Here is a 139407-nt window from a genome sequence, read left to right on the forward strand (position 1 = left end):
AGCCTGGCAGCTTTTCAAGTTGTTTGAAATGTTTTGATACTTTTTGATACCCATGGCTGTGACCACCTTAGCTCCCCCCGCCCCACCCCCCGCTGAGCTAGAGGGCACTGATCGGCCAAGAAGACGTCCTCACTCCCTTAAGATACCGTTGTATTTCTTCCGAAGCTGCTCCTACCTCAGTGGCGTGCACAGAGGTGAAACCATCCCCGAGGACCGGTCCAGTCCGTCTGTCACCTGTCTCACACGGGTCACTGCTCGCCGGGGCCCCCATCCACTCCCGTCCATCCCTTCTTTTAAAGACACTTCAACGCGAAGTCTGTAACAGCGAACCGTCCTGCTCTTGACAGAATTACTGCCCTCAGCTCGGAGGTCCCTTCCTCTCTTTTTTAACACGAATAGAAACCGTGGCTTCTGAGGGTACGTCGAGGTCTCAAGAAGTCTTGGTTGCCTTGGTTAAAAGAGGTGAATGAATGTACAGGTTCGGCGGTAGAGTGGGGCCGAGGGGATAAACCTCCCGTGTCCATTTTCTTGGAGAAAAGGAACTCAGTGACCCGACGTCATCGTCACAGGTTCGCTTGGCAATGATTGGAAGGGAGACCCAAATCCTTTGGGGTCGACTGAAGTCCGTCACCACCACCAGCGCCCCCTCGGAAAAGCAGTAAGATATTTGACCGTTAAGTAATTCCCTGGTACGTTCTGGCTACTGATGTTCTCAAAATCTGTAACTGTATGTGTGTGTGTGAGTGTGTGTTTTGATTCGTTGCTTTTGTATTTGTGATTTTATGACACTCGGAGGTTTTCTGTGTCTCACCTCTTTTTAATTCATTTCCTGCGCGTTGATTTTCTTCCCCCCTCTGTTTTTGATTCCGTCCAGAATATTCACTTCTCAAAACGCATTAAAATGATTTGCCTGCTAGGGTATGGTTTATTTTATAATTATAGTCCCAGCCTTGTGTGGTTATTGTAATGATCTTCAGGCCTGTTTTCTCTGCCCGGGTGAAAAAGAGCCCCTTGCATGTTAAGCCCAAATATAATTTGGAAATTAACCAGACTGCCCTTTAGGATGGTGGGGGGCTGGGACCTTTTGAGGCTGCTCTCATTGTGCTCCTAATTACTGTATTTTGCCAGGAATTTCATTCAGATCCTTGATTGCACCACGAAGTCCTGTGACCTGAAATGAAGCTATTTGCTTAAATTTGTGTCAGTGGGGGTAATTTGATTAGAGAAGAAAAACAGAAACCAGGGGAAAGGAGCATAGCTTATGGCAAGCAATTTATTATCTTTTTTTTTTTTTTTAATGTTTATTTATTTTTGAGAGACAGAGAGAGGGAGAGGGAGACCCAGAACATGAAGCAGGCTCCAGGCTCCGAGCGGTCAGCACAGAGCCCGACGCGGGGCTCGAACTCACAGACCGCGAGATCATGACCTGAGCGAACTGGGACGCTCAACCGACGGAGCCCCCCAGGCGCCCCGCAGTTTGTTGTCTTTATCAGAAAAAGAGCAGAACGTTTCTGTGAGAACTGAGTTTGCTGTATGTCCCACGGGCCCGAGAAGAAGACTGTCGCCCCTCTGCCCCGCCGGGGTTTCACGAGGCCGCCGTCAGACAAGCCCAGTCACGCTTGGGAACACCTTTTCCCTGTGCCTTTAGCAGTTTGGCATCGGGAGGACGGTGGGAGGTACCTGCGTGCCCATCACACCTGGAACCTGGCCTAGAATTTGCCCCTGAGCCAATGAGCTGCCCCAGGCAGGCCGCAGGCCAGCAGATGCCGAGCTCGCCAGGGCCCCTTCCTTCAGCCTGAGAAGAATCTGGGGTTAGAAAGGGTGCTCTTCCCGTCTCCCGGATGAGGAACCCAAGGCTTGGGCCGCATCATCTTCCCGAAGGTGAATTACCTAACCCGCCCAGCTGCTCGGTGCTTGTCTTGCCCTGGGTTCTCCGGAACCCAGAACTTTACGCGAGGCAGGTGATTTATCTGGGGAGGTGGTCCACAAGAAGCGGGCGTGAGACCGGGGGGCGGGGAAGAAAGGCGGATGACAAGGAGTTTTATCTGCAGCGGAGTAAGAAACCACTCCCAGGTAGTGGCTTTAAATGATAACAAGCATCGGGGCGCCTGGGGGGCTCCATCGGTTGAGGGTCCTGCTCCGGCTCAGGTCACGATCTCGCGGTCCGCGAGTTCGAGCCCCGCGTCGCGCTCTGTGCTGACAGCTCAGCGTCTGAGCCTGCTTTGGATTCTGTGCCTCCCTCTCTCTCTGTCCCTCCGCTGCTCACGTTCTGTCTCTCAAAAACAAACAAACATTAAAAAAATTTATAAACGGTAATGAGCATTTACTTTGGGGACAAACCCAAGAGTCGACTGGGCTCCACTAGGCAGCCCTCTCCCCCCCACCCACCCCCAGGAGTCTCACTCAGGGTCAGGGTCAGGGTCAGGTATCCATTCCCCGAGGTTCACGGTGAGGTGGGGCTCCTCCAGCACCCCGCTCCCAATCTGTCCTCCTCCTTTTGCCTCCCTACCCCTCCAGGCCCCTTGCTCTCTCTGGTTCCTCCACATGGTGGCCGCATCCAGATTTCTCACAGGGCCGCCAAAGGCTCCCAGACCCCACGTCCCAAGTTAGCAGCTGCACAGCTTCTAACACAGACCCGGCTCTCTTCAGCTACGGGTTCGAGCCCCGCGTCCGTCTCTGCGCTGACGGCTCGGAGCCTGGAACCTGCTTCCGATTCTGTGTCTCCCTCTGTCTCTGCCCCTCCCTCCCCCGCCCATGCTCTGTCTCTGTCTCTCTCTCTCCCTCCCTCTCTCGCAAAAATAAACATGAAAAAAAATTGGTTTAAGTGACCACCGCCACTCAAAGCCTCCATGCGAGGTATCGTGTCTCCCAAAGGTCCCCGTAGGATGCAGGCATGTGACCTAAGGGGATAACCAGAGAGGCTCTGAGATGCGCCCTGACTCACAGGTGGCAGGAGGCACGACACAGGTAAGTCCGTGAGGGGCTGGGCGGAAGGCAGAGTGGGGGACGCACGCCTACCACTTCAGAGCCCCGCACAGGCCTGGTCCTCACCGCGTGTCAGCAGAGGCCGTGCCATCGTCTCAAGGACTTGCCCTCAATCCTGGAGGTCACCTTCTCCGTGGACCCAGACAACTCTGTGCTCACGAGGGTGACACGCGTTCACCAGGCTTCTGCACTGTGCCAGCCAGGCACCGCTGGGGGGGGGGGGGGGGGCGGCGGGGGGGGGGGCTGGGGACACGGTGCTGATCACACCCCCGAGGTGCCAGCCCTGGTGGGGAGTCACAGACCAGTAAATGCAGGTCAGCTAGCGACACATGAACGGACGTACTGGAACCCATCGAACGGTACCCTTCAGAGGGGTCGATTTTTACGTGCGTGGATTGTGTCCCCATGTCTCCTGCATGGCGGGCGAGGAAGAGCGAAAGCTCTGAGTGAGGTGGGACGAGGTGAGGGTCGGGAGCTGGGGCTCGGACTCAGGAGGGAAGCGACTTGATCCCCCGTCTTCAGAGCAAAGCCTTGGCCACGGTGGAATGGAGGGACATGGGGGGCTGGGGAAGGTAGGAGGAGGGAGACGGCCGTCTGCGGGTGGGCAGGGCTGGCTGCTGGCCGGGGAGGCGTCCCTGACAGACCCCCCTCCCCCAGGGAGGCGCCACGGCTGCCCCGGTACCTAAGGCCCTGAAACAAACCACACGTACTCCTGGTGTTTCACAATAACCACTTGTATCTTACAGCTCCGAGGGGAGGGGCGGGGCACCTGGGAGGTTGTACTGTTCCCCGCAGCTCCCTGGGGGGAGGGGGTGTCTCTTGGTGGCCCGGCCTCACTCCACAGCCGCTCCAGAGGGGAGGCTGGCCTCAGCTGGGCCGGCCCAGCCTTTCCTGCAAGGTGGTCTCTGAGCGGAGACGCCCGAACTGTTGGGCTCAGCCCAACCCCGTTCTGAGACAGGAAGTGGAAGCCGCCGGGGTCCTTTTTCCAAAAATCAACAGACGGTAAGACGTACCCTGTGTGCACAGTCCCATGAATTTTAACAGATAAGCAATCATTTTCTGCAGAAACTAAAGCCCAACCACGGACGAACGGACAAACTAAACGGACTCTAACTGGTCCATGAAATATTACATGGCCTTGAACGGGAGTGAAGCTGTGATCCAGGCTGCGTCATGCGTAAGCCAGTAAACACCGTGGCGAGTCACAGAGGCGGGACCCAGGGGGCTTGCGCTGCAGGATCCCACTTAACATGCCAACAGCCAGGACGCGCAAATCTACGGAGCCAGCAAGTAGATGAAGCGTTGCTTAGGGCTGGGGTGGGGGTGACGGGGAGAGGGGGGCGATGTTTCTTCTTGGTGGCGATGAAAATGCCCGCAAACCGAGCGTGGTTACGGCTGCACATCCCCGTGACCTCGAAAAGTCGCCGAATACACTTCAACGGGGTGAATTGCATGTTGTGTGAGTTACATCTCAATAGAGTTGGTTAAGGCATCAGAGCAATAATCCAGCTCACTCTCCGAGTTCCAGGTTTGGTCCCCCAGATGGCCACAGGTTGAGAGCCAGGAGACAAAGCTCCCTACCTGGGTTTTAAAACTGGGGACGGGGGCGGCTGGGTGGCTCAGTCGGTTAAGTGACTTCAGCTCAGGTCACGATCTCACGGTGTCGTGAGTTCAAGCCATGCGTCGGGCTCTGCGCGGACAGTGTGGAGCCTGCTTGGGATTCTCTGTCTCCCACTCTCTCGCCCCCTCCCCCACTCACACTGTCTGTCCGTCTCTCTCTCGCTCTGAAAGTAATTACATAAACGATGAGAATAGAGGCAGCATTCGTTCTAGGCCTGTGGGGCAGCACCTCTGTGTGTGGGGGGGCCCCAGAGCACTGGTCCTCAAACCATAGTCCCCTGGACCAACGACGTCACCATCACAGGGAACTCGCCGGGCACGCAGATTCTCAGGCCCCACCCCAGGCCTGCCGGATCAGGCCTAGCCACGTGTATTGTCACAAGCCCTCCCGGCGAGTGTAGCCCGTGCTCCGTCGGGGACCGCCGCCCTCTGGAGGTGTCTGTGTCCTATCTCCAGCCACAGACCTTTCTGGGCCGTGAGTCTCCGACAAATCGGGTGACCGTGACCAGCAAGGGGGTGGCTTCGCTCAGCGGCTCCTGTTGGTAGAACGGGGGCCTAGACCACGTCTCCGTGATGGGCAGGAACGCGGATTCTCGCTTTGGCTGTGTCCCGTGCCTCCGGGGCGAGGCACCCCATCTCGTAAGTCTCCGTTTCTTGGGCTGTGACACGAGACGGATGGAGATGATTCGGGTCGGGCGGGGCGCCCCGCAGAGAGCCCTCGTCCCCTACGCAGCCGCCTAAGGGAGTTCTGGTCAGGAGGGGCCTGGGAAATGCCCGAGACAGGATCCGCCTCCTGGGGAGTCACAGCAGGGTACACACGTGCGTATTACAGCCTCCAAAAGTCCCACCAAGGATGCCCATCTACCTTCGCTTAAACCAGGATCCCCCAAGCTCGTTTGCTCCTGACCCCCCTTCGCTACTCTGTTAGTAGTGACAACGACTCCAGAGGCCGTGTGTCAGCACGTCCCCCTCTGGGAAATGGGAAGTTGGACGATTTCTGTGTTCCATCCCCTCTGACAGTCTAAGATCAGGCGACCGTTTCATCAGCCACATAGAGAGGTGCCACAGAGACATCAGGGGAGACGGTCAGCTGCCTTTGTAAGATATATTCCCCAAGGAGGCTAGTGGCTTGATGTGGTTACTGGGGGTTTTTAAAAAATTAATGTTTATTTATTTTTGAGAGAGAGAGATTGAGCAGGGGAGGGGCAGAGAGAGAGAGGGAGAGGGAGACACAGAACCCGAAGCGGGCTCCAGGCTCTGAGCTGTCAGCACAGAGCGGACGCGGGGCTCGAACCCATGAACCGTGAAATCATGACCCGAGCCAAAGTCAGAGCCACCCAGGCGCCCCGGGTGTGATTAACATTTAAATTGGTGGACAGTGAGGAAAGCAGATCACCCTCCACTGTGTGGGTGGGCTTCATCCAATCAGGTGAAGGCCTTAAGAGAACAAAGACTGACCTTCCTAGAGCAAGAGGGAATTGTCCAGTAGACTGTCCTCAGGCTTGAAATGCAACATCAGCCCCTCCCCCAGGTCTCCAGCCCACCAGCCTGTCCTGCGGATTCAAGACTGGCCAGCCTCCATAATCACACGAACCAATTCCTTCCGATCGAGAGAACCCTTTGGGTTCTCTTTCTCTGGAAAACCCTGACCAATAATACAACGCGATAACGCGAAACATAGAAGGGACGTGAAGCTTGAAGATGTTCATTACTGTTCCTAAGAGTGAACAATTAGAAATAATACGTATGTAGGGGCACCTGGGGGGCTCTGTCGGTTGAGCATCTGACTTCGGCTCAGGGCATGATCTCACGGTTTGTGGGTTCGAGCCCCGCGTCGGGCTCTGTGCTGACAGCTCGGAGCCCGGAGCCTGCTTCCGATCCTGTGTCTCCCTCTCTCTCTGCCCCTCCCCCTCTTGCACTCTGTCTCTCAAAAATAAATAAAGATTAAAAAATAATAATAATAATGTTGAGGAGCTTTTTTCTTTTCCTTTTTAAAAAAATGGACAAATAGTTGCATGGGAGATGCCAGCACACAAATCCAATATCCAATAAAAATCACTGTAACTCTTATTTCCCACGTGGTAGCTACATGCCAGGCACAGTATTGGATGTTTTATATGCCTCATTGAACGAAACGAAGTTGTCACTATTATGTTAAAAATACGTTTGTTTGTTTTTTTTTAAAGGTTTGGAGGTTATATACCAAAGCGCCGACCGCATTTGTCTTTAAAGAGAAATGAGGTTTTTTTCTTTTTTCTACTTTGCTTTACTGTCTTTACCGCATGGGCTCGAATTGCCTTGATGATTGGAAAGAATTAGAACAAACTGGATTTTTAAAAAAAAAAAATCTTTAGTGTGCATTTATTTTTGAGAGAGAGAGAAAAAGAGACAGAGCATGAGCAGGGGAGGGGGAGACACAGAATCTGAAACAGGCTCCAGGCTCTGAGCAGTCAGCACAGAGCCCGACGCGGGGCTCGAACTCACATACCGTGAGATCGTGACCGGAGCCGAAGTCGGACGCCCAACCGACTGAGCCACCCAGGCGCCCCTTATTTATTTATTTTTAACATTTATTTATTTTTGAGAGACAGAGAGAGAGCATGAGCAGGGGAGGGGGAGAGGGAGAGAGAAAGAGGGAGACACAGAATCCGAAGCAGGCTCCAGGCTCCGAGCTGTTCGGTAGCACAGAGCCCGACGCGGGGCTCGAACTTGCGGACCGCGAGATCATGACCTGAGCCTACGTCGGACGCCCCGCCGACAGAGCCACCCAGGCGCCCCAAGAAACTGGGTTTTTAAAAGTAGGATTGGAGCCTCAGTCTCCTACCTCTGATTCTCCTTCCCATTTTTCTGAGGTCACAGCACTAGTGGGGCCAGCGATGGAGGGGGATGGGGCGCCCCTCTCCCCCGCCCGGAAGGCTACCATCCCCAGAATCTAGCCATGAACTTAAAGTCAGTATTATCATAAAGCTGATATATCAGTAGTGCTAACAGGACCAATATTGCCTTACATGCAAATCCCTTTATTTAATCCTAGAGCAAGCACCGCATAGAAATTACCTATGAAATGGAAATTATGCCTTATTTTCTTTCAACGTCCATTAAAAAAAAAAAAGCATCTCAAATTGGAAAGAAGTAATCCGTGTCACAAGCCAGTTAGTCAAAAAATGTCTGTTTGGCGTCCCCAGAAGGATCATCAAAACCCCCACCTCTGAGGAGGCACTTAGCACATACCAGGCACCGTGCAAAGCACTTTGCATTCGATGTCTCAGACATATTCCTCACCGCCGTGAGTAAAATTCTTGTTGGGGGGCAGGGCTAGCGTGGTTGAAGCCTGGGAGCATTTAACTGAGAAGCGAGGAGATCTCAGCCGCCGTGCTGTTGCCAGTAGAAGGGTGTTCTTAACTTCGGCGGTGGTGTTCGCGAAGCGTGTTGATGGAAGTGAAGAGAAAGACGAGACGTGTATACTGTGTTTGAAGAGCGCTGTCGTTCCCTTGGCCGATGTTTCTCTCTCCCAGCATATTGGAAGCAATCAGAGAGGGTCTACGTGCAGTGAAACACCTCCTCCCGGGCTGCCCCATATAACCAGTCCAACAAATCAAAAATATGGCAACATTGGCTACAGGATAACATTGGCTGCCTGTCGCCTGGCGCATCAGTTGCTGGGTTCCATCAGCTCAATATCTTCCAATTCTGTCCCGTTACCAACCTCTTCTCCGGTATCCTATTCAGGATGGCTTCATTGGGAAGTCTGTGAATTCTTGCCAGCTTCAGGCATGGCTGCATCCAGGAGTTCACAAAGTGGCTCCAGCTTGGGATTCAGTTACAGGCTCTAAACTAGCTATAAGTCCTCCCATCTTTTTGTGTTTCTCTAACCTCACCGCCTTCCCACCCCTACCCCTGATGGTTTACCTGTCGACGCCTGAGGTATCTTTCTAGAATGAAAATCTGGTCACCCATGTGGGCCACGGTGCTTTGCTGCTCTAGGGAAAGGTCGTTGTGTTTGACTTACTGTTTACTCGCAGGGCTTGTCGAGTATCGGTAAGTTACCGATGGCTTTTTCTTTCTTTCATGAACCTCATCGACGTCAGTCCCTCTTGTCCTTCCCGGAACCCAATTCCCATCCTGCCGCTTCCCTCACTTGTGAGCTGAGTAAACCTCTGACATGGCTTGCGGTGTATTCACATGAGGTCGTGGTTTTAACTTCCTGAAATGATAGGTGCACAACAATAGCAACAGTGTGTTCATGGCGCTCCTTTGGTGGCCAGTGACACGGTCCCAGTCCAAAGTAGCCCAAGTCTAGAGCCGCCCGGGTGGCTCACTCAGTTGAGCGTCTGACTCTTGATTTAGGCTCAGGTCACGATCCCGGGGTAGTGGGATCGAGCCCCGTGTTGGGCCCTGTGCTGGGTGCGGTGCTTGCTTAGGATTCTTTCTCTCTCTCTCAAAAAACGAAAACGAAACAGACCTCACAAAGTAGCGAACGTTTAAAGATGGGGGGGGGGGGAGGGTCTCAGTTCACGTGGAAACGTGCGTTGTCTCTAGTTGTCAGGCCTCTCTCTTCCTCTGTCTCTGTCTCCCTCGCTTCCAAAAAGAGTAAATCGCTTGTTGTGGCGTCAGACCCACATCTACCTGAATCCCAAGCTTGTGTGGTTTCCAATAATGCTGGTACTGGGATGCCCACAGTGAGTCAATAGGACTTTGCTAGCCTGGAGGGACAGGGAAGGGTGTTTTAGACAGAGGGAAGGGCACTGCTAAGCTATGGAGCTGTGAGAGATCGTGTGGCCTCTAGCGGCTGGCCAGCCAGTGAGGCCATGGCCAAGGCCGGAGAGCCCACGCAGCGGGTTTCATCCCAGGCTGTGCCTGCTAGAACAACGTGGGACGGGGGGAGTTTCATAAAACACCTGTGCCCAAGCCCATGCCTGGAGACTTTGACCGACTCGGTCTAGGATGGGATCTGGCATCATTGTTTTAAACACACAGGTAGGGGCGCCTGGGTAGCTCAGTGAATTAAGCGCCTGATTGTGGATTTCGGCTCAGGTCATGATCTCACGGTTCGTGAGTTCAAGCCCCATGTCAGGCTCCGTGCTGACAGCTCAGGGACTGGGGCCTGCTTCTGATTTAAAAAAAAAAAAAAAAAAAAATTAAAAATTTTAAAGTTTAAAAATTAAAAAAAAAATGTTGTAATACTTAAAAAATAAAAATATAAGTAAAAACAAGAGGCAAAAACACCTCAGGAGGTTTTATTTATTTATTATTATTTTTTCCCTTGGAATTTTTTTTTCCAATTTTTTTACTATTTATTTTTTTAATGTTTATTTATTTATTTTGTGTGTGTGTGTGAGAGAGAGAGAGAGAGAGAAAATGAGAAGGGGGGGCAGAGGGAGAGGCAGACACAGGATCTGAAGCAGGTTCCAGGCTCCGAGCTGTCGGCACGGAGCCCGACACGGGGCTCGAACCCACGAACCGTGAGATCATGACCTGAGCTGAAATGAAGAGTCGGACCCTTAACCGACTGAGCTCCCCAGGCGGCCCTGAACCCGTGAGTGTCTTCATCTCGGACGTGTCAGACTCCAGAACTGCGGGAAATGCTTTTCCACCGTTTACAAGCCGTCCAGTTTACGGTATTTATTCTGTCATCGCAGCCCCAGCAGACCGGGGGCATTTGATTATTTATGACCGCGTAACAGATCGCCTGAAATAGAGTGGCTTAGGACAATTATCTGTCATGATATTGTGGGCTCACGGTTTCCATGAGGAAACACTCCAAGTACTTGAGAGAAAGGCTCAGCCTTGGAATTTACAAAGTGGGGCTGGTACCGCGCTCTGTTGGTCAAGCAAGTCACGGGGCCAGCAATTTAAGGGGAGGGAAGCCGGCTCCGTCTCTCAGGGCACAGTGTCAAAGAGCTGGCAGCCGTCTGTAATCTTCCACACAGATGGCTCTGGGGGGAGTTAACGCAGGAAGAAATCCCCAGGGTGACTTGGAGTGTGGTGGCAATATAGGCCAGCGTGCTTTTAGGGCACATTTCAAATGGGGAAAAAAAAAAACCCCAACAAAACCATGTTTTGGAACCATCGGATGAGTAGTCAAAATCTTGATGTTTGGAGGTAAAGTCACCGGAGGTAAGAGATCTTAGAGATTTGGGGACATCCTCCCTATGTCTCCACAGAGAAGTCCCCAAAGAAAGTGACTTGTCCTGGCCCTCAGGAGACCCCCATTTGCATTCATTAGCCAAGCGCCTCATTAAATCAGCACATTGATCATAAACTTGGTGTCTGAACACTTATGGGACGGGCGCTGTTCTAGGCTGTAAGGATATTAGAATGAACACACCCTAACCGTCTCTGCTTTCATGGAGCTTCCGTTTTGGGGAGAAAGACATGTGTTAAGGAAAATAAGTATATGGCATATCAAGGACATGTTCTAAGGAGACAAGAGAAACAAAAAAGAGGATAAACGGTGTTGGGGGTAAGGTCCACTTTATCAAGGGCAACCAGGGAGGTCCTCGTGAGAGAGAACGGACATGTGGAGAGGACATTCCAGGCGGATGGCCGAGCAAGTGCTAATGTCCTGGGGCAGGAGGAACAGCAGGGAGGCTGGTGTGCTAGAGAAGAGAGGGTGTCGGGGAAGGAGCACAGGATTTGGGGGTCAGGACCAGATCGTGGAGGGCCTCGTAGGTCACTGTGTGGACTTCTACTCAGAGCGATGGGGGCCCGTGGAAAGTCCCGGGCAGAGGAGGGACAGGATCAAGTGTGAGTTTTACCAGGCTCTCTGGCCACTGCCTCGGGATTAGACGGAAGCGGCAGGTTGGAGTGGTGGGGTATTGCATTATACGGTATTGCTATCACCCAGCCAAGGTGCGAGGGGCTAATTTTTCCGTTGCTAACTAGCTGGGTCACCTCGTCACGTCTGGGAGATCTAATCGGTCGTGGCTCAGAAGAAAGAGAATCTCGGCTCAGGAGAAAGCGTGAGCCTTGGAAGGCTCAAAGCTGTTGCCTCCCTGTCTGGAGACTCTAGCTTATGGTTCTAATATTCTTGGGGCTCCAACTGTTCATTAATTCATTAGGTATTAGTGGGACACCCACCACGGGTCAGGGATCATGCTAGAGTTGAGGCTCTAATAGAAAGCAAGGCGTGTGTGGACCTCACCTCCCCAGGGCAGCTTCATAATTATCGGGGCAGAATGGGGGAACCTCGCGGCTTTGGCTGAGCATCGTGCGACGGGACAAAAGATGATCAGTCTCCTGCTCTGTGTCCTCAGCGCTACGTGGCCTCCTCTATGGGAAGTCACACCTGTCAGGAAACCCCTGGGTGATCCCCCAGCTGAACTGTGCTCGCCGGCCACCCAGTCATTGCTTATTCAATTAATAATCAAAAATAGGGCGCCTGGGTGGCGCAGTCGGTTAAGCGTCCGACTTCAGCCAGGTCACGATCTCGCGGTCCGTGAGTTCGAGCCCCGCGTCAGGCTCTGGGCTGACGGCTCGGAGCCTGGAGCCTGTTTCCGATTCTGTGTCCCCCTCTCTCTCTGACCCTCCCCCGTTCATGCTCTGTCTCTCTCTGTCCCAAAAATAAAATAAAAAACGTTGAAAAAAAAAAAAAATTAAAAAAAAAAAAAAATAATAATCAAAAATAAAGTCAGATGGAGACGCGTTAAGAAACACTCCTTTCACGGCAGTGTCCTCAGCGTCGGTGACATCCTGGGAACAAACTACACCGACAACCTGAGCTAAGAACGCGCGTGTATCTGTACGTGCAGTCAGTGAATGGATACATTTCGCGTCAATTTCCCTCCCGTCTCCAGCTTCTGGATTAATACTTGCGAACGGTAGCAGCTCCAGGAGCTTTTGCCAAATGAATAAATAGCGGGCTGAGGCAAATAAACAATGTAATCCAAGTGTCCAGCACACGGCCTTCAGTACACGGTAGACGTCATTACACGACCTGCCTCCTCTCTGCCAGGCCTCACTGCCAGCCCAGCCCGGCTTTCCAGGTACTACGTGGATTCCTCCAGCGTTTCCCTGGACCGAGCTGCTCTCCACCTGCTGAGGCCCCACCGCAACCCTCGCAGGGTCGGTTGGTATGGGCTGCTTGGGACGCCTTGGCTGACGCCTCTTTGCGATCCTCAGCTCGCCCCGCTCTAGCCGACGGTTAGGATGTTTGTTGCACCCCGCCGACCCTGGGAGAAGAGAAATGGAGACTTCCAGCAGGGGGCTTGCCCACGGATCCCCTGCGGCTGAGCGGACAGACACCTAGGAGATGAGCTCAGACCCATCGGACCCCAAAGTCCACTCTGGAGATTCCTGTCCCATCCATGTTTTTTTTTTTTTTTTTTTTTTTTAATTATTATTTATTATTTATTTATTTAATTAACTTTTTAAAAATGTTTATTTATTTTTGAGAGAGAGACAGAGTGTGAGCGGGGGAAGGGGCAGAGAGAGAAAGAGGGAGACAGAATCCGAAGCAGGCTCCAGGCTCCGAGCTGTCAGCCCAGAGCCCGGCGCGGGGCTCGAACCCATGAACCGTGAGATCATGACCCGAGCCGAAGTCGGACGCTTAACCAACTGAGCCGCCCAGGCCCCCCATAATTTATTTTTATTTTTATTAATTTTTTTTTTCATGTTCACTTATTTATTTTTGAGAGAGAGAGAGAGAGAGACAGATCGTGAGCAGGGGAGGGGCAGACAGAGAGGGAGAGACACAGAATCCCAAGCAGGCTCTGCACTGTCAGAGTAGAGCCCAGTGTGGGGCTCGAACCCACGAACTGTGAGATCGTGACCTGAGGCAAAACCAAGAGTCAGATGCTTAACCGACTCAGCCACCCGGGTGCCCCCAGCCCCATCCATGTTAACAGCGTTCGGGAGAAAAAAAAAAAAAATTGAGAAGTCATAGTATTTGTGCTGGGGTGCTGGGGTCACGGATTATTATTATTTTTTTTTCAAAATCTCTTGGTTTTGTCATAATAATTAATCTTGCCTTTAGAGTAGAAAAGGTACTTATTTTTGTAGGCTGCAGGAGATTGAAGATTATTTCTTTTCCCCTCCGAGCTGCCTGTCTGGCGGAAGAGAAAAACCTAAGTTCGACGAAAGCCCATGAAAAACGAAGCTGTGCTTGGCCGAGTGGGGAAGGAAGGGCTCGCAGGGGCGACGGGACGGAGACAAATGAAGGGCATTAAATGGCAACGTTGCCGCCTGAACTCCTCGCTAATGCGAAGGTGCCGTGGTTAATGGCTCGTTTCATGAGACTGAAGTCGCCGGCACATCCGTCTCTGGGCCGATCCCGGGCCCGGTCCCCTGAGGCCGGCAGGATATGCTGGACGTTCCGGAAAATCAGTGAAAAATCAGAATGGCAGTGAGCCTCCTGTGAGCGTTCAGTGCCTTCTCAGGCAGGCTCAGAATGGGGAGTGCCATCCAGACCACTGGTGCCTCTCCCCTTGTCTCCGCCCTCCTTACCGGTGTCTCCCCTGGCGACGGGGATGTCCCTGCCTGGGGTGGTGCCAGGTGTGGGGGAGACAGGGACAGTGGGTGGGTGTGCTGCTGCTTTGCACGGATACGTCAACTCGATCACGACTGCCAACCCAAAACGAGAGCGATGGCAGGACGAGAGGAGATATGGGCACCACTGCAAGGGCACGGGCTGGGAGGTGGCAGTCTGGGTCCCCGAGTGCTCCCAGGGCAGCCGGCCGGGCCGGAGTGCGGCCTTGATGGGTAGCGTTAAGCAGGTTTCACGTAACACGTCCTGCGCCGCGAGCCGCAGCTGGGGGCTCAAGTGGACAACCTCAGGCTCCAATCGGCTCTGGATGAAAAGTCCTCTGCGTTGGTTTTATTAAGGGGCCCAGAGGAGCCCCACAGCAGAAGGCCACGTGACGACGGAGGCAGAGAGGGGAGCCACGCGGCCACAAGCCGAGGCTTGCCAACGCCAGAAGCTGGAGAGAGGCCTGGAGCAGACGGTCCGCGGAGCGTCCAGAAGGAGCCCAGCCTGTCCACGCCTTCATCCCAGACTCCCGGCCCCCAGAACTGTAAGAGGACAGATTCCCGGGGTCTTAAGTCTCTGGTTCGTGCTTTGTTATAGCAGCCTTTGGATAGTTATACGAGGTGGCTTCTTTCCTGAGACACGTGGGACCCTTCTGTTGGGCAAACGTGATTCAGGGGCTCCTCAACGGTCCCGTGGAAACTTTCCATTTTTTAATATTTTTTTAATGTTTATTTATTTTTGAAGGAGAGACGGACAGAGTGTGAGCGGGGGAGAGCCAGAGACAGAGAGAGAGACACAGAATCCGAAGCAGGCTCCAGGCTCCGAGCTGTCAGCACAGAGCCCGACGTGGGGCTCGAACCCACAGACCACGAGATCATGACCTGAGCCGAAGTCAACCGCTTAGCCGACTGAACCCCCCACGCGCCCCTTTCCTCCAACATTTTAAAACAAATCTCATACATCGCATTGTTTCCCCTCTACCTACCTGAGCACACATCTCCTAAAACCAGAAGGGGCATTTTCGAACACGGCCACAAGGGCACTGGCACACCGGTCACATTTAGTGATAAGTGATTCCTGGGTGCCCGCCAGACCTCGCTTACACTCCCAGGTGGCCTCAAAAATGTCTCTTTACGGTACTTGGCTCAATTTCCAGATGAGATCCCAACTCTGCATCTGGCAACCCCATGTTTTCCGTTGCAGTGTGCCCCATTTATTGGAAGGTCAAGTGTAGGCAAGTCGCTTGACTTCTTTCGGTTTGCCCAGCCCTAAAACGGGGAAGCCCGTGGCATCCGCCCCACTGGGTTTTCTGAGAATTAAATGAGGCCTTTCATTCGCTCATTCATTCAACAAACATGTATTGAGTCCAATGTCTGGAACTGTTAAACACGCTGGAAAAATACCAGTGAGCACCAGCTTCCGGTAGCTTAGGGTCCAGTGGAGGAGATGGGGATCCCACAGACTGTCAGCGAGTGAGAAGTTCCGTAGAGAAAAACAAAGCAGGCTAACAGGAGGGAAGGACGGAAGGTGGCCATGAGGGCCAGAGTGGCCATGACCTCTTCTCAGAGACAGTGGCCATCAGAGACCCGAGTGGGTGAGGGGAAAGAAAGTTCCGGGCAGCCTGGTACCTTGGGGCTGTCATTCTCAAACTGCTTTCCTTCGGGACTCCAGAAAGCCTTTGTTTTTATAAGTTATGTCTGTCGTTATTTACCATTCAGGGATGAAAACTGAGGTGTCCCTGGGGGGCTCAGTCAGCTGAGCGTCCAATTCGTGACTTCAGCTCAGGTCATGATCGCATGGTTTGTGGGCTCTCGCTCCGTGTCAGCCTGCTTGGGATCCCCTCTCTCTCTCTCTCTCTCTCTCTCTCTCTGTCTCTCAAAAAAAAAAAAAAGGGGGGGGCAATGAAAACTGAGACATTTAAAAATAAGTATAATAATGTAATAATCATAAACTCATTGTATATCAACATAAAAATAACGTATTTTTTTTAAAAGTGGAAAATAACTTTTCCAAGGCAAATAATTTGGGTGAGGGGAGTGGCGGTATATGGTGGGTTTCTGTAAAGCTCTTTAACGTCTGGCTTAATAAGAAAATAGCTGGGTTCTTGTATCTGCTGCCGAATTCAGTCTGTTGCGATATGTTGCTTTGACTACTGAAGCGTATGGAGAAAATCCAGCCTTGCACAGGGAATGTGGGGGGGGGGGCAGGGAGGGAGGGGTATTGTCCGAAAAAGTATATTCCTCAAAAGGAGTGATGTTTTTATTTTTTAAACTTCATTCATTAAAAAAAAATTTTTTTTTTTAAGTGTTTATTTATTTCTGAGACAGAGAGAGACAGAGCATGAGCGGGGAAGGGGCAGAGAGAGAGGGAGACGCAGAATCCGAAGCGGGCTCCGGGCTCCGAGCTGTCAGCACAGAGCCCGACTCGGGGCTCGAACTCACAGACCGCGAGATCGTGACCTGAGTTGAGGGTGGATGCTGAACCGACTGAGCCTCCCAGGCGCCCCCATTCATTTTTTTAAGAAGTGAGGTTTGCAGATAATTGTGGCTATCTTTCTTCGTTGCTCTGCCCAAAGCTGACAGATTTCTTAAGGGAAAATGCAAATTGGCGTGTGAAATCATATCAATGAACGTTATTGTACTCAGATGGAAATCCATCAGTCTATCTTGTGCATGATTTTATAACATCCCACACGGGTCATATGGAAAATATCGATTCACGGAGTTATGCACATCTTCCAAATGTGAACGACCGTTAAAAAGTGCCAGGCACGATATTCCAAAGTGGCGATATTGCACGATATTGCAAAGTGGCGGTTTTATCCCCCGTGTCACCTAACGTCCTGTTGTTGCTGTAAAAAAGGACCACAAATCTACTGGTTTACCTATGACTATTTGACCATTCTGCAGGTCAGAAGATTTACGAAAATCGAGGTGTGGTCAAGGCTCTGTTCCTTCTGGGAGAAGTAGGAGGAAATCTGTTTCTTTCCGTTTTCTAGCTTCTAGAGACTGCGTGCATTCCTGGGCTCATGGCCCTTTCCCCCATCTTCAGAGCAATCTCCCTCTCCCTCCCCACTCTGCTTCTGGTGCCGCCTCCCTTTTTTCCTTATAAGGACCCTTGTGCTTACAAGGGGCCCACCCAGTTCATCCAGAAAGCTCTCTTCCTCTCAAGGTCCTTAATTCTCAAGGTCCTCAACTTAATCCCATCCTTTTTGTCACATGAGGTCACGTAGTCACAGAGTCCAGGAATTAGGACGTGGGTACTTTGGGGATGGGAGGGGGGCTGGCGTTATTTTGCCAACTGTACCCCTTTTGACAAAAGATTCACGGAAAGGTGAAGTAACCTGCTGAAGTTCACACAACCGGTGAGTTGGGGGAGTCAGGATTTTAATTCAGGCTTATCTTGACTCTGGGTTCCTCCAATGTCCCTAAACTCACTGCAAAGACCAGAGCCTGCTCAGCACTATAGGGCCCATGATGATTGTCGATATTTTCTCTTTACTATTTACTCCTTTGTATCGAGAAACCGTGTGTTAGTATCTCTACGAGTGATTTGAAGATTAGAATTAGGTCTTATTTATTATAATTTTTATTTTTTGTTCAAGCACCGTTCCAATAAAAATCAGACCTCAACCACCCCAAGACACCAGTGGGTTTTCACATGCCTTTGACTTTATCCATGCGCATATATTATGTTTCTGGATAGCATGGATACAATATTATATTGCTTCCCCAGCTTTCTGTTATATAATTTTTCAAACGCACGGCAAAGTTGATGGTACCCCTTTGATCCGATTGCTAACATACGCCTCGCTTGCCTTCCATGTACAGTTGTGCGTCTTTATACGCCGTTTTTTGTTGAACCATTAAAAAATAACTCACAGGCATTATGACATCGACCCCTAAATTCTTCAGAGGCATATTCTAACAATAAGAACATTCTCTCACGTGAGCATAATATCATTAGTATGCCACGACCATTACCAATAATTCACTGAACGCCTCTGTATCTCCGGGCCATACTCCAATTTTCTCTGTCAAAAGATATTCACCGGCTTAAAAAACACATGAGGATCCCATCAAGATTCACCCACTGTATTTGGTTATATTTTTAGCTCTTTCATTTTAGAGCAGTTTCCTCCCTCTCCCTGATCTATTTTTCATGGCATCCCATTTTTGAGAAGGCGAGGCCCTCGGTCTTGAAATGTAGCCATGGATCATACTGTTGACCTCTGCTGCTTGGCACGAGGTCTGGCAATAGCAAGCTCTCTCCGTGCACGTTCGTGGAACAAGCGAGACCAGGGATAAGGGTTGTGAATAAGAATCACAGAAGCTACTTTTTTTTTTTCTTTTTTTTTTTTGCTTTTGAGAGTTGGCCAAGTTGTTCACACTCATCTAATAGGACCTTCCCAGAAATCCTGTGAGTTCAGAAATTGTAGGAGTCTCCTTTACAGGTGAGGAAAACAGAAAGGTTTAGAAAGGGAAGTAACAGGTCTGAAATCACTCACCTAGAAAGGGAGGCCCAACCAGACGGTTAAGTGCGTGGCCTGGTAGGGGGCTCACTGTTTCTGGAATCCGTGCCCCCAAAGTCGATTTGTCTGCATGTGTGTAACGGGCAACACTGACTGAGCGCTCACCAGGTGCCAGGCCCCAATGCTAAGCGCTTTACGTGTGCGTTTCAGTCTTCGCCACTGCCTGGCAATAGGCGTGGCCCAGAGTGGGCGCTCAGGCAACGTTTGTGGGATGAACAGTGAATAAATGAATGAACGCACGGAACTGTTATCACCACGAGCAGGGGAGGCTCCTCCCGGGCCCTCGGCGCTCATTTGGGGGACCCCGGCCCAGGGAGACCTTGGGGTTCGGCGCCCGGGGCCGACCGCAGGTCGCGGCTCCGGGCTCCGGACGTCCCGAGTCACGCCCAGCACCCCGGAGGCCCGCCAGCAGGTGAGAGGCCCGGGCCGGCTGGGCGCTGTGGCATCATTACCCCCGTCCCCCGCCCTTTCTCCTTCCGGGACCGCGGCCGGGGCCCCCAGCGCGCGGCCCCCCCGGCCCGCACCGCGAAGGGGCGCGGGCTCGGAGTCCACCAGGCCCGCTCCCGCCGCGCACGCCCACCTGTCGGCCGCGCATGCGCACCAGGCGCCCGGCGCGCCCGGCCGCCCCGCGCCCCGCGGCGCGCGGCCAGTGCGCAGGCGCGGCGGCCGATGCGAGTGTGTATGTGCGGGCGAGAAGATGGCGGCGGCGGGGGAAGCAGCGTGAGGAGTCGGACGAGCGCCGAGGCTCATTGAAACGGGCCGCCATGGCCCTCCGCAACCCGCAGGTAGCTGCCGGCCCGCGCCCTGGGCGGGAGCGGCCCCGAGCCGCGGCGGGCGGCCCCGGGGCGGGCGGGCGCGCCCTGCCCGGAGCGAGCGTGTGGGAGTGGGGGAGGGCGCCGGGACACGCTGCCCCGGACTAGGCCCCGGCCTCCCGCCGCCGCCGCGCCCCGGCCGCCCGCCGCCGCCCCGCGCGGAGCCAGCAGGGGCCCGCCTTCGGGGAGCAGCGGGGAGGGGCGCCGAGCCGCCCGCGGGGGTCGCGAAGGGGTTAACCTCCGGGCAGACCGCGGGGGAGCCGGGGGTGCGGAGGTGGGGGGGGGGGGCGCCCCGGGAGAGGCAGCCGGGGGGCTTCGAGAGGCCCCGGCGCGGCGGGGCTCTCCAGGCACTCGGGTCACCTCTGGGCGCGGAGCGGGACCCCAAGGCGTGGGGGTGCCCCGCTGCCCCCGTGCCCCCAAAGGTCGCTTCCTCAGTTTGATTGACCGCGGGGGGCTTGCTGGTTCTCTGGTTTGTGGACGCGAGTCACTGGGGAACAGCCTTCGGTTACTGTTGCAAAGGAAAGTGGAAATCAAGTCCCCAGGACCGTACTTTTTACTTCATCTGAGTGACATCTTTTGCATGAACCCATCTCAGCCTGGCTGACGCTGACGCGCCGTGTCACAGCGCCAGCCGAAGTTTAGGGACCATTTATAATGATCCCATAGTGGAGGGAAACAGTGAGACGCACCTTTTTCTCTTTTGGGGAGGTGTACGTGTAGAGTTGACCCCCCCCCCCCCCCCCCAATTTTCAATGACTCTGGGTATTACAGTTGCTCCTGTGGTATTATCTTTCAGGCTTGCTTTAGACCGCTGGTTTTTTGACATCTAATCCCTAGAAATTTCTGCACTTTATACCGTCCCAGTGTGCTTTGGTATTGAAATGTGGGAAAGTGAAACAAAGTAGCTACTGGGAAAACTGGTGGCCGGTAGATCGCCTCTGCGAACTGTTGGGTGTCTCTCGCCCTTTGGAAATGAAGTCGATTTTAATAGCTGTTGAGATTAATGCCTATCCTGAAATTTAAAACGCGAAAACTTTTTTTTTTTTTCTCTTAAATGAGATCTCACAGGAGGCTGGAATGTTGTCAAATTTTTGATACTTTAGTTTGCAGAAGTTTCTCCCTTTAACTTCTTGTTCACTTGTTCATCTACTTTGTGAGTATTTCCTGTGGTTCTTTGCAAAAAAAAGGGGGCTTAGCATTTGAGTAATTTTTTACAAATGTGTAATTGAAAGATTTTTGTTTTCTTAAGAGGTTTGATATTTGCCTTTTTCTCAACTTAAATACAAACATGAATAGCTCATTGTTAAAATTAGTATGAACAGGTACAAGATTCATTGTAAACTAACGTGTAATGTATTCATAGTGGTTTTGAAGTGAAGGCATGTTTCGCCATAATTCATTCTATTATTTTTTTTTCAAGATTTTATTTTTTTAAGTAATTTCTATGCTTAACTGTGGGGCTCAAACTCACACCCTTGAGATCAAGAGTTGCATGCACTACAGGCACCCCTAATTCAGTCCATTGTCATAAGCACCAGTTACAATGCAAAACTGACTTAAATAACTAGCCGTGACGATATATAAACTCAATTGTAATTTCATCTACATTCATTGTCCTAGTATTCACGTTTCAAACAATATTGCCTATACCCATTTTTAGAAAACCGCAGTGGCGAAAGTCAGTTGAACATAAATGTTAACAACTCTTTGAGGTTATTCTTTTAATACGTTTATTTTTAAGTATAATTTGAGTGCTTTTAAGTTCTAGCATGGGGAAGGTAGCAAAAGAATAGTTTGATTTCTCATAGTCTTTTTCAAAGAATAGTAATGAAAACAAGTAATGAAATAATGTGACAGGATTTGGTAATTGTATCCTGCTTGCATCAGGCTGAACTTTTTTTTTTTTTTTTTTAAATTTTATTTATTTTGGAAGAGACAGAGCGAAAGCAGGAGTGAGAGCACGTGCACAAGCAGGGGAGGGCCAGACAAGAGAGGGGGAGAGAATCCCAGTCAGGCTGGTGCTGTCTGCACAGAGCCCGCCTTGGAGCTCAGTCCCACGAAACCGTGAGATCATGACCTGAGCCAAAATCAAGAGTCGGACGTTTAACCCACTGAGCCTCCCAGGCACCCCAGGCTGAGCATCTTAATAAATTTGTTTTATTAGACCTTCTGTCCTAAGAGCCCTGCAGAGACACTGGTCATTCACTCATTAATTCAACAGATACCGATCACTTACCATGTGTTAAGCATCATGAGATGCATGTTACTTGTGTACAATTGGGAATGACAACCACAAGTTAACAGTAAGGGTTTTATATTAAAATTGGGTTGTTGGGGCACCTGGGTGGCTCAGTCGGTTAAGTGTCGGACTTCGGCTCAGGTCATGATCTCGCAGTTTGTGGGCTCGAGTCCCACATTGTGCTCTCTGCTGTCAGCACAGAGCCCGCTTCTCGGATCCTCTGTCCCCCCTCTCTGCCCCTGTCCTGCTCATTCTGTCTCTCTCAAAATAAATAAATAAACTTGAAAAAATAAAATAAAATTGGATTGTTATGCTTACAATTTTGAAAATTTATATAGATTGTATTCTATTTCCATATGATTGTTGAACCCTGTTCCCTGGACTGAGGTGAACCAGTGGAAAACTTGGAAACATTTCTAATGCCAATAGTTTTCAACATTTTAACAGATATAAAGGATGAACTTTGACAATGGAAGTGTAAGTACATCTCTTAATTTGTGAGTATTTGTTGTCTGATGAAATGATTTGGGGTAATTAGTGTGAACTGACCAGTCCTTCCTTAAACCAGGAATCGTTTGTGGGTTTGTGGTCGTTGTCGTGAAATCCCCCCTGGTAATGCCTTCTACACTTTATTTGGATATCACGTGGCTTCCTGTCCTGGTGCCCTGAAGCAGGCTCACTCCGGTCTTTGCATTACCTGGCAGTGATGGGGCCCCACATTTTACATTATGGAATTTCTTGGATCCACTTTACAGCATACGGCGGAGTGTCCCCGTGTGGTGGAATATCTATCTGTTTATAACTGACCGCTGTATTAGTATTTCTCAAAAGATACGTTTTTACTGGAACCTCGTAGTGAGGCAGCTGAAGCAAAGAGACAATTATTTGAAATACAGGATATTTGGAGATGCTGATTTTCCTTTGCACAGCGACAGCAGAAACTCAAACCTGTTCTGCGACCAGATAGGTTTCAAGTTGGTGAAATGACGGTCGCTTCAGTGACATACCGAGCGGCAGTGCAGACGAGGTGCGTCGGGCACTTGGGTCCGTCTTGGTGGGACCACAGTTGACCGAAATTGCAGTGAGCGCTAAGCCAACCTGCCTCGTTGTAAATTCCTCTCTAGAGCAAACGTTAGGACATGCATTCCAGCGCACTTTTATGTGGATAGTGCTCGACGTGGGAAAACTTACAGGAGGAAAGGGTTACAAAGTGTAGTGATCGTCTCATGCCAAACCTGTTGCACGTTTTCTCTGCCCGTGTATGATATTCAGGAACTTGGGAAAAGTTGTGTCATCTGTGTTTGAATTATCAGCCACATCAAGGCTAAGTTTTTGTTCGTTTTTGCGTTTGTACTGATCTGTCGTGTGAGTTTTTGCTGTTAATAGATCTGGTTTTTCAAGAGGATCATGAAAGGTGGTTGTCGAGGACACTTGTTACTTTGCTGCTCGCACACTGAGGTATGAGAAATTGTAGGAAGAGCTCGCTTTTGGATTTGTAATTAGGCGGCTGCATTTCTATTTACTGCTTCCCGAGCGAGAACCACTGGGCACAAAACAGATAAATCTGTTTGCAATGGAATTAATTGGCCTGGGGCCATTGGATTACTGTCGTTTGTCACTTTAGTGCCACTTCAGCAGTGTCGATGTTCGTTTCCAAAGACTTACATGTGCTTGGATTGCAGTTTGCCCGTTTGTTGAAGAGATCTCCCCGAAGGTCTTTTTGTGACCGTTTCTGTCACTGCAGCCTGGATTAAGAACTAGTGTGGGCAACATAAAGGTGGCCCGTGGGTTATGCTCATAGTATTTGTTTCAAGGATTAGACATTGTAGAATCTGTCGTAACCCTAGATGTGGCGTCTTCGAAATGTATGCTTTTTGCGAGCTGGCTGTTTCTGTCTGTTTGAAAGCTCCTCAGCTGTGACCCCATCCCAGCAGAAGACCTGAGAAGCCAGAAGCTCTGGGCCAGTAACTCCATTCTGCCCTCTGTCTTGACACGTGCGGTTCTCCTGTTGCCCTCTCCCGGGAATCGAGAGAGGTGGAGGTGTGGTTTAGGGCTGGGAGAGTAAGGTGATGCAAAGGGGATTAGTGCCTATTACGTTTTCCTACAGTTTCCTTTTCTGGCCTCCTGGAGATTTGTTAGATGACAGCGTGCGCTTAGCCTTCGCCCAGCGCCTGCCGCCAAGTGTCCACGCTCCGATGCCGTCTGCTCTTGTGACCCTCAGGCCCCTCCCTTGTGGGCTTTGTCTGCGGCTTTAGTGGTTGCCAGTCTTCAGATCAATTCTCAGTTTATGTTTTTGGTGTCGGCTGGTGGGACATCTAACTCTCCTTCTCACCACTGGTGCGTTACAAGTGGAGGCGCCTCCTGGTGGACAGTCTGGGCTCCCCGCTCTTGCACCTTGGGCGTTTGATTTTTACATCTAGTTGCCTCTTTCTTTCACCCTTACTTATCATATATGACAGTGGCAGATTTTGTTTTCCTTGTCCTTATTTTATGAGGAAGAAATTTTTTTCATCTCTGTGTACTGTATGCAAATTGCTGGCAGGGTGGGGAGTGCAGAGTGCCATGAACAGTGCACCCCCTGGAGCTGTCATTCTAAGAGGGGACCTGCTGGTTGTGCTGGAAGTGGTGGGGATGCCTTTTCAACCAGTGTCTCAATTGAGTTCTGCTCACTGTCCACAAACATAGTCGTTTACCATTACTGCGAGTACATGTCATAAATACTCATGTTGTAAAATGCATTAAGTAAAGCTAGACGTCTCTATACGTTATATTTGCAAGCCATGGCCCTTGTGACATAGGAACTGTTCAAGAACATTGCAGATGACTCCGTAGAACATTTTGAGTTGCCCTTTGGCCCGATGGGTTACAGTCTGCATGTAAACACGGTGATGCCCTTCCTTTGCTCTGGTTACAAGGGGTGCCTTTTAAATTTTATTGCATTCATTTAAATTTAGTTAGGAACAATTAACTTGTGAATGTATTTGGTATTCCAATAATTGTCAAGAGGATTTCTAGTGGTTTTTTGGGGGGGGCTTTCTTCCACTGTAGACATTTTATAACTAGCGGAGTGAAGCAGTGCCTCTGTCGAGAGACTTTCGTCTTGCGTCGTTAAAATGTGTGCACTCCCTGTTCTTTCTGAACGTCATAATCTTTTTCCTTTTGACAGGACCTGTTGAAGCTTTCGGGGAAATGGAAGAGAATTTGACAGTGAAATTTAATTCCAGAGTTTTTTGAGATTCTTGCCCAGTGTTGTCAAATACGTCCCTTGATATTTTAAGTAGTAATTCCACTTAGATGGCTGTCAATATGTGTATATTTATTTGAGGCCGGAAGTAGACCTTCTGGGTAGATCTGATAATTGGACGCGGAAGAACTTATTAATTACAAAACATTAAAATTGCAGTGATCGGCACTTGAGTGTTGTGCAATGTGTAAGTCTCATGGTTTGTAAAGTGCATGGCTTGTTTGAGCCTTACAGCCATTCTGCAGTGTGTTGTCATCACCGTTTCACAGATGAAAAAGTGAGACCCACGCAGCGTGGGACTTGAGGTCACGTGGCTGCCACGTGCATCCCTGGGGGCTTGCCAGCGGGTCGTTGGACTTCTGAATCCTCTGTTTTTTCTGCTTTGCCAAACTGCTTTCCTGCAAGAGACTGATAAAGGTGTAATGCTTCACATAGTGACCTCGCCGGAGCAGCTCCTAAGTGAAAGTTGATAGACTGGATGAATGAGTGAAATAAAAATGGAAATGATTCAAGACTGTGATCTTACTAAGAGTTGCTAGTATGTTACCAGTTGCTAAATTTTGTGTGGGGTGTGTCCTTATTGATTTTATTTTGAAACACATAGTACAGATGTGCTCTTTCTAAAACATGCCAACGACCCAGAAGTATTTAACGTGCAAAGTTGAAGTCCTGCTCTTTCTCTCTGGCCTTTAATGCTCAGTTTGATATACGTCTTCCGCCCCTTTTCCCGCGGGGCGTTTCTGCGATTCTGTTGTTCATTGTACGTAATACAGTCTGCTCGAACCACATGGCCACGGAGCTGAACTTTTTGGAGCAAACCTTGTTTTTAAAATTTTTGAAGGCATCTATTCGAGCATAGTAAGTTTTCTTCGTTTTACCTGTTTTAGCCAGGGAACGGAGCAGATACTCTAGACGTTAAAGTATACTGAGAACTGTGGAAATGCTCTAGAGATTTCTGAGTAATAAAATGTCCAAAGACTTTTTTTTTTTTTTTTTCTTAAAGAAATGGCTTTTTGAAGAATTCAACCCCTTAGTTATAGCAGCCGTGCCATCCAGTTTTTATACGGTGAAAAGAAGTCTGACTCAAATTCAGATTCTTGTCTCTTGGTCCCCTCTTCACTAGAGAAGGTTATTGAGAGGATGAAGCTTTCCTTATCTGGAGACAGTGGTCAGTCATCAGCCTGAGTGAATAGTGGGGGCGCCAGTAATTAACTTGGATTTTCCTGCCTTCTCCAGAAATCGGGTTTTCTCCTCCTCCCCCCTTGTTTTATAATCAACGTGCTACAATGGCAGAAGATGAAGCACCGTCCCCTTGCCCACCTCGGGTCCCTCTCCCCGGAGACGACGGCATTCCACCACTTCTGATTCTAATAAAACGCGAGATCAGGTCTTCCAAGGGTAGCCTTCTGCTTCAGTTGGAATTAATTTGTAGGCTATCAGACACTTTTATTCAGAACCACATATAAAGGACTTTGTATCTTTTGTGATTGTTCAAAGCAAAATTTTTGGCGCCTGGGCATTAGGAACGTAGAGCCGAAGAGCGAGTTGCTGTGCTTTAGAAGTTCACGGAGTGGGAGGGGGGAGAGAAACAGGCTCATTGGCGAACCCTGATTTGCGGTGGTAGTTCCTGCAACAGAAGCGTGAAGAACATTGCCAAGAACTTCCGTTCGTTCACTCAGCAAGTAGTTATTGAGTGGCTACTGTGTACCAGGCACTGAGGATGGGGTGATGGGCAAAAGCGGGCATTGTCCCTCCTACCAGGGAGCTTACCGTCTGGTGAGGGAGACGGTCGCTGGTCAGATAATCACAGCAATGGCTGTGTCGTTCCAGACTGCGAAGTGTGTCCCGGAGGAAGGGAGCGCAGTGTGTTGGTGTGGCCCGGGAGGGTCGGGGAAGAGTTTCCCTGGAAGGGGTGCCTCAGCTGAGATGCACAGCTGGGGACCGTGCAAGCGCGGGTGTACCGGCCCCGTGGCTGGAGCGAGTCGAGGGCAGTTAAGAGGACTCGGAGAAAGCCCACGTAGGTGTAGAGCTCCGTGCCGGAGAGGAGAGGCCTCCAGGGGTCTGCCCAACCTTGTAGGGTGTCCTGAATGTTAACGTCTTTACGCTGAGAAAAATGTGGAAGGAGGGGGCCGTGCGGCGTTTGGCCGTGGAAGCACGTGATCGAGTTGCCTCGTGGGCTCACGCTGTGACCGCCCTGTGCGGGGTAGACGCGTCGTAACGAGATCACGGGGGCCACGAGGTGAGGCCGGAGGGATCTTGGATTCTTGTTCAGGGAGAGTGCAGGGTAGAGCAGCGGCGTGATTTAGAAGGTATTTAGGTGTGAGATGGGTTGAACAGGAAGAGAGCGAGGCTGAGCGTCAGGGGAGGCTGGGAGGATGTCTCTTCGGAAAAGGTGACATTTGGGCAGAGGAGCACGAGGACAAGGGCATCTGGGAGGCGGCGGGCGGAGGAGCAGAGCCCCAAAACCTGAGGCACGTGTGGGGACCCGGAAGAGGTTTGTGGCTGCGGTGCTGTGTGGGCGGAACGGGCGGGGCCGGAGTCAGAGGCGAGGTGAGGGACCCTGAGAGAGGGATTTCGGAACAAAACCGCGGGTTTTAGTAAGTGGTGGCACCGCTCTGTGCCAGCCTTGCCCGTGGCGACCGCCTCGGGGGGCCAGGTGTTTGACTTCCCGGCTGTCAGAGGTGTCCCTCTTCCGGCTGTCGCCCAGATCCGGGAGCGTACTCTGTGCTCACGTCAGCACCCCGAGCATCTTGACCCCCAGAACTTGGAGGGGGAAAAGCAGGGCATTCTTCTGGGGACATCTGAGGCGGATTAATGCAAGGCGAAGAGCTTTTGGGTGTCCTCAGTGATGATTGGATGGAGTGTTAGGAAGGCCATGTGGGGACATTATTCCCTTTAGTTTTGGGAGGGCACCTTAAAAACAAACATTTGTTTCTTCATTATGGTCTTAGGAAATAAAGTGTAAGAAGAACATGTCCCTCATGATATCCCATGACCCGGAGGTGACTTCTGAGGTTAATACTTTGAAATGCTTTTCTTCAGTCTTTTTTTTTTTTTAATGTTTTTATTCTTGAGAAGGAGCGTGCGCGTGCGAGTGGGGAGGGGCAGAGAAAGGACAGAGGATCCCAAGGTGGCTCCGTGCTGACAGCAGCGAGTCTGACACTCACCGACTGTGAGGTCATGACCGGAGCTGAAGTTGGTCACTCAACCGACTGAGCTGCCCAGGTGCCCCTCTTCAGTCTTTTTTATAGGAGATTGTAGAAATTTGGAATCATTTTATATGATAGTATTTTTTTCTTTCGTGTTAACATTTACTTATATTTGAGAGAGAGAGAGAGAGACAGAGTGTGGGCAAAGGAGGGGCAGAGACAGGGAGTCACAGAATCCGAAGCAGGCCCCAGGCTCCAGGCTCCGGGCTCCGGGCTCCGAGCTGTCAGCACAGAGCCCGACGCGGGGCACAAACTCACGAACCCCGAGATAATGACCCGAGCAGAAGTCGGATGCCTAACTGAGCCACCCAGGCGCCCCTATAGGATAGTATTTCTTAGGTTGGGACCCTTGGTCCTAGTCTTCTGTCAGAATCGCCTGATGGCCATCCAGACCTACTTGCTGGGGCTCCTTGTGGGCAGGCCTCTAAATCTGGGTTTAGGACAGCTCCCCCCAGGGTATCGCAGCAGCTCGGCTCAGGTTTCAGAGCCTCCACGTGGCTTTGTTTCCAGTTTGTTTCACGTAACCCATCGAGCACGTTGCCATGAATAGGATTAGCTAAATCATATTTTGGATAAAATAATTTATCCAGTCTAGGTTGAGTGTGAACAACAACCAAAATACATGTATGTACCACTGTGAGAGGTGATAAGATCTAATTTTAGCACTGAGTAGAATGGATTGTGGGGACAGAACCAGCACGAGACGCCTGAAAATTTTGCCACTTTGAAGATCTGTCCCATCAGAATGAGATTCCTGATTCGTTCCTTTCCAGCATTTATCCAGCTCTCGCTGTGCCAGGACCTGGATGGGGTGTGTTAGTTGCAAAACACAGTTACAGAGAAGTAATCTGAGTACAAATACACTCTCCAAAGCCATAGAGGCACACCGCTGCTGACCCCTGTGCTCTGCATCGTGGATGGGATGTAGGGGAGGGGGTGGAAGCGGCCCAGACTCCACCACGGCTCATTTCAGCCGTGACCATCTGATGTCCCAGTGAATTGGGATGAACTTTCTCATTTGTTCTCAGGTCTGGTCGTAGTCAAAATTTGTCCGAGGCTGTGTGTACAGCATTAAGCCAGTCTGCCATCAGAAATTCTTGCCATCCTTTTTGCTGCCGGTCATGGATTTGTCCGTTGAGGAAATTCTTGCCTCCATTTTTCCACAGACGTGCGAGCATAATTACTGCTCCTTCCCTCTCCTTATCGAACTCCTGCCTTTTACGTGCCACGGCTATGTGGTATGAGTTGAGGGTCAGGAACGTACATTTACTTTTCTGGGACTAGAGGTAAATGAGAAGGAGATAAGAGGTAGGAGATAGCTTTTATATTTATACACACACACACACACATATATATGTATATATATGTGTGTGTGTGTATGTGTATACATATCTGTATATGTGTGTGTGTGTGTGTGTGTGTGTGTGTATAATTGGCAGTAGTCTCTGCAGTAGTTTTGGCTGGAAGCTTAGCTGACTCCACACGGTGACACTGTAGCAATATCGTAGCATTGACTAGTTTTGGAAACAATTACCACAGCTGAGTTTGGAGTTTGCCTCTTAGCCTCTGGCACAAGTTGAACGGATGGACTTCTTTTCTTTTTAAGGTGGACAGACAGAAAGTAAAGTACACTATCATTTTGTTTCTTGGACGTTGATTTCTTTTTGGGTGGGAACGTAGGGTTGAGTTAGCTTCGTCAGTCCTTCAGTTTCCTATGAAAAAGGAAAGGGCTGCCTTGCATGCAGTGTGCCTGGTGAGCTTTGAGGCCCCCGTGGACTTTGGTTCTGTAGATGCCCTGTCTTTCCCCCGAGGGTCAGTCAGCTGTTCGTGGAGGCCTGTAGCCTTCCGGGCCCCGTGTGGGCCCTGTGCCCAGACGGGGCCCTGCCTGGCAGAGGAGAACAGCACAGGTCGGTTGTCTAACTCGAGCTCTCTCAGGTGCTCTGAAGTAAGAGTAAGGATCCCGGGGGTGACCTGGTGGCACAGGAAGGCCTTTTTGAGGTCTGGTTCTCCTCCAGCACCTCCACTGCCAGTACGGGGTCTTGCCTTTGCGGTGTGTGCAGTGGGTAAGTTACTTGACAGAGGGGCCACTTGGAGGAAATGACCGGTACGTTCAGTACATTCAAGACTGCGTATGGGTTTGTTGTGGGGTCTCTCGTTCTGGGCATGAAGATTAGCACTGCAGCGTGCAGAACGGCGAGGGACAAATTCGTCCTTGGTGGGAATACCTTTTAGTGCCAGTCCTGAATAGAAGGATGGGCTGCTCATGAAGTGTTCTGATCGGTTGTAATTTTTGCATTAAGAATGAGTGGGCGGGGGGGCGCCTGGGTGGCGCAGTCGGTTAAGCTTCCGACTTCAGCCAGGTCACGATCTCACGGTCCATGAGTTCGAGCCCCGCGTCAGGCTCTGGGCTGATGGCTCAGAGCCTGGAGCCTGTTTCTGATTCTGTGTCTCCCTCTCTCTCTGCCCCTCCCCCGTTCATGCTATGTCTCTCTCTGTCCCAAAAATAAATAAAAAACGTTGAAAAAAAAAAAAAAAAGAATGAGTGGGCGGGGTGCCTGGCTGGCTCCATCAGTGAACACGTGACTCTTGGTCTTGGGGTGTGAGTTCAAGCCCCTCGTTGGGTGTAGACTTTGCTTAAAAAAAAAAAAAAAAATATGCACAGGCGACCTGAGCTTCTTTTAAGGGTCTTCATGGCTTTCTTTATCTCTGTTGTGTAGTTCCTTGAATCCAGGCGACTGATCTGTATATCAGATCATAAGGTATTTTGTTTAATTCTCTGGGTTGTTTCTCAGTAAATGTAGTCCTGAGATAGATCAAAAGGCAGTTACTGATGCAAATACAGTGCTTTTGGCACAGCTTTCCCATGCCCTGTTCGTAGGCCGTGGCAGTGATCCTCTGATCCCGTCAGAGCCAGTGCCGTTAACTCTCCCAATTCGAGAGCCACAGAGCCACAGCTTCCCAGGTGGAGAGCCTAACTGTATGTCAGAGCTGAGCATAAGTTTCATGAGGGCAGAGATTTGTTTGTTTTGTTCATTGATACATCTCCAGGGCTTAGAACATGATCAGTGCTCAGTGAGTATATATTGATGTACAAATTAATGAGAGATGTAGCCCAGTCCATATGTTGAGGAAGTTCACAGTTGCATGTAAGATAGAGGCTAATCAGCTGTTACAATCAAGAGTGTGTAACTTCAGCAGGTTTTTCGGGAAAATAGTTGGTAAAGCTGAGACTCTGGAACTGTGTTCTATGATGTGAGAAGTCATCCAGGCCAGAGAAGGCCCCGGATGCGAGAGGCCCAGCATGCACAGCAGCGTGCACGGAGAGAACTGCCGTGCTGGGCTGTGGGGAGCCTTGGCCCGTGAGTCTGGGAAGGTAGATGAGTGCCAGGCGCTGAGCTCTTACGTGCTCTGCTGGGGCTTTTTGTCCTGAACGGTTGTGATAGGCTGCTCCTGGGGACCAAAATCAGATTCCCATTTTGGAGAAAGTGCCGTGGTGGCCACATGTGGTTTGGAGGCTGAGCCTGGAGGCAGGAAGGGGCAGTTGGGTGCTCCCATGACCAGCTGAGCAGCACAAAAGGCCCTGGGGGCCGAATAAGGCTTTGGGTGACCAGTTGAAATGGGATGCAGAGGGAACCAGGCAGCTTTGTTGCAACGTATGTAATAATAATAATGCACTTTCTTCTTTAATGAAATAGGATTATACTATATGTTGTTGAGTGAAGGTTTTTTTTTTCTCCCCCACTTGTGAGTATTCTCCATTATTAAACTTTTTCCTCAATGTTATTTTTAAGTACTGTGGTGTATTCACAAATTATATTTTACACATACTAAAAACAGTGATGGACATTTTTTGGATACATTTTTTAGCTGTGTCTGGTTGTGAATTACCTTATTTCCCAGAACTAATTAAAGCATTAAAGTAAACTGAAAGATACATTTAATTCATTGGTTATTTGGGGGGTAGAGGAGAAGATACATTTTGCTAAGTAATATTAAGTAATTAGTGGGAATTTAAAACATGAAGGGCTTTTTTTTCAAAATTTTATTTTTAAGTGATCTCTACACCCAACATGGGGCTCAAACTCACGACCCTGAGATCAAGAATGTCATGCTGTAGTGACTGCGCCAGCCAGGTGCCCTGAAAATAAGAAGTTTTTTATTATATTTTTATTTTTATGAGAGAGAGAGACAGAGAACACGTGTGTGCGAGCAGGGGGAGAGGGGCAGAGGGAGAGAGAGAGAGAATCCCAAGCAGCCTTCGCGCTCTGCGTGGAGCCCAGTGTGGGGCTCTATTCCATGATCACAACCTGAGCTGAAATCCGGAGTTGGACACTCTGTTGACCGAACCACCTGGGCACCCCAAACGTGAAGTTTTTTCATGTTTGGATTTTTAAACTTTGTACCAGTTTGATCAGAAGCCAGGTCTATGTGTGAACTACTTGGGAAAGATTGAGAAAGATCTTTTCATAAAGTATTTGTCAATCAGCTGATTAATGTTTGGTGAAGGCCAACTATTTTAGCTGTTGCTACAGATGTTCAGGAAGATAACTGGCGTTCTTACCCTGTGTAGGTAGTGGGTGACTAAGCCTGTAACCGAGGTGTGGGAAACTGCCAGGCACGTCCTGAGCCGTGTACTTACATGCTCAGTGCTTGGGAGGCGCACGTGCGAGGTTCTGCAGCAGTAATTCAGAGGGTGAGGGAAGGGAGGGATGAACAGCCTTGACAGTGAAATAGGATTTTGGCAAATGGGGAGGCAGGCGGAGGGCATCCTGTGGGCAGACAGTAGGGCCTGCGTTTCTGAGCAACCTGATTTTGGCTTTTGGAGTGACCTTACTTTCTCTGAGTCCCTTGGTTGCTGCCACTGAACTTGGAACAAGCCTTTTTATGTCCTTTATTGTGCGCTTCATTCCTGTCTTAGGTAGGATGCTTTTGAGAACAAGTCAAAGAAAGGCCAGTTCTAATTGGCTTACAGCATAAACTAGAGATTTATTGGCTCATGGAACCAGAAATCCCAGAGGTAGGTCACGCTTCAAGGTTGGTTGATTAATCAATTCAGTGATATCTTTGAGGACCTGGTTTCTTTTCACTTCTGTTGTGTCAGCATTTTCCTAAGACTAGTTTTCCTCCGAATGAGAAAATAGTCACAGCGGTTGTAGGCTTCCTGTGTATGTCCAGCCTATTCCACATCAACCAGAACACGAGAGTGGACGTGTGATCCAGAATTCTTGGCTGTGTCTTGGGGTTTGTGCCTTCTGGGTCACCCTTGAACCGGGTGCTGTGGGCAGGGAGGGTGGGTGGCATGCCAGGTCGGGCTCCCATCTAGAGCTGGGAGTGGGTGTGTATCAGCCTTCTGGACTGGGTGACCACTAAGCGGCAGGGGAGGAGGACAATGGACATTTGGAGGATGGCTGCAGAGTCCGTTACAGTCCCATCCGGGAGCACCACTCCTTCCTCCTCTCCTGTTCCAGGTCTGTCACTTCCTCCGTGTGTGCATTCTTCAGGGAGTGGACTGTGTTCTCGGGGGTCTACTCCCCCCAAATAACAGTTAGAAATCCCTGTCTTTAAGAAAGAATGTAATGATAAAGTGACATCTGTGTATCAATTATTTTTAATGTTCACTTTCGAGAGAGAGACAGAGTACAAGTGGGGGAGGGGCAGAGAGAGAGGGAGACACAGAATCGGAAACAGGCTCCAGGCTCCGAGCTGGAAGCACAGAGCCCGATGCGGGGCTCGAACCCACGAACCGTGAGATCATGCCCTGAGCCGAAGTCAGATGCTCGACCGACTGAGCCCCCCAGGTGCCCCATAATCTTATTATTGAGGTGCGGTGTATGTTCAGAAAGGTGCTACTCCTGCCTTTGATTCATGGAGATCCTGTTCTCTGGGTCTCAGTCGTGGGATGTCGATAGGGGTCAGTTAATCAGAATACTTCTTTCTCTTCATGTAGTTGCCCTTGTTCTTGCCAGATAAAGCTTTCTGAACATTTTGATACTTTGTTGAGATTGTCCCAGAAATTTGGGATGGAAAGGTACATAATTTAAGATAATCTTCAAGGTTTCTCTTCTGGGAGGTTGGCAGAACCATGAAGTCTGCCGTTGGCGTTCGTGTAGGAGCTGGTTTTGAGAAAATAACGGGCCTTTGGCATTGAAGGCGAAACCAGAGCTTGGAAGTAGAAACCAGAGCTTGAAAGAAGGGCCGGCAGCCCGGGAAGTGGGCCTGGAGCTTGACCGAGCGGCCGGGAGAGGATGGGAGTCGGGGCCTCACCAGCACGGTTCGAGGCGGGGAACAGAGCTGCCTGCGGGACGGGGACAGGCGTGGATAGGCCGGGGGTGGGGAGGAGGGGAGTCCGGACCTGCAGGGGGCGGGAGCCACCCGCGGAAAGTGTGTGTGTGAGAGAGCCCACAGTGTTGACACATCGGGTGCGTGATGGAGAGACAGACTAGCTGGAGGGTGTGAAAGGGTGCTGGATGGGAGGTCGTTTCTGAAAAAGCAGAGTGTTGGAGGTGAGTGTTAGATTTCAGTTAAGAGCAAATGGGAAATGAGCTCAGTTATAAAAGAATGGTCTTTGTGGAAAAGACGGGTCGAAAAGTTACCTGGGAATGGAATTTTTTTATCAAATTGTTTCCAGTTTACTTGCATGACAGTTTCTCTTCTGATTGACATTTAGCTTCGTGGTTTGCCGGTAAGTTGTTAGTGATCAGTAAACCCTTGAAAGCACTAAGAGTTCCCGTTTTAAAAACAGATGCCCTGCGTGTTGTTGGTCAAGCAGAGGGTCCTTTCACAAAGTGATCACTTCAGCTGGTTTCCTGGTTGCTTCTGTCTGGTTTGGGGGCATAACTGAGTGGCGAGGTAGCTGTGCTCGCCTGGCCTTCCCTCGTGCTGTCTTAGTTTCCCGACTCCTCGGCTGCCTGGAGTGGCCGTGGGAGCGCCCTCCACGCCGGTCCAGAACCCTAACCGCACGTCACGAGGACACAAAGCGTTTAGCATGTTGAGTGAAGCCTGGGCTCCCTGCTTGCCCCCACTGAACCCTGGAGTTTTGCAGGGAAGGCCCGAGGGTCCTCAGACGATTCTAGGGGTAGCTTGGGGCTGAGAACCACTTCCGCAGGCCTTTGTCCTGCACAGCTGACCCCGCTCCCCTGCCAGGTCAGCCCCACCAGTGGTTGGTGTTCTGTACGGAAAACAGCATTGTGAGCCAGTTGGGTGAAATACTTTTCCAGGAGATTCAAGTTTCGAGCTGCACATCTTTACTATAGGGCAGACTTCGCAAAGTCTCAGGTTTTGTTTTTTTCTAATAAAAGATTTTTAATCATAACAGCCAACTTACAAACGTAATTCAGGAATGGAGCGCAATCTGTTATTTTGGCTGGTAAAGGAAGCTGTTTCTGCATAGTTGCGGTCTTTGTTTTAGGCAGATCATTAGGTGAAAGTGAAGCCGAAAAAGCGAGCAGCGGACTGCTTCCTCAGGGGGCTCGGCCCGGCCTTAGCTGTCAGCACCCGGTTTTGCTTTCTCTTGTTTTCAGCAGATCGTAATTTTGCAGCTTTTACTGCTTGGACCGACTCTTCTAAGTAACTTTGGTTTTCATTAACAAGCAGAGCGACTCCTGAAGGGGAGCGTTCTCAACTTGCTCCCTGTGGGTGTGTGGGCTGCGGGGTGTAAGTTGGGCAGCTCTGGATCTTGCAAGGTATTTAGGAAACCATTGGCAGTGGGCAGCAGATTAGAAGAAAATTGTTTATGTAGTCACACTGCTTTTTTCCAAATGTGTTTTGACTTAAAGTTCTGGTTTAGTGATGCACGCTCCTTTTTGGCAGGTGGCCTTCGGTAGCTGAGCCTCTGTTGGTTTGGTTCCAGCATGTTCCATTAAGTGAAAAACCCTGTAGAACAGATGCGTGTGCAAGTTTCTGCCCGTGTAGCACTCTGTTTAATGAAACACCCGAGGTCTGACTCAGTGTTACTGGCAGCAACTGCCTGTGTGTGGCGTGGGGTTTGAGTAGGCGGTTGGGGGATCTAGGCAGTTAGAAAGGCCGTGCCGGGCTGGAACAGTCTCTGGTCTAGTGCTTGGGCAACTCCGGGAGTGGGCACCCTTATGGCGACACCAGGCAGCAGGTTACAGGTGTCATGCCCAGGATCGTAGGTGGTGCTGGGCACTACTGGTAAGAGTCTTGGGACCCAGGAACACGAAATCTTAAAGCACATCTCAGCGTGTGGATGTTAGCAGAGTATTTAAGAATCTGCTTAATGTAAGTGAAGGGTTACTACTGTGGCCCTTGGTCTTCAAGAGCTGCTTTTACTTATTTGATTCTGGTTTAGTGTTTTAAAAGTTTATTTTGAGAGAGAGAGGGAAAGAGAGAGCACGCACGAGCAAGAGGTGGGGGCAGAGAGAGAGAATCCCAAGCAGGGTAGAGCCCAGTGCAGGGCTTGAACTCACGAACTGTGAGACCGTGACCCGAGCCGAAATCAGGAGTCAGACGCTCAAGCGACTGAGCCCCCCCAGGCGCTCCAAGAGTTGCTTCTGCAGTGCAGCTGCCTCATCCACCTCATTTGTAGACGGGCGTTGGTTAATTCTGCACCAATTTTAAAACATTAACCATTTTGGGGTGTAATTTCATAGAATACATGTACCGATTTTAAATTTTCAGATTGAGGTCTGACACGTCTATGCCAGGGTAACTGTTACCACAGTCCATCTGTTGTCCAAAAAGTTCCCTCATGCCCCTTTGCCATGAGTCTCTGCCCCACAGTGGGTGACTGCTGATGTGCTTTCTGTCACTCTGGGCATATCCCCTTTTGTAGGATTTTGTTCCTGTGGAATTACACGGAGTGTGCTCCTCTCTCTGGCTTCTTTCGTTCTACACAGCACTTTCAGATTCATCCGTACTGTGGGTAAGAGTCCGCTCCTTTTCAGTGCTGAGTAGTATTTCATTATGGAAGTAACACAGTTCCTCTCTTTACCTCTTTTTTTTTTTTAACGCAATTATTTATTTATTTTGAGAGAGTGAGCGAGCAGGGGAAGGGCAGAGAGAGGGGGAGAGAAAGAACCCCCAGCAGGCTCGCCGCTCAGCTCAGGGTGGAGCCCGATGTGGGGCTCCATCCCACGACCCTGGGATCATGACCTGAGCTGAGATCAAGAGTCGGACGCTTAACCGACTGAGCCCCCCAGGCACCCCTCTCTCTTCACCTCTTGGTGCACGGTTTTGTTCCAGTGTTTGTTAGGAACGAAGCTAGGGTATGCGCTTATGTGCAAGTCTTTGGTGGACGTAGATTTTCACTTTTGTGAGTAAATTACCTAGAAGTGGAATTGTTGGGTCATGTGGTCAGCGGTGTGTTTTGTTTTATAGAAAACGGCCAGCCTCTCCAAAGTAGCTGTGTCATTTTCTGTCTCCACCAGCAACCGTGAGGATCCCCCTTCTTCCGGAGCCTCACCAGCACTTGGTATTCTCAGTTGTGTTAACTTTCTCGTGCATCAGTTTAAAAGGAAAGAATTTTTTATGCACAAGAACATGAGTCGTATTTATGACAGAGAAGTGGGTCTGACTGCAAATAGGTGGTTCTTAGTAAAATATGTTAAAAAAAAAAAAAGTTTAAGCCAAAAATAGAGGGGGACAGTAAAGACTAGGAGAGTGCCCTCTCCACACTGGACACAGGTGACTTTCTTGGTAGGCAAGGATAGTAGGGGGGTGGTAGGGAATGAAAATGGATTTTTAAAAGGTTGACCTGCCCCCATACTTTCTAATCACACTCATGGTTTTTTCTACCCCCCTTTTCCCTTCTAGATTTACAATGTGAAAGTCGATTTTTCTTTAGTTTGGGAGACCATGTGGTAATTGTGAATGATTTTCCTCTAGGCCAAAACAAGTACGCTCCTAATAAGTTTTCTGTAAAGCTTAATTCAGATTGTCTTGATTATGTTTAACTATATATTTAAAAATGAAAGGTTATATCTTGGTTATATTTAAAGATTATGTTTATTTAGCTTTTAAAGTTTATTTATTTTGAAAGAGAGAGGGCGAGTGAGCTGGCGAGGGGCAGAGATAGAGGGGGAGAGAGAATCCCAAGCAGCCTCCTTGCTGACAGTGCAGGGCCCAACGTGGGACTTGATCCCACGAACTGTGAGATCATGACCTGAGCTGAAACCAAGAGTCTGCTCAACTGACTAAACCACCTAGGTATCCCTCAAGATTACATTTAAAGTGTGTGTGTGTGTGTGTGTGTGTGTGTGTGTGTGTGTGTGTATATTTCTTTTGTATGTGTGTGGGGGGATCCCAAGCAGGCTCTGTGCTGTCAGTGCAGAGCCTGACATGGGGCTTGAACCCAGAAACCATGAGATCATGACCTGAGCTGAAATCGAAAGTTGGATGCTCAACCGCCTGAGTCACCCAGACGCCGCCCCCCTAAAGATTATATTTAAACGTGAAAATTGTGCTTCTGGCTGGAACATCTCTTGTGATCTTAAGAACCGAAGAATAAAAACCAGTCAGAGCAAACGGGGTGATTTGGTGGCACTGACATGTGGGAAGTTTCCTGTTGTTGTGGAGGTTGGAGAGGCTGTCATTCCTTATCCCAAGAACTTATAATTGGGGTGGGAGAGTGGGGATCTCTTCCTCCTCTTCTTGAAATGATTTGTTCAGCAAAGCTTTTTTGAGCACCTACTGTATGCCAAGTACTGCATTGACTGCCGGCAATACGAAGATGAGTTTAACTTGGCTCCTGTTCATTAAAAAAAAACCTTTATGGGGGCATAATTTATGTGCAGGGAATGTCACCCATTTAAAGTATACATGATGAGTCTCAACAAATGTGCCCACTTAACGTAATCACGTCAACAGTTAAGGTACTTTTCTGCCCTTGCAGTGGCTCCCCAGACCTCCCCTCCCTGCAGCCTGTCCGCACTCACCCTTGGCCCCAGCAGAGGGAGCACTGCTGTTCTGGTGTCTTGTTTGTTGGTGTTTTGCTTGTTTTCCCTTTTCTTCTCTGTTCTCTCTTTTTTGTTCTCTGTTCTCTCTTCCTCCCTGCCTTGTGTCTCCCCACCAACCCTGTTCCTTCCTCCCTAGATTAGCAGCTAGGTGATGGTAATGAGAATGAAAATGGTGGAATCTTGAACTTTTCTACTGGAGCTAAATTCACCCCCTAATAATTTATCAGCTTTTTTCCATGTGATAAAAATTCTAGGTAGAAGTTAATTATATATAATGAGGGCTCTTTTATCTTGCTGTTTAGTATTAGTTTAGAGCAAAGTAAGTTAAAATTTAACTGCCATTGTGTAAAGTACCTAATGCAGATATAGGACTGGGAAGTTGGTACGAAATGGATTTCTGTTAGATGAATCATATTTTCTAATTTTGGACATAGATTTGGTGGGAACAAGTTTTAGCTCAGAATCTCCATGAAAGCTCTGAAGGAATACGCGGCCAGCCCGTCACAGATCCTGCTTTGGAAGGTGCAGGGTGATCTTCTGATGGACTTTAGTAGTCACGTGAAACACACAAACCATGTGAGACTGACACGATATTGCAGCATTTGGATGCTAGAATCCTAGGAAGAGGGCACCGCCCATGGGAGTGGCTTTGTAACAGTTTGTCCTTTTGTCCCCTTCTCGGGATCCCTCGGCCCCAAGAAGGTAAAGCAGGGTTCTGCTGCAGCCCAGTGCTTTGGGCAGCAAGCCCTTCTCTGCCTCCCTCTTTGTCTGCTTTTGCCCTCCGTAGCTCTCAGTGCAGCTTGCAGTTCACTTGTGCTGTGACAGAACTGTAAATGTGGTGCTGTCCTGAACCCTGTGTCTGTCTTACTCAGTTTATTCTCATCTGACACAGCTCTGTGTAGGTAGCTGGTCCTCAGTGCATATGGTTAAGTCAACGAAATTCCCGTTGTGCCTCGACGGCCCGAACAGTGTCCTCTCTGCTCACCACTTTGTAGAGTTGAAAGTGTGCTGTGACTGTTCAGTAGCCGTCACTGAGCCTCCGTCACCTAGCAGGCCTGATCAGTATAGTTTAGTGAAGAAATTAGAGTCTTTTAGGCAGGCACTGACGTTCTTTTTTACTTTGTTCAGATCTAATTCCCATCCCATAGAATTCACCCATTTCAGTACGAGTACATTTCAGTGGTTTTTGGTGTGTGCCTGGAATGTCAGAGCATTTCACCACTCCAGAAAGAAACCCCGGATCCATTAGCAGCGACTTCTCATTTCCCGTTCCCCTGGACCCTTGGCAATCACAGTCTGCTTTCTGTCTCTAGAGATTGGCCTCTTCTAGACATTTCGCAGGAGTGGAATCATACAGCACGTGGCCCTTCGTGCCTGACTTTTACTCAGCATGGTTTTCAGGGTTCATCCATGTGGTCGCAATGATTAGCCTGGGGACATTTCCACACCCCTGCTGCTTTGTCCTTGTTCCATCCAGGGGATGCCTTTGGAGCTGGCAGAACGCTACCAGTTGCCCAGTCCGGCACCCCCTCACGTCCACTAGAGAGGAAATTCAGACTTGGTCACTCTCGAAACGAACGAGTTTGTTAGTCCTTCGTCTTTCCTCCTCTCTCCCAAATTCAGCCTTGCTGGGTTGGATGCTGAGGGAGGAGAAGACGTCGTGTCTCTCAGCCTCTTGGTAGCTGTGCCTGGTTCTGTCCTCTCACCCGGCGAGGCTTGGCTTGATGCCCGTCGGCTGGCGGTGGTTGTGGGAGCTGGCTCGCCGGTGTCTCACTGCCTTGGGAAACCGAGTACCGTGCACACGCGGCAGGGTGCTCATCGATCGCTGCCTCGTAGCTTTATTTTTTCTCTCAGAGCCTGATCTTCTATTTCCGCGCGTCCTTCTGAAGGCAGAACGTTGCTTTGGTGGCACCCTCTGTTTGTATTCGTGCTTTTAGAGATGAGATTTTGAAAGTGGGACTGAAGGCGCAGCACGCGGTGCTCCAGCGCCCCCTAGCGCCGCGCTGGGGTGGGAGTCCCCGTGCCTCCGGTGTGTGGCTTCCCGCGGTCTGTTCAGGACGCGGACGCGGTGCAGGTGACGGCCAGCGTCTTTCCTTCTCACCTTCCTGGGGTGACATCGCGTCTTTGTTTTTTCCTTTAGTGTGAACGTGGTGTTTCCAGGTTTGCCTAGCCCCTTCTTCAGCGTTCACAGAGCCAGGCCCTCCCTGCAAGGGCCAGATCGGGTCTCCAGAAGGTGAAACCCAGAGCAGCCGTGCCCAGGGGCTGTGCTTCAGCCAGGGGGCGGATCTCCGTCCTGTGTTGTGGGTTTGCCCTGTTTTCCGGAAGCACTTCCTACGTCTTTGTTGTTGTTGTTGTTGTTGTTGTTATCATGTCCTTTCTAGAAAGGATCAGAAAATAATCAAACATGTGAACAGTGGGAGTTCTGAAAGCCTGAGCTGGAATTAGTTGGAAATGAGGAGAAGTCAGCTGCGTCCCCGGTGGTGGGCGAGAGCCTCTGCACCTTACAGGCTTGCTTCCTGGAGAAGGGGCTTGGGGAGCCCAGAAGCCCGTGGGGCATGCCCCTGACCGCGGGCCTTTCCCCTGGGCATCAGGGCAGCTGGGAAGGGAGCCTTCGATGGTTGCTTTCCTGTTCCTTCTCGTGACTCCATTATTCATCCACCTCGGGTGGGGGTTGCTGAAAACCTAGAGGGAGTTTCCAGCTTTGCTTTACAGTGTCTGCTACAGCTGTTGAGAGAGTAAAATTATTAACGGCAATATAAACATTTCTGTAGTGCAGGTGGGCCAACAGAGGGCCTTCAGGCACCTTCTTTTGTTCTGTCCTCACTGAACCCATTGACTGAGCATCTGTCTGTGCTGGGCCCCGTGCCCGGCTCTGGAAATGCAAGAAAGAATGCACTTGCTCCTACTGTTTCTTCTTCTGCAGACTCAATTGTCCTGTTGTATCTTTTTCTGCTCTTTCTTACAGGACAGAACTAATTCATGCGGTCAGTGGCTTTTTCTTCCCCACTAAATTATAAATCCTATGAAATCAGGCAGAGTCAGATTTCTTTTTTATAATTTTTTTTAATCTGTATTTTTGAGAGAGAGAAAGAGACAGAGAGAGACAGAGTGTGAGCCGGGGAGGAATAGAGGGAGAGGGAGACACAGAATCCGAAGCAGGCTCCAGGCTCTGAGCTGTCAGCACAGAGCCCGATGTGGGGCTCGAACTCATGAACCGCAAGTTCATGACCTCAGCCGAAGTCGGATGCTCAACTGCCTAAACCACCCAGGAGCTCCATATTTACCTTTTTTTTTTTTTTTAACCCAGACTCCTACAATATTTTTTCCCTAAAAAGACTTTAGAATGTATTTATTAATACTTCTCCAGAGGAAGGAGAATGTTTCATACTCACATAAAGAGAGGGGTTAAAGGTTGGTCTCACAAATGAGTGTTTTCAGCTTTGACTTTTAAATTAAATCTCTTTATTTGGGAATAATTTCAAATTTACAGAAGTTGCAAAAACAAGAACGGTACAAAGAACCCCCATTTTACTCCTTTACCCAGATCGACCCTTTGGGGGCGCCTGCGTGGCTCATCACTTGAGCATTAACCCTTGATTTCGGCTCAGGTCATGATCCCAGGGTCATGGGATTGAGCCCTATGCGGAGTCTGCTTAATATTCTGTCTCTCTCTGCCATTCCCCGCCCCCCCCCCCCCCCCCCGCCGTCTCTGTCTTTCTCTCTCTCTCTCACTTAAAAAAAAATAGAAGCTTTAACCCCCTTTGCATAGTCATTTAGGCGTGTGCCTGAGTTCTCTCTCCACAGACATATTCCCAAACTCACTCTCTTAACATGTGCGTGTGCAGATACCCATTTTGTCATCCCCCCTCTGAGATTTGAGAGATTACACACGCCATGATCGTTTACCTTGCATATGCTTGAAGGTATTTCCTAAGAATGGGCATATTCTCTTACATAACCACAGCTGGACAGTTCCCGCGTTCATAAATTTACATTGAGACAATACTTTTTATAACCTGCCGTCCGTATTCTAATTTTGTCAGTTGACCTAAGAATCTCCTTTAGAGCGTCCCGTCCGGGCCAGGATCCAGTCTGGGGCCGGGTGTTGCCTTTAGTTGGCGGGTGTCTGTAGCTTCTGTAATCTGGAGCTTTTCTACAGCCTTCATCACACTGAATCTTTGAAGAACACAGTCCCGCCCCTCTATTTTGGTCACGTTCTTCATTTTGCCAAACACCTGAAATATTTTGTGATGGAAAATTAAGAAGGCTTTTGGAGAAGGAGGTGGTAGAACCTGAACACTTAATGGCAGTTTGGTTCTCCTCCTCAGTGTCCCAACACTGTTGCTTGAGCCCTTAGGTATAATTTTAGTTCAATAATTTTGTCAGTAAAATGCAGGGCCGTGTGATTTATGTCCACTCACCGGGGTTTGAATAAATACTTGGCCTTTGCTTTTGTAGTTTTTTATCAGGACATTAAAAAATTACCTTTCTTGCTCCTAATAAATTTATTGAAGCTAAATTTTATTTTATAAGCAACACTCTTATTTGCCTTTTTGGAACAATGTGGATAATAAAATGCTTATTCGTGGTAATGCTTCCTGTAGTCAGTTTTGGATGATACAGTTGATTTTGTTAAACCCTGAAATGATGTCACAGCCTCAGAGTTTATGTGGGGTATTTTCTTACATCATTCCAAATGATTGTTTGCGTGGTTCCCAAAGAGGGTTCCCAAAGAGGCGGTAGTTAGTTATTTTGCCTAGAAAGGAGTTGTCCTTTTTCTTGCATGCACCGTGAAGGTGGGAAATTGCCTTTATTAAGCCTTCCCTTGCCTGACACCTCAGGGGCTTGACCTCGGCCGCCCTGTGAGAATGAATCCCCCAACTCTCAGGCCTTCCTACATCTGCGGTTACTTCCTTATATTTGGATTTCTGGTTAAATATAAGCAGTGTGTGTACAGACACATAGGAAGAAGACTCAGGCGGTTTATCTGCCGTGAACATATGGGGAATACTCATTCTGTAGGAAATGGAAATCCTAACCAGACTCCTCGGGGTGGTGAGCACCTTGTAGAAACGCTCACTCTTCTTGGTGCCAGCCTCTTAGCAATCCCTCCGTCATCTCAGCCGCAGAATTGAAACGACTGTTTCTTGTATTAGTGGGGTGTAACTGCTCGTGTTCGGAAACTCAGGCGTTTGAAAGATTGAAGATCGGTCTGGTCTGATTGTGGCAAGAGGAGTGAGTGGACCGAGTTGTTTTCGGCTACACGTGTGCCAGTGTTGAGGGAATCACGTTGGAGTTGACCACAGCTCCCGCCAGCCGTCTGTTGAGTGGTAAGTGATACTTTGGCGGTGTGTAGTTGATAGTTAGCAGTTGCTTAGGATGGCTTTTTTGGATTAAGCGTTTTCATCAAGTCCTAATCTGTTGTCATTGAGATCTTGAAAGGAGCACAGGTGCAAATTAGGTGCCGGCTTGTAACTGTTGTGCAGAATGAGTGTCTTTGAATAGCTGTGCAGTGATTTCGGTTGTTTACGTTGACTTTTTGCAAGTAATTTTTTAACGTTTATTTATTTTTGAGACAGAGAGAGACAGAGCACGAACGGGGGAGGGTCAGAGAGAGAGGGAGACACAGAATCCGAAACAGGATCCAGGCTCCGAGCGGTCAGCTCAGAGCCCGACACGGGGCTCGAACTCATAGACCGCGAGATCGTGACCTGAGCTGAAGTCGGACGCTTAACCGACTGAGCCACCCAGGCGCCCCGCAAGTAATTTTTTAAATAAATTAGGTATTTCTATGGTTCAGAACTAAGAATTCTTGCAAGAGACATGCTAGGAATCTGGTGCCACTGTACTGCCTCCAGCTTTTCTTCCTTTTTGTACCCAAAGAGCGTTTTCTTCATTTAACGGTATCCTGGAGACTCCTCCCCACCTGCACATCAAGCTTTTCCTCATTTTTCCCATTAGTCTTTTGATGAGATTCAAGGCACATATCCTTGGAGAAACTATGGGCATGAAATGGTCATAAAAACGCATTTAAAATCTGTAGGAAAGTTTTTCAGATCATACTTTAAAAGTAAAGAAAGCAGTAAAAATGGTAAAATTGAAAATGACAGAAGAGAAAAGCTTTGCTTTGGCATCTTTCTGAGCGCATTGCCTAGGTTGATGGTGAGGCTTCTTCCAGCCACCGGCTGTGGGGATGTGGTACCTACAGGTGCCACCAGGAATTACGTGCCTGCCCCCCCACCCCTTTTATTGACACGATATTTTGAAATTATCTGGAGATTTAGTTCTCCTACTCCACTACCTGCATCTCTCTTGTGAACACTTTACATTGTATGTGAACGACAATAAGAATGGGTGCTTAGGAAGTGTGACTCAAAGGTTTTTCTTTTTTAAGATTATTTATTGTGAGAGAGAGTGCCCGAGAGGCAGGGTGGGCAGAGAGAGGAATCCCAAGCAAGTTCTGCACTGTCAGCGCAAAGCCCGATGCTGATGCGGGGCTTGATCCCACACACCATCAGATCGTGACTGAGCCAGGCAGGTGCCCCTGTACCGACTGACTCATTTTTAAAAGTAATTCTCTTCATTTTTGTCCTCACATGTCCTGTGAATATTTGTTGTCCATTCCTTGTATGGGGACTGAAGTCATTAGTGTTGTTTTTTTAAATCTTTTTAAATGTTTTTGAGAGAGAGAGAGAGAGAGCGAGAGAGCACGTGCAAGCACAAGCTGGGGAGGGGCAGAGAGAGAGGGAGACACAGAATCCGAATCAGGCTTCAGGCTCCAGGCTCCCAGCACAGAGCCCGACACGGGGCTTGAACTCACGAATCGCAAGATCATGACCCGAGCTGAAGTCAGACGCTCGACCCACTGAGCCACCCAGGTGCCCCTGAAGTCATTAGTGTTTTAGTGGGTTGTGTGTTTCCTTGGCAATTAGGAGGGTTACTGTTTTTCCAACAGGCTTCCGCTGCGAATATTTCATCACTCCCAAAAGTTCACTTGTGCTTCTTTGTAATCAGTCCTTCCCCAGCCCTTGACACAGCCACTGAGCTGTTTTCTCTCCTTACAGTTTTGCCCTAGAATGTTACACAAGTGTAATCATACCACATGTGGCTTTTTAAGTCAGACTTCTTTCACTTAGCATGATGCTTTTGAGGGCCATTGAGTAGTGTTTCATTTTATAGACGTATCACGTTCGCCTCTTGATGGGCATTTGGGTTGTTTCCAGTTTTAAAAAAAAATTTTTTTTTTAATGTTGATTTATTATTGAGAGACAGAGAGACACAGAGCGTGAGCAGGGGAGGGGTAGAGAGAGGGGGAGACACAGAATCTGAAGCAGGCTCCAGGCTCCGAGCTGTCAGCCCAGAACCCGATGCGGGGCTCTAACTCACAAACTGCGAGATCATGACCTGAGTCGGTCACTCAACCAACTGAGCCACCCAGGTGCCCCTGGGTTGTTTCCAGTTTTGAATAGGGCTGCTATAAACATCAGCCTACAGGGGTTTTTTTTGGTTTTTGGTTTTTGGTTTTTTTTTGTGGACATAGGTTTGCATTTCTCTTGGGTGACTGAGGAGGCATGGGATTGCTGGGTCTGATGGTAAGTCATTTTGTAAGAAACTGCCTGGCTCTTTTCCAGAGTGGCTGTGCCATTCCGCATTTGTGTCGGCCATGTAGAAAGTCCCAGTCATTCCAAATCCTTGTCAGCATTTGGTATTGTTGGAAATATTTTCTCTTAGTTTGGCTTGTCTTTTCATTCCCTCCTGAGCACATTTTGAGGTTTATTTATATCTAGACTTTACGATCTCTGTCTGTAGTGGGAATACCAGCCAGCGCTGTCATTTCATTACACCCTGCTTCCCCTCCCCATCGTTTCTCCCGCTTCCTTTTCACTGAAAGATACCTTTCCCTTCCATTGCGTGGTATTACACCAGACTGAAATTAAGACAGGCTTTTCCTCAGTGTGGGAAATGATAAGAAGGTCTAAGTTCAGAATGAAAGTATCGCAGGTGATTATTTTTAAATTGTTTCGAGACTGCTTATTTTCACCATTAGCATCAACACACAATTTCTTTGTGGATTTTTGCAAGTATATGGAAGTATTGTGTGAAGCTGTTCTTGTTTTTTTTATATATATTTACAGTTTTGGTAGCTATTGCCAGAGAGCCCTCCAGAAATATTTTCCTGAAAAGTATTGGTGCATTCTTACTAACAGGCTGTGAGAGTTAATTGGCATTTATCTACATTTACAAGAAGACTGGGCATTATCCACATCTATAATACGTAGTTACTGGTTACTTTTGATTACATGCTTGTAAATTTCCCTGTAGGTTATTGAGCTCCATTAGAGCAGAGGAGCCCTAACTCTGCTTACCATTTTCTTTTTTTTTTCCTTTATTTTAGAGAGTGTGAGAGCACAAGCAGCGGGGAGGGGCGGGGGGAGTGTGGGGGGAGAGAGAGAGACAGAGAGAGAGAATCTCAAGCAGGGCTCCATACTCAGTGTGGAGCCCGGGTAGGGCTCAATCCCACCACCCTGGGATCGTGATCCAAGGCGAAGTCAAGAGTTGGACGCTCAACTGAGCCACCCGGGTGCCCCTCTGCTTACCATTTTTATCCCCAGCAACCGATCGTCGTGCTTGGCAGTTAGTAGGCTCTAAATAATTGTTGATTATATGAATGAATAATTCAGTGAGTGTTCTCTGTTGTAGAAATCTAGTCGTTCTGATTCTTTTCAGTGACTTATTTTTAGAAGCTTCGGGGAGAATATGAACCGCTAGGTACTTGCCAAACTTGCTTCCATGCAGGTAAACCAGTTGTTTTTTCAGAAAGTCACGTTCCGAATTCTGTGAAGCAGCAGTTCACAAATAGGCTTGTATCTGTTCAATAATATGTTTATCCGGGGGCACCTGGGTGGCTTAGTTGGCGAAGTGTCTCCCTCTTGCTTTCAGCTCAGGTCATGATCTCATTCATGGTTTTGTGAGTTTGGACCCTGGTCGCGCTCTGCGCTGGTAGCTTGGAGCCTGCTTGGGATTCTCTCCCCCTCTGTCCCTGCCCCTCCCCCACTCTCACCGTCTCTGTTTCTCAGGATAAATGAATAAATTTACAATAATAAAAAAATATAAAAAATTAAAAAATACTTTGGGGCACCTGGGTGGCTCATTCAGTTAAGCATCCAACTTCGGCTCAGGTCATGATCTCACAGTTTGTAAGGAGTTCGAGGCCCGTGTTGGGCTCTATGCTGACAGCCCAGAGCCTCCAGCCTGCTCTGGACTCTGTGTCTCCCTCTGTCTTTGCCCCTCCCCCACTTGTGAGCGCGCATGCTCGCGCGCGCTCTCTCTCTCTCTCTCACACAGAAACAATAAATGAATAAACTTTAAAAAACATGTTTATCGGGGGCGCCTGGGTGGCGCGGTCGGTTAAGCGTCCGACTTCAGCCAGGTCACGATCTCGCGGTCCGTGAGTTCGAGCCCCGCGTCAGGCTCTGGGCTGATGGCTCGGAGCCTGGAGCCTGTTTCTGATTCTGTGTCTCCCTCTCTCTGCCCCTCCCCCATTCATGCTCTGTCTCTCTCTGTCCCAAAAATAAATAAAAAACGTTGGAAAAAAAAAATTTAAAAAAACAAAAACAAAAAAACATGTTTATCTGTGCATCATATTTAAATGCAACTTCAGGATAAAAAAATCACATATATGTCTTAAATATCATTCATCAGGATCATTAACATTTTTCTTGTTTTGGATTTCCCTGTCTTGCCTTTTGAACCACGTTTTCTGCTTTTCATTAGTATGTGCGGCGGAGAGGGCTGAAATGGAGATAGTGACATGAGTCGACAGACAGGTAAACGGAACACCTGGAAGGGTTCGTGATCCCGAAGGTTTTCCTTCAGGATAAGTGTGGTGCGCACACAGTTGACCTGTTTCAGAATAGGCTTTATCAATTTCAGAGTGTTCTTTGACAGTTTGCGGAAACGGCTGAGCATTTTCTTGTTTGTGATGGAAAATCACACCTCGGAATCTTTTTTTGCCGACCCTTGATCTGTTTAATTGAGAGAGGGTCTTGGGTGTTCTGGCCTACGTATTTCATAGGATTGGTATAGTCTGTAGCATCTTGCCTGAAAATATAAATTGTATATTTTATGTGATCGGTGGCTTTTTTTTTTTCCAGTATATTTTTGGAGACTTTAGCCCTGATGAATTCAATCAGTTCTTTGTGACTCCTCGCTCTTCAGTTGAGGTAAGACAAAACAGTGTTTTGTTTGAATATGTGTATAGATATAACTCATGGTTACATTTTAGTTTTGAGTTTTTAATTTATGCTTGTTGATAAGGAAATCCAACGTACAGAAAAGCGCAGAGACTAATACGAGAAATGCCCAAACCCACCGAGCAGATTTGACTACTGTTAACATTTTGCTGTATTTATTAAACAGCAAAAAGTCACAGATATCGTCGTGGCCTCCCTTGTACCCGTTCCCACCTCCTGCCTTCCCTCCCCAGAAGTAACAACTCTGCCGGATTGCTATTGTGTTCGGACTGTCGTCTTCACCTTTCGCTACATATGTGGTTGTCAACAGATTGTAGCACCATATTGTCTCCTGTGGTTTAAATGGTAAACCGAGTCATACTGCGGATGGCTCTTGAACGGCAAGGGGATTGGGAGTGCCGACCCCAGCGCAGTTGCAAATCCGCGATAACTTTTGATTCCTCGCAACTTAACTACCCGTAGCCTGTGGTTGACCGGAAGCCTTACCGATGACAATGGTAACAGTTGATTACCATATTTTGGGTTTTATAAGTATTATATACTGTATTCTTAGAACAAAGTAAGCTAGAGAAAAGGAAAGGTTAAAATAATAAGGGAGAGAAAATACATTTACAGTACTGTTCTGTATTTTTGGAAAAAAATCCGCCTGACGTGGGCCTGCACGGTTCACACCCGTGTTGTCCAAGGGTCAGCTGTAGATTCATCCTTTTGTAGTTTGTTTCTTTTAAGGTAACATTCTTTACGTTCATTCTTTGATGAACGTACATTCATGTTCTACATTCATGTTCTTTGGTTTCAGTTTCTCGATACCGTCAGGAGAACGTACCACAGCTCGTTTGCCTTGTCTCCTGTTGAGGACCGTTTAGATCTTTGGTTCTTACGTACTACAGAAACGTTGCAGTAAACATGTTTTACTGTGTGTCCTCATGCTCTGTGGGTTTCTCCAAGATCTGTTCCTAGGAGTGGGATTGCTGGGGCCACCAGGAGTAAGTGTCTAGTTTTAGTGGCTGCTCTGCTCATCCGCTTTCTGAGGGTTTAACCGTCTGCATCGCCCCCAGCTGCGCGTGAACGCTGTCACCATCTCAGTTAAAGAAAAGCTTCTCGCTTATTCTCACGACAGGTGTGCTCAAAATTTTTGTGAGTCTGCTGGGCTGGTTATGAATGGGTTCTCACTGTTTTAATTTACAATATTCCCAAGTTGCAAAGTTGAGAACCGCTTCATTACTTTCGTATGCCCAGCCCTTCTGTGAATGACCTGTCTCCCTTGTCCGCATTTTTTATTAAGTGGCTTGTCTTTTTCTTATAGCTTACAGGACTCATAGTCTTTGGTTTTGCATATTACAAGTATCTTTTCCTGGCACGAGGGCTTTAAATAATTTTTTAAGTGTGTGTGTGTCTTTATTTTATTTTGAGACACAGAGTGTGAGTGGGGGGAAGGGCAGAGAGAGGGGGCAACACAGAATCTGAAGCAGGCTCTGAGCTGTCAGCACAGAGCCAGACACGGGGCTCGAACTCACAGACTGAAATCATGACCTGAGCTGAAGCCGGTCATGTAACTGAGTGAGCCATCCAGGTGCCCCTAGCACGGGGGCTTTTTAAAAACTTCATGTGAGATGCACTTTTTTCTTTTCTTTTTCTTTTTCTTTTTCTTTTATTTTCTTTCTTTTCTTTCTTTCTTTCTTTCTTTCTCTTTCTTTTTCTTTCTTTCTCTTTCTTTCTTTCTTTCTTTCTTTCTTTCTTTCTTTCTTTCTTTCTTTCTGGGTATGGGAAGTAAGTTTTTAACTTTCATGCCAAACATCTTGTTTTTTTTTCCTTCCGGTTTATAAATGTCTTTAAGAAATTCTTCCCTGCCCCGGGGCGCCTGGGTGGCGCAGTCGGTTAAGCGTCCGACTTCAGCCAGGTCACGATCTCGCGGTCCGTGAGTTCGAGCCCCGCGTCAGGCTCTGGGCTGATGGCTCGGAGCCTGGAGCCTGTTTCCGATTCTGTGTCTCCCTCTCTCTCTGCCCCTCCCCCGTTCATGCTCTGTCTCTCTCTGTCCCAAAAATAAATACAAAACGTTGAAAAAAAAAATTAAAAAAAAAAAAAAAAAAAGAAATTCTTCCCTGCCCTGACGTAGCAAAGACACTGTTTTTTTTTCTGGAAGTTTTAAGGTTTTTGTGTTCACTGTAGTATGCAATGCTGCTGAAATGGACTTCGCTGTGTATGTGAGGTGGGGCTTGACCTCGTCCTCTGCCTTGGCCGCAGGGAGCTGTCCCAGCACTGGGCCCTTAGTTGTAGTGCCCTTTGCTCTGGCCCTCGTGCTTCGTCTCTGCAACAGTACTGCTCGTTTTAACTGCTGCGGCTCTGTAGTCTGTCTTCTGGGAGGGCCCTCACCCTCTTGTGCTCACCCCAAGCGTTTTGGTTCTGCTTCATCCTTAACTGTTCCTTAAGAGTCTGTGATCAGCATGCCAAGTTCCGTGAAAAATCCCATGGAGATTTCAGTTAGAATCGTGTTAATTATGGGCTCATTTGTAGGAGAATTCACAATTTTATGAGAGTTTTCCTAAACACGATTTTGGTATATTTCACCATTCAGGTCTTTTACATGTAATTAATGATTTCTGTTTTAGTTTAATAAAACTTATGTGGAATATTTTTTCATATTCGTATTTTAAAGATGAAAACTGTTGAAATTGTATCGAAAAGAACAAAGGGAGGTCCTAGTAAGGATAAGGATAAGGATGTTGATGAGACCTCACCAGCCGCTTGAGTGTTTTGTGTGGAGTTCTTTTTACTTGGCAACATGGAGCAGAGGATACTGACCCCGTAGGATTGGAGCCACACGGCCCGCGTGGCATGTGGCCTTGGCCAGTCCTGCCCGTTTCACCTTGGCTTCTTGAACTCTAGACTGGGGCTGGAAAGGAAGGATTAAATGACGGCGTGTTGAAAGCGTTACTTCAGCGGCACAGACTAGAGAGCGATTTATTGGTTTCTCCTCTTTGACTTCGGGAAAAAGGAAGAAATCACCAAAAGCAAAGCTTGGTCAGGTCACAGTTTAGAAGGTGAATAAATCCCTTCAGTGCCCACCTCCATCTGTTTTGTGTTCATTGATGGTAAGGGCGTTTTAAGGAATCTAAGGATAGGAGCCAGGAAACCGTGAACGCTGCGTTATAGATTGTATTTCCTAAGGCAGTAAAATGCATCTGTGCATGTTAGATTTTGTAGAATGAGGCTTGGAGTTGAGTGTGTCCTGACAGAAAAAATAACAATTAGGAAAAACATGATCGTCCCGTATTCCCCAAGCGTTAGTGTAATTGAGGTTCTACTCTGTGTACTAGTGGTTCGAGTTTTAAGTCATTTCTGTCTTTGAATCACAGCAGAATACAGAGGCACCTGCCAGGGACAGGACAGCCTGTGCTCTTGGCAATTAAGGTTTCAAAAGATGAGAAAGCCCCACTTGTGTATTTTACAAAAGCTTTTCGCAAGTGTGTGCATTCGTGTGGGTTTGTGAGAGCCTGTTTGCAGGTAAGTGTCAGAGTAAAAACGTGGGTTTTCCTGTGATGTGAAGGTAGAGAATGTACCATATTTCAGAGTCTGGAGAGCTGCGCTCCTTGGTCACTCTGCTACTCAAGTAGGCCTGGTGGCTCTGGCAGTTTCCTCCCACTCATCGTGCTTCCTTATAGGAAAACGGGGGTGTTTGTTTACCTCTCAGAATGTTGGGCAGTCGGTAGTTACTGTGGAAGACCTTCGCACGTAAGGATTTGATGGTAAAGTCATGTCAGACTTTTTACTGTAGAAATAATGGCTGTGTCTTCACAGAATGAGTTTATAGCCAGAAATCTTCGTAAGTCTGGCTCATTTCTGGGTCTTCTGTGTTTTCGCTTTTGAATATGCGTTGCGTTTGGGGGCAGGTATGACAGATGTCGTCTGCCAGAATCACATATGGTCCAGTGACCCGCAAAGGGGAAACACAGGCTAATTAACGCGATCGGGCCAGGCTCTCTCTCTCAGTGTCGTAATTGTTGTAATTCAGGAGTCTGGAGCGTGCGAGTAGCATAATCACATGGGGCACAGACTGTTGCATGGCGTGCCGTGTGGTTGCACGGGTGGGTGTGTGGGTGCTGTTGTCTCCTGGCGCTGTGGCCTCGTGGCTCGGGCCTTTTGCCTCGCGCTGAAAACGGCGGTGGCTCCTGCCCGCACCGTGCCTGCCGTGTGGCCGTCGTGGGAACTCGCACCAGCCCTGTTCATCATGTACTTCTTTGGCTGTTAGGAAATTGAGAAGCATTTTTTTCCTCTCCCTGGGGCCAAGAACTGAAAAAACAAAGCTTGAGAAACATAAAGTGTTAAACTGTAGGAACATTCTGCTTTTCTCCTGTTCTCTCAGCTGAGTGTTGGACTCCGTTTTACTTTCCCTGTTTGAAAGCTTGTCCCTGGCCAGACAGGATGGTCGGTAGTTTAACAGAATCCGAAGAAACCCTCTCAGCTGGTTCCTGTGTGTGATCTTAAATATTAGTAGAAATTTAAAGGTAACATACCACATGTCTTTCTTTATAAAGCTGTGCTCTAGTTTGTAAGCCAGCGTGATTTAAAAATGAATTTCTCCAGCTGGAAGAAATACAGTCAATTTACTGAATAAGCATGTTTTGAACCCCAGTCGTCATCATGTCAGTAGTGTTCACAAATAAGGGGTGAGTGCTCCTTGTTCTTGGGACTTCCGGAACTTCAGTATTGGGGGCAATGCGCACACATGCTTAATGCAGTTACGGGAAAAACAAGACCAGAGCGGGACGGGCCACGCTGCAGACGCTGAGGGTGTGTGTGTGTCTGTGCGTGGGTGCGTGCGTGGGTGTGTGGGTGTGGGTCTGGCTATGGAGAGTTAAGACTGTTCCTCTCCCGGGTTTGGTGTCCTTGCGGGGCTTCAAAGGAGAGACTTGAGGTTCACGAGGGGCTTTTAGACGGCGGAACAAATGGGGGCAGTGCCAAAAGGTTTTGAAACGTGAGTTCAGGAAATGTAATCGACACAAAATTGTGTAAGCTTAATAAGGTGCGCGCCACATCCGATACGTTTATGTTGCAAGATTGCTGTCGTGGAGTTACTGTATCTCGTCACAGACTTACCGTTTCCTTTAGTTGTGACAACAGTTAAGCTCTGGTCTCTCAGGCTTGAGGTTCACAGCCAGGTGTGCTGCCTGTAATCCGTGTAGCGTGTCACGTGTCCAGGGCTTACCTGCGAGTCGCAGGTACTTGCCCCTCAGCAGCGTCTCTCCCGCTCCCCCAGTCCACAGCCTTGGGAACTACCCACCCTTCCACTCTTTGGGTTTTGGACTTGAGCTGTTTTCATTTTTGAGATTCCAGAGGTAAGGGATATCACACAGTGTTTGTTGAACACGTTACCTTCTGCATCAAAGGGCCCAAGCAGTGACTTCAAAAGACGGTGGCGCTATTCTCAGCCCAAGTTGATCTCACTTTGCGCCCGATGTCACGAGATGTCGGCGTCTTGCGTCGCTCACCGTGCATTCGTGTGTGAGAGCTTTATGGTTTTGCTTCAGTTTGCAAGTTTGTGTGCTCGTAAATAGCTGCACGGTGAAAGAGGGAACTTTGAACAACTCTTACAATTCCATTCCGCTGTCTATAATAAATCCACATTTACCACAGACTAAGGGGCATCTTATGAGTGGTGGAGGTTTGTTGAATTAAAGGTGCCACGTGCTTACAGAGTAAAAAAATACACACACACACACACTTTGGTGCCAGAACTCATTGCAGCATCACTAATTCCCACCTTTGCACTCTTACCAGATTAGTAACTCAGAGTGTTTTAAACACCAACAGGTTGTCAGTGTTGCCCTGGAGTCTGCTGGGGTGGGAGGTCTGTTTTCGGGACCTGCCTCTACCCCTTACCACAGTTTGTGTAAATACAGCGTGATAAAAAACTAAGCACTTTCGGTGCCTTACAGTTGTATAGATTTCTGTCACCAGGGGGCACTGCTGTCACTGATGGAGAAAGAGAAGGCCCTCTGCATCCGGGAGCTTGATAAACTTCCCTTGTGGCTGCAGAGGAACGGGAAGCGACTGGTCCTCACGTGCGCCCTTTTCGCTCCGTGTGTCTGTGCCAGAGGTCAACGCTGCAGCAGCCCGTGCGAGGTGCGAGTCCCAGGGTAGCCCCTGGCCGCACCCGGAAGGGGTTCTCCTGGTGTGTCAGCGGATGGGAACCGTGCGCCCCCTAGTGGGAATGCGTGGTGGAAACATGCATAGCTCTCCCGTCCTGAAAGTGTTCAGTTCCTTTTGTTTTTTTTGTTTTGTTTTTAAAAATTTTTTTTAACCTTTATTGATTTTTGAGAGAGAGAGAGAGAGAGAGAGAGAGAGAGAGGGAGACACAGAATCCGAAGCAGGCTCCAGGCTCTGAGCTGTCAGCACAGAGCCTGACACGGGGCTCGAACCCACGTACCACGAGATCATGACCTGAGCTGAAGTCGGCCGCTTAACTGACTGAGCCACCCAGGCACCCCTGTTCAGTTCCTTTTGAACTGCTCTTTGTTTCCTTAGGTTCTCTGGGGGGAGAGAACTTGGTTACTTGGAGTGATAAGTGTTTGTCTCCGTGATTTTTGAGTCGACTTGCTGAGAGTTCTTTGGGGAAATCGGCCGAGGAAGCCACTCACGCAGCAGTTCTCGGACAGTGGCGGGCGTGACAGTCCCTGGGGCCCGTCCAGGAAGCCCGGGAGCTGCGGGGGGACACGCTTGGAGAAGGGCTGTTCTAGGGTGTCGTTGCTTTGTTCTTCTGTTCTTTCTTCAGGTCCACTTGCCTTAGCCCTTCCGTCCTAAGCATTCTTATCCCGAATGTGTCCGTTTGAAACATTTCCAAGTCTTAAATGCTATGGAATAGCTAGGAAGAAGAAAAATTTGGGATATTCATAGCACTACCTTCCTGCTTTTTACAAAGAGGTCAGACACTCGCTGCTTTGCTTTCTCTCCCCTAAACAAAGAATGTTTTTTCAAGCCTTTAATTCAGTTATTTAAGGCACTGTGTCCAAAAGGAGCCGTGATTGTCAGACTTGTCTGTGGGCTCTCGGCACTCTGCCCGCGGGCCTGGTCCTGGCCTCCACTGGCCGTGCTGACGCGTGTGAGGTGAACCTGAAACGCCGACGGGCAGTACGGGTCATCTTTGTCGGGGGCCCGGGACAAGTGGCCGCGGTACCTGTGGGCCGCCTGACGTCCTGTGAGACGGGGGTGTTTGTCGTAGCATAGTATCGTGGTTGATTCACGTGTCCGTTGGAGTCCGTTTTTATTATTTTGCCTCATTTTTGGATCTTAATGGCAATATTTAAAAGCATTCCTCTGGTATTTTTTTCTTAAATGAAGGTGATTTAATTTTACTGTCAGTGTATGTTATTGTGGTAAACAAATGTCATGAGAAGTTGAACGGATAAAGAGTTTTAACGAAGTGTTGCCTTAACGAAGAAGCATGTGTTGGGTGTTAACATGTTGTTGAATTAAAACTTGTTTTCCACTTCCCTGTGCAGCTTCCTCCCTACAACGGAACAGTTCTGTGTGGCACACAAGCTCCCGATGAACTACCCGATGGTAAGCTTGTCTCTCCTCTACCCCCCGGACATGCATGCTGGCCCTGTGTGCTGGGGGGACGGGGGGGGGGGGGGGAATGGGCAGGAGGCCTGGAGGCCTGGAAGCCACGTTTCCTGCTCGTTCCTACTTTTCCAGTAAACATTGCGTTACTGCTCAGTGTTTTTGCTGTAAGCTATAGCATATTTGATCACTGCACCGTTTTGCCTGAGGAGTTAAGTGTCTTCTGGGCTTCAGAGTATCAGATGTTCCAGGTTTAGTGAAGGAGTTGCTTGTTCGAGTGTGTTTTTCTCTTCACCGTTCTCAGCTGCACAGGTAGGTTTTTCACAGCCAGTGCTTTCTGAGAAACCTCTCCGCGGGCTTCCTCCTGGTTGGGGAGGCTGCCGGCCCCAGCTGCCGCCTCGCCGAGAGCGGGCGCAGAGCCGATTCCCGGAGACGGTGTCCGCTGAGATGCAGCGATTTTGTGTTGTCGAAGGCTGCGGGGTTTAAGGAATGGCGGGTGGTTCGGTTACCGCGGGCTGCCGTCACCGCGCGGGTCGGGTCCGTGTGGACCGCGTTCAGTCTGGATCATTAAGGTCCCTCGCTGGCCTCGGAGAAGCGAACGCCGACCCTTTCCTTGGAGAGCCAGGGATCCGGTTCCCTGCTTCGTTAGCATGGGCTCTTAATTATGATCTAGACGTGCGCCTTGAAGAGACTGTCTGGACTTTGCACAGTAAAATCAGAGAGAGACTGTGTCTCACGTTAGCAGCTGAGAAGCCGGCGTCTCGGAGATGGCGAGGGGAAGGGCGGTTCCGGTGGCGGCTCAGGACGGGACTGAGTGAAGTGAGCTGGAGGGAGCCGGCCCCCCTGCCTGCCGCCCAGCCTCCAGGGCGGCTGCTGCCCGAGTCCGCTGGATTCAGTCTGTCTCCGTGTATTCTGCACGTCGTAAGCGTGCTGCAGGTGTCTCCTCAGTGCTTTAAAATGTCTCGTTCTTTTCCCTGTCACGTTACTCCTTTTATTCTTGTCCAGTTAACGGCCTCACCACCCGCCCAAGGGGCGCAGGCTGGAGACGGGAGGCCCTGCCAGCTCTTCCCAGCGTCCAGCTCTCTCCTTCCCTTTCTCGCGCCATACCCGCCTTCCAGGCTGTCTTCTGTTCAGTTACTGCTTCTTGTCCCCTGTTCTCCGTTGTCTCAAGTCCACCTTTTAATCTGCTGAAAACACAGCTGGGACCTTGCCACCTGCTCGTGCTGTTAGAGACCGGCCAGCTTAAAGGCCCCTTTTTCCCTGAGGCCTTTTCTGTTCTCTCGCGTTTCCATGACGTCTGCTTCTCTTCCAGTGCTTGTCCCACTGTCCGGTGATGAGTCCGCCCCCCTTTCCGGGCTGAGTGCAGCCGTGGCGGCAGGGATCGTGGTCGTCCACGTCTGTGTGCTCAGCAGCTGCACGGTGTCGTATCCAGTGTGGCTCTGGATGAATGATTTAGGAGACGTCCTCCGCCTCCCACCGTAGGCAGCTGCAGCGGGCTCTGTGCGGGGGCTCATCACGGGTGCCTTTCCTGCCTCTCCTTTCCTTCAGTCACTTCCCACAGCTGGAAATAGTGTGCGCCCCCCTCCCCCCGCTCCCGGCCAGCTGTCCCGCCTCTTCCGCGGACGCCTCCGTGGCTTCTCGTGGAAATTGGCGCTCTTTCGTGTATCTGGAAGCATTCTTTCTGCAAACCGTTGAGGCCTTGTCTTGCCCTCCCTCCGTACTGTCAGCTTCGGTCCGAGGTGTCTGTCTGCAGGCAAATGTAACTCCCTGGGGCAGGGTCTCTGCCTTACTCATCACTCAGCCCTCTCTGATACCAGTCAGCACTTTGCACGTGGCTGGTCGCTCTGCTAATTGGAGAAATGAGCTGAGCAAGCCACTTAAGTTCTTAGACAGTGGCGGGCACGACAACCCGTAGGGGCCCCTGAGCATTGCAGACCGCGGGGCGCGTTCAGGAACCCAGGGCGCTGCGGGGAGCACGCTTGGCAAAACGCTGCTAGGATGTCATTGTTTTACTTGAGCTGCTTTCCTTCCCCAACCACCCACTGCCTGCATAGCCTGAGCACTGAGCGGTCCCCGGTCACCCGCTGCTTCGACTGTGTTGTGTGAAGCCTGGCTTCGCGGGCTTCCACCGGTCCGTCAGCCCGCCCCGACTGGGCTTCTCCTGACTCCTCTGCCGTGTGGGGCAGTGCGCACGCGTGTCCGTGGTGTGTGTTCTGGCGAAGAGGAGGAGCTGTTCCGGGTAGGACTCTGCCTTCCAGTGATGCAGTCAGACCCTAGACAGGATCATGTTTTCATAGTGGCCGTAGCGTAGTGAAATGATTCCATTAATGTCATATCATGTTCTAGAATGTTCTGTGATACGATAAGATTAAGGAAATGTCATATCATGTTCTAGAATATTCTGTGATATGGTAAGATTAAGGAAATATATCGTGTTCTAGAATATTCTGGGACCCGATAAGATCAAGGATTGAGATGTGGAAGGCACTGTGTGTGTTGGAGTTAAAATCTTGCACAGACTGCCTGACACAGCGCATACTAGTTTATAATCAGATTTCACAATACGCACCAGTGACCCCAGGCTAGCCTCCCTGTGTGGCGTGCTCTTCATTGCCTCAAATACATCCGTGTCAGGCCATGCAGCGGCATTGCACCCTCGCAGCACCGCAGAGTAGGGGATGCCTGGAAGCAGAATGGACGGCCTACTTCTAGGTATGATGGTGGAGAAGTTCGCTTGTCTTTAGTGATTCTTTTCAAAATAAGGAAACAAAAAATCAGTGTTCAAGGACCAAAGGATTCAAGTGGTCATGGTGGTGGCTTTATATGGAAATGTGCTGTTAGGTGTAACCATCACTAGTATTCCTTTTTCAGGAACTTTCTGGTGTTGGGCAGGTGTTCGCCCCTCCCGCCCCCCAGGTGTGATCACTAAACGGATGAAGACTTAGACTGTTGACACCCCTGCCCTCCAGTAACTTGCACGTAATTGCCGCCTCCTGGGGGCTGCTTTTTAAAAGACTTCCGAGGTGAAACATAGGTTATTTCTAGTAGAGCACAGTTCTTCTGGCAGGGTGGGTTTTTCTGAAATACATGTTTTGAGAAGTTGGCTCCTTAGGCTAGACTCGGAGAAATCCTCAGTTAAGCATTAAAGATGAGTTAGAAGGCATGTGGCCTTTCCTTAACTTCAAAATTTGGAACTGTTGCGTCAGATAGAAGATGACACTGATGCTTGATGTCTCTTGAAAGCTGCAGTTGATTCTAAAACTTAACGTAACTTCAGAAATGTAAACTATGAAAAAAATGTACCTTTTGGAATGGTGGCACGTGTAGATTGTCGTCCGTTGGCAGGAAGCAGTGAAAGGTCCCAAAGAAGTTTCTAAAAGTGTGCGGTCCTAACTGTCTTTGGGTATTTTTGAAAGTATCTTCATCACCCGTGGAGTTCATCCATTATGAATTCATTCAGTGCACATTTACATGCATTCATGCAAAGCCATTTTCAGACTTCAGTTAAGGTTGTCAGTGGAGGAGATCAGGAGACGGGTGATTGTTTTATTTTATTTTTTTAATGTTTATTCATTTTTTGAGAGAGAGAGTCAGAGCATGAGCAGGGAAGGGGCAGAGAGAGAGGGAGACACAGAATCCGAAGCAGGCTCCAGGCTCTGGGCTGTCAGCACAGAGCCCAGTGTGGGGCTCGAACTCACAAACTGCGAGGTCATGACCTGAGCCGAAGTCACATGCTTAACTGACTGAGCCACCCAGGCGCACCGAGGAGACGGGTAGTTGTAAGGAGCACCTCTGAAGTGCGCTTTTATGTAGAGGATTAATTCTGGTGTAGTTTATATTTTCTGAATTACTAAATTACACCAGTTAGAGAAGTCATAAATACAGCAGTGACTTCAAGTCCCTAAGTTAGTTGTCATGATTTTTTTTTTTAATTAAGTTGTCCGAAATACATATACCCCAGAAAGCAAGCCAATAAAGTCATATTTCACTGAGGGGTGTTTTTAGACAGGCAAAATATTACTTGCTTTCTATTATAATCTCATTTAAATTTCTGCCTTCTGGAAGTCTCCCGTGGCTACCCTGAAAGTGGAAAATAAATACAGGCTTCTGTTTTTCATATCTCTAAATTAAATAAAATTTCATAGTTAAGACTTATTTTCAGCAGATTTTTTGGCACAGAAATAAAATGTCATAGCTTTGTTAATTAGAAGAAGACTTTAAGGGTTCAGTTTCAAAAAGAAAATAATTTTTGAGACGTCTATAAGCCGTGTTCTCAACTAATGGGATATTCGCTGATCCTTGTCTTTCTAAACAGGACAAGAATATCAGAGAATTGAGTTTGGTGTTAACGAAGTAATTGAACCTAACGACACTTTGCCGAGAACTCCCAACTACAGTATTTCGAGCACATTGAATCCTCAGGCCCCTGAATTTATCCTCAGTTGCACAACTTCCAAAAAGATCCCTGATGACATAGATAAAGAAGCGGCCTACAGCTCCGTGGACTGCCAGTACCCAGGCTCTGCCCTTGCTCTGGACGGCAGCTCTAGCGTGGAGGTGGAAGTGCTAGAAAACGACGGTGTCGCGGGTGGTCTCGGACAGAGGGAGCGTAAAAAGAAGAAAAAACGTCCACCGGGATATTACAGTTACTTGAAAGATGGCGGTGAGGGGAGCATTCCCACGGACGCCCTGGTCAACGGCCACGCCAACCCGGCGGTCCCGAACAGCGTCGGCCCGGAGGATGTGGAGTTAGCGGGCGCGGCGCCCCCACTGGGGACACCCAGGACTTGCGGCAGCCCTCAGGGTTCCACGGACTTCGTCAGCGACGCTGTGTCCGGCGGGCCTTTCCCCGGAGCCCTCGACGGCGATGCGAGGACTGCAGGGCAGCCCGGGAGCTGCCACGGGGCTGACTTGGAACAGTCCTGCCTCCCCGCAGAGGCCGGCGGGGACGGCCTGTCGAGGACAGCGGTGGCTCAGCCTTCCCCGGGGACTCACACTACTGAAAACCTTGCCGTCGCTAATGGACAAATACTTGAATCCTCTGGCGAGGGCTCAGCTGCCAATGGGGTCGAGTTGCACACCGTGGAAAGCCCGGACTCGGACGCTGCTAAAGCCGAGAGCGCTGCCCCTGCCGCCGATGCCCCGGCCTCTGCGGCGGGCGCCGCTCCCGCCAGCCAGCCTAAGTCGTGGGCCAGTCTTTTTCATGATTCCAAGCCCTCTTCCTCCTCGCCCGTGGCTTCCGTGGAAACTAAGTATTCCCCTCCCGCCACGTCCCCCCTGGTCTCTGAAAAGCAGGTCGAAGTCAAAGAAGGGCTTGTTCCAGTTTCAGAGGATCCCGTAGCCATAAAGATTGCAGGTATAGTTCAAGAGACACAGGTGGAGAGTGGAGATGGGAGCAGGGCTCCTTCGCTCCGGGTGAGGACCTCTGAGGCTGTCTGGGCTGACGCTTGCCCGCAGCAGCAGGCCCTGACCTGTGTGTTACTAGGAATTTCTCGAGAGTGGCCATGCCTCAGTCGTTACCTGTCTAGACGTAAAAGGATATCTAGGCACAGGGCCGGGGGCGGGGGGGAGGGGGGGTGCTCATACCTTTGTGTTAAGTGAACAGTCCATGTCTATTACCAGTCCTTTTCGGCTGACGGGTTACATTTCCACTTTCTTGCCTTTTGATCCAGTAATTCTCCATCGTGTGAGTGAATGGACGTGTACGTGTGTCACGGCTCCTGCACACTTTGCTGTGGAACCCTTGATGTGGACTGAGCTTTGCACTGTTTCTGTTCTGTTCTTTCTTAGGATGTTAGAAAGCATTTGGGGTTTTTTCTTTTTTTTAATTTTTTTAATGTTTATTACTTATTTTTGGGAGAGGGAGACAGACAGAGCGCGAGGGGGGTGAGGGGCAGACAGAGAGAGAGAGAGAGAGAGACAGACATAGAATCCAAAGCAGGCTCCAGGCTCTGAGCTGTCAGCACAGAGGCTGACATGGGGGTTGAACCCACGAACGAACTGTGAGATCACGCCCTGAGCCAAAGTCGGCTGCTCAACTGACTGAGCCGCCCAGGCACCCTGGCGGGGGTGGTTTTCTTTTGTCGTCTGTTTTGGATTGAGGACGTGGATTTTAGTTCGTTGTAGCACGTGAGGGTCAGCTCTTGACAGGAAAAGAAAAACTGCAGCAATTTGGGACAAAGTTGATGATTTTTTTTTTTGAGGGTTCAGGCTCAAAGGGCGAATTTACTAAGAATCAGAAATGCAGGGGCTATGTTTATACATAGCTAAGAAGCCAACGTATTTCTTCAGGTTTCTCTGTCCTGAGAAGTTCAGTCGCCAGCTCTTCAGGTTCTCGTCCCGCTAGCGGAGTTAAAAAAGCTGTCTCGGGGCGCCTGGGTGGCTCAGTCAGTTGAGCATCGGACTTCGGCTCAGGTCATGATCTCGCGGTTTGTGAGTTCGAGCCCCACGTCGGGTTCTCTGCTGACAGCTTGGAGCCTGGAGCCTGCTTCGGATTCTGGTCTCCCTCTGTCTGCTTCTCTCCCACTTGCGCTCTGTCTCTCTCTGTCTCTCAAAAATGAATAAACTTAAAAAAAAAAGATACTTTATTCTTTTGAGACTTTTTATTGAGTCTTAGACTTAGAAATTGCTGCTTAGAAATATAGAAAGTAGTTTTGAGTATTGCTTCCTGTAGCAGCGACACTAAACTCCTGGGACCACACACAGCTTAGGCAAAGTGGTATTGTTTGCAATCTCTTCCTCTTTGTTATAGGCTCCTGTGTAGACGTTTACTTTGTAAGACGGTGAAATGAATTCAGTTTGTTACGAGTAAGATCACTGCCACAGACTTCGCTCGAATGGGCAGGTTTTTAAGCGTAGGCCCACTTATTTTAAGCAGCATTTAACTGAGAGAGACTCTGGTTCCGTTAAAAGATCTGTTGATGATGGTTATCCCAGAATTAGCATTAGCATCTAACTGGTTCTACTAAGAGAGTAATTTTTATGTTGATTATTGTATTTATTAACTTTTGGTCAACAGGGAGAGGGAAATAGTTCAGATATGAAGTTTTTTCTGTTTTGAATTCTTAGAATAATATCAGTATCCACATTTGATTTTTTTTTTTTTTTTAATCCCAAGTTCATTTAGTTTGGATGTCCACATTTCTGGATCCTCTGCCCTGTCATTAAGTCTGTGGTTAATAAATGCCAACTAGTTTTTGTGTAACCACCAATGAGATACAAATTAGGAAGATAAACCAACTGTAAACAATAAGAACACCACATAAGGCATTTTGACCCGAAATACAGCCAGCTCTCGACTACTTGTACGTGTTGATCTGTTATGTTAGCGGGTTCTGCTCTCACCTTCTTGGTGTAGGTTGTCCACGTTTTGTTGCATTGGTGGGAACTCAAGTAGAAACTCTTATTCCGGGAGTTGGAAGGGAAGAGCACTTGGGCTGACCCCCAGAGTGCTTTCCTCCAGCCTGCAGGGAGCAGGGGCCTGCATGGGCTTGGGGGGGAGTTCTGTGGCAGTGCCTGCTTGGTGCAATCTGAGAGGGGATATTTGCCACTTTTCAGTAGTAACAGCTGAACCAGGAGGTGAGGAAAAGAAACTTGAAAATCTTAGCTTGTATTTGAAAGTGGTTACCGAGCCGTAGACCTGTCCACGTTTAAGAGTAAGTGTGGGGGACACACAGGTAGTACAGGGATTCCCTGTGTGTTGTGACGAATGTTTAACTTTTCTGGGCTTTTGCTAAGAAACATTTATCATATCCGATGCTTTCGAGTCACAAATAGAGCTGTTTTGTATTTTATGGTCGGCTTTTAAAATCGTGCATCGGTGTATCTTGTCTCAAAGGAGTGTAAATAATGGTGGGCAAGGAGAGGGACGAGGCTGAAACCCAAATAAAATGAATTAAAATTCCAGGGGGAAAGAGCGAAGTAAACTGAAGTCCTTGACAGCTCTAAAAATACACCTGTCTGGTGAAGAAATTGAAGTCCCTAATGCTACCGTTTATTATGAGTTTCAGTCAAAACCTATTAATGTATGGAATCGCACAGTGGTTTTATACCTAAAATTTGTTCCTGGAGACAGCAGCAGAATCATTCCAAGCTGGATCTGCTCAGAAAAATGAATTCCTGTGTCCGTATTTATTTCAAATATGTAAACAAGTACATACCTTGTGATCGATCATTTTGGTGGCTTATAAACCATATTTATTTATACTTTTCTTAGGGGAATGATTTCTTAAATATTTTGTATTTCCTCTTCAGCTTTTCCAGAGCAGCGGAGGTAGTGATACTGTAGCATAATGTAGCATAAAAGGTACCAGCACCGGTTTGGCGGAGTCATGCTTGTGGACGGAGCGCCCGGTCCCTTTCTGATTCACTGTGTTTATGGTCCTGCTGGTATTTGGGCCGCGTCTCTCTCTTATAGAGCTAAATCGAGACCCCCCTCCACTTACTTACAGAGCGTGCGTTGGTCTGTGCAGCCAACGGATAGTGGTACGTTTTGGTCACTTGGCTGTCCTGCTCCTGATTTGGTAACCCGAGAGAGCTTGTGTCCTTCCAAAGTGATGCGATGAGGGAAAGGGAAACACTTACAGGGTGCTCTGGACAGTTTAGGAAGGTGACAGAAAAAGCAGGTCAGCATCAGAATGTTGATTACAGGCCAGTTTCTGGGCCGTAAGAATCCAGGAAAGTTCTCTGCCCTGCATTTTCACAGATTTTAAAAGGTACCGTGACCTCTAAATCCTAATTTTAGGAAAACAAAATTTGATGCCTAAAATACATACAAAAACAATCCTGCTTTTTATTGACTTAAAAGTTTACAGCGCAAGTGTTGCCTCCGGGTTTGTAAATCATTTCATTGGAATGATCTGTGGCAGTTTACGTGAGCCGCTGTGTATGTCTTCAAATACAAGAAAGGCTGTTAACCACTCCGTTTTTCCGTGTGTCAGCAGATTTCATAAGAAAAGTTAATTTTAATTCGGCCATTTAATGTTTAAGCCGGTACAGAAGCGAAGGCACTTCGGACCTTGTGTGTCGCATGGACCATTCTGGCATCCTGCGCCATTCGAGTCAGCGTGGCGTGGGGCGGTCCCCCAGCCCGGGGCGAAGGGTGGATTGAGGAGGCCAGCTTCCTGCAGCCGCTGTCTGGGTGGATCTGAGTAGTAAATTACCCGACAATAATGAACTGGAAGGAGGGCCTCGGGGGAGGGTTGTCGTTCCAGTTAACTTGTGATTATTTGCCTTAAAAGGTAAAATAGAGAACCGACAGTGATGACTTGGATTCACAGGTCCCACTGCGAGTTTCAGCCTCAGGAAGTACCCTGCCTTTTGTCCTTTGGCTCCGCCCTTCCTGGCTTTAATTCTTTTGACCTCAGAAATTGTTAGAGTGCTTATTGGACTTCAGGATAGGAAAACGATAGTGAATGGAATTGGCGATGTTATGAAGGAAACTGAAAGCCAGACTCCTCCTGGCTTGTCTGCAAGGCGAGAAGAACTGACTTGACTTACAAGCGGCAGGATATTCAGTAATAGTGACAGATGACCCTTGAGAGGAGTTGGGAGCTTTGCACGTGTGTGTCGCCGGGAGGGAGAGGAGGAGCGCATCACCGGTGTCTGTCTGTGTTCCGCCCGGTTGTGGTCTCTGCGGCTGTTGAGGGGGGCGGGCCCAGTGGCAGGTGCTGCAGAACCAAACCTTTACATCGTCTGGATGTGTGTTTCTTAAGAGAAGTTCCCGACGAGAAGAGATTTCATCTTTTTCTTTTTTTAAGTGTATTCCTTTTGAGAGAGAAAGAGAGTGAGCGGGGGAGGGGCAGAGAGAGGAGGAGAGAAAGAGAATCCCAAGCAGGCCCTGCACTGTGGGCTCAGAGCCTGACGCGGGGCTCGAACCCACAAAACGTGAAATCACAACCTGAGCCGAGACCAAGAGTTGGACATTTAGCCCACCTAGCCGCCCAGGCGCCCCGAGGAGATACTTAATTTTAATTTTTTTACGAACTTTCATTTCTTTTTAAATGGAACTTGATGTATATTCACAAAATGTCCAAAACTTAATTTTCAGTAATTTAACTTCTTGGAGTACTGAAACTTGTTGGTTTGCTCAAAGTTTTCCATAAATTAATTTCCTTTTTCCGTGTCTTCCTGCCCACGTCAGTTGTTTCTTTTCTTTTTTAAAAAAAAAAAACATGTTTTTTAATGTTTGTTAATTTTTGAGAGAGAGAGAGAGAGAGAGAGAGACCGAGCACGAGCAGGGGATGGGCAGAGAGAGAAGGAGACCCAGAATCGGGAGCAGGCTCCAGCTCCAGGCTCCACGCTGTCAGCACAGAGCCCGACGTGGGGCTCGAACCCACGAACAATGAGAACGTGACCCGAGCCGAAGTCGGACGCTTAACCCACTAGCCACCCAGGGGCCCCACCGTTCTTTATATTCTAATAAGGATTGTCAGCGCCTGCCACCCTGCTAGGTGTCTCCGTAGACCTGTTGTGCCCTCGTGTCTGCACCTCTCATGGCCTTGCACGGTGCAGCCTGTCGACTCTGCCACAAGGGAGGCTGCAGTCTTCTGTCCCAGGCTGCAAAGTGAATGGAGCGGCAGAGTCAGGGTTTGAACTCTGGTTGTCTGCTGGTTGTCTTCCTGGACTCGTGCCTTGAGTCTCCTTTGCAGGGGCGCCTGGAGGCTTTCTGAACAGTGTGATAGGATGACCCTCAAACTCCACCAGGTCGTTTCTAACAAACTTGAGTGGAACCAACAACTTTAGTCTCCAGTTCACCCCCACATTACCCTTAATAGTTACTTTCTGTGTGCCACCTACTCTCTAAGGTCAGTGAGTGATGATTGGCCTTGTCTCGAGCGTTGTCTGAAGAAGAAGATACGAAAGGAACAGATGTCCGCTCTTATTAGCAGAAAGACAGCAATCATCTGCAGAGAGGTGTGGGGCCTGAGGCCAGTAGGAGATGTGCTGGAACCAGTGGGGATGGCGAGATCAGGCTGGGACCCAGGAGGCCAGGAAGCTCTGGTACCCACACGGGAAGGACTCAGCAGAGCAGTTAGCGGCGTGACGGGGTTGTCTGATGCTAGGTGGGGGTGACGGCGCCTCCTGCCACGGAGATACGCAGTGTGCCTTCAGGGAAGACTGCTTCCAGTCAGCCCGCCTTCGAGAGTGGTGTTTAGGCTCACTGGAAGATGCTAACGACAGAATGGCAACTTTATTTTAGCTTGGGTAAGACTTGCCACTGTAGAGAACGTTCTAGAATAGCAGTGTCATGATTAAGGAAAATCTGGAATGTTTGGAATGGTTTTCTTCTCTGTATGTTCTACCATAAAGACCTTAATCTACAAATGTTTGAATATTGTACCAGAGGCTCTTGTAAAGAATGTTGAAGACTCGAAGCTAGTTCAGTACATCCTCTAGTAAATGTACTGAGTGTCTTTTTGTTCCAGATGATGTGCTTTGAGTTTTTGCCCTGTTCATTTTGTGGCTCCATGGCTGTTTGGAATGTTCTGTTACTTGCAGTCATTGAGCAAACCACTAGGTGATGCTGAGAGACTTGAATTTGAGATTGTAGATGCCGAACAGTGAAACTGCTTTTTTTTTTTTTTCCCTCCCTTAAAAAATAAGTGAACTGAGAGCAATGGCCCGAAGCTGGCGTTGGTTCCAACGGGAAGGGTCGATGTAGAAACTAAAGGTTTCTGTCCACCCAGTACCTGCTGCTTCCCAGATCAGTGTTGGAAAGAAGTCAGCTGATAGTCAACTTTAAATTGGGTATATTCTCTGACTCCACAGGGCTGCAGTGTTTCAGCCTGCAGGGATGCAGATTATTCTGGGCACGTGGCTCGGTTACAAACATAAGCAGGGGAGGAGCAGAGAGTGAGGGAGGCACAGAATCCGAAGCGGGCTCCAGGCTCCAGGCTCCGAGCTGTCAGCACAGAGCCCGACGTGGGGCTCGAACTCCCGAACCTCAAGATCATGACCTGAGCCGAAGTTGGACGCTTCACTGACTGAGCCACCCAGGCACCCCACACCTGTTTCCTTTTGAGCGTGGAGTTGATTTTTTTTTTTTTTTTTATATTTAAGAAGATATTAGTTCGAAGTACTTTTGACCGTCTGCAAACATGTTTTTGAGTCTGTTAAGGCAGTTAACATGGGAGGGAAATTTCAGATCTTCTGGTCCTTTTCTTTCCATTTTCCTTCCGTGTCTTGCTAAACAAGAATTACTTGGGGCGCCTGGGTGGCGCAGTCGGTTAAGCGTCCGACTTCAGCCAGGTCACGATCTCGCGGTCCGTGAGTTCGAGCCCCGCGTCAGGCTCTGGGCTGATGGCTCGGAGCCTGGAGCCTGTTTCCGATTCTGTGTCTCCCTCTCTCTCTGTCCCTCCCCCGTTCATGCTCTGTCTCTCTCTGTCCCAAAAATAAAAATAAAAAAAAAAAAAAAAAAAAAAAAAAAAACGTTGAAAAAAAGAATTACTGTCACTAAGCCACCTCCCTCTTCTGTCTTTGCCCCTCCCCCTACCCTAGAAGCCGCTCCTTCCTTGGAATCCTCAAAAGAAATTGAGGTTGCTGTTTCCTTTCTTTCCCCAGCATAGCATAGCGGTGAGTCGGTCCTTCCCTGGCTCCCTCCCTCCACAGTCCTGTGAGCCCCTCAGCACCCCAGTCCTGTCTCCTCAGGCAGGCTTCGGGCCGCTCCGCTCTGGCTCTCCTTCCCGGGGGCCTAGAGCCTGCTTCCGCCTCCACTATTAATTCAAACCCCCGCATCCTTCTAGGTTCTTCTTGGGCTGCCTCTTACCTGTGGGTGGTGCTTAGGGCTCCGCTCCTGACACATCACTCCTGCTGAGGATGTCTGGTGCCAGCTGCAAGCTGTGGGCGTGTGTGTGTGTGTGTGTGTGTGTGTGTGTGTGTGTGTGTAGATGTGGTACTTGCTGCTCTGTGGGTGTGAGTGCACTGCCGACTGGTGTAATCTGGGTACCTCGTTTCCACACCTCTGAAACTGAGCTTGGGACCTCATCACCGTATGCAACAACAAGAAGCCTGCTCTGGGTGGGAGGCACCATCGCCCCGGCCGGAGACCTTGCCGTGCCAGCTGCCATTTGCCGTCCTCGGCCCCCTGCCGCCTGACGGGTTGTCCAGTCTGTGGATCTGGCCGAGCATCCCGTCCGCCGACCCACCTTCGGTTCAGCCTGCCCCGTTGTCCCCTTTTCGCTGGTCTGCAAGCTCTCCTGCAGCAGGGCCACCTCTCAGCCACCTCTGTGCTTCCAGGACCCGGTGCCCGGGCAGGGCTCAGCGAACGGCAGCGGGTCATTTAGCCGAGGTCCTGGTGGCAAGAAGGCGGTTGATTCCGAGTCTTCTGGTTGGCAGAAACAGCATTATTGTTCGTAGATGTAAAACTGCTATGGCAGAGATTCACAGGGGTCGTGCCTCTGCTAGAGTGTTCGTCTGGGACGGATGCCCATTTGGAAATGCACAGATTTTTTAATGGAGTAATTATGTTAAATAATTGCCGTTCTGGGGCACACGTTGACAAGTATGGACCGTCGTGATAATACGCCACAAACACACGCACAGCTCCTCCTCTATTTAAGGAGGAGATCTTAAGCCTATGGGGAGAGTGAGCCCTGAAACCTTTGTGTGAAAGGGTCGTGGCGTGGAGCCCGGTACTTGCCGAGGGGCAGTGCGGACGCGGGTGACGCTTCAGCTCAGGCCACAGCCGTGCCGGCTCCCTAACCCTCTGGGCCTCTGTTCTCTCGCCTGTGACGTGAGCAGGATAGCGGTGGCCCCCTGACAGGGGTGTGAGCACAGTAACGAACGGTACAGCTGAGCCCCGCAGCACAGTGTCTTGTCACACGCCCTGTCCCGTCTCTGCCGGGAGGCGTCACCTGTCGCGCGTGGCTCAGCTCTGTACCTGGCGCGGTCCTCACGGACGCCCAGCGCTGCGCCCGTGGTAGGAGAGAGAGCGGAGAGCTGTGCCAGCGCAGACTAGTTGAACAGGTCCCAGCAGCTCTTCTGGAGCCTGTGACGCTTTACTTTTTGTAAATGGAAAAATCATTCACTGTGCTTCGTCAGTTAGAGGGAAGAGGGCATTTACTGTCCCAGGAGGGAAGGGATAGGTGTGTGCGGACGTTAGAGCTGTGCAAATTAATTTCCTCATTTAAAGCTCAAGTCTGAGACCTGCCAGTCCAGCTGCGGTGTAGAATTAAAAAGCTTGCTTTTGTTGGATGCCTTGGATGGGCGCTGACATCACACGTACGCTCACTCCCTTTTTCTTTTCTGGGACACGATTTAAAAGGAAGCGGTGTGGCTACAGATCGTGGCTTTCAGGCACCGGCTGTGCCGCGTCGCTCCCGAGTGACACAGGCAGGCCGGCGGCGGGGGTTTAGAGACTCCGTCTCCTTCCTGGTGAAAGGGGGATGGTGCCGCTCCTCTGGATCGCTGAGGATTCAGTGCCGCCCCTTAGCACTTGCACGTCATCGAGCGCTTGCCTGGGTAAAAGGTGTCCTTGGCTTGTGGCTTCACTGGTACAAGTGGGACATGGGGAGACTTTGTCTTGTTGTAAAGCTTTACTGAAAAAAATTACTTAAAGCGTTTAATTGCACCACTCGAGCGTTCTGTGAAGATGGCAGTCCCGTCTGTCTGCCGACCGTAGAGAAGAGTGACGTCAGGGTGAACCTGCCGAGAGGTGTGTTGCCGCCTGGAGCCAGGGCGTTCGAGCACACGCCTTGTGTGAGGAGTAGAAGCGTGCTACGTGAGACCGCTGTCTCAGAGAGGAGTGTCGCCCCTCCCTGGACGGTGATGGGTCGCCCACCGTTGGGGTGCGTGGGGTGCCCTGGCAGTTGCTGGGGCTTCCCCCGGATGAGGCTCCCGTCTGCACTCGAACTCCTCCGTAGCTGGCGTTCGAGGGACCGTGCTGTTGGCGGGGCCTGCCTCGCTGTCAGCGTGCGGGGAAGAGCCTGTGTGTCTCAGGTCTGTTCGCTCCAACCCATGTAGTTCAGCCGTTTCTGTTTCTTGTTAAAATAGTTCTCTGCTCCCGGTTGGATCCCCACGGAAAGATAAACAAACCTAGTGTTGGGGGGGAGAGTATTTTTAAAAATTTTAAATCGTTGGTTACTGCACACCATATTGGGCCCCGTGAAGCTTCAACACAGTGTGCCTTTTCCTTGGATATGTGCTTTCTCGAGGGGGTTTTTAACGCTTCTCCAGAGCGTAGGAATTTAGTTTGCTGTTATTTACTGGATGTCGTTAACTTCTTAAATATGCTTCTTCACTCTTTCAGAGTTACTGGAGAATGTGACCCTAATACATAAACCAGTGTCATTGCAACCACGGGGGCTGATCAATAAAGGAAACTGGTGCTACATTAATGCTGTATCCTTCTCACATGCTGTCTCCAAGGCCCGCGGACCGCAGCGTTCTCTTCCTCCGGTGCATTTGACTTAGTTCAGCTGCCATGGGGCTTCTGCCTTAAACTTTGAATCCGAAAACTTGGTTCCTTACTTAGTCTGCCTACCTTGCTTAAAAGATAGGAGTTCTTCCTGCCCCCCAAAAAGATGATTTGTTGACCGGCGAGTGACAGTATGAGGCCAATTTTATTTTCATTAGCATGGCCTCGAGTAATAGGGTAGCGTGTCCACCGACAGCTGGAAACATTGTTGTAATTGCTACATCTTGGTCGAATCAAGTTTTTGTATGTAAACTGCTGACTGCGGAGTAAGGCCTTACATGGAAATCACAAGGCAGTTGTCCTTACGGTTATTTGGTCGATTCCTTGAAAGTTTACATACGTAAGTCTTTCAGTGTCCTTGGCTTAGTTTTACATGCTTTGTGTTTAACGTGCCTTTCAGAAGTTTGGAGTGTCTGTTTCATTTCCTTTACGCTTCCTTACTGCCACTCCTTAGACGCTGCAGGCACTGGTCGCCTGCCCTCCAATGTATCACCTGATGAAGTTCATCCCTCTGTATTCGAAAGTGCAAAGGCCTTGTACGTCGACACCCATGATAGATAGCTTGTAAGTAAGGGGCCTCCAGATGTGTTCAGGGGCTGGGTCGTCTCGCCTCTGATAATTCAAATTCAGAGTTTGCAACGTTCTTACTTTCTTGCAGACGAGTCCTTTAATGTTTTTATTTTTTAAAATTCACTGCTTGTGTTTTTATGTGGAAGCTAACCAGAAATGGAATTGGAGCACTGCCTGTGTTCCTCAGATTTGTTTATGTCAGTTTAGTGCTTGCCAGTGTGTGCCCCTGAAGATCTTGCGGAAGCTTACATAGAAAAGGTGGAAGAACTCAGTCACCGCTCTGGCATTGGTTACCAAAAACTTGCCACCTTCATACTAACTGATATTCTGAGTAGCCATCGAGACTCTCTAGTGAAAGGATGTCTTTTACAAAAATGTACTAAACTTTTTCTCCCCTGTGTTTAGCGTTCGGCTAATGAATGAGTTTACTAATATGCCAGTACCTCCAAAACCCAGACAAGGTGAGTAGCGGCGAGGCCTCCTGATGCCATTGTGTACGGACGGCTGGGGAGGCAGGTGGCTAAATTTCATGCGTTCAGTCTTGTCGGAAAGAAAAGGTTTTTAAAATAGCCGGCACTACACCTGTGCTGTTCTCAGCGTCGGGTGGGGGGGGGGGGGTGGGGGCGGGGCGGGGGCGGGGCGCCCCGGTGATGTTGCCTTTCATCGTGTTAAGACTGTTTTAGTGACGAGAATCTGTGTCCTGTTCCGTTGCAGCTCTTGGGGATAAAATCGTGAGGGATATCCGCCCTGGAGCTGCTTTTGAACCTACGTACATCTACAGACTCCTGACGGTGATCAAGTCGAGCCTGTCTGAAAAGGTTTGGCCCTGCTCGCGTGTAGCTCCGGTCCCTGCTTGTTCAGTGCTCGCCCTGCACTTGCATTGCTGCCATTTGGTGGGTGTTCGGTAGATGTAGGCTTGGTGTGGAGTCAGTTGCTTGAATGAAATCTGAAAATACGACGATCGTCTTCGTAACCAGAGGCAGGGCGTGCATCACTTACTGGGCACCGGGCACCCTTGTAAGTTCTTTCCGTACCTTAGCCGACCTCGCCCCCTGCGGCCCTCTCGTTGTTACATTTGAGAAAAGGGCGATCCTTTTCCGAGGCCACATAGCTCGTAAACGCAGCGCCTGGCATCACGGCCAGCTCCTTGACCGCCGCACGGCCTTTCGCGTGGAGCGTGGTCCTGGGGCCCGGAACCGTGGCGGCATTCGGGAGAGCTGCGTCTCCGTCACACTCACACGGCTCCTTGACTCTCTCAGCTGCATCTTTTGTCACACACTTTGCTACTAAAGGCGAGGGACCAGGGGCCAAGGGGGTCTCGCGTAGGGCGCCGACAGCTGTCGAGAGTGAATTGCATACCCTTTTTGCGAAGTTAACTGGAGCCTTTCTTTCCTCCCTGACAGTCTGTGATGAGTCCATACGAGCAATTGAAATGATACTTATGGGAATTATTTAGAGAGAAAAACCATCCCCCCAAAAATTCCATTAAAGCTAAGTAAAGTGTGCTGAAGCGCCATTGTTTTGCGGAGGGTGAGTGGCCCGGGTCCGCGTTCAGTTGGAGATTGACTTGACGTTTCCAGGGTGGCGGGAATGTGCGGAATGTTGGGAATGCAGAAGCGATTACCCTGCACCCTCTGCCCGCAGACAGCTCACCGTCCGGTAGGGGAATTAGATATTTCATCTAAGGAAACAGCAAAGAAGTACTAAGACAGATGCAAATGCAGATGCTTGAGAAGCCGAGGAGGGCCACCCGGTTCAGGTGGTGGCCCAGGAAAAGCAGTGAAGTTCAGGGGGCGTCCCGTGGCCGAGCCCCACTGACATCCGGCTCCGAGGTTACGTTCGTGGACGGAAGTGTCTTTTCAAGTTAGGTGCATCCTGGCTGTGTTGGGTCCCCCATGCCACCCTCAGGCTTGGTGGTCCGACGGAAGGGCTGTGAGTCACAGCCGTTATCGGAAGGACTCAGAAGCCGTTATCCTCACCATCGGGTTGGGACAGCACGAGGACACAAGGCAAGACGAGACGTCCGGTGTGCGGGAAACCTGGAGACTCGCGTCCTGGTGCGTCAAAGAACGCGCTTCGTTCCTCGGCGTCAGAGTGCGACAGCACGTGGAAAGATGCCGTCTGCTACGGAAGCGCATTGGAGACTCTGTGCCCGGGGTCCCCAAGGGGCCCGTCACATAGGCGTCCTCTGCCCGGCGCAGACCAGAATTCCACACCTGCACAAGGAAAGCGGGTGTTCAGCGTAAACCACGCTGTACGATTCAGGCACGTTCCCTTGTCGGTTCTTGGAGTGGGGGGACCCTCCCCAAATCCCACTTCCCAGATGCCAACCAGGGAGCGACCCGACCCGACCCGGCAAGCGGCCCTTCCCGAGAACGTCAGGCCTGCCGCGTTGACCCTCGTGCCTCTGAGCCGCGCCGGTTTCCGCCCTTTGCCGCACACAGAGAGCGTGCTCCACGCCCAACGGCTGCCGTCCGTTTGGAGTCCTGTTTGGAGCGGGTACGCCAGAGGCTGAAAGAAGAAGGGTGCGGAAATCCTCGGTCCCCGCGGTCCTTCTCCAAAGAAGGAAATACGAACTCATCCTGAGACCATAAAACAGATATTTGGCTGTCGCGTGACTCGTCTGGAGATGAATTTGCTGACGTGTGTGCGTAAAAAAAACCGTCAGCGGAGCCTTTGAATCAGGAGAGATTTTCACGTGTGATTTGGGTCCTTTCCCCTGTAGCTGCCCATCGTTGCGAACGGGAGGACCACCCGGGCTCCCCTTCCCAGCCACAGTGTGACCTTTGGCCCCTGGGGTTGTGAGACGAGGGGGCCCTCGTGTCTAGTTGTCCGTCCCTTTCGTGTCCACAGAAGAGCAACTTTTCAATAAGTGTTTTGTTCTAAGGGTAACGTGTATTTATTGTAGAAAATTTCAAAAAGCTGGAAAAAACGTAACAGATGGAAGTTCCTCCTCATCCTACACTTAGACATAAAGGTTGACTTTGCACCCCCACCCCCACCCGTGCCCTCCTCATTCCACCTGTTTCAGCCCACGAAGAAGTCACGCGAAGGGCGCCTGGGGGGGCTCCGTCCGTTAAGCGTCCGGCTTCGGCTCGGGTCCCGATCTCACGGTTCGTGGGTTCGAGCCCCGCGTCGGGCTCTGTGCCGACAGCTTGGAGCCTGGGGCCTGCTTCTGATTCTGTGTCTGTCTGTCTGTCTGTCTCTCTCTCTCTCTGCCCCTCCCCCACTCGCGCTCTGTCTCAAAATAAAAACGTAAAAAGAAATTTAAAAAAAAAAAAGAAAAGAAGTCACACGATTTCTGGAAACACTTTACATTAAGTCTTGTTAAAAATTGGAGACCTGGTCTGAATATGCAGGCGCAGTATTCCCTGCAGGCCTTGCGTGGTGATCAGTTAAAATTAACGTGTTCCTATCTGGCCTTTTCAGGGTCGACAAGAAGACGCGGAGGAATATTTAGGTTTCATTCTAAACGGACTTCATGAGGAAATGCTGAACCTGAAGAAACTTCTGTCACCCAATAACCAAAGTAGGTCGTGGTCTGTTTGTGGTCTGTTTGCCACAAAATTGCGCGAGAACATTTCCCCAAGAGTTAATTCTGGACAGATGTCGCGTGTTCGTACACGAAGCCGCTTCTTGCCCAGATCGTTGGCCCTTTGAGTCACTTTCTCACCAGGGCGACTCTGGTTCTCTACACTGCTTTTTTTTTTTTATTTTTTTATTTTTTATTTTTTTATTAAATTTTTTTTTTTTCAACGTTTTTTATTTATTTTTGGGACAGAGAGAGACAGAGCATGAACGGGGGAGGGGCAGAGAGAGAGGGAGACACAGAATCTGAAACAGGCTCCAGGCTCCGAGCCATCAGCCCAGAGCCTGACGCGGGGCTCGAACTCACAGACCGCGAGATCGTGACCTGGCTGAAGTCGGACGCTTAACCGACTGCGCCACCCAGGCGCCCCTACACTGCTTACTTTTTATACCACCGAGAATGCTCCCTTTGGGTAAATCAAAGTACATCCAGCACCTCTGCTTTTGTTCCTTCAGCTTCTAATTACGAAAACGATCAAACATACGGAAAAGCTGGGAGAATGGTTTGGTGAATACCCGTGCAGCCGCTGGATTCTGCACCCGTTAACGTCCTGCCGTGCTTTCTCTCTCTGTGTCCCCACGCACGGTGTGTGCGCGCATATCCTGAGTGACACAAATTAAGTGGGAAGTAACAGTTTAGGTCGCCCCTAAAATGGCCAAAGCACGCATGTCCGGAGACTGAGAGCGCTGTCCCGTGTGACCAAAGCCCCTTAGCACGTGAGGAAGACGGGCCGCGCTCCCGCCGTGCTGCCTGGCTTCCGGTCTGCCTTCACGGCTGTCCGGCTGTCCCAGGAGCGCCGTCCTTAGTGGTTTATGCCAGCAGCATTCAGGTGGGCGTCCGTCCCTGTCGCCTTTGTTCTTTGTGCAGAGCGCGTTTCGCCTTTAAAGCTCACTCCGTGCAGGCGGCTTACGGAGAACCTTTTTTTAGGGAAGCTGTTTCGCTGTCGCTGTTGCCATGAGTGGCCCAAGCGGACTGTCTCCTTTTCAGAACTCACTGTTTCCAACGGACCCAGGAGCCCGTCGGTGCACGAAGACGAGCGGGACGAGCCGGGCGAAGGCAGTGAGGACGAGTGGGAGCAAGTGGGCCCCAGGAGCAAGACTTCAGTCACACGCCAGGCGGAGTTTGTTCAGACCCCGATCACTGGCATTTTTGGCGGACACATCAGGTTTATGCTCTTCCGGAATATACTGTAGTGTGGGCCTCTCTCAGGGTTTTGCCATCTTGCCGAAGGGGGAGGGTGTGAGACGTGTCTGAGGAATTCCGGGCTCGACGCTTTGCCTCGATGCCCCTGTGCCTGCTCTGTCCCCCGCCGTCCCTGCGCCTCTCCTGCCTGGTGCTTTCACTGCTCTCGCCCGGCACCAAGGCCCTTTGGCCCCGGGCACTGCCGCCGTCCCCCAGGCCCTGCTGCCCTCCTGACTCCTCCCTCCGTCAGCACTCCAGCCGCTCCCAGCTAGGTGGAAAGAGAAAGACTTGTTAAGTTGGCAGGCAGGTTCTGTTAAGAGAAGAAATTCTGTGTCTGGCTGGAGGAATTTTAGGCTCTGGAACCGAGTGAGCTAGGAAGGTGAGGGAGTGTGGAGGGAGATACTTTCACATAAAGGGGGACGCGGGGCCTCCTGGAGGGCCTGGGTTCCCTCCTCTGGCCCAGTTCCCGTAAACCAGACGCTCGTTGCTCTTTAATGACCTCCTTCTAGAAGAGTTCTGTCTGAGTGCATTAGAGACAGACATTTGTTGCTGCTTCGATGTGGAACTCAGAAGCGCTGGGCCCGGCTCCAGGGAGGCCCCAGCGTCCAGAGTCCCGAAGGACCCCCCAGAGCAGGGTTTCCTCGCGGATGGCCTGGCGTTGGAACCTACGAGGGGGGTTTCGTAGTGAGACGCAGCCTTTGCTTGTCCCGAATGCCGTGTATCCAGAAGAAGTGACACCCTTTCCGAGGCAGAGGCAGGCAGAGTCGGTTTGGGCTCGCCCTGCCCTACGGCTTAGGTCGAGCCCCCTTCAGCGAGGCAGATACAACCCCCGCAAGTCCACTGGCTCCTTCACGGCCCCGGGCGGTGCTGCTGTGCCGCGCCGGATCCAGAAGGATCCAGGAGCCAGTCGTGCCGCCTTGTCCCCTTGAACGAGTCCTTTCTGGGCTCCCCACTGTGCGCTAGAGCCGCTGGGCGGGCCCCTTCCTGTTGTGACGTCTCCACGTCAGCCTTGTGGTCGGGTGTGCCCTGGGGACTGCCGCCCCTGTGACTTGCTGTTGCGGATACGATTCCTTGGGCTGGGCTGTTTCGGGAAGGGAAGCCGGGATCCAGGTCAGGCACGGCACTGAGAGAAGGCCGTCTTGTGCCCTTGGCTCTGCGTGAGACCGGCAGCCCGATGTCCGTGCTCTGGGGCCAGCCCAGTGGGCGTGACAGCACCGTGTGTGTGCGCGTAGGTGGAGCGTGCAAGGCTCCTGAGGCCGGCGTACCCCAAGATCTCACGTTTGTTCGAGAATAACCAGCATCCGATTTGGAGGAGTTTCTAGCTCGGCGTGCACGGCCCTGCCGGGCAGGACCTCTGGCCTTGGCCTTGGCAGGCTTTTTAAATGTTGAAACGGCTTGTTGATACTTTGGAGAACTAACAATGGTTGGAATGATCTCTTAAAATTTAGGAACTTCCGTGTGTGTGGTAGCCATCATGAAGTGTGGTTTTCTTTGCAAATCCACTTTCCTTGGGTGGGTTTTCACTCCCCCTGGAGAAACCGTCACCTTTCTTCACCCTTTTCCCTCCGCCCGTTCGGAGCCTTGAATAAAATCGAGGCCGTTGGAGTCCGGAGGACTGCTTCTTGATTCCACTGCCAGTTTTAACGACCGCCCTCCCCCGTTGCTCTTGGAACCAGGGGAATGGCCGTGGCTCTCGAGTCCGTGCCCTCGGAGGGAGCGCGAAGACGCTTCCTGGTCCATGTGGCAGGGGAGCGCGTGTGGACGTGAAGCCCAAGGCGGAGGAGCGTTTAGTTCGCTCTTGGGGGCACCTGCCCTGCAAAGCCTGAATCCCCGCGCACCCGTCTGATTCCTTTCGTAAACTGGGTCACTCAGGCTGCAGAAGCAGAATTCTCGTTGCGCGCCTGGAATGTTTCCCTGCCGGGGCTAAATGGGAGATGGGCTGAGCACACAAGGTTTACTCAGAGAAACTCAGAGAAAAATGAAATGAAAAACCAGCTAAGAAAACAGGGTTGAACCGGCACCCTTCTTCTTGAGGGTGGTAGGTAGCCTCGTTTCCTGGAATGTTAGCTTAGTTTTTGTTAGACACACCCTGCTTCTCTTTTGTAAGTCCTTTTTATAGGGGAAAAATGCCATTACAAATATTGTTTGCCTTGGGGTTTCCTCTGTTTTACTAGAACGGCTCTGATACTTTGCGAAGATGAGAAGTGTCAGCGTTTTGAGGCCATGGCAGGATAAGGGCAGTTACTAACTGGTGCATTAAATAAAGTGTGGCGTGGAGGGGAAGCAATTCGGAAGATGAAGTAGGTTTTCTTCCAGTGTGCTTGCGCTGGGAACGCGATCCGCTGAACTGGTGGGCTTTTGCTTAGAAATACTCAGGAGGTCAGCCTGGTTATTGTTATTTTTCTTTTCCCGCCAATAGTTGGTGTCATTTTATTTTATTTTATTTTATTTTATTTATTTTTCCCTCCTGATTATTTTTTCCCACCAATAGTTGGTGTCATTATTTTATTTTATTTTATTTATTTTTCCCGCCTGATTATTTTTTCCCAGCAATAGTTGGTGTCATTATTTTTTTTTTCCAGCCTAATTTTTTTTTTCCACCAATAGTTGGTGTCATTATTTTATTTTATTTATTTATTTTTCCCGCCTGCTTATTTTTAAATTCGGTACATCTGTGGCTCTTTTCCCTGTCTGGCCTTCTGAGTGAGAGTGGTCCTGAGAAATCTCGTTCCCCGCGTTAATCCCTCTTCTGCTGCTGGATGATCTTGAGGGAAGGCGGGAAGGAGCGCTGTCTCACGGTTGTCTGGTCGTGTCTTCCAACCCGCAGGTCTGTGGTCTACCAGCAGAGTTCCAGAGAATCCGCCACTTTGCAGCCCTTCTTCACGTTGCAGCTGGACATCCAGTCTGACAAGATACGTACGGTCCAGGACGCATTGGAGAGCCTGGTGGCGAGAGAATCTGTCCAAGGTTATACCACAAAGACCAAACAAGAGGTACAGCCATAGTTGGTCTTGAACGTGTGTGCCGAGGCGCTCCTGTCTGGTGGAAAGAGCGCGCGGCGCAAGCGGGTCTGCGCTCTGCCTCTTAGGCCCCTTGCTTCACTGTTCGCACTGAAAGTTTCCACGTGTTTAGAATGGGACGGCTGAAACAGCTGGTCCTCTCACAGCTTCACGTAGCCCAGGGTGACGGTCGTCGGGAGCGTCTGTCCTGAGCTGTGTAACTTTGCTAGTGCGATCGCGGTACGATAAAGTCAGCACCACGTCGAACAGAGGCCGAGCAGCTTCTGACGTCACAAAGCATAATTTCATGAGCTTAGGTAGGCCAGAAAAGAGGTTCCAAACACATCTATTTAGCGTTTGGTTGTAGATCTTCCAGGAGATCAAGAACAATTAGAAAGTAGCTGTTTTCGTGCGTGTTAGTCTTTAATCGGATGTGGAAAGGAGGAAAGTCTTTGAGTCTTCAGTGTTCGGGAGTCAGAGAGGCAGATGGCTTCGTGTGGGGTACCTGTCAGCCGAGCCAGGAGAGAGCTGGAGTGTTTGCTCCCGGAGAGCTTTCTGGTGCCTGGGTTCCAGATGTGCCAGCGGCAGCTGTTTCCACTCCGGGGTTGAGGAGGGTGTCGTCTCCGCTGCCGAGATCGTGCTGGTGATCTCGGGGTTGGTGAATTCAGAGAAACGTGACAGATGGACGCAGGCTGGTTACGGGCGGCACCTGTCTGGACAGCTCGTAGTGTCCCTGGGGAGCGTGACTCGACAAGGCTGTGGTGGCTGAAGGCGCACGGGGAGCAGAGCAGAGGAGCGCCTGGGCGCCTGCGGTTCCCCTGGGGCCTCCCGCCTGGACCGGTCAAGCCTCCTCTTGGGAGATGGGCACGTAGTTTGGCCTAATCTTCCACCGTGTTTTCTGACTTGCTTCCCACGGGCGATTTTGTTTAAAAAAGAAAAGCGGTAGGAGCGAGAGACAGAATCTCGGCGCTTGGCTTAAGTGAATCAGCCGAGTCTGGCGGTGGAACTTAATGAGAGAGAAAGTGGGGATTTGTTTTCAGGAGGTCGGTTGGTGTGGCTGAGCCGTGCACTTGGCTCGTTGTGTGGCAGCCGCGGCTCCAGAGGTGGAGTTGCCGTCCTGCCCACCCCCACCCCCACCCCCCAGCGCCTCTCTCGCTCGCTCTCCCGTGGCCACCTGCAGGGGTTGGTGGCCACTCATCCAGCAGACCTCACCCCCGCCCCCGCCCCCTCACGCGTCTTTTCCTCTCTTGTTCCTGCTGCGGTGACGCGTGCACATCGGCAGGGTGCAGATGAGATCGAGGTAGAGGGTGTGAGGAGAAAGAAGGTGGTTTATTCCAGATGGCTGGGGGGAGCGGGGAGAAGGACGCAGGAAAAAAGAGGCCCTTTGGCAGAGCCTCGAAGAGGAAGAAGCAACACGCTGCGTGTCCCGGCTCGGTGATGGCGGTGGCATGTTACCGAGAAGAGCGAAAACTCTCCGAAAAGCAGACGTTTGAGAAAGGGGATCTTGGACGGTTCGTATGGGGCGGGGATATCCGGAAGGAGCAAGTATCACATTTTCTGGAATGTGTTTTCTTTGAACGGACTTCTTAAAATACCGAGTTTGACGTTACTGTGTTTTAAGGTCACGAGATTTATTTTGCTGTGGGACCACTTGACGAAGGCCCGTGGGAAAATAGGACTATAGAAAATACTTGCTGTGCGGAACGGGTCTGGTTTTGTTGCGTGAAGAAAAGTGTGTCAAGTTTGTGTGGAAACCCAAAACACACGGAAGAATTTCCGATTAGCCACTTAGTGAACTGCCCGAAAGTCTGAGGTCAGAGTCCTAGGTCCCTGGCTCGGAGAGCGTCCCAGAGATGCATGCGCCCAGCCCTCGATTCACGCGCGGGGACGCTGGAGTCCTCTTGCCACAATCTCGGTCTCTTGCCGTTGGGCCGTAGCCACGCTTTCCGATCGCTCGCACATCCTCGTCGGGTACGGAGACACCGGGCTCCAGACCCGTGATGAGCATCCAGAGGCGGGTCGGGTGGTTCCCCGCCTGGGATCTGAGCCTGAGTGGGAAGCCAGGCGCCCATTAGGACACCTCTACCCAGATGCACATACGGTCTTCTGAACGTTGCCATACACTTCGCTTCCGCTGTTCTCTTTCCGACGGTCACCCGAACGGGCATTTCTACCAAAAGGATTCTTCATCTAAATACAGGGAGCATCCAACAGTTTATAATTATAAAGAACAGCAAATAAGGGTAATCGGCATTGTTGGCAAGGATGCATTTTTAATGAAGCACAGCATTCATCGGACCTGTGGAAGCAGATGAGGGACGTGTAAGTTGATAAAACAAACCTGCGAAGCTAATGGTTACAATAGATAGCTTTTGGGTTACGTAGAACACCTAATTCGAGAAACACTTTGGCTTCGGTTTGAGTTCCTAAAAAGCACGCTAATACGTACGTAATGCGAGGTGCCACTGCCGAGTTAGCTGTTAATTTTTGTGCCAATTTGCCATTAATGTCACAGAACAGGTTTTTGTTTTGTTTCTTTTGAGAGCGAGAGGACGAGCGAGCGAGGGGCAGAGAGAATCTCATGAGGGACAGAGGCGGAGAGAGAGAGAAGCGGGGCTCACCCGATGCGGGCTCGATCTCACAAACCGTGAGAGCGTGACCCGACCGGAAGTCTGATGCTTAACCGACCCCAGAGCAGGGCTTCCTACCGCGGAGTTCACGCTTGGGCCCGCGGAGCCGTGGCGTCCCGTGCCGCCGTGTCTGCAGGCACGTGTGCGCTTTCCCGCGGGGAGTGTGGGTGCGGGTGGCTCTCGCAAGACCTCTTGGAGGGAGGTTAGATCCTCAGACGCTGCCCTGACCCGGCCGAGCGGGGAACGGGGCCGCGGAGCCGCGGGCCGTCGGCTCCCGGAGGGGGTTCTTGGGGGACGGACGTGGCGTCTGCCGCGTGGAGTGAGGGACGCGCGTCCTGCTCTGCTCTGTGCCCTAGGTGGAGATAAGTCGAAGAGTGACTCTGGAGAAGCTCCCTCCCGTGCTCGTGCTGCACCTGAAGCGGTTTGTTTACGAGAAGACCGGCGGGTGCCAGAAGCTCGTCAAGAGCGTCGAGTACCCTGTGGACCTGGAGATCAGCAAAGGTAACGGCCGCGGACGGAGACCGCGTGCGTGGTGCCGGCTCCCCCGGGAGGCCGGGCGCTTGGCGCCCAGCGTTTCTGCGAGATGCCGGAGTCAGGAGGTTCTCTCTCGTGACGGTTTGGTTTTAGATTTCCCGATTTGTAACGGATTTTGATGCTCAAATTGGCACCAGGGTAGCTCTTGAAAGATAAAGTCAAAAAGTGAATAAACCGTATGATCCTACTAGATTGTAAAACCGGAGGAGATTTTGTCCCTTAAGATGAGCATCGTCTTTCTGGATATATCTTATGGGTCAGTGGTCCAAAACGGTTTTCTTCATAAACATTAAGAAGCGCACGTACCGGCCTGTTAAATGGACTTTTTTAGTGAAGTGAAGGGACGTTTCCCATAGGCCCCTGGGCGTTCCTCCGACCTCCGGTTGCAATGACACGTGTCAGGTTTGTGGCACCCTGTCCGCCCCGAGTCTCCGTCAGGTAACCGGGCCCCCTCAGCTTCGACGCGTTTTGATGAAAGCAGGCTCGTGTTGTCTTGCTTGTTACGCGTGTCTTCGTGTCAGCTGCCACCTTAAGTGCTTTCCAGAAAGAGAAACGAGATAAGCGAGGACCAGAGGCCCTGGCTTGGGTCAAGGGTGGGGGTGGGAGAAGCCGGCGGCTCCCGGCTCCCGGCTCCCGGAAGGGTCCGTCTGCGGGCAGCTGTTCCCGCAGGGGGACAGTGCCTCTTTGGAGGGACCGTCTTACTCTTACATAATGGAACTTTGGCGGCCTCCCTCGCCTGTAAGACGTTCCAACTCTTAGTTTCCCCGGGCCATTTTGTTTCTAAGTGGGCGGCTTTCTTTTCCGTTCTTTAGCATGTCTCCTTTTAAGGGGTTTCTGGCATGAGCTTAACAGGCTCAGTGTATTTCTCCTGTTTCTTAACGGACCGGCTGCCGGGTCCGGGCGCTCCCGCGTCGCACAGCCGGTTTCCCTCCTGGGCAGCGCTTGCGCCCAGGGAGGCCTGGAGTTTGTTTTGTTTTCCTGGTCTGCCAGGGGGCGCATGTGAGCGGGGCTGTCGGCACCTCTTCGTCTCTGTCACCCTGAGCCTTTCTATAAGTGCTTTTTTATAGATTGCAGCTGTTGATATTTTGTTTTTCAGAACTGCTTTCTCCAGGGGTTAAAAATAAGAATTTTAAATGCCACAGAACCTATAGGCTATTTGCAGGTAAGTAAATCTGTACGTTATTTACTTATTAAAGCACTGATAAAGAGGTTTAATACCCAGGCCCGATTTTGCCACAATACCACTTCGCATAGAGAAGAGTGTCTCTGCTGGTAACCCCTGGAGTCTATAAGGGGACTCTGTTTTCTTTTGAAAATGTGCGTTTGACCTGACATTGGTGCTTGGATTTGACAGAATATCCTTTTGGCTCTAAGCTGAATCCGTCTCGAGACCTTGTTTAACATCAGTTCTGTCCGTGAGTCAGAGGATCGGGTCGGAGGCCGCCTGCCGGGCTAGCGGTTTGCAGACGGGACCTTTCCTGCTGCGGTTGTGGCCCCTGCGCGGGGACGGTGGCGCCCGGGGGGCTGGGTCCCCGAGACCCCTGTTCTCTGGGCCCAGAGCTTCCTGCGGCACCAGTTTGTCTAATACTGTCTGTCCGTCCTTCCGCTCCTCCTTCCTCTTTTGTAGCCAGAGTCTTCTGGGCCTTTGAGGCTCTGTACTCCTGCTGGTTACTGTTTGCAACAGCCGCGTGTGCTTTCTGGCCGTTTTTACCAGCATTTCCTAGCTTCTTCGTTACCCTTCCTTTGTGTTGGCCTTGCTCAGTCTGCGTGTAATTTAAACTAAGTTCCCATTTACTGACACGTGTTTAGTGAACCTTTCTACTCGGTGCCTTTTTCGTGGTATCTCATTTATTCCTCACAGCTGTCCTGCGAGGCAGGTGGTGGTGTCCCCATTTTACAAGACAAGAAACCCAAATTCTTGTTTGGGACACACGCCCCGCTCTGGCCCGCAGTGGCGTGGTTGGTCTTCACCCTCCTACCCTCCTCCGTCCGTCCGTCCATCCTGCCTGTTTAGAAAGTTGGTTGGCCCCCGATGAGCGGGTCAGGTCCCCGTGCGACACCAGGAGGGCTTGGGCCCGGTCACCTTGCTCTTCCTGCCAGGCTGTGCCTTTGACTTTCTCTTCTCCCCCACGTCAGCCGATCACAGCCCCTCCCCAGGCAGGGGGGCCCTGTGCTCCTGCGGTGTCCCCAGCCCTTTCCAGCCCTGCCTTGTCATGGAAACTGTGCCACCTGCCTCTGGGACCAGAGAGGCCCTAGGGGCCGGCCCGAGTCCGGAGCTGGGCCCCGAGGCCCCAGGGGGAGATGAAGGTCAGCCCTGCCATCTCCCTGCTGCCCTCCCCGCCTGGGGCCGCTGCAGGGGGAGGCCGCCGACCTGGAGCAAGGACAGGAATCCCTGTCTCTCCTGCTCGGGGAGCCCCGGTGTGGTCCCGCTCTGCCTGGGGCTCCCCTGCGTTCCCAAATCCTCTCACGGCTTCTCACTTCAGAAATAAGGGCACTAGATTGGATCAGTTGGACTTTCCCGGTCTGCCAGGAATGGAAGGAAGCACTTTGCACAAATGGTTCTGACTGCGGGACCCGGAGAGCACGTTCGAGAAGTGCTGGCCGGTCCCATTCAGTCAGGGGGACTCGCCTGGAGCCCTGACGTGCCGTGTCAGCCCCCCCGGGTGCTGCTGAGGGAACCACAACGCGTGTGGGGTGCTTTCTCTTGAAGTGTTAGAACGGGAGGGGCCTGCAGGAAACACAAACCCACAGCTCCTTAAATCCCACTGACTTGGTCACTCGATCAAAACTCTTGCCCAGGACGTGTCTTGGAGGTGAACATCCAGGACGAACGCCCTAAAGTGGGTTTGGGGTCTGGGGGACGGGCCATGTCAAGCCTCTTCCACGTCCTCGGTGTCTTCAGGGGACTTCACTGCGTCTTCCAGTGGTTGGTTGTCTTTGTTTTAGGCCTTTGACCAAAGGCTTCTTGATTGGATTACAGAATTTTTTCAAGTGAAAAGCTTCGTTTAAGCATAAAAGAAGAAAGCGTAAAGCCCTTTCGGTGGGGACGCCACCCGTTCCGCCCACATGACAGTCCTGCTCTCTGTCCCTCTTGGGGCCGGCGCGGTCACTCGTTGTGATGACAGTCACAGAAAACCTAGAACTGTCCGTTTTCCACCTAACACCGGCATATTCCTACATCGCCGTGCTCTCAGCCTGTTCCTCTTCCTGTGCACGGCTCTTGACGTTTCCTTGCTTTTTCCCTCTTACCAAGTCTTTGTCGGAGGTTCAGATGATCTCTTTAGAACCGTCTAGAAGGGGATGGGCTGGATCGAGAGCATGAGCGTTTGGGGGTCCGGGTGGCATTTCTGGAGGTCGGTCAGTGCTAGCGGTTCCGTGGGGGCTGGGAGGGGGCGGGGTCTTTGGCGCTACGTCCGCGTGCGCGTGCTCGCTTCAGCGGTGGGCCGTCCTCGCGCGGAGGGCTGGCGTGTGGGATAGCGACTCCTCCGCGAGGCCTTGAACGTCCAGAGTGTGTCGTTAAGGCGTCCGTGTGCGACTTACTTTCTCGCGCGTCGCTGAGGGTTTTGGATTACATGACGTTGCTTTGTGTGGTGGCATCTCTGCCCCACGCGTGCCTCGGAAAGGTGTGTCCCGCGAGGCGGCTCCGTGGGGGGGGGGGGGGGGAGAGGGCGGGGGGTCAGGCGGGCGTGGGGGGCGTGGCGCGCGTGGGGGCGTGGCACGCATGGGGGCGTGGCGCCGTGGGGGGGCGTGGCGGGCTGCCCCGCCCCGCCTGTCTCACGGGCGCCCGGCCTCTCTTGCAGTGGTCTACCATCACGGCAGCAGCGCGACGGGCGGCCACTACACCACGGACGTCTTCCAGATCGGTCTGAACGGCTGGCTGCGCATCGATGACCAGACGGTCAAGGTGGTGAACCAGTACCAGGTGGTGAAGCCCACTGCCGAACGCACAGCCTACCTCCTGTATTACCGCCGCGTGGACCTGCTGTAGCCGCCTGCGCGCCGTGTGCCCGCCGCCCGCTTGCAGACGCCGACTCCCTCTGACTTCCTTCCCGTCTTTAGTGGCTCTCTAGGGGGAGCCTCTTCGTCCCTGGCAGAACGGGCTAGAACGGAGAGCAGACGCCTCGGGGCTTGTGCGCAACAGTTCACGTTGACGCCTGCCTTCCAGATCCGAATCATTTGGTTGAAACGCACTGTCACTCGATTTGAGAAAATACACAGAACCCGTGTTTCTGAAATAATGCCGATTCCTGAGTGAGAAGGGGGAACTTGCATTCGATTCGCAGTCTAATTGCTTAGTAGAATAAATCCTGCACCAGCGACACTTGTAAATTTGTGAAAATGAATTTTATCTTTCCTTAAGGAGTAAATTTTTTAATCCGTCACACTTTCCTTCCCCACCCTCTAGTTTTTGATAAACGATAAAAACGAGCCAGTTATCAGAGGAGACATAGTTCTTACTTTTAAAAGAAACATAAGTACGAAAAATAAGTTGCTGGTTCCTCACCGGAAAGATACGTGTTAGTAATCGTGCGATGAAAAGCTGCTTCCGTATGCATTGCAGATCAGATACCCGGAGTTAAGACGTTAGCCCACGTAGGTGGGTGGTTGTAAACTTTATCGCCATTAAAAGATTTCACGTTGCATTCATGCTTCTGTGTACACATAATGAAAAATGGGCAAAATCATGACGACGGATCTTTCCTTCAGTCGCTCTGTTAAATTCTGCCGTCTGCTCTTCTGTGATGCTGCGTCTCTAATTGTACACAGTTTAGTGATCTCTAGGACTACAGAAGTTGTCCCCCACCAATAAAAATCACAAAGTTGGTTTAAAGCTGTGCACGGTGTTTCTTTGACTGCTCTCGCCACTTCCGGTCGCCGGCGCTCCCGTGGGCCCGCGGGCTCCCCCAGAATCACGGCGGGCCCTCCAGCCAGCCGAACCAAGGCTCGGGTCGTGCCCGCTTAGTGTCGCCAACGCCACTAACTAGCGATTTGTGGGGATGGAGTTTTTGAATCTTCCGATAGCAGGAAAGGGAGGTGACTCTCCTCCGTTCCTTGTTCCTGTCCCCAGCGCAGTCAGCATCCCCAGAGCAGTGGGCTTACGTCACGCACGGCTGAACACCGTGCTGCTGGGGCATCTTAGCACTTTGGACACCGCCCTTGGGTTGGGGACAGGAAGCCCTTCCCGGGCAGAAGAGACGGAGGAGAGTTCACGTGGGGGTCAGGCCACCCGCAGTGGCTCTCGTGCCTCTGGTGTCCCGCTTCCAGCCCGTGCAGACCATTCATGGTAATGAACTGGGATCCCCGGACAAGCCAGCCAGCTTACGTGGTCACGGCCTCGCCCCCGAGCTCTTCCTTGTGGCAGCCGGTGGTCCTGAGCCTAGCCGTGTGCCGCTCGGGCTCCGAGCTTAGTTTTCACGGAGCCCACTCACCTGTCGCCACCCTATCCTGATTTGCTTGGCCGACCTACAAGTTATGGTTCGGTTTTCATTGAAACAGACCCTTCTCAGGAGCATATGGTGTTTGGAGTCCACATTCCCTCTGGGAGGCGACCCACCCCCCTCCCCGCCAACACTGCCCCAGCCGGGGACCAACTGGAGCTGTGTCACAGAGCTTGTCATCGAGCTCTGTGCTGTGATACCGTGACCCGGGTCACGTCCTCGCTCGCGAATGGCTTCTCCGTCCTGACGCACACCAACTTCCGAGCACTGCTGCCCGTGCCCCCCAGCAGGGCGAGGGTCTCTGTCGCCGGACTGTCCCCGTCCCCTGTGAGCCAGACTGAGTGCCCTCTCAAGGACGAGGCCCTCTGGTCTGAGAATGCCTTTTCATAGGCCTCTGGAGGTGAAACAGTGCCTTGCTGGGACCTGTTTTCCTGTGTGTTTAGATGAGACCACGCCCCCCCAAATAGCGTTCGGGGGTTTCTGTATGATCTTTATTTACGCTGCTAAGGTACGGATTTCGTCAAGCCCAACTTCTTTGGGAGGTGACCGCGAGGTATCACGGAACTTTGTTTGGAAGGTCTCCAGTCTCTCTCTCAAGCGCGGTGGACGTGAGTTGGTCCCGCGGGGCCTTGGGTGTCTTAGTGTAGGATGGGTTCTTGACGTTGCTGTTCCCCGGGGGACACCGGACTTCCCGGTACAGCCGTCCGACGGCCAGCGAAGGGCTCCTCCTGGCCTTTGGGTCCGTATGTCATTTGTTTGGAAGATGGACTCCAGCTCTGTAGGAAAGAGAGAACACCTGCCTTCCCTGATTGTGTGTGTGTGTGTGTGTGTGTGTGTGTGTGTGAGAGAGAGAGACACACAGATGGAGCTTCCCAGTTTCCTTCGCTTAAAAACAGACCCGCACACCCAGCGAAAGACAGAGGGGTAAGCTCACCAAGGGAGAGGACGCAGAGTAAGAAGTCAGCCCGGAATCAAGAGTTCTCATGTTGCCCCTGGTTAGAGAACAAGGTCGTTCTAGCAAATCCAACGTTTTCCAGGGTCCCAAGTGGATCGTTAGCCGTGGGGTCTGTGTTCTTCAGATTTTGAACTCTGGGTTCAGTATTTAGTGCTGCCGCGTTAGTGTTTTCGAAAGTTTTGTAGACCGTTTCCCTGGTTTTAGGTCATTTACACTTCGAACTTGACCCGTTAACCTTGGTGCGAGGGGCGTCGATTCTGTGATTTTCCTTTGTCAGCATGTGACACGTCTTTCTAGGGGGGCTCTTAAGCCTCTGTGCGTACTGGGGGGGGGGGGTCGTGGGAAGCGTATCACAGGGAGATGTGTCATTGATGTGTGAATGGTCACTAACAAGATATGGACGTTCTCCTACAGGGAACGATGTCACGAAACTCACCTGCTTGGAATGTGTACCCAGCAGCCAAGAAAGCGGGTTCCGTCCAGAACGGAAGGTGGTGGTCCTCTCGTTGTCCCACGTGGTACACGGGCCAGCGGCCCGAGTGGCTCGTGGCGGCGTCCCGCTCTCATTTCTCAGCGTCACCAGTCGCATCCTCATGGTCTGACTCGTGGGCGCCACGAGCAGAAACTTTGTGATCAACACACGCACCCTCTTACGCCTTTCTCTGAGCGGAAATGCCTGTTTATCGCTCCCTCGGGCTGTTTGCACTTGGCCGGGATGCCTGGTTACGAGGCCGAGATTGCAGTCAAAGTCAGACGCTTTGGATGAACGCAGCTCCAGGCTCCGAGCCGTCAGCACAAAGCCCGACGCGGGGCTCGAACTCACGAACCGCGAGATCGTGACCTGAGCCGAAGTCGGACGCTCAACCGACTGAGCCCCCACCAGGCGCCCCGAGGTGATTTTCATTGAAAACCAGTCAAGTACATCGCCAAGCAGGCCTGCCTTTTCTTCAGCAGGCTTCCAAGGATCCGTTTATTGTTTGCGTAAGTGTTGGTATTCCTCTTCTGAACTAACCATTCCCGTCTTATTTATATCTTTTGGAGAAAAATGTATTTCCTTGGAAAAAGGACATTCGCTTCACAGCCCGTCACCCACAGGGTGACGTTTGTTCTTTTAAGGGGCAAACGATGAACCAGCCAACACGCATTGGGCCCCGTCAGGCAGTCGCTCCGTCTCTGGTCTGGCGCCCCCGCTCCCACGGGAAGGGCGCGTCGCTGTGGGTTGAGCAGGGGCTTCCCCCGGACGGCGCATACTGCCCATGCCTCCCCGTTACACACGTTTTGTTCCTCAGACCTGGTTGTGTCTCCTGCACCCTGATTGTGGCTGAGATCACTTGCTAACAGGCCCTGATTTGCTGAACACAAGAGGGTTTTATCAGGTGACCTTGCCTTGGAGACAACCAGCAAGTAATGAGCTTAAGCTTTTTATGTATTTTTTATTTTCTTTTTTGAGTTTATATCTTTATTTTGAGAGAGAGGGAGAGTGCACGGTCACCTGCACAAGCGGGCGGAGGGGCGGGGTGGGGGGAGAGAACCGCATTCAAGGTCCTGACGCTTTTGACCTTGGGACTCCATGCTGAGTGATCGTGTTGATGTTCTGTCTGTTTACGAGCCCCGCTTTCTCATGGTTGACTCTCGAAGAGCTTGCCGTTTATTTGTTGGCAAAGTTTCTTGTGTGTTTTCTAACAAGTAAAATATTAGGGTGGCTTTGTTTATTCTGCATGAAACCAACGAAACGCAAGCCTGTGTGTGTGCATTTGCAGAGTTCCCGGACGGACCTTGGGGAGCGTGCACGTCGTTCTCGGCACAACCGAGATATCCTTGGGAACCGGATAAGCCTCAACGCTGTGTTTTTGTTTTGCCTTTTTGTTTTTTTTTAATACAGGCTTTTTTTTTTTTTTCTCCCTCTTTACGTATTTCAGCGCCTCCAGAGTGAGTTTTGGTCTATGTTGTGCAGCCGTCTGCGTGGTTTTCTGGGTTCGGCATCACCCAGGGATTCCGAGGTTGGGTCTGGTGAACTGCCCTTGGGTTTCCCGCCTGTCCTTCAAAGAAAGCAAACCTCTTCATGTAGTTTTAGAGAATTTGGGGATTCTTTATGTGACGTAAGAAAAAGTTACTCTTCCGCTTTTAAAAAAGATTTGACGGGCGCCTGGGTGGCTCAGCTGGTTAAGCGTCCGACTCTCGATTTCAGCTCCGGGCGTGATCTCACAACCGTGAGATCGATCCCTGTGTCGGGTTCCATGCTCGGCATGGAGCCTGCTTGGGACTCTCTCCCTCTCCCTCTGCCCCTCCCCTGCTCACACTTGCACACGCACACTGCCTCAAAAAAAAAAACCAAAAAGATTGAAAACCTCTTGTGTACGATGTAGATTTACTTGCTGATACGCGAACTGACCCTGTCCTCCTTCAGTGCCCGTTTACGTCGGTGGGGCCCCGCGCTGCGCCTCCGCACTGTCGATCTGCAGGTCATTCTTTGCCCGGGTGATCACGTACCGATGGCTTCTGACAGCCGCAGGACTGGGTTTGCTGTGCTGCTTGTTCTTGTCACATGCAGCTTCAGGCCCGGGACGAGTAAGTTGGTGCCTCAGCTGGGAACAGCACACACCCGCCCTCACGTCCGAGCCCAGCGAGTGGGTCCCCCTGGCGGGTGACGCGGTGACAGAGCGTCTCTTGCGCTTTCAGAAAAGTGCGAATTAACTTGGCAGTGAGTGACACGTGCTTTCTAGGATGACACCCCATTTCCCATGGCTTCAGACGCACGCCGCCACCTGGGGTCACGCCTCCCAGTGCGGGCAGCGGACTCACACGGAGCCGCCACCTGCACTGCTGACGGTGACCCCTGGGGGCCGGGACCAGCAGGGCACCGCGGCCTCCTTTGCGGTCACCCTTGGGTGCTCCCGCTTGCCGCCCCTAGGCTCCCTTCTCCAGCTGCCCTGCCTGCCTCTGCCCTCTTTGGGACATTGACTCTCCTTTGGCTTATGGCTTGGATCCTTTCCTTTTGAAGATGTTGCTGGTGGCTAAGACAGGGCTTCGTGGGGACCAGGCCTGCTTCTGTAAAGGCGTTTGGTCCTCTGGCGACCCCTTGAGTACTTTTTTTAAAAATATTTATTCATTTAAAAAAAAAAGTCTTTTTTTTTTTTTTTAACATTTATTTATTTTTGAGACAGAGAGAGACAGAGCATGAGCAGGGGAGGGTCAGAGAGAGAGGGAGACACAGAATCCAAAATAGGCTCCAGGCTGTCAGCCCAGAGCCCGACGCGGGGCTCGAACTCACGGACCGCGAGATCATGACCTGAGCCGAAATCGGACGCCCAACCGACTGAGCCACGCAGGCGCCCCGGTACTTTCGTATCTACACCAGCTGGGTCAGCTCAGGGGCCTGTGCTGTGTGCAGGTGTCCCCCCGCCAGCCTCGTCCCTGTCCTGCTGTACTGAGCTCAGCCCTCGGGAGTAAATTGGAATGGCAGAGGCCGGTAGGTGTTGCAGCCAAATGGAAGGGAACGTGCGCATGAGCTCCCGGATGCTTGTAGCAGTGAAATAAAAGCAACAAAGTAACAAAAGGATTTAAAAAGCGGACTTATGGACGCGAGGCAGCCTGCGGTGCAAACTCGCCCCGTGTGACCTTGGGGAGGTGGCCCAGTGTCTGGTCCATCAAATGGCCGGGGTAGCTGCCATATCGCATCAGGGGCAGGACCAGGCAAGTTAATAGATGTGACCTCCCGGCACGGCCCTGGGGTCAGTGAGCCCTGGGCGCTCGTGGCCCTTCTGGTATCATCGCCGGGCTCGAGGCCAGGGCCTCGCTGCTCACGTCTCACCTTTGGACTTCCGTCTTTGGCCCGCCTCTCGCTTTGACTCTGCTTCCGGTTCCCTCATTCGAATTCTGCCGTCCTGTCAGTTCCGGACGCGTCTGTTCTACCCTGACAGCTGGGTGGGGTCTCCTGCCTGGTCAGGGCCCACCGCGGCAGAGACGCATCTGCTGCAGCCACATTTCCACTAAAGCAAAGCGTGAGTGGGGAGTGGGCAACCCCACACAGACTGCCCCAGGGGAGTCCTCCTGAACAGCTCAGTAGAAAGTTTACTGCACCCCTGCCTCCCTTTGGTTCAGATGCATAGTCGGGGCCTGGCTGCACACGCCTTGTGTTGTTGTTTTGTGTTGTTGTTTTTTTTTAATGTTCATTTACTTTTGAGAGGGAGACAGAGCACAAGTGGGAGAGGGGCAGAGAGAGGGGGAGACACAAACCCGAAGCAGGCTCCAGGCTCCGAGCTGTCAGCACAGAGCCCGCCGCGGGGCTCGAACCCACGAACCGTGAGATCGTGACCTGAGCCGAAGTCGGATGCTCAACCGACTGAACCCCCCAGGCGCCCCTCGCCTTGCGTTTTTTTAATGTCCACTCTTCTTTACAGCTCTAATGGGGCTTAAAAAAAAGAAAAAAAAAATCAAAGTCACCAGAACACAGGAAGAATAAACCAAAGATGAGTCCGACCTAAGATTGGGAACAACCGAAGATTTGTTTTCAGATAAATAAAGATCTTCAACTCGACGCTCACAACAAGAAGGCACACATCTCATTCAGTAACCACAGCACACACTTTAAAATGTGCTTTAATTCTGTCCTGGGACCAGTTAAGGGCACAGAAGGGGTGAGGCTGCGGGAGGGGAGCGGAGGCGCAGGGGGAGGGGAGAGGGGTGCGAGTGAGGAGGCCGGGAGGGGCGTGGGCCCGGGGGCGCCTCGGAGTGCTGACGAGTCCGCGGGTCTCCGTGCCAGGCTGCCCTGTTCGCCACCAGCCGCCGAATCAGCCTCGCTAACGCTAACCCCCTCATCTCTGCAGGAAGGAGCCTCATTTCTCCTGGAGACGGAGCTCACTCGAATTCTGCAGGTCTCAGTACCCGAGAATGGTTTGCATCTTAGAAACTCATTTTAGAGACTGGAGGTGTCCGTCCAGTTGGCCCCAGAGCCCATCCGTTGTTTACAAGCACGCGGTGGCCTCCTTTCTCTTGGGACATTGGGCTGTTTATGTCGCCAGCGCCCGAAGAACCCACGTTTTTTACTGTGACTTCGGAGCGTTTTTCTCTCCGAACCGAATCTCTGTCAGTGTGTTGGGGTCGGTCCTGGTGACGGGGGGTAATAATGCATCACAGGGAAAATAAAATCCCCCGAAGAAAACGAGAGTAAGCGGGGCCGATGGCTTCTCTGCGTCCTGGGTCTGGGTCTCAGTGCGCTCTTCCCGGAGCCGTGGCCGCAGCGGGACCTCCTCGTGGGGTCGCCGGCCCGCTCTTGCCCCGGACGGGACGGGAGTAAGTCATGGCTCAGAACTTGAGCTGCAAGCCAGCTCTTCTGACGTGACCCCCCCCCCCCCCCCCCCCGCCGGGCAGATGACCCACACTGTGTCTTTGCACAGCCACCAGCGCTGACGGCCCCGTGTAGGTTTGTGGCTGGTGTGGAGCAGGAAGGGGTGGGCCTGGCCCTGCCCCCCTTTCACGGAAATGATGAGCTCTCCGAAGTGATGGTGCCAAAGCAATAAAACCTTGGGGCGGGGCTGGGCGCGGAGTGGGGGGGGGGGGGAGGCGGAGCGTAAACTCTAGAGGCTTCTGTGCTTTTACATGTTGCGACGGTGGTGGTTTGGAAAATATTGAGAAAGAGCACGGAGCGGCTGCCGCGAGTCTGCGTGTTCATATGGTTTGTGTTTGACTTGGGAGACCCGGCAACCCAACCCTTTAATTTCACTTGAGTAAAAGTAATTCATCGACCGAGACGCCCTGTCCTACTTAAGTGGGGGCGATGGCCAGGCTGTGCCGTGCTGGGCTGGCGGGGGGGGGGCAGCTTGCACCCAGTGGACAGAGCGCGGGGATGGGGGGTGTGCCGCTCCACGGGTGGCCGGGTACCGACACACCCACGGACACGTAGGGAGCCCTCGCAGCTCCCCAGGGTCCCCGCGTTACTCCGCTCGGCACCGTGGGCATCTGGGGCCGGTCATTCCCTGTGTGTGCCGAGGGGTGGCCTCCCTTGCGTCCTAGGGGGCTTAGCATTCTGGCTTCCAGCCCTTCGGGTCGTGACAGCCCAGCATACCTCCCTGCATATGGCCCAAGTCACCCCCGGTTGGGGACTGCCGCGGTGGACAGCTTTGACCGTTTGGGCCTTCACGTAAATGCTATCCTATACCACGCACTCCGAACGTTTTCTTTTACTCGGGGTTAGTTCTCTGAAATGAGCCACGTGGGAGGACCACAGTGTCTTGGTGACTCTGTTGCTGATGGAGGGGCCACATGAAGCTAAGACAGTTCTCCTCTTCTGGTGCACGCGCGTGACTTTCTCTGGGGCGGGGGGGTGGGGGGCTCAGGAGGGCAAGTGCAAGGTCCTGGGGTGACCCTACAGTGCACGTCAGCGGACACTGTCACCCAGTCTCCCGAGACTACCAGCCGGGAGAGAGGATGCCGGTCGAGGCGCTCCCGTCACGATCGTCAGCGCACTGCGGGGTTCGCGCAGTCCTTTCGGCGGGCTCAGAGTCACCTCGTGTTAGAATTCACAGTAGGGAGGTTTAAGGTCACGGAAATAGGGCCGGAGCCTGCCAGTATGTTAATAATGCCGCATCGACTCCCACGTTACCCTCGAAGCGATCAACTCTCATGGTTGAAAATGCCCTGAAAGCGTCGATCGAAGGCGCACCATGTAGTCAAACGCCAGGCGAAACACGTCCCGTTGAGTCCTCCCCCGGGGTCCTCCTGATGCTCCCAGACTCTTGGAGCAGAGGGGGAGCGCGTGAGTCCCAGGCGAACACAAGGAAAATGAAGGTGAGCTCGCGGGGCTGGGCAGAGCCGCCCCGTTCCGCCCATCGTGGCATACCCCGTCTCCTCCGGCTTGCTCCCACCCCGATGTCACGGCCTCTGTGGGACGGGCAGAGAGCGGTTTCCCGTTTTTCTGGATGGAGTTTGTGTGAGGGACGAGGCTGGCCACCGGGAGGACAGCCCCGCCCGTGTCCGGCCTGAAGCTTTCCCAGGGGGCCAAGGGCCGACGTCCATGCAGCCCCACCGCACCTTCCCGTGACACGTTTGCCACCTTCGGAGCCCGTCCCCGAAGGCCAGGGCGGAGCCCCGAGAGCAAATACCCTCGTCTAAAAGCATCCCCAGTGCTTGTCTTTGTAGGTTGCTGGTTAGAACCTATCTGTATGTGTATCCCGAGGTTTCTACGATGAGTGTTTTTTACTTTTGGAAGCTTAAAAATGCTTTGACCCTCTGTGTCTTCCAGCCGGAGTTGGCAGGCCAGGCCAGCCGGAGCCCCTCCTGTCCCCTTCCCGAAGACCGAGGGTCCTGGTTCCCCAGGACGTGCAGTTTGGTTTCATTGCGACCCGGGGGGAGTTCTTTTGAGTCCAGTAATCGGGGACACATCTGCCAAGCGTGTACCTGCTTGGACTTCAGTGCTGGTCTGAGAAGGCCCGTGAGGCTCCCGGCGGGCGCCCGGAGGGCAAGTGTCTAATTGCACGTTTCAGACGCGGGGTGTGCGAGCCCCCGGGCGTCGTGTGCCGTTCCGTTGGGGTGAGCTCAGCACAAGCAAAAGGCTAAACCTAAGGATTCAGTTGTCCTTCAAATACTTACGGGTTTCCAGCTTCTGGGGAAAATAGGCCTGGGAAAAATCTCTTTGGGGTTTCATGAAACACTTGGAAAATAAATCTGAAAAACATTTTCCAAACCCGGGATGGTTCCAGCCTGAATCCCAGTTGATACTTAATAACTAGGTCTATAGGGGCTTTGCCAGTCCGCTCGGAGGCCTGTAAACGGTTGTAAACGGCTAAGGAGACCTCTCCTGGGGATTTGTGCTGGTGCAGATGGGGTCTGGGGGGTCGCTGATCTAGCAAACCTCCGCCATCACAAAACAGCCTTCTCCACCCGCCTCCTGCCCCCTGCCCAGACATACTCACCCTGAGTCCACTGTTAACCATCACCAGAATCAGATCTTGGGGCAGCTTCAGTTGGATGTATTCATTCTTCAAACCATTACTGAGCACCAGCTCAGGGCCATGATTGGCTTATAGTTGCGGGGAGATCAGAAGTGAAAGGAGGTGAGAATTTCGCCCATTTTGATGAAGTCACATTCTGTGGGAGGACGCTGGGCCCGGGGCCCGGGACTGGGAGGGGAGCAACGGCGTGCGCTCCGGTCCCAGCACAAGAGGAGGGGTGGGAGAGCCCAGAGGGAGGGCAGACTGTGCATAAGAGCCGGAGGGGTGGGGGTGGGGGGGGATGGCGGGTGGAGGGTAGGGTGGGGGGTGGGAGAGCCCAGAGGGAGGGCAGATTGCACAGGTGCAGAGCAAGTTCAACCTTCCTCTTTCTCACAAGTATTTTCTCTCTTCTGGGTCCTTTGCTTTCCCCATTGGCTTTACTTTCAGCCTGCCTCTGTCTACAAAAACTGTGCTGGAATTTTCTTTGGTAATGTGTCAAGACCTAGAGATCAATTTGGGGAGAATTTGCAACTTAGTGACGTCGAATCTTCCAGCCCATAAGCACCGTACCTCTCCCTTTATTTAGGCCTTTGATTTCTTCCATCGGTGCTTTCAGGGAACCCACCAGGCATGTTCAAATTTAGATTGATACCTAAGTATTTCATTTTGGAGGAGCAGTCGTAAATGGCGTTATTTTTGAGATTTCTGTTATCGCTTGTTTATTGTGTGTGTATAGAAATAGGGTTGAACTTTGTTGGCCTTGTATCCTGAGACTTGGCTCAACTCCTTTCAATCAGCTGCTTTTGCACGTTCCTTAAAATTCTCTACATGGACAGTGATGTATGCAAACGGGGACAGTTCTGTTTCTTCTGTTCTAGTCTGTTTCTTTTTCTTGCAATATCTCGCTGGCCGGGCCTTCCAGTAAAATGTAGCTTAGGAATGGTAAGTGTGTGTGTGTGTGTGTGTGTGTGTGTGTGTGTGTGTATTTTGTTTCCGAATCTACGGGTGGTCACTTGGTCTCTCTCTATCAGGTATAATCAGGTATATGCTAACTAAGGAATTTTTGTAGATGTCCGTAGTCACATTAAGGAAGTTCCCTTCTCTCTGCTTTCTGCGCGTTTTTTTCATGAACGGGTGTTGAATTTTGTCAAATGCTGTTCTGCACCAATTTTTTTTTTCTTTTTTTTGTTCTGCACCAATTTTGATATGATCGTGTGTTTTCTTCTTTAGTCTGTTAATACGATGGAGTATGTCAATTCATTTTTCCTTTTCTAATACGTTGCCAGCCTTGATACTCCTGGGATAAACACCATTTGGTCATCGTAGGTTCTATTTTTTATGTAATGCTGGATTCAGTTTGCTAATATCTGTTGAAGAGTTTTGTGTCTGTGTTCATGATGCACACGGGTCTGTACACATCGTCCTGTTTTCGGATGGTTTGGGCGTCAGAATAATACGGGCCTCACGACATCAATTGACGAGGATTCCTTTCTCGTTTATTTTCTGGGAGACACTGGTGTAGGATTGGTGTTGTTTCTTCTTTAAATATTTGGGAGAATTCACCAGTAAAGCCATCTGGGCCTGAAGATTTCTTGTCTTTAGCTACAAGTTCAATTTCTTTAAGATGCAGTCCAAGAAATAGGACTCTTGGGGGACTGGTTCATCTTGGATGAGTTCTGGTCGTCTGTGCTTTATCGGGAATCTTTCTCATTCATCTGCATCGTTGAGTTTATGTGCATAGAGATACTTAAAGTGTTCTCACATTACCCTGTTAGCGTCCGTGAGGTCTGGTGATAGGCCCCTTTTACTCTGGGTATCGGTCATGAGTGTCTCCCCACCCCCCACCCCATCTCTCCCCCTCCCCCCCCTTTTTTGTCAGTCGTGCTAGAAGTCTGTCCAGTTTTATTGGTCTTTTTCAAAGGACCAGTTTCTGGGTTCATTGCTTTTCTCTCATTTTCTCTTTCCAGTGTCATTGACTTTTGCCTTTCATCTTTGTTATTTCCTTCCTTCTGCTCACTAACAGAGCATGACTCATGTAGGGAGTGAATGCACGCACAGCCAAGAATCTCTATTTTTAATACTCACGGCGAGTGCCACCGCTCATTAGACGCAGGCTTGCACGCTCCACATTGGGCACTCACCAGGTCCTAAGCACTTCACGGTCCTCTCGCGTAGCTGCCCCGCAGCCCTGTGGGGTAGATCGTGCTCACCACCCTCCTCGAGAGGCAGGAAGAGTGGGGCCCAGAGAAGGGAAGTGACTTTCCCAAGGGCACACAGCAAGGAAGCGCTGTGGCAAAGACTCCAACACGGTGCCCTTTTCGTGGTGCCTCTTAGGATAGATGAAGAAAATAAAACGCCGACGTGCCCCAGGTAAACACAGCAGGCCAGCTGAGCTCGGTTAAGAATTCTGGGAAGCCGGACACACACCGGAGTTGGCTCCTTTTCGGATGGAGCCAGACCACGTCACTCTTGGGAACTTCTTAACCTTCCCTTCCGCTGACCCGGCCCGGTCTTGGGCAGCAGCACTGACTCAGAGAGGTCCGGTTCTAAGGAGGTCGGGCCAGAAATTTCCCCGACTCCGTCATTCGGATGAATCTCAGAAACAGGTCACGGCAGGGGCGGGGGTGGGGGGGCTTGCACAGCTGCAAGGGCTCGATCCGGTTGCTGCTGTTACCGAATAGCTGGCAGCCCGCCTCCCTTTGCCCCGGGGTCATAATGAGCCCAGAGGGTGCAGCTAGGGGTGCGGACTGTTGGACAGGTTAGGTGTCCTTCTGCTGCAAGTTCCCGGGATGCCCTGTCCTGGCAGGTCGCCGTCAGCCTACGTTGAACGGTGCCCTGGGGGGCGGGGCGGGGGGAGCTCCCGGCTTGCACGTGCCACTCTGTCCTCCCTCTGCGGGACGCCCTGCCACATGCCTCCCTTCGGTCCCTCTGGCCCTTCCTCTCTCCCTTCTTGTTTTTTCCTCCTCTTCCCTCCCACTCATTTTTCTTTCATTTTCCTGTTTTGCACATCTCCCTCTAAAGCAACACATGCTCTCTGTAAGCAATTTTTGTCAGGCATGGAACAGCGGGAAAGAAATGATTCCATAATCTCATTCACATGACCGTGTATTTCTTTTTGGCCTTTTTTTTTTTTTTTTTTTTTAATGTTTTATTTATTTTTGAGAGAAACGGAGAGACAGAGTATGAACAGGGGAGGGGCAGAGAGAGAAGGAGACCCAGAATCCGAATCAGGCTCCAGGCTCCAAGCTGTCAGCCCAGAGCCCGATGTGGGGCTCAAACTCGTGAACTGTGAGATCAGGACCCAAGCTGAAGTCAGATGCTTAACTGAGCCACCCAGGTGCCCCTCTTTTTAGCCTTTTTATGTTCCTTTTATATATTTAGGATTTCGGTATATAGTTTGTTTTTTTAATTTATTTATTTTGAGAGAGAGAGAGAGGGAGAGTGAGCTAGTGGGGGAGGGACAGAGAGAGAGAGAGAGAGAGAGAGAGAGAGAGAGAGAGAATCCCAGTCCACACTGTCCATGCAGAGCCTGACTTGGGGCTCGAATTCATGAACCACGAGATCGTGACCTCGAGCCGCAGTCAAAGGCAGGACACTTAACCGATTGGGCCACCCAGGTGCCCCTGTGTATTTAGGATTATACCCCTGATATGATGTTGTTTTTCTCTACTTTTTGCTTAGTGTATTTCACAAGCTTTTCCCCGGGGCCACGGAAAACACCATCGTGGTTCAGGGTGGTTCTGGGGATTTCACTGTGCATCTGTCATTTACTGCAGCTTAGTTGAGGTTACTCGTGAATGACTCCAGGAACATGCAGGAACATTGCAACAGTACATTTCCATTTATCTCCCCTGCCCCCCTCAACTTTGTGCCCTTGTGGTCCATACACACTGTAAACCCAGCAAGGCAGTATTACAGTATTTGCTTTAAAAAAAGGTTTTTTTAAAATTATTCTTTATTTTTGAGAGAGAGACAGATCACGAGTGGGGGAGGAACAGAGAGAGGGAGACCCAGAATCCGAAGCAGGCTCCAGGCTCCGAGCTGTCAGCACAGAGCCCGACGTGGGGCTAGAACCCACAAACCGTGAGATCGTGACCTGAGCCGAAGTCGGATGCCCAACCGACTGAGCCACCCAGGCGCCCCTTCATCCCTTTGCTTTAACCTGTCTGGGGCTTTGTATCTCAAGTTGATTTCTTGCAGACAGCACATCATGCCTTGCCTTTTCATACAATCGGATAGCCTCTGCATTTCAGTTGGATTGTTTAGACCCTTTATGTTTAATATAAATATTAGCATAGTTGAGGTCAAACCTGCCATCTTGTTCTTTGTTTTCAGCTTGTCTCACATCTCCTTTGATACTTTGTTCTCATTTTTCTTCTTTTGGATTAATTGCAGGGCTTGTCTGATTCCAATTTACCTTTATTACTTGCTTGCAGATATTTACAAAGTTGAAAATTCATTAGGGGATGTAGAGAAAGGAGAGGTTTTCCCTAAAATAATGAGACCAAATTCCAAGACGATTGGTTAAGGAAAAGGTCAGTATGACAATGCATATTTGGATTTGCCCCTGGTTACCATTAGGAAACAGAATACACTTAACAGCAGAAGCATTTTATTCCTTAAGCTCACAGTTGTGGTGTCGATGGTTGGAATCCTCAAAGGAACAAAGTGGAGAGTCCTGGAAATTTGGGAGAAACTAGGTAATGGCACAGAAGCTCAGCCAACGGCAATGACGTGCTCACCTCTCTCCCCTTCCTTCCCTGTGGTTCTCCTTCCTTCCCTCATGCTAAGCCTCTGTCTCTCCGGAGCGATGTATTCCATGATCCAAAACTGCCCTGGCCAAAGGCTATTTCTCTTAACTAGTGTTTTCCATTCTTACACTGTTAAGTTCTTGGGGTGGCCTGTACATCTCTCTGACATACCAATTTTGGGGGAGCATTTTGGGGCCAACAATGTGCCAGGTACCATACCCGGAGCTTTACCCGCATTAATTCATCTCCTTCTCCCGACAACACTCTGAGGTTCACACTGTTGTTAGCCCCACTTTGTGGGGCTCAGGCCCCTAAGAAAGCGGCTGGGCTTTAAGCCTGGGGTGTCCCGTGATCAGAACCCACGGTCTTAACCTCTAAGCTGTCCCAGAGAGGGCCCATCCTGCTGGGATCTCCTAGCTCTGTCTTTCCTTCCTCTGGCTGAAATGAGTAATACGTAATTTCACGAGGCCTCTAAAAGGCCTTCCCCTTCAACTGTGGGCCCTGTGCTCGTGCTGAGGAGACAGCGGGAGTGAGACGTGGTCTCTGCACCGCGTCCGGTGCAGCCTGGCTAGGGGACACCTGCCAGAGGCGAGCCCGCTAGTGCGTCGAGTGGGGCCACTAAGAGGATGTATTCAAGCGCCAATTCCCAGAACTGGTGAATGTGACCTTGCTTGGGCAGAGCGTCTGCAGATGTGAGGCCAGCAGCAGAGCTCTCAGGCCAAGATCATCCTGGATCACCTGGGTGGGCCCCAGAACGCAGTGACGAGTGTCCTTGTAGGAAGAGAAGGCTACAACAGGACGGAGGCAGAGACGGGGGTGATGTGGCCACAGGGACACCTGGAGCCACCAGCAGCTGGAAGAGGCAGGGAGGGTTCTCCCCTAGGTCCTTGGAGGGTGCGTGGCTCTGCTGACGCCTTGAGTTTGGACTTCAGGCCCCCGGAAGTGGGACAGAGGAAACCTCTGTTGTCTTCAGCGCCCCCCACCCTCGTTTGCGGGGACTTGTTCCGGCACAGCCCCAGATTACTAACCTTGGCTCCTGTGCCTCAGAGATGGGTCTGGGGACCTGGGGGTGGGCCGTCCCCCCATCAAAACCGCAAGGACCCCAAGCTCCACCCCCGTTGGCATCTCAGGAAGGGGAGAGCTGAGGGAGACCCAGCGGCGGGAGGCTCTCCCCGCACCGCCCCACCCGCCCGTTACAAAAGGTACACACACACCTCTGAGCGAGCGGCTGCCCCGTCCACGCACGTGAGAGGTGCGTGGAGCTTGGTGGCTCGGGGGAGACGCCGAGGATGCCCTGGCCTCTCTGCCCGCGGCCCAGTCGGGGCTCCTGCAGCCGCGTCCAGGCTCCCCAGAGGGTGGCAGGCCGGCTGCTGCCCACCGGGACCCTGCAGGCATTCCAGGGCACAGGGGGTGCCGTGACGGCCACGAGGGCCAAAGCGCCCCCTCCCCTCCCCCCCGCCACCACCGGGTGGCTCACAGGAACCTCCCAGACCACGCAGAGGCTGAGACTGGGGGGACTGGGCTTGCATCTGGCAAGTGTTACTCGATCGCTGGAAAAATCATAAGGGCAAACCCTGGGCCCTTCTGGTAAAGGGGCGCCTCTCGGAGCCGGATGACTCTGGGCCAGGCCGGTGCCGTGTGGTCCAGAGCTGCCCAGCCTGCACAGCCCTCCACCTGGAAGCAGCTCTGCGCTGTGCTGCTCCGTGGGGCTTTCCCGCCGATGGGCGGTGCAGGGGCCCCCGGCCCAGCTCTGCAGCCCCCGTGCCCGTTGGCAGACGCAGCCGATCGTGGGTCTGTGTCCGTGTCCTGTAACGAGTTCTGCAGGTCACAAGTCCAGGATGGGCCTCGCGGGGCCAAAGTCAAGGTGTGGGCAGGGCTGGCTGTGCTCCTTCCAGAGGCTCCAGGGAGAGTCTGCTTCCTGGCCTTCGCTAACTTCCAGAGGCACCCCCCCCCCCCCCCCGCCCCCAACGTCCCTTGGCTTGTGGCCCCTCCTCCGCCGTCAGTGCATATCGCTCCCACCTCTGCTGCAATCACCAGGTCACCTCCTCTCTGATCTCTGACTCCCCTGCTTCCCCACCTGGTCACATTGGACCCATGGGGTAGTGCAGGACAATCTCGTCACTTCAAGATCCTTAATCACATCGGCAAAGTCCCTTTTACGGTGTGTGGCAGAACAGAGCCCAACCCCCCCCCCACCCCAAATGTGACCTTATTAGGAAACAGGGTCTGCGAGGTGTGAAAATGGGACCAAGCCGAGGTCGTAGTGGGTCAGGATGGGCCCCGATCCAGGCAGGCATCGGCGTCTTCGGAAGGGAAGGGAAGTCTGGACCAGGGCGCACAGGGAACACGGCCGCCTGAAGATGCAAACAGAGACCGGGGCCCGAGGAGACAACGCCAGCAACTGCCCACGGCCAGCGGGAGCTGAGAAAGGAGCACGTTGACACCTTGATTCCGGACTTCTGGCTTCCAGAGCTGGGAGAGCACGAGTTTCTGTTGCTCTGTTGTCCCCGCCCCACCTTTGTGGCTCTTTGTCACAACAGCCCCAGAAGAAGGCATCCTGTGACCTAATATTCACGGGGGCCAGGGAGCAGGAAGGGACCTCCTCGGGGGCCATTATTCAGCCGACCACAGAACCTCAGAGGTGAGGAGGAGCACCCGTGTGGGGGGTGGACCGCAGGTTGGAGGTTCTGGGGCTCACAGCCTCAGCTGTGCACGCATGCGGGATGAGCAGCCCCTCTGGGCCTCGGGTCCTTCAAGGGAGAGGGGAGAAAACAGCACATGCCCTGCAGTATGTGTGTGGACTGCACAACAGATTGCAAGGGCCGTATTGTAAGTAAGCTCTTAGTCCAAGAGGACTGAGTGGGCACCTGAGCGTCAGGCGGGGGGCTCGGGGCTGGAGGCCAGCTGGGCCCTTGGGGGGAAGGAACAGTTGGTTCCCTGTCCTCTGATGACAAAGCAGGGGTTGAGTCAAGGTCGGTTCAAGTTTCCAGCTCAAAGGTGTGGAGAAGCAGGGAGGCGGGACCGCAGCCTTGCATGGCTCTGCTTGGGCTCTGTGACAATGTGCCAGACTGGGGCGGGGGGGAAGGGGGCGCCGGGGGGCTTCAACAACAGAAATTTATTTCACACCAGTCATGAGGATGACCTCGTTTTACCTTAATTACCTTTTTTAAAGAAGCCTTTATTATTTATCTTTTTTAATGTTTATTTTTGAGAGAGAGACAGAGGGCAAGTGGGGGGAGGGCAGAGGGAGAGGGAGACACAGATCCAGAAGCAGGCTCTAGGCTCTGAACTGTCAGCACAGAGCCCGACGCGGGGCTGGAACTCACAAACCGTGAGATCCAGACCCGAGCCCAAGTCGGACGCTTAACCGACTGAGCCACCCAGGCGCCCCTAAGATTTTCCTTTTTAAGTAATCTACACTCCGTGTGGGGCCCCAACTCACAACCCCAAGATCAAGAATCACACGTCCGCTGGCTGAGCCAGCTGGGCGCCCCTCCTTAATGACCTTTTTAAAGACCTATCTCCCTGTGCCGTGTGGGTGGCTCACTTGGCTAAGCGTCCAGCTCTTGATTTTAGCTCAGATCATGATCTCAAAGCTGTGGGATCAAGCCCCTTCCTCTGAGCGTGGAGCCTGCTTGGGATTTTCTGTCTCTCTCTGCCCCTCTTCCGCTTGTTCTCCCTTTCTCTCAAATAAACGTTAAAAAAGAAAAACCTGTCTCCAAATACAGTGCCCTTCTCGGGTCCTGGGGGCTCGGACGTCAACATGGGAATTTGCGGGGGTGGGGGTGGGGATGCTATATCAGAAGCATGGAACATTCCCCAGGATTTTTTACTGGAGCCTTGGCTGTTTGGAGGGGAAATGGATGGCCTTCAGAATGATCTCTCCTTGACAGCGGTGGTCACGCCATGACATGGTCTCTTAGCGTTCGCTGCGCGATAAAGCATCCCAGACTGTAGGGGCTTCAAACAACGGCACCGTGTCATTCTCACGTTCCGTAGGGTGGCAGTCTGGTCCTTCCGTGGTCTCGCTGGGCTCGCGCGAGCAGCTTGAGTAGGGCTGGGGGGCCAAGGTCACTCGTTCGAATGCCGGGCGGTGGGTGCTGGCTGACAGCTCAGCGCCCTGGTCTGCCTCCATGTGGCCGCTCAACCTCCAGGAAGCTGGGCTGTGCTCCTCCACAGCTGTCCCTGGTCTGAGAGCGCGAGAGCAGAGGCTGCACAGCCCTTCGGTCCCAAGCTTGGAACGGGTACCCCTCATTTCACCACGGCCTGTTGGCCAACGTGAATCACGTGGCCAGCCCACGCGCAGGAGAAATCCTCTCCACCTCTTGATGTACCAAGGGGCAGGGTCACGCAAGGGACAGGACACGGGGACGCAGGGTTCCCTGGGAGCCATCGTCATAACGATCTCTAACGACTTACACGGGCAGTTCTCTTCTGAAGGGACATTTTCATCTTCCGCCTGGGTTGAAAGCAAGACCTGATGAGCGCCAGACCCCTGTTACGGAACTGAGGACCGTGATCCCGAATACCTGCCCCCAGGACGAGGTCATTCTTACGCTTGTCCCCGGGTCGAAGCACCTGCTAGGACTTGGCACGTCTGCGGGTCCCGGCCTGCCGCCCGCTGTTGGTTCCTCCCCCCCAGGGCGGCTTGGGCTTCCTGACAGCAATCGTGGGGGGCTTCCGCGAGGGGCAAGCATCGCTTCTCCCACATTCTTGGTCATGTAGTCCAGAGTCGAGGGAGGAGGGTCCTTCCCAAACTCCCGTCTACCCGGAACCTCAGAACGTGGCCGTATTTGGAAGAAGGATCTTGGCAGGTGCCATAAGGTGAGATGCCATCAGAGTTGCCGTGGCTCTGATCGTACGTGGCTGGTATCCCTCGAAGAAGACAAGATCCGAACAGAACAGAAACCGGAGGAGGCAGGGATCCCCCGCCTTCAGGCTCCAGAGGGAATACGGTCCTGCCGACACCTGGGTTTCAGACGCGGGGTTCTGGGCGAGGACAGATTCTGGCGCTTACAGTCCCCCGCCGCCCCCCGCCCCCCGCCCCCCGCCCCCGTCCGTGGTCATCTGTCACCAGATGTACTCACGCACCCTGCTTTTCAAACGTTGACCACAGACTGACGTATTTGACTGTTTTCTGGGGTGGGGTGGTGAGGGGGGTCACGCTTGGCAGGGACAGCGTTTATAGGAACGGGAGTGTGGACAACTTGGAGAACGAAGATAGAAGGGTCGATACTGTGGATTCTCAACCGTTACTAGCTCATTCCCGGTCTACAGGTGAGGAGACGGGGGGACAGAGACGTCAAGGCAGGCGTGATGGAGCTTGGATTCAGGGCCCCACGGGGCATCTGGAAGCTCGGGCCGTGAGGAGGTGTGTGAGGGCCCCTCCCCAGCAGGGGGCGTGGTGCTGCCCTCAGGGGCCCAGCTCACAGAAGAACCCAGCACAGGCCCTGGGGGACCCGGGAGATGAGCAGCATCCGGAGGCTTGGCTTCCTCCCAGGCTGACAGAAAGGTTTAGAATCTTCCGGAAACACCACACCCTGGGCGTGACACTCCGGGCCAAGCCTCCCTGGAAAAGCCTGATCGTGACCCAGGGAGAAAGCAATCACCGTGGCAGCCTTCGCCAAAAGAGCCGGGTTTCCTGAAGAGTTTCCAGTCATGGTCGTGGCGTCCTCTGGTCTTGATGCCCGGAGATCGGAGAGGGAGGGCGCAGAAACCCCGATGGTGGCGGGAACCCAGGCATGTCTCGGACGCTGGCGTGGGCTGACCACGATTAACGTCAAAGCAGGATGAGCAGGGGGCCTCGTGAAACTACAAAGTGGGGCCCCCCCTTTCGGAAGGATGTGAAGACTCCTCGGGGGCCACCCCCACCAGTCTGGCCATCGGGCCCGTCCCCCCAGCCCGTGGTGCCTGCCGTCGTGGTCGTGTTGCCTGGGTGTCACTCGATTGCCCAGGGTGGACGTCCGCTCCCAAACAGGGCCAGTTAGAGTCTGTCTCCGGGATTCACGACTGGGAGGTGCCTGGGCCCAGCCTGACCCGTCCGTGGAAGTAGGGGGGTGTGGCCGTGCTGGTGTGATGGTCACGTCCACAGGAGGTGGAGGAGGCCTGGCCGCAGAGGGAGGGCGGAAGGGCCCCCAAATCGGGGCTGTGAGAAATGCACACGAGGCATCGTCGCCTTCCAGGACCGACACTGGTTCTTTGAGGGTCGTGGCTGTCCTTGGGTTCCACGCCAAGCTGCCACCCTTCCAGAATCCCCTTCTCTGCCTCCGCTGACTTGTGCGCGTTTCCGTTACAACCTCACTCCGTCAGGACCTTGCCCCAGGTCTCCCCACCGGCGGGGCCTGCACGGCCCCCAAAGAGTTGCCTGCCAACAGCAACTTGCCCTCCGTTAGCACGCCAAGCAAACCCATCCCCCTGAGGTCGCGGAGGGCCACACGATTGTCACCACCGTCGCTCATGACCCTCTGGTTCCTCTTTCAAAGCCATGCCCATCGCAAAATGGCACCCCCTCCACGTCTCCTCGTCTCAAGTCGTCAGTGGCCTTTCGTGCCAGTTGAGGCGCAGTGAGGCTCGATTCTGCAGCTGCTCAACGGGTGTGGCAGGAACAGACCAGAAGCTGGAAGTCCCCTGGGCTCTTGATGTCCAGCCCAAGAGCTTCTGATGAAAACAGCTGGTGCAGAAGATGTTGGTGTTAGTCTAGAACCCACCAGCCCTGTGGCAACCACGTCGAGATAGGAAGGAAAGACCTGGTCTTTGCTCCGAACGGTGGGACCTTCGGGACCATCTGGTGCGACCCACCGTTCCACACTTGTGTGTCTGGCCCTCTGGGCAGCCCACCTGGGCTCTGAGAGCAAGTGGGCCGAGGGAGGGACCTTCTGGATTTCGGGACAGGCTTGCATACATGCTCCCTCTTCCGGCTGTGCTCCATTATAGCCAGAAAGACGTTCCTCTGTCTCAAATGCTCCATGACCTGACTCCTGCCGGGCTAGCAAAAAGGATCCTTGGCTGGCAGTTCCAAGGAGAGAAGTGGCCAGTCCCTTCCCACGAGGGCTCGGGTACATCTTGGCCCTTTCCCATTCAGGGCCTCTCAGGAACCCACATTCCCCATGACACATCATCTGATTCAAATTCGCATATTACTTTGTGGAAATTAGATTCTAAGATTGCACAATGATGGAAAACTGTTCACCAAAATCACAATCCTCTGTCTCTTGTTTTACTTGGTTGGCTCTAATAGCAACGATATTAACTACTTCCTGCTACGGGCCAGACCCGGTTCTAATTATTTTCCCTAAATTAATTTATACCTGGAAACGATTTAACGTTTTAAAGGCAGCCCACAGGGAGAAGGATGCCATCGTCATCACCCCCATTTTACAGACGGGGACCTGAGCACAGGCCAGCAGCTTGAAAGTGGAGGCGTTGGGATCGGGACCCAGCCTGACTGGTTCCAGACTCGCACCAACCAGCGAGTTACGGACTCAGTCTGTCCCCTGGGAGGCAGCTGTCGCCCAGAGAGTTCCAGTGGGTTCAGCAAAGACACACAGCTGCGCCTGGTGGGGTCAGGATTGACACTCATCCATGGAGGTGGAAATATGGTGCCCATGCCACTGGACCACTTAGCTTAGCCCCCTAAGAAGAATAGATTCTCTTCTGTTGAGGGTCTGCTCGGGGCCAGGCCGTGTGTTGTCACGTATCTCGTCCGCAAACGCTTTGATCTCCGGCTGTTGAGACGTGTGACCGACGTCCTGTCTCCTTGACCCTCGGCAAGCTCTGTGATTCGACTGAGAGTATGGCAGAAGTGACGGCTGAGGGGACGACAGCGTGAGTCCAAACCCCAGTTCCTCCCCTCGGGAGCAGTATGGCCTCTGTGCCTTTCCTGACGACAGCGACACCAGCCTCGGAGAGTTGTTGGGGGTCGCGGGAGGCCCGGTGCCTGAGAAGCATCTCTTCTGCTTGGGGTTTGTCCTTTGTCAAACGGGGCACATGTTCTGGACCTGTCTGTGCACCACTGAGTACCCCACGGTGTTTGGAACAGAACCTGGCACACAGTAGGTGCTTGCTTAGTCAGTATTAGGTGAACGCTGGGCTGGCATGATGCTGCAAAAGTGAGAAAAGTGAAGGAAACAAACGAAGGTAACAGGAGGCCTGTGCCGCTCTTTATTTGCTTTTGAGCTGCACCAAAACCCTGGGCAAGCGTTGCGGATTTCTGAATCTGTGCCTCACGTGCCCTGCCAGTCATCGAAGGGCCTTCCCTCGTCCCTGCCCCACTCGCTCTCCATCAGTGTACCCCCATATGCTCTGACCTTTCCGGGTACCCCCGACGCGGGAGATCCCAGAGAGGCCTGTCCGCCCTGCTGGTGCTTCAGAGCACAGGGGCTGGTGCAGACTGCTGGACTCCTGGCGGTCTTCGTGCAGGGACGGGCGCCACGAGGACAGGGTCTTCCTGCCCTGGTCCGCACACAGTCGGTCCACCCCCTCCTCTAGTCCCTTAGTCCCTCTAGCCTTGGTTTCTTCACCTGCTGGCCAGGGCCTTAGATTTTTGTGTTTCAAAGGCAGTTTCTCCTGGCTCTAAATTGACAAGGTAGTTTACCTGCACCGGTTAAGGATGCTAAATGCCTGCGGGCATAATGTAGCTAGACCAAGCCTACTGCTTGCTGGCCGGCAGCGGGACTCCGGGCACTCTCTTCTCCAGGCCTCAGCTGTCTGATCTGTGAAATGGGACCACTTCCACCACACCACTGGATTCCTGTGAACATGTTCTGGGATCGTGAAGGTCAAGTGCCCAGTCTGGACCATCGCTTAACTGCCCCCATCCGGGACCATGTCTTGAGGCTTCCTTCCTTTCTTTATCTGCACACTGGGAATGTGCTTGTGTACGTGTGTGTGCCTGTGGCCGTGTGTGTGTGCGTGTGTGTGTCTGCGTGTGATGAGTGGAGTTTTCTACCACCGTGTGGAGGATGGGAGTAAATTCAGCAAATGTGTATTCTGTGCCACAGTTTACGGAGCCCACACCCTTCCCGGTTTTATTTGCTGCAAACCCGGGAGGTCACTTCCCTGTTCCCATTTTCCACTTGAACCACATGGAGATGGGATTTGGTAAGTTTGCAAACTCCTGGTGGAAAGTGCTTGGCGCCTCGCCGGGCGCATAGTAAGCGCTCAGTGGAAACGGTACTTTCATGGTCGCAGTGAAGAAACTGCGCGCGTCCGCGTCCTGTCCTCCTCCGGCCAAGATCTCTGGTCGCCTGCTCCGGCCCCCCCACCCCGCCCGCCCGCCGGGATCGGCGCCTGCGGCTCTCTCCGGGAGGGACGGGCGGGGCCGGGGCGGGGCCGGGGCGGGGCCTCGGCTCCACGGCCCTATCAGCGCCGCTGGCCGCCGGGGGGGCGTGGCGCGAGGAGCCTACAAGAGGCGGCGCGCGGGGTCTCCGCGTCCACTACATCCCTCCGCTGCCCCCGGTGCGCGGCCTCTGCGACCAGCCCGCCGCGCCCACCGTGCCCGCCGTGTCCGCGCTGCTGCCGCTGCACGACACGGGAGACGCCGGTGGTTGGGGAGCCCTGCGGAGGTAAGTGTGACTTCGCTTCCTCTCCTCTCCAAGCTGCGATCCGCTCCCGCCATCTCCGAGGAGGTGAAGGGGGCCCAGGGCAGACGCCGTCTCTTGGGGCTCACTCTGCGCAGGCACTGTGCTGCCGGCGGCTCGGAACCGGGCTCGGCCGGCCGAGCGGCCTTTCGCAGGTGAAGAAACTGAGGCTCAGCGAGGACAAGACGTTTGCCCCAGACCTCGCAGCCAGGAGGTGAGGGAGTCGGGACTCAAAGCGGGTCTGACGGTCTGACCGCATATTCGCGCTCCGGGAGCCCCCCGGGTGTTTAGTCTTGCCTCCCTTACGCAGTTCGCCAGCATCGGTTGCGTTCCTGTGTACAGTGTGGGCGTCAGTAAACGGAAAGCTGATGGCGTGGATGCTGCAGGGGTTTCAATGTGTCGACCCACACGTGGATGGCCACGGTCATCCACCCGCCTGTGCGTTCTGCCCCGGTTTACAGGGCCACGCCCCTTTACGGTTTTATTTGCAACAAACCTGCCAGGTAGCCTTTCTCTTCCCGTATTTCAGATGAGGACACCGAGGGTCAGAGGGGAAGTGGGTTTGTCCAGCTCGAGCCAGGGCTGGATGGAGCCCAGCTCTCCCTGCCTCCAAAGCTCCAGATGGAGGTGTCCAGGCGCAGGGCGCGTCAGAGTGCCTGCGGGTTTGGGAACACATGCGGGTGTCTCTTGGCCAGAGTGGGCATCTGCATACACTCCTGCTGGGGGAAGAGGCTCCTGACCTGAGCGCTGAGGGCTCGGCTCTGCGGTCCTGGGGAGACCCCCAGAGGGACAGTCAGAGCCCCCCTTGCCCAGGGCTCGGCTGGTGGACAAGCCAGAAAAGGCTTAGCTGGTGCCCACCCACTGAAGTCTAACTTGAGCTGGACGTCTTTTGGGCAAAAGGTGAGTTACTGCTCCGGACGAGAGAAGCGCCTGGGAGCCTGTGCAAATGCCCAGCTTGTCCTGCAAAGTGGGTTTGTGGACTTCCACCTTGAGCACTTGGGTGCCGTGTTCTGGCAGAATGACGTGACCCTGCCTTACCCCAGTGGGGTCTTCTAGGGTCACAATTGGCCAGGTTGAGAGCCGAGGGTCCAGCAGCACGAGGTGAGGGACACGCCTTCTCCAGATAGACCGAGAGGCCTCCGAAGACTCTTGGTATTTTGTGCACCTGATTTTCCGTTTCTGCCTCTGATCTGGCTGCTTCCACATGGGTGTGGCAGGTGTCAGGCCATGCCACCTCCCTGCATTTTCACCCCTGGCACACACCTGGGCAGGAGGCCTCTTGGTCCCCATTTCACAGATGAGTAAACCAAGGCTCGGAGAGGTAAAGGTTGTGCATCAGGACCCTTGGCTGGCTGGCTGGCTGGTTGGTTGCAGACGCTGTGCTCTTAACTGCTGGGTCCTGCCTCCTTGAAGACAGTTCTCTGCCCAGCCTCTAACTCTCCCTCTGGACCTGACCCAAGATGTCGTATTGTCCGAGAGGGTTCCAGGTGAAAACTGTCGGCAGAGTTAAGCCCAAGCCCCAAGTTCCCCGTGACACACGCCCTGGGAGGAGAAAGAAGTCGATTTTGATTTTTTATTTTTTTTAACGGAGTCTCTCAAGATGTAGAAGTGGAACAGCAATGATGACACTTGTAAGAATACCAGCAGCTGGTACCGAAACTTAGAATGAGCCAGATGTGCACGGGGTTTTACATGGATGATCTCACTGCCTTCTTTATGAGGTGGGCACTGTCTTCCTTTTTACAAGAAGGAGACTGAGTCTCGGATGATTAAGGCATGTATACGACATGACGCAGCCAGGGCAGGGGACAGCTGGCCCCCCTCCTCCCCTCCCCGCGCCCCCCCCCCCCCCCCGGCTGGGCCCCCCTCCAGATCCTGGAGGAAGGTGTTCATCCAGTGGCTAGCCTGCTTGCTGCGGCTGGTCAGGGCCTCTCATGCCGTGTGGGGTCGGGATCCCTGCCCGGGTTAAGGGTGGGCCTGGAGAGGGGCCGTCCTGACCCAGGGCTCGGGCTCCACTCTGCTGACGGGTACCGGTGTCGACGTGCGGAGAGCCCTGCTCTGGGACCCAGATCCGTGCTGGCTCCCAGAGCCCCCTCTCTGGACTTGGTAGCAGAGGGCCTGGAGCCTTGGCTCAAGTCCCACACTCCGCCCCTCCCTCAAAGACCCCTCGTTGGGTCTCTGGCCTTTTGTAGGCTGCGTTTGAAAACCGTCTCCCGGAGGCAGGACCCTCAAATGCTGACCTCTTCGGCCTGTGGGAGCTGGAACATTTCTTTTCTCTGTCACCAGTGTAATTTGCTACGTATGGGAGGTGCCTCTGCGTCTGCTTGCTCCAGACCTAGGAAGCTTTTTATTTTTTATTTTTTGTAAACTCACTGGTTTTTGATCAGTCCCAGATGTGCAAGCCCAGCATCACTCAACGGGGCTGATGGCTTGTCAAGCAAGGAAAATACAACACAGGCACCATTTCATTTTACCTTCCGTTAACGGCGTTGAGTAGATGGTCAGACCTTCACGGGACGGGGATTCCAAGCCTCTCATAAAGTCCTAAATGAAGCACGCTCTGTTCTGGAACAGGCAGGGTAGGACAGATCTGGGTGGTTGTTGGTAGGACTAGCCGTAACCTTTTTGTTTTTCTTTCTTTTTTTGAGAGGCAGAGAGACAGAGCACAAGCAGGGGAGGGGCAGAGAGAGAGAGGGAGACACAGAATCCAAAGGCAGGCTCGCGGCTCTGAGCTGTCAGCAAAAAGCCCGATGCGGGGCTCGAACCCATGAGCTATGAGATCATGACCTGAGCTGAAGTCGGACGCTTAACCGACCGAGCCACCTAAGCACCCCTAAAATTTTTTAAAAACGTTTATTTATTTTTGAGAGAGAGAGAGAGACAGAGCGTGAGTGGGGGAGGGGCAGAGAGAGAGAGAGGGAGACACAGAATCGGAAGCGGGTTCCAGGCTCCGAGCTGTCAGCACAGAGCCCGACGCGGGGCTTGAACTCGGGAATGGCGAGATCATGACCTGAGCTGAAGTCGGATGCTTAACCGACTGAGCCACCCAGGCGCCCCCCCCCCCCCCATTTTAACCGTTTTAAAGTATACAGTCTAGCACGTTCAGCACATTCACGACCTTCTGCAGCCCCCACCTCTGTCCACTCCCAGAACGTTGTCATCAGCCCTGAAGGCGACCCCATAGCCACCATTAGCAGCTTCTCTCCATTTTCTGCTCCCGTGCCCCTGGCAGCCACCAATGTACTTTGTGTCTACGGATCTGCTTATTCTGGACATCTCCTGTAAACGGAACGATTTAACGTGTGGCGTTTCGTGACTGGCTTCACGCACTTAGCGTGATGCTTTCAAAGCTCGTCCATCTTACCGTGTGTGTCAGGCTCCATTCCTCTTAGTGGCTGAGTAATATTCCACTGCGTGGATGGACCACGTTTCATTTACCCATTCTCCCTTCTTGGCTTCCTTCTTGAAGAAGCGTCGACATAGGTCGTGTCGTTCCAGAATAGATCAGCGCCCTCCACGGTGGACACAGGGGAATCTGGCGTCTGGGTGTTTGGGGGGGACGTGTTGACATTCCACCCGGGGTCACAGCAGCAACTGGCAGAGAATCCTGTCTGAGACTTTGTGCCCCAGCCTGTGCAACTGTGGGTGTTTGTGGGCAGGCACCCCTTGTCAAGGCTGCAAGGACAGACGGTTTCTTGTGGTTCAGCCCCAAGGAGATTTCTCTTCTCGGATTGTCTCGGGTGCTGTGTCAGCTTAGACAAAACCACGGGATCCGGGGGAAAAAGAAATTCCTAATGCGCATCATGCAACCTCTGGACCATCACTTAAAAAATATTATAAATGATGAAATCCCACATTTTCAATCCAGATTTCTGGACCGCGTCCCGTTGTGAGTGCAGAGAGGCGGTATCCCAGAAGGAAAAAAGAACAGAGCTTTCCAGTTCCTTTTTTTTTTTTTTTTTTAAATGTTTATTTATTTTTGAGAGAGACAGAGACAGAATGCGAGTGGGTTAGGGGCAGAGAGAGAGGGAGACACAGAATCGGAAGCAGGCTCCAGGCTCTGAGCTGGGAGCACAGAGCCCGATGCCGGGCTGGAACTCACGAGCTGTGAGATCGTGACCTGAGCCCAAGTCGGACGCTCTACCGACTGAGCCCCCCAGGCGCCCCTAGACCTTTCCATTCTGTTTGTAGTCAGGTGGTCCTAGAAGCATTGAGCCTGCTCTGAAGTTCTCCTGGACTGGAAAGAGCCTTCTCTGATCTCTCTGGGATTGGGACCTTGCTGGCATCTGCTGGGACTGACTTGATCAGAGAGATCCTTCTGGAACAGACACAGGGAAAAGTGATAGCACCCCCGGCAGAGGGACCGTGTGTCTGTGGAAAGGCCTGGGGATGGGGAAGGGCCAGGCACCTAGGGAAAATGGTGAGAGGTCTGGTGTGGCTTGAGAATCTAAGCATCAGGCCGGGTGGCCCGGTGTCTCCCTGCAGGCGGCCTGAGCTGTACTGAGTTTGGACTTCCTGCCACAGGCTGCAGGGCGTGCAGCTCGGAGCAGATCACTGTGAAATGGACAGTGTTCCCCAAAGTGGGGGGTGCCGTCCCTTCTGGTCCTCGAGGTGACTCAGCCTGTGCACAGACCCAGCAGCCAAGGCCGCCCATCCAGGAGCTGTCCTTTGCAGTCAGGGCGAATGTGGGTGATGCTGTCTGCCCCTAACGTCTGCCCAGCACCCTGCTCCCCTTTACGGCAAAGACAGAGCACCCCGGGCATCAACGCTTGGGGCTGGCGTTCATGCCCAGCTGGGAGGACCTTATTTTGTTCTGATTACGTTTTACTCCTCCCCTCCAGTCAAGGCAGAATTGATCGTGTTCTTTGGAGATGGTGGCGATCGAAAATTCCCTTTTACTGGTACATTTCTGCGAACCCTCCATGCGGGCCATCTCGAGGAAAAATACAAGATACGGCCCAGCGCGGGTAGCCGGTGGGAAGGTGGGCAGAGCTGGGGAACGGGGTTTGCCGAGGATTGGAGTTTGGGGAATGCTGAATTCGTTTAGGGTGGGGCACGGGATTTGAGACCGTTACAGTCTGGGGCAGCGGCTGTCAAAGTGGGGTCCCCCTCCAAGGCGGGGGAGCAGCCGTCCCTGGGAACTTGTTAGAAATGCAGATTCTCAGGCCCCACCCCGGGCTTCCTGCGTCAGCGGCTGGGGGGCGTGGGGCCAGCAATCTGTGTCTTAACGGTGCTCTCTGGTGCAGGCCTGAACGCGGGACCTCCCGCCCTAGAAAGCGGGTGAAGCCTGGCTCTGGGGCGCCAGCACAGAGGCCGGGTGGGGATGGCCGGCTAGTGGGGGTGGGTGGGGTGGAGCTGCGTGGAAGCTTCTGTTTCGGGACCCGGTGCGACCGGAGGGAGCTCACAGGGCCAGACGGGAGGAAGAGCCCTTGGGGGCCAGTGCGGCCACCTCCCTGCAGGGTCCAGAGGCCCCCTTGGCAAGTTCTCGGCAGACTCCTAGCTTTTCTTCCGGAAGAAGGCTCGGCTTGGTGGCACTCATTGCTCTGGGGCCGGAGCTTCTGGCACCTTCCTTCAGGGCACATGTGGGGCCCTGTGTGCCCCGGAGCTTTCGAAGCACGGCTGGGTGTGAGCCCCACACGCCCCCTCTGAAACAATGAGCCGTTCCCTGGACGGCACCGAAAACGTGTCTGCATGTGTGTGTATCAGCCGCTGCCCTTCCCGCCCCCAGACCGGCTCCGACACAGCCCGTCTGTTCTCCTGGGGGGAAGCGCCTGGCCGCTGAAAACCCTGTTTATTCCCGGGAACCTTCAAGGCTCGGGCGTCACTGGCACCGAAGGTATTTTCAGCTTTGGCGTCGCTGGACAAAGTGCCCTCTCAGACTTGGGATGAACTGCGCCCTGTCTGTGAGAGTCTGTGTCTGGTCCAAGTGGGAGGCCCCGGCCGGCCGCCGGGTTTCATCCGGGCTCCACTCTGAAGGGCTGTCAGAGGCCAGGCCCTGGAGCGGCCCCTGCCCTGCAACTTCCCCCCCACCCCCCCCCACCCCACCCTGCCCCGGGGGCAGCTGCCTCTCAGGCTTCCCTTGATCCATTCTTCAAACAGAAGCCAGAGCGATTTCAAACTTAAAAAAAAAAAAGTTTCCTTAAAGTTTCACATAGCAGAGAGGAATGCACACCCCTTCGTGGGCTGTGCTGGGTGGGGGAGACTTTTCCCAGAGTGCTTGGGCTCGCCGCCCGCCCCAGGGCACAGCCTGACCAGCCCCAGGCCCCTCCCACGGCCCCGCCCCCAGGGGCCACCGTTTCCGGACTTCTGATGCCTTAGGTTGGTCTTGCCTGGTTTTGAACTTGACGTGAACAGCACCGCTCCGCGACCCCCGTTTCCCCCCAGCTCCCGCGGGCTTTGTGCCTGTCCTCGGTCATGCCGAGACGGTGACCGTCGCTGAGGCTTTGTCCCTGTGGTCCCTGCTGTGTGGCGTTCCCTTGTCTTGAGAGTTCAGCGGGACCTTGTCGTCCACCGCAGCCAGAGTGGCCCCGTCCCCTCCTGTGCCGAACGTTACCATCCCCATTTTCCAAGCTGTGTCCTCACGCCTTTCTTATCTGTCTGTTGTGATGTCTCCTCTGGTTCTCGAGGGCAGACTGCCTTGTGTGCCTCAACTATCCCAAGGACTCTGTGGCCACCTGAGGGCCTGCCCTGGGCCTTTCATCCGCAGGGCAGTGGGGAGATTCCACAGCCTGCTGCTGTAAGATTCTCGTGCCCCGTGTCTTTGAGCTTGGTCCAGAGCCGGGGGCTGTGACTCGCCCTCACAGATGTCACCCGACAGCAGTGAATCGTGTATGTCGGGCAGGAGGCTGGGCAGGTGCCCCGTAGCCTGCAGCAGAAATGATCTGAGATGCCTGAATTCACCCGGGAGGAGAAAGGAAAGACACGGTCAGATACCCCCGTAGCCACTATTTTTCTCCTGTTCTTACCCTCTATCCTCTCTCCCTGGGAGAAATTCAGGGCCTCATTGTCCCCCGAGGAATCGAGACTCAGAGGTTGAGGGACCTTTTGGGCAGCACGGGGCTCTGCAGGGTGGAGTCACCATTCGAACCTGGGTCTCACCCCACGTCCACGCTTTTCCACACTGCCCTTGGGCGGTCCTTGCCTGCTTGTCCTTGGGGGCCGGAGGTTCCCTGCCGTTTATCTGAGGCTTTGCTAAATATTCGTGTGTGTACAAGAAGGCAGACGAGGGGCCCCAGGAGTCAAGGACAGGGGATTTTGAGAATATAGCATTTTATTGTCTACTCGCTTTAAAATGGCTCTTGGTTGACATTGAACACAACTGATTTTTAGTTCCTTTTTGCAAAATGAGTTCTCTCTTTGCCCAGGATTTTGTGTGTTCTCGGCATAGTGTTAAAAAGATGGAATGGGGTTTCTTGTAGGATCCTGTTGGCCCCTGGGTTGTGGACAGCCCAGGGCTGGGGGCAGGGCGGCTGCAGGGGACGGCACGGGCCTGCTCCCGCTGTGTCCAGCCCTGATCCTGTGGAGAAGAGTTTAAGAAAAACTGACTGGATCCTGCAGAGGACGAGACCCCCCCCCCCCCCCCGCTTTCCCCCCTCCACGGCCCGGGGTGTCTGGTACTCACCCAGACGCTCTTCCCTGGAGGTTCTGGCCAGTTCTGGGATTTGCCCCAGACACGCCGGGGCATCCCTCCTCCCCACTCCCAGCCACCGCTCCATTCCTAGAATTTTGGGTGGTTTGTGGGTATGACTGGGATCTGCCCTTGGCCTTAGTCACATTTTGAGTTCTTTGTGCTTCTGAGAAAGAGCAGAGCCTGGGGCCCCCCGGGCCTGTCGGGTTAGCTGCTGTCCCGTTGGGCCGGTATGTCACTGAGTGAGTCCGGCTGGCACGGGGCCGGAGGCTAGAGGTGCCCTGCCGGGCGGGAGAGCCGCCCCCACGGCCAGGGTGGGCCAGAGACCAGGGCGCGACGGACGTTCTGTGTTGACTGCGAAGCAAGTTGCTCGTGTTGGAGCCTCCGGCCCCTCGCACATCAGACGGGGCCGATGACCGCGGTGATCCCATCGGTCTGCGGAGTACGGGGAGTGGGGGACCCGCCACCCTGCGCCGCCCCGTGCGCGCCCCCCAGCTGTTGGCTGCGGTACTTGGGATAACTGTTGGTGGGACAGTTAAGACCCACTGGGGTGTGAGGGGGAACGAGGCTCAGCGCCAGCCGGCATCATGCTGGAACCGGCTCGTGACGTTTTGTTAAGTTTCCAGAAAGGTCGTGAGCCAGTTAAACACAGCCATCGTCAAACATCAAATTACGTAAACTTACAGTTAAATGAGTCCTATTGAAAACGAGGCTAATCTTTACTGCACATCCCTGTTCCCTCTGCCCGTGAGGTTCTTAGTATCTGTCCCGTCTCTTTGATGGAAAGACCACGTGATGCTGTGCTAGCTTGAGACTTTCCAGAAATCCCATGTTCAGTGACCTCACACGGGCCGCTTGAAATTGGCCACAGTGGGAATGTTTATACCAAGGGAACTGGCAAACACTACTTATCAGGGTGAATTCTAAGAAAATGTTTTTTGATGTTTATTTTTGAGGGGGGGGGGAGGGACAGAGCATGAATGGGGGAGGGGCAGAGAGGGAGGGAGACAGAGAATTCGAAGCGGGATCCAGGCTCCGAGCCGTCAGCACAGAGCCCGAGGCGGGGCTTGAACCCACAGACCACGAGATCGTGACCTGAGCCGAAGTCGGACGCTCAACCGACGGAGCCCCCAGGCGCCCCTGATTTTTTTTTTTTTTTTTTTGAATGTTGGTTGTTAGACATTTATCCACACACGCTGGTTCCAGCCCTCAAGAAGCACACGGTCCAGCTGGAGAGGCAAATGATACGAGCAGGCACAACACGACCACACGGGTGATGAGGTCTAGGGCTCCCGCCGCTTCTTAACTCAGCGAAGGCTGGGCCCTGGAAGGGGGTGGAGCTTCGTGGCAGTCCGGGCAACGTGACTGGGTCGTTGTCAATGGGAATGACCGTGTACCTATGTACAGGCAGTTCCTGGCCAGATAGTCAACATTAATGCCCCAGGCTGGGCTCATTTTAATTTTTGAAAGTTTGAAGTAGGCTCCACACCCAGCCCGGGGCCCGAACTCATGACCCCAGGATCAAGGGTCACGGGCTCTACCAACTGAGCCAGCCAGGCCCCATACCTAGCTCGTGATGGCTTGGAACCTGCTTACCCAGAAAGCCGGGAGAAAGTGGCCACGGCTCAAGGCACGTACTGAGTAAAGCTTGTTTCAAACTCGGGGGAGAGTTTTTGACCCCCACAAGCATCACACATGTAATGCAGTTTTCCAAAATCAGGTTTCTCGCGTCAAGGCAGAGGCAGGGCTTTGAAATAGTGCAGTGAAGTCACGAAGAGAGAACAGTCTTACTCCATTCCCCATTATTAATCCCATCCTTCTAGAAACTTCCCCAAGCGCTGCTCTGTGGCACATTGAGCATCATCGTCGTCATGATGATAGGGAACGGGTACGAGGCGCTCAGGTTCGTTGTCTCGTTCGTTGCTCAGCACACGGCTCGTCCCATGGCCCCAACCAGGCCAGGGGGGTGAAGCCCTGCTCATCAGCGAGCACTCAGGTGAGAGGCTGCCGCCTTCTGGAAGCCTCCTGGCGCGTCAGCACGTCCGCAGACCTGTCCGGCTTGCTCACCGCTGACTCGCCAGTGTCAGACAAGCCCCGTCGTTCCCCTCTGCCCCGTGGACGTGGCCTCTGGGGCCCCGAGAAGCTACATGCCCGGGCTGCGGGGGACGACCGAGAAGCCAGCGCCACGCGGAGTCCTTATACGGCTCTTCTGATCTCGTCGGGAGGAGGAGACCCACACATTCACTCCACAAATATTTATGGAGCACCGACCTGTCTGATGTCGGCGGCTCAGCGGCGAATGAGCCCGACGTGTCCCGGGGTGTGTGATTCAGCAGTGACCCCTCAGCTGAGTCTTTACCGAAAGGGCAGACGTGAATGTGCCTGGCCTGGGCCAGGCGGGGCGGGGGGGGGGGGGGGGCAGGTCGGGGCCTTGGGATGAGTTGTGGGAACAGCATGTGCAGGAGGGAAGAGCTTGGCGCCTCTCGCGGCTGACTGCTGACAAGCCCAGCGCGGAGATTCATCTTCCTGGCAGGCTTTCCCAAACACGGCGGAGGCAGCGCCCGAGGGTGACGCACGGAATCCGGAGCAAACCCTCTTTCTCTCACTGGCTCCCGAGAGGCGGGTTTGGGGGGGGCGGCCTTGCCCGGGAGGTGACCGTGAGGGCACCCCGTTGCTGGGTCGGGAACACAAGGGTCTGCTGATCCCCGACAGGTGCACAGAGCCCTGGCGGGGTGGCGTGTGGGTTTCAGGGCCCCTACCGCGGCCGCAGCCATGTGTTGGGCCTGGGCCAGGCGGGGCGGGGCGCTTCTGACTTCAGCTGCGGTCACGATCTCGCGGTTCGCGAGTTCGAGCCCCAAGTGGGGCTCTGGGCTGACGGCTCTGAGCCTGGAGCCCGCTTCGGATTCTGTGTCTCCCTCTCTCTCTCTGCTCCTCCCCCACTCGCCCTCTGTCTCTCTCAAAAATAAATAAAAACATTAAGGGAAAAAAAAGGAAGTTCCCCCAAGCTTTCAGAAAGCTGGTTGTCACGGCTTGGCTCCCTCCCTAACTGGCTGCCTCACAGACACCCGGCAGGGTCTCCCGGACTCGGTTTTGCTTGCTGTAAAGGGGGGTGGGAAACCGCCACCTCCCTGACGGACTCCAGATGCATTTAAGAGCTCCGGGCAGTGTTGTGGGAATTTGATCCCTGTGACTTCCCTCTGCCAGGCTGGGGTCTTGCCGTCCGTCTCCCTCCCCGCCTCCCCGCTGGCCTGACATCCGGTATGTTCTCGTGAGACCTCGGTGCCACTCTTACTCGTACCCTCACGGGCTTGGTTCTGCGACTGCGGCAAGGGAGAGCCGTAGCTTCCGGAGGGTGCTTCTGCTGGGCTGGGCAGCCGTCCCCAACGCGTGGCTCAAGCCGTGGGAACAGGCCAGGGATGACAGAATGGAGCAGAACTTTTCTAGAAACAAGGTTTGCCCTTAGCAACCCCAGGAGAATCAGGGGTCCGGATCAGAGAGCATCTGTCCGTGCCAGGGGGTCGGAGGTCAGCTTGGCACGGGGCCATCAAGGGCACATTGGCAGATGGGGCTTGGCTGGCCACCAGAGCTGGTGATGGAGGTGCATTTTGGTGAAGGGTCACCGTGATGTAAAGGTTTTAGTCCCCTGGGGGGTGACACATGGGCGCCTTCTCATGGCCAGGAACCACCGTCAGACCCAGAGGCCAGTGGAAAGAGGGTTGTGAGTTGAGGCTGGGCTGTCGCGGGGCCTGTCCCTGGCAGGGTGGGGCCGGAAACTCCTCCAGAAAGCCCACCCTCGGGGAGGCAGGGCAGGGCAAGGGAAGGGCTGTGTCCCAAGCCCACGGTGTCTGCTCCCCTGTTGTATGACTTTGGGTACTTCCTGAAACCGCAGAGGCCTCAGTCTCCTCCCCTGTGAAATGGGCGCAGTAGAGCCCAAACCCCTGGCTCATCGGGTGGGTAAGACGAGTCGTCGAGAGGTAGGTCTCATCAGCGTCAGCCTCCTGGGTCGGTCGGGGAGCGCGCCTGTCACCGGGAAGCCTCAAGCAGCCTTGGACAGCGCATGTGTCTCGTTTGAAAAACCGGTTTAATTTTTTGATTGTGGGTGGGAGAGGGGCGGAAGCGTCGCGGCCCTCCCGTTGTGATTTGAGCTGTTGGGGCCGCGGAGGCCGGATGCCGCGCACGGGCCCCGGGAAGTGGGGCTCGGCCTCCTGATTTACCGTGCCCCCCTTGCCTCCTTCCGTGCAGCGGCCGGCGGGAAATCAGGAACGGAATCCCCTTCATCCATTTATTGCCTGGTGCACACGTGCGAGGTTGCCACAGCGGCCGTGACCAGGCCTCACCGGCCAGCGGCTCCGACAACAGTTCTCGCGTTCTGGAGGCTCGGGGTCCGAGGCCCCGGTGGGCCGGGTGGGTTTCTCCCGAGGCCTCTTTCCGTGGCTGTCTGCTTCCTCATTCCTTCTCTTACGATGACAGCAGTCAGATTGGGTCAGGGTCCGCCTAGTGACCTCGTCTTAACTTCACGACCTCTTTAAAGCCCTGCCTCCAAGCACAGCCACACTCTGAGGTGCTGGGGGCCTCAGCCTGTGGGTCTGGGGACAGCGCCACAGCCCTGCTGTCCCTGTGGTTCCCCTGCAGCACAGGCTTTGCTGGAGCATTAGGACCCGGGCCTTGCCCCTCCCCAGTGGGGACCCCCAGGCCCCCCAGGCCCCCCGAGCTCCGGCAAGGCCCAAACACCTTCAGAACCAACAGTGCCCTGGGCATGCTGCCCACGAGGTGCTGTGAGTGGCCCAACCTGGGGCAAGTCTGCGTCTCCCGGGCACGGATTCTCATGGGGGCCAGGCAGAGAAGGACCAGCCTATGAGCTCTGGGCACAGGAGGCCCCATTCTTTTTTTTTTTTTTCTTTTTCTTTAACGTGTATTTATTTTTGAGAGATAGAGTGTCAGCAGGGGAGGGGCAGAGAGAGAGGGAGACACCGGATGCGAAGCGGGCTCCGGGCTGCGAGCTGTCAGCGCAGAGCCTGATGCAGGGGTTGAGGTCATGAACCTTGAGATCCTGACCTGAGCCAAAGTCGGACGCTCCACCGACTGAGCCACCCAGGCGCCCCGCTACAACTTACTTATCTAACCCGACGTCATATTTGGGATTTGTTTATGCTGACGCTCACACGGCCCTGGGTCGTTCCTTTTGCCCTGCTGTGTGATCCTGGGGCCCAGTGCCCCACGGTGTGTTTACCTGTCCCCGTGCGGGAGTCATTTGAGTGGGGCCCCCGGGTGATTTGACCCTACCCGGGGCTTCGGGCGAGTCACGGTTGATTCATACGAGCGATTCACGCCTCGCGCCTGCGGGGGCGCCCTGGCCCTCGAGCTGCCGGGGCGCACAGACCCGGTGCGGTCGTGACGCCCGGTGGGCGCTCTGTGACGTCAGTCTCTGCTCTCATTCCGTCTTCGATGGCAGTTCAGGGTCAGCATCTTGGCATCTCTGTCAGCCAGCCTTCTGCAGCTGGGAAATGTTCATATATGGTGACGCCACTAACCTGGGAGAGAGGTCGGGACCCCGGGGGGTCTACGTTACTGGACTGACGTGCCATCCGGTCTCCGGGGCTCTGCCCCAGAGGGAACTCCCCGGGAGGGAAAGATCCAGAGAGAGCCGGGCCTCCCTGCCGGATGGCGGCTATTTCTGTCTGCAGCAAGGCTCGGTCAGGACCCTGGAGAGTTTCCAGGGTCAGAGTGGGAACTGCCCCGTTCCCATGGCTCCTGGGTTCCAGGCTGTGCCTCCCGTCCCTCCCTGCCCCCTGCGTCGTGCCCCTGGCAGACCCAGCCAACCCGATGGGTGAGAACTGGTTACTGCTCATGTCGGGGGAGACCAGAGGAGGTTTGAGGCAAGGGCGGAGCCTCTCGGGGCCCGGGGCGGGTCGGCGTCCCTCATGCTGTCCGCCCCGCCGGGGGCGACTGTGGGTTTCCTCGCCTCTGTCCCCAGCCCGAGTGGGAGCTCCCTGAGGCGACGCACAGGGTCCTCTCCATCTTTGCGTCCCGGGGTCTGGCGCAGAGATAGATGCCCAGTAAAGGTCCCGGTCACTGACCGACTCTGCCCGGTGAGCAAACACACACCCTCCAGCCCTGCCTTGTCCTCTCGGACCGGACGACAAGCCAGGACGAGGATCACGGTCTGTGGGGGGGCGGGGATCCTTGGCTATTGAGCCTCCGCGAGCCTCGGTTTTCACGTCTGCAGGGTGGGGCGAGCGATGGCCGTCCCGCTCTCTGCCCCGTTCGAGCCCGCGCTGTCGCCGGTCTCATACTGACTGATGTCCCTGTCGCCCTCCGCTTCCCTTCAGAGCTCTCGCGCCCCAGCACCGCCTCGGGAGCCCAGCCCGCCTCGTCGCCCCGGTGCCCGCGGCCTGCCTGGCGCCATGAGCTGCGTCCTGAACGGCGTCGTGCCCTTGGGGCTGCTGCTGCTGGTCTGCGGGGCCCAGGGCTTCTTCCTGCCCAACGTCACCCACTTGAAGGAGCTGCTCGGTAAATACCAGCAGGACAAGCCCCACTCCCGGGTCCGGAGGGCCATTCCCAGGTCGGACAAGGAGGAGATCCTCATGCTTCACAACAAGCTGCGGGGCCAGGTGCACCCCCCGGCCTCCAACATGGAGTACATGGTAAGCGCCGCGCTCCCGCGGGGGGGCCTGGGCTGCACCTGCTCTTGTCCCGAGGGCGGGGGCGGGGACAGGCTCGGGGTCTCCTGGCGAGAGAGCCCCCCCCCCCCACCCCCCGCCTCCGTCCTTCGCACCCAGACAGCGCTCGTGAGTTCCCCGTGAAGCAGCCCGGCCCGGGTCCCGCCCGTGGCTCCCCGCTGGCCCGTCCTCGAGGCCGTCTAAGGGCTGGGCTTTGGTGAGCCCATTCCCAGCTCCACTGCCTCCTTGCGTGTGGCCGTGATGTGTCCCCAGCCAGTGGGAGCCTCGGCCTCCACTTCGAGAGTCCCTCCTCTCACGGCTCTGGGACGGCGTGATGACGTCACGTAAAGTGCGGGCCACAGGTGCTCACCCCGGGGCCCTGGTCACTGGTGTCACGCCGCAGCTTGGTCCCCGGCCGGTCTCGGGCCACCCTGCTCTGTCGGAGCAGCAGCGGGGGGCCGAGTCCGTGAGGGATGGGGTGTCTGTTGGTGACGGGCTGGCAGACGGGGGACAGTGGAGGGTCCCCCGTGACCTTGGGGAAATCCGACACGGAGGAGTAGAAGGTTAGCCGGCTCTCCCAAGTCCGTGCCTCCAGCCCTGCCTCCCCGCCCGCCTCTCCATTCCTGCCCGCACCGCTTCCGGTCGCCCCAGCCCCATCAAGTAGCTGCTGCTGTCCTCCCATTTCACAGAGTAGGAAACTGAGGCCCCAGGTCAGAGCTGGTCGTGGCAGAACCGACTGCGGGACCCAGGCTCAAAGCCACCTCTCCGCACTCCGTTTAAACCCTGGCACCCGCACGGCCCCTGCCGGCATCCACGGCCTCTCCAGCATTTTCCATCCTCTGTGCCTGTTCCCTGACACCTCAACTAGCCCTGGGGCTTTTCACCTCCCATGTGGCCCCCGCTGGCCCATCCTGAACCCTGCTTCCTTTTACCTTCCTGACTTTCACGAGGTTTGTCTCCTGCCCAGAAGCCTCCAGGCCCCTGTGTGCCCAGGGTGGAGCCCACGTGCTCAGGCCTGGCACTCGGGGCCTCTGATCAGGAGCTCCTCTGTCCTGAGAGGCCATTCGGGGTCCCCCGAAGATGCTGCAGGCCCTCTGTCCCCCAGGAGTCTGGTCCCCACCTCATGCCTTATCCCGTCGTAAGCAACTGTCGCTCAGTACCCGGCTCGTCTCCCTCCCCTGGACTTCACTGTCCCTTTTCATGGTGCCTTGTGCCGTGACGTAGGAGGCCCTCGTGGTCAGGGATCATCCCGCGTGCCTGCAAACCCCTCATCGTCACCGTCTGTGCCCTCCCGAGGTGGCCCAACCCCGGCTAGAGGGCACATGAAAGGCTAGCCGTGTGGGCAGAGCACCCCTGAGCACGGCTGTCCTCTGGGAGTTTGTTACGAAACCATTTCTGTCTTCCCTCAAGAAAACCACCCAGGCATTTACTCGGAAGGGGTTGTGCTAATCTTTGTTTTGTTTTGTTTTGAGAGAGAAGGAGTGAGCCAGGGAGGGGCAGAGAGAGGGAGAGAGAGAATCCCAAGCAGACTCCACGCCGTCGGCACAGAGGCCGACACAGGGCTCGAACTCACAAACTGAGATCACGAGCTGAGCCCAAGCCAACAGTCGGACACTTGAACGGCTGAGCCGCCCGGGCGCCCCGGGGTTTGTGCTAATCTTAGGAGGAAGAGTGGGCACCCTTTCAAAATGCCGATGTATGAGACAGCTGATGCAGACCTTTTTAGGGTTAAAGCCGTCGAGAATTAGAGCGGATTTCTTTGTGGCTTTGGGTGTGGACTCTTCCCCCATCCTTCCCAGGACCTGGTGGTTTGGCCTTGGTCCCTGTGGGGAAGGGACACTCTCTACCTCTCTGGATAGGTCCGTCTTCCTCCCGTGCCCCTCCCCACCCCAGGGCCCTGTGTGGTGCCCGCCAGGGAGCAGAGAATTTTCCTTGGCCTGAAGCTTGACTGAGCCCCAAACCCCCGGGATCCCGTCTGCTTCCTGCCTCCTTTTGGGAATAGGCTAGGTTTATGCTGGTCTTTTCGTCACTGCCCCGTGCTTGCCCAGGGGCCTTGTGGGAGATTCAGCGCAAGTGAGCAGGGCTTAGCTACGCAGCAGGGAGGGTCCCAGTGCAGCCTGGAACGGGCCTGCGTGTTTTCGTGTTTGTTTACTCGCATGACTTCAGGATTGGAGCTGGGGTCTGGGTCCTTGGGTCTACACGGCCTTTCAGGGAAGCTGAGCCTTCACGGGTGTGGTCGGGGCCACCTCTGAGCAGGGCCACGAGGCAGGGAAGGAGGCACGAGTCCCAGTCTCTCCCCGGTGCTGCCCCTCTGTGCATCCTGCTTCCACACAAGCAAGAGGCAATAATTCGAGAAAACGTCTTGAAAATCTAGCTTCTGGCTCAGCCCTGCCTGCCGGGGCTTTGAGCTGCGGTCCCTTGAAATAGCCTCAGCATTGAAAGGTGGTTTTGTTTTTATTTATTTATTTTGAGAGAGAGAGAGAGAGAGAGAGAGAGCGCGGGTTGGGGGGAGGGGCAGAGATGGGATCGGGGGAGGAGAGAACCCCAAGCAGGCTCCATGCTGTCAGCACAGAGCCTGACGCGGGGCTCACGAACTGTGAGACCTTGACCTGAGCCGAGATCCAGAGTCCGATGCTTAACCGACTGAGCCAACCAGGTGCCCCGGAAGGTGGATTTTCAATCTCCAAAGAGTTCAGGCACCCTCTTTTGAGGTTTTATAAGTGGACAGGCTCCGGAGCCAGCCTTCCTGGCTTGGTAGCTGTGTGACTTCAGGCAGATTAGTTAGCCTCTCTGTGTGAACGTTTCCTGGCCTGCACTACGGGGACAGTAAAAGTCCCCTTTTCCTAGGGTGGTTGAGAAGAGTCAATGAGATGATGCACGAGTACCAAATATGTGTTGACATATCGTTGCTGTTATCAATTTAGTAGCTATTATTACTTTAGTGGAGCAGGACTGGCACTTGGTGACAGTGTGCAGAGCAAGTGTGAGACCCCCCATCCCCAACCTTGGACGCCAGTTAAAGCTGGGCTGGTAAAGTTGTAACTTCCCGCTGTGTGACCTTAGGCAAGTTACCTAGCCTCTCTTAGCATCAAGGTTGTTTTTTGTTTTTGTTTTTGTTTTTTTTTGTCTGCAGCAATGGGAAAATCAAACCTACCCCAAGGGCTACTGGTGACAATCAAATCAGAAAATGGTGCTGATACCATTCCCTGGCAAGTGCACTGCCCCGGGCGGGGGCAGGGTAGGTGCCTGAGAAAGTGAATTTCCTTAATGCTCCTGTAGTGTTTACTGAGAGCCACCTTGCACCTCACCTGGGGGCTGGATGCCTGCTCGTTCAGCCTCCCCCCAAATCCTATACCAGCAGGCACCACCAGCCCCCCTACGAGATGGGGAAACAGAGGCACAGAGAGGTGAAGCCACTCGTCCACGGTCACACAGCCAGCAAGGGGCGGCGCGGGGCCCCACACCCAGGTTCACGCAACACGAACACTCTCCCCGGTGCCCTCACGGCCCTGTTCTTTCCGTCTTTCTTCCGCCAGTCACCCCTTTGGGGGGTAAAGAGTATTCACCTGTGTCCTTCCTTCCACGAGATGTGGACTGGTCGGCGGGGCTCGTCTTCAGCTGGGAAAGCATAGGCTGAGCGGGGGGTGAGGGGCAAGGTGGGGACTGGAGGGGACCCGTGAGGGCTGGAGTGAGCGGGGGGCCGGGCCCGCCCTGCCTGCGTTCACCCAGGCACGCGTGCGTCATGCCGGGGCGACAGTCGTGGCCTGCGACGCCGCCGTGGCAGGGGGGCACTGAGCAGTAGAGGGTGTCGCACACGGTCACAGCCTTGACTGCCAGCCCTGCGCCCCTCTGTTCGGGAAGCATCGTTCTGAGGCCCTACTACGTGCCGGGCACGGCCGGAGCCGAGGGGCGGTTGGGAGGTGAAGGGCAGGCCCCAGGAGGAGGCCTCGGATGCAGGGGCGGGGAGGGCTGGGTCCCCGTTTGGCCGCGGCCTGCTGCAGACCACGTGTGGAGTCTGCCTGTCTGCAGCCAGAATTTCAGACGCCTTTGACCCCCGAGGTCTGCCAGGCATGGCCTCGCCCTCCCCGCACGCCTCCCCGCTGAGTTGTAGAAGATGTTATGGCCCCGGACCAAAGGCACACAGGGTTCACGCTGCTCAGAATAAACAGTGAGCTTCTGAGAAGCTTCTGAGAAACCCCTCAGGGCGGGGTCCGCGCCTGCACAGGCTCTGCCCTGCCCCCCTGGGCTCCGGGAAGGACCTTAGCCAGCTGGCCGCTTCCAGAGAGGTCTCGGTGCGAGCTGCCACCCGTCCCCACTGTGTCCCCCCCACCCGGCGCATGGTGTCTGTTCCTTCCCGGAGCATTGGGTGGTCCACTGCTTGGAGAAGGAGTCACCACATTGGTCCCGTAGTGTATTTGGGAGGGGGTGACCCGTAAATCCAGACATCATGGTACGCTACGGGGGGCGTCTCATGGTGGGAGCGGGGGCTCAGATCTGCTAAGGAAAGGGCATCAGCAGGCAGGTCACCCGCCCGAAGGCAGGCCCGTCCCCTGTTGACTGCGTGTGGCCTCTGCGATGTCAGCTCCCGTCCCCCTTTGGGCCGTGCCTGGGCGTTGGAGAAGGACCCCAGGCAGAAGCGGCACAGTGCTCGGTGGGCACTAAAGGCAGGGCGCTGTCGGCAACAGAGGAGTCTGACGTCTGAATGCCCCTGGCTGTTCGGGACTCTGTGTCACTGAGGCTGGAAAGAGGTGGCAGGGCGGGAGGCCGGGGAGGCGCTCAGCTTGGCGGGGGTTCCGTACCGGGGTCCCGCAGCCTCGCGTTCCCGGCCACGTCCCGGGGCTCTGGCCGACGGTCTTTCAGTGATCACCTACTGTGTGCCAGGGGCTGGGGCTCTGCAGAGAGGGGACAGCCCCTGCCTGCCCCGCAGGCCGCTGTATCTGCCCGATGGCGGGGACGAGGCCAACGGCAGTTGGCAGAGGCCGGGAGGCCGTGCCACGGGCTTGCCCGGCGTCCCCGGCAAGTCCGAGCCCGGGCAGGAGCTGTGAGGACGGCTGGAGGCCCGGCTTCTCTGGGCTCCTGGCTGACCTGCTGCTCTCCCCTTGCCGGCTCAGGAACCCGTCCGACGTGTGCACAGAACCCGGTGTCCAAGGGGCTGAGCCCCGGCCCGCGGCTCCACCTGGGGCCCAAGTGGGGGTGTCGCCGCAGGCTCGGTCCTGACACCGTGCCTGACCCTGGCCTCCCCTGTGCCCTCTCCCCCTGCAGACCTGGGACGAGGAGCTGGAGAGGTCGGCCGCGGCGTGGGCTCACGAGTGCATCTGGGAGCACGGGCCCACCGGTCTGCTGGTGTCCCTTGGGCAGAACCTGGCCGTCCACTGGGGCAGGTAAGAGCCGCCGCGGTCCCGCCCTCACTTGTGAACTGGCCGCCACGGTCCATTGTCACGTCCAGCCTGCTCGGCGGTCCAGACGCCGATCGCCGGGCTCGGGCTTTCTGGAGCCGGGCTCTTCCGTTCCGTGTCCTTGAAAGGATTCCTGAGGGAGCCGACTGGGTGAGCTGGGAACGCAGGGACGTTGCTTGCAGGGACGGGCCAGAGTGTCTTCTCCGCCCTGGGATGTCTGAGTCCTGCTCATTCTCCAGGGCCAGCCAGGCTCCGCCTCGCGAGCGGCTGCCCTCCTCCTCCCCTCCTCGTCCGGGGCAGGCCGGCTCTCACGGCCAAGGCCCCCTTGCCTGGAGGAGGCTCTTGACAGTGGTCTGTTACGTGTCGCCCCTGGCCTCCCCAGGGTCAGCTGGGTGCACGGCCGAGCCCCTGCCCGGCTGACGGCTGGTTTCCTTAGAGGACGGGGTGGGGGTGGGGGGGCGGGGGACGTGTCTTCTGGGCCAGCGCAGACCCGCTGCCCAGCTGGGCGATGTCCTCCAGGCCCGGACCCAGAGCCAGCCAGGGGCTCAGGGCCCCCTTGGGCTTTGCCTCTACCGTTGACAAGTTGGACTGGACTTGAAGCGTCCCCTCGAAGGACGGGTCGGGGTTGGCCCGACTTGCAGCCCAGATGGCTCCCGGCTCTCGGGTTCAGCGTGGCCACGAGCAGTACCCTTCCCTTAGGCCACGTGCTCTCCTGGGACAGAATCCGAGCAGGTGTCACGAGGGGCTCAGACACGTGACTTCACGGAAGCGAATTCACACTTTTTTTTTTGTCCTTGGGTGAATTCTGGTTTTGATAAAATCTGTCCTCCGATCGCACGAAAAGACAACGTCGACAGGCAGGAAGCCCTTCATCCCACGGCCCCGGCTCAGCCGCCCGCACTTGACTCTGGCGTAGCATCTGGCTGTGGGCCGGCATATTTTTACACAGTCGAGGCGGTGGCCAGGACAGCCTTTCATCCTTTTTCCTCCCTCCTCAGACGACGTCAGGCAGGTTTTCTCTTCCGTAGCCGTCCCGGCTGTCGTCGCAAAGGCTGCCTTCGGGCCGCCCAGCGGACAGGCCCAAAGTGAGCCCCTCCATCCTGGGACCTAGCCTCCGCCGTAGCTGCATCAGGCCCCCTGGGAGGTGTGACAGTGCAGAGGGCGCAAAGGTCTCGCCCCTCCTGGGTGCGTCGTGCCCACCTGCCTTCCCAAAGAGCCCCTCGTTCTCCGGGACCCCGCGGCAGCCCGGCCATAGTGCTCCGGGGAAACGGGCGGGCCAGAGTGTCCCTTCGCTCCGTGGCTGTGTGGCCACGGGCGTCTTTTCCTACGTGGGCCCTCGGGAGAGAGGCCGTTTCCCCGGCCACGTCGCTGACCGCCACCATTCGCTGTGGGTTCTGACAGTGTTCCAAGACCTCCAACTGCCCGCTCACCGCGGCGCTCGTGGACGCGGCCAGACCCCTCTTGCCTTTCCTCTTTATCAAACCCGCTTTGTTTATAGTTGCTGGTGACGGTGACTGGGGATTTACATCCAGTTTATTTTCTCTCCCGGTCAGGAGAAAATGATGCCAACCCAGCGGACGGAGCAGTGGCCAGCAAGGGTGATGACCGGGTGGGGACAGGCGTGCCCTCCGCCCGGGGGCAAGGGAGGGCTCGGGTGATAAAACCCTAAACAGGAAGTTCCCCAAAGGGTCTGCCCACGTGACTGCAGAGCTCTACCTGCCGCTTCCTGCGTCTTGAATTCCTCTTCCGCCTCGTATCTGAGTCCTGGGGTCCCCGGCAGGAGTGCGGCCAGCCGTGACCGCGTGGAAACGAGAGCCTCCGGGCTCTTGTTTGGGGGTGTCAGGGACCCGCGCCCCCCCCGGAGCCAGCCATCTCCCGGCTTTGAGACCTTCCCCGCCGCTGCGGAGGTCCTATCCGGGCCTTACCCGTACAGTTACCCACTGTTGTTCTCTGCCCTGACCTTAAACGGACTCAGCGCCTGAAATCAACTTGTGTTGTTGCTTTACTTTTTTAATTTTTATTTTTTAAGTTTATTTATTTTTGACAAAGAGTGCGAGCATGTGCGGGCGAGGGGCAGAGAACGAGGGAGACACAGAACGGGAAGCAGGCTCCAGGCTCCGAGTCGTCAGCCCCAGAGCCCGACGCGGGGCCCGAACTCACGAACTGTGAGATCATGACCCCGGGCCGAAGTCGGAGGCTTAACCGGCTGAGCCACCCCGGCGCCCCGTCAACCTGTGTTTTAAGCGGCATCTGGGACATGTGGGGCTCAGGGGCCACGTATATTTTCCCAAATGTACACTTGATTGTAACGTAAAGAATGGCTCGCTGGGGGCCGGGCGGACGTTTCCTGCTCACATAGGTGGCATGTGGGCCCCCCAGGGACTCTCCTGGCGCCCAGGGGGACCCCGGGGGTACCCTTGCGAGGGGAGCCCTTGCACGTTGGGGTTCTCGGCAGTGATACAGGCGCCGGGCGGGATCTGCGGCGCTGGGAGCCGTGGCCTCTGTCTGCTGGGGGTGCGGGGGCCGGGACGTGACAGGCTGGTCTGCCCCCGCAGGTACCGTTCTCCCGGCTTCCACGTGCAGTCCTGGTATGACGAGGTGAAGCACTACACGTACCCCTACCCCCACGAGTGCGACCCCTGGTGCCCGGAGAGGTGCTCCGGGCCCATGTGTACCCACTACACGCAGGTAACGCTCCAGGCGCCGGCTGCCCCCTCAGCCCGGCGCCCCCCGAACCCCTTCACTCACCTGGCCGCGCAGGACAGCCACCCAGCCGGGAGACTCTGCGCTGTCGTTGCCGCAACTGTTTTCTTTGACGTGGCGTTAACTCCAGGTGTTGCCGGCGGGCCGGGCTGGTGTTTGTGACCCGAGTACGGAAGCTGAGGGATCTTCGGGGGGTTGGGGAAAGAAAAATCTGGTCCTTCCCCGCTCCACATCATACCCCTTTAGCACCAGCAGCCTGTAGATCGAGGTCACGTCGTGTTGGCTCGTCCTTAACTCTGACACACGACTGTCCTCTTTTCAGATAGTCTGGGCCGCCACCAACAAGGTCGGCTGTGCTGTGAACACCTGCCAGAGGATGAACGTGTGGGGAGACGTTTGGGAGAACGCGGTCTACCTCGTGTGCAATTACTCTCCAAAGTAAGAACGCGTGACGTGGCTGGAAGGGCCATGGAGGACCCAGCTAAAATCGGCTTGAGTGGTGAAGTCTCTTCACGAGTTCACATAACGACACACCTAGCGATCGGTGCATCCGGTGTAGCTGAAAAGCGCCGCAGTATCGGCGAAGACTCAAGCTCTTTCTGTCTCCCGGCTGTGCTGTCCTAGCCTCTTGGTTCCAAGATGGCTGCAGAGCACCAGCCATCACATCCCCCCAAACTAAAGGGAAGAGAATGGTAGAAAAGGGCTTTCTCTTAGGCGTTCCTCACCCCTGGCCCACTTTCTCACGTCATTGGCCAGAACCGGGCCACTCACAGACGAGGGGGGTGCAAGATTTCCCCAGTTGGCTTTAACCAGTGAAATTGCCCTAACTGGCTTGGCCGGTCATCTGGGACCGTCCGAGCAAATAGGAAGTGGGAATAGCTGTTGACCGGGCAACCAGTGGGGTGTGCCATGGCAATACTCTCTTTTTTTCTTCTCTAAAAATACGCAGCGGACAGCATTCTAGCAAACGAAGTCACGCTAGACCTGGTTTTCGCATTTTTACGCTTCCCCTGCTGGGAAGGAACGCGTGGCACCTCTGTGCGGCAGCCCCCTTCTTCCTCACGCCATGCTGATACCGTCGGCGTGCCACTGGTCCCTTCACTCATTCACCCCCTTTGCCCCTCACATACGTGCCGAATCTCAGAGCACGACCTTCCCAGCGGAGAGCCCGCGGTTTGCACGCTGGCCACGGGGCTGGCCGCCACCCTCGCACCGAGCCGCGCACACGGTGTGCCCTTGGCGCGTGCTTGCCCCGTGACCGAATGCAATACAAATGACCTCACTTATTTGGTTTGGGCCGGGAGTGGCCGCGAGGAGGCGGCATGGGGCGGGGGGCGGGGGGCAGCATCGCGAAGGTCGGGAAGAAAATAGCCACTCTGGGTGAAAGCATCTGGCACGCCCGTGCCGGCCGCGTCTCAGCAGCCCGCAGGCATGAGGGCCGGCCGATTAGGTCATCGCTGGGGGGAGGCGCAGGCCTGACAAAGACCAGTGATGGGCCCACGATGGTGGGACCCCCCCCCCCACCGCCAACCCCGGCCCGGTGGAGGTGGCGGGTGAGGGATAATTCCATTTGGCTGTTGGTGTAAAAAAAAAATCCGCCAGAAGATCTTAGCAGGGAAAAGTGCTGCCTGTTTTCGGTTCTAGCCGTTTTTTTTTGTTGTTTTTTCCCCAAAAGGAAAAACGTCTGTATGGTACACGCTAGTCTTTTTTTTTTTTTTTTTTTTTTTTTTAATAATTGAGAGACCTTTATTTTTAATATTCCGTGTTCATGATCTGTCACATTAGGAAACCGATTCGGGGTCCTCGGTGCGCACTAGTCTTAAGCGTGCGGCTCGATAAATCCCACCCGTGTCTGCGTGGACCGGCCCGTGCGGGCGGCCGCGACCCAGTGCCAGGGGCTGGGGACTCGGGGCTCACATTCTAGGGGTTGTGGGCCCCGGGTCGAGGCCGGGTTCTGGTGATTCTCTTCTCCCTGTGCTCTCGTGTGGCGTCTCAGTGCATGCATGGGGGGCGAGGGGGGGCCCTAGTGTCTCCTCTTATAAAGACTCGAGTCCTGGTGGCTCAGGGCCCCCCATCCTTGTGGCCTCGTTGAACCCCACTTACCTCCTGGGAAGCCCCGTTTCCACACTGGGGGTGAGGGCCTCAACGTGGGAATTAGCGGCCGGCGGGGAGGCAGACGTTCAGTCCGTATGATACGTCTACACCCATGGAACTAGCATCCAGCTCAGGACGGAGAGTGTTTATAGGGGCCCAGGGTGTTCCCCAGAGGGCCCACCGTTCCGGCGTCCCTCCCCGTCGGTCAGTCTGTCCGGTTGGGACCCACACGGGAACGGGCCAGGCAGATCGGCTCTTTCGAGCCTGGCGTCTTCTGCTCAACACCGTGTGTTCGAGATTAATCCACAGTGTTGGCTGTTCAGAGGGCCTTTTTGATTGCTGCCTCACACCCCGCGGCGTCCGCGGCCTCTTTCCTAAGAGTCCGAGCCGCTGGCCATTCAGGACGCCGACCCGGGCGCCAGACCCGGGGGGTGGCTGACAGGGTGGGCTCGGGGGTGGTGTTGGGGCAGAAGCGGGGGATCCCGAAACCTGATGGCCTCGTGTGTCAGGGGGGACGCTTACTCCAAGGACCTGTTGGCGGAGTAAGACCATCGTCCGCCCGCAGGGCAGCGGCCTAGGACCTGGCACCCAGCCATCAGGCCATAAACGTTAGTGGTTCGTCTTTGAGGAAATGTGGAACCCTAGATGGGGGGCAGACTTGGCTGGTGGGGAGGGACGAGCCCATCTGGGGGGCCAAAGACTGTGATGAAACCTCTGCCAACTTTTGAGAAGTGGCTTAAGAGGGGGATCTCAGAAGCTTCCCAGCACCAAGGCGTTGGGGCCTGGGTAGGGGGTGGCCGGCGGTGTTCCGAGTCGTGTAGGGCAGGACACGGGCAGGTGTGGGGCCGAAGGGGTATGTAGACGCACACACTGACGTGACAGAACACGACTGGGATTCTTCTAGAATTTTCTAGACTCTTTGCAGCTGCCCGGAAGCCTACGCCCTCCTTCCTCCCCCGGACAGCCTGGGAGAGGGGAGAGGGGGGCGCCCCAGGCCCTGGGGTGGCGGCCCCCCCCTCCCGATGGTGTTTCTGGTCTGTCCGCAGGGGGAACTGGATTGGAGAAGCCCCCTACAAAACCGGCCGGCCCTGCTCCGAGTGCCCGCCCAGCTACGGAGGCGGCTGCAGGAACAACTTGTGTTACCGAGGTAGGTCGTGACCCCCGGGAGCGCCTTTCTGCTCCCATCCGGGATACGACATGCGGACCTGGCCGGACGGAGGTCCAGCGGGGTCATTGCCACGAGCAGTGGTGCGTGTGTGTGTGTGTGTGTGTGTGTGTGTGTGTGTGTGTGTGTGTGTCTTCCCAGGGGAATAGCTGATGCCACGGGGCTTACAGCGGGGGCATTGGCTGTCATCCGGCGGGGCCGGGGATGACAGCCTCCTGAGCAGGTGGCCCCTGAGGAGGGAGATGCAGCCTCGGGGCGAGAACAGGAAGCAGAGAACACACTTGTGCCTGGAGCTGTGAGGACCGTGTGGTCATGAGCCCGGGAGAGAGAGAGGCTGCGAACTGCGGTTTCTCCCGCTGGCCCGTCCCTCTTCTCTGTCTTCGGGGCTCCACACCCTTGTCTTTAGGGAAACCCCCCTGGGTGTCCCCGCTCGGAGTCCTGCACTCATGAGCCCCGCACACCGGCTTTGAGAATAGCCCGCCCGCCGCATTCCAGCAGTGGGACCCTGGGCAGGCTGCCTCCCCTCCCTGAGCCTCAGTCTCCCTGCCTGAAAGCGGGGGTCACGGCGGTACGAGAAAGCGGGCGGGGGCTGGCACTCGGGCCCGTCCGGCCTTCCCCGTGTCCCTGGCAGGCAGGGCCTGTGGCCGCACTCCAGTCACCCCAGCAGGGGTGAGTCCCCCGTCGGATCCCGAGGGCTGATTTGGGGAGCGTGAGGGAGGGACGCTCTTGGCCTCTTGGCTCTCCCGCTGTTCTTTGCGGAAACCTGATCTCATCACAGGGCTCTTCTCAGAGCACGTCCGAGAGGGGCGCCAGGGGCCCAAGCCACAGCCGCCTGGGCTGGGGGGGGGGGGGGCATCTGTGCTGTCACTGGCGGTGCGTGCTCTGGCGTACCGCTGGCTTTCTTTGTGCCTCAGTTTCCCCAGCTGTAACAGCGACAGACTCCTTCTGTGGCGGTTTGCCGGGAGGAAGCAGAGAGGGACGGGAGCTCCTTCCCGCCAGCCGCCGGCACATGATGCTCGGCGAACGGGCCCTTTACCCCTCGGAGAAGTAGCGGGCAGGTGTGGTGGCACTCCCTACCTTGCGTGGGGTCCGACCTGGCACATGCCTTCTCCTTCCTGGAGACACAGCTCTGGCGTCCCACCTCCTCCAGGGAGGCTTCCCTGATTGACACAGGCAGTGCACCTGCTTCTCCAGTCTTACTGTACGGGGACCCCTCGTGAACCCTGGTCACCTGTTACAGCTGCTCGTTCACCCTGGGGCCTCCAGGGTCCTGTAGCAGATGTGTTCTGAACACATATGTCCCCGGTACCCCCAGAGGGTCATTTTCAAAGAGCAAACGCACACAAAGGCACCTTAGATGCT

The 139407-nt window shown here is 53.2% G+C and overlaps 2 protein-coding genes and 2 long non-coding RNA genes across 4 annotated transcripts in view; 2 read left to right on the forward strand and 2 right to left on the reverse strand.

Annotated features, from left to right (window-relative positions):
* Positions 1–15783: 15783 nt before the first annotated feature.
* On the reverse strand, positions 15784–19162 carry LOC145713237 (uncharacterized). Its single transcript, XR_014136286.1, has 2 exons — positions 18579–19162; positions 15784–15921 (listed from the first exon to the last, which is right to left on the reverse strand). It is a non-coding gene; the product is annotated as an uncharacterized LOC145713237 (long non-coding RNA).
* Positions 19163–19180: 18 nt separating this feature from the next.
* On the forward strand, positions 19181–88586 carry USP10 (ubiquitin specific peptidase 10). Its single transcript, XM_078439114.2, has 14 exons — positions 19181–19387; positions 49174–49242; positions 56772–56832; positions 61148–62188; positions 72080–72171; positions 72702–72811; positions 73223–73278; positions 73532–73635; positions 76247–76346; positions 77394–77571; positions 80416–80581; positions 83574–83718; positions 84848–84913; positions 87552–88586. Exons 1-14 carry the CDS (start codon positions 19196–19198, stop codon positions 87737–87739), a joined length of 2568 nt encoding a protein of 855 aa, XP_078295240.2. The 5' UTR covers positions 19181–19195; the 3' UTR covers positions 87740–88586.
* Positions 81898–83580, reverse strand: LOC144614650 (uncharacterized). Its single transcript, XR_013552586.2, has 2 exons — positions 83037–83580; positions 81898–82886 (listed from the first exon to the last, which is right to left on the reverse strand). It is a non-coding gene; the product is annotated as an uncharacterized LOC144614650 (long non-coding RNA).
* A 23660-nt stretch (positions 88587–112246) lies between the features above and the next one.
* The window catches only part of CRISPLD2 (cysteine rich secretory protein LCCL domain containing 2), a 59364-nt gene continuing 32203 nt past the window's right edge, over positions 112247–139407 (forward strand). The window contains exons 1-6 of the mRNA XM_078439117.2: positions 112247–112386; positions 126358–126672; positions 131950–132068; positions 134639–134771; positions 135109–135224; positions 137927–138027. Of these exons, the coding sequence (XP_078295243.1) occupies positions 126433–126672; positions 131950–132068; positions 134639–134771; positions 135109–135224; positions 137927–138027 (709 nt within the window). The 5' untranslated portion in view covers positions 112247–112386; positions 126358–126432. The remainder of the gene's footprint in view (positions 112387–126357; positions 126673–131949; positions 132069–134638; positions 134772–135108; positions 135225–137926; positions 138028–139407) is intronic.

Source organism: Panthera onca, chromosome E2 (genome assembly GCF_046562875.1).
Source record: "Panthera onca isolate mPanOnc1 chromosome E2, mPanOnc1 haplotype 2, whole genome shotgun sequence".
NCBI lineage: Eukaryota > Metazoa > Chordata > Mammalia > Carnivora > Felidae > Panthera > Panthera onca.

What these genes read in the sequence shown, in the direction of transcription:
- USP10 (XM_078439114.2), top strand. Translation starts at nt 19,196, where the DNA reads ATGCGCACCAGGCGCCCGGCGCGCCCGGCCGCCCCGCGCCCCGCGGCG. An exon ending in GGACCTGGAGATCAGCAAAG is followed by an intron (nt 83,719 to 84,847) that starts GTAACGGCCGCG and finishes TTTGTTTTTCAG; the next exon opens with AACTGCTTTCTCCAGGGGTT. An exon ending in AACCTATAGGCTATTTGCAG is followed by an intron (nt 84,914 to 87,551) that starts GTAAGTAAATCT and finishes CCTCTCTTGCAG; the next exon opens with TGGTCTACCATCACGGCAGC.